Source organism: Dipodomys spectabilis, unplaced genomic scaffold (assembly GCF_019054845.1).
Source record: "Dipodomys spectabilis isolate Male_0828 unplaced genomic scaffold, ASM1905484v1 ptg000001l, whole genome shotgun sequence".
NCBI lineage: Eukaryota > Metazoa > Chordata > Mammalia > Rodentia > Heteromyidae > Dipodomys > Dipodomys spectabilis.
In genome coordinates this window covers 18,131,315-18,275,493 of record NW_024870678.1, presented here as the reverse complement: position 1 = coordinate 18,275,493, position 144,179 = coordinate 18,131,315, and the positions used below count along the sequence as shown (strand labels likewise).

Genomic DNA, 144,179 nt, shown 5'->3' with positions numbered 1-144,179 from the left:
TTTTAACAATAGGGTAAGAACTCCAAGAGAACAAATAAAACAAAGAAGATGAAATACAAGTAGGCAGTGAGTGTATGAAGAGATAGCCATCCCTATGAATAATCAAGAAACACATATTATAATAAGAGGAAAAGATGGTTTCCACCCCTTCAGACTGACAAAAATAGAAAAGGATTGCTGATCTTTAGGTCTGACCAACGTGGGTATGTCATACTGGGAACAGAACTATGGCAGTTCTGCTGGAACATCCTTTTGTATGTCTCTGACATAGAAGAAATATCTATGGGAGCATGAAGAAATATGTACATCTATGTTTCACAGTTATTTTTTTGAGGGATGCAAGGATTTGAATCCAGATCTCTGTGTATACTAGGCAAATGATGAGTCACCAAATTTCACTCCCTAGTCTTATTTCAGCATATTCCATAATAAACAAATTCCATAATAAACATCAACCAATGAAGGAAGAGTTAAATTATGGTATGTTTTAACATGGAATGCTATGTGGAACTTGCTAAGATGGATTTCTATGGGCTGTTAGAGAACCAACCATCTGCACTACATAGCTACAATTTTTTAAAACATGCTATTGTATCCTCCGTGGGGAAACAAAACAAAGTACTATTTATCTCTATACTTTGATCCCAATTATGTTGAAGTTTAAAAAAACTCAACTAGCATATATACATATATATACACATATATATATACACACATATATATGTTATGTGTGTGTGTGATTCTGGAAAAACAAATTGGATTATTATAGGTGACAGGAGTTGAAAGAGGATTTTGTTTTTTTTACTCTGTATATGTATTTTTAAATAATATTTTTAAAGCAATGCATTTTTAATAATAAAGGAACATTTATGCATTGATTCATGAGTATATATGAATCATGATCCCAGAAAAGTAAAAAGTCATAATTCTGAAGTCTTATAAAAAAGAATTTTGTCTTTTTCACCCACATTATCTGCATTAGTAAATTTTTCTTATAATACAAATGCTTTTGTGAATTGCCCATATACCTTTAAAAATGAATTCATTAAAAATATATAACTCTAATATAGAAGACATACTGTTACGTGACAAAATGAAAACAAATTACAGAACAATGCCTCCAGTGAGAGTCCCCCAAGGAAAAAGACCTGGAAATTTACACAATGGATACAAGGAAAATGTATTCATGTACTATTAATAAAATTCTCAACACAAAAGTAGTAAGATGAAAACACTTCATATGACTCCTGAACCTACTGTCAGTCTCTTGATTGCAGTAGTCCAGATTACATGCATTGGCTGATCTCTTGCCCTCAGTGGGAAATCAGGGAACCTGGGATTTTACAAGGTGATTCTACAATCTGGCTTCAGCTTGATGACGCAGACTGGGCATCCGACTCAAGCCAAGGCAATTAACTGGTAAGGGGGACTGAAAATTCATTTCAATATGGCCAGGAACCTTCCTGTGAATGTCAGGACGGTAAAGGGCTTTTTTCCCCTGGCCCTGTGGGTTGAAGAGCAGAGAAAGCTGTCTTGGCAGAGAAGGGAAGAGGAAGCCATTGATAGTGAGCTACTGAGAAGAGGCTGCTGGTAAAGAAAAGACTTGGTGTTTCCCCAGTTCCTTCTGGTTCTAATTCCTATCCCAATGGCTGTGGGTTCTCAAGTGCATTTCTCCTCGTGGGATGAGATCTTCTATAACCGATTGTGAATTTCTCCTTGTCACGACCATTTACAACCCCTGTGTGACAAGGAGGATATATTCTAGTAGATTGAGGTTGTCAGATCTTACAGCTCCTGTGCTGTTAAAGAAATCATTATAGCAGGGATACTGTATTTCTCTGTTATTTGACACTATGTCAAAGTTCATGTAATGAAATATAGTTAATAATCAAAAGATCCATGCATAGAACATTTTCTGGTTATCATTTTTTCCAGTGTGTCAAAACAATAATTTTAAATACAAAAATCTTTAAAACATGCTATAGTCTTCCATGAAAATGACGATATATTTGCTCCAAATAAGGTTATTCACACTCTTCCAAGTTTCTTTTCAAATCTGCATTGTTTAGGATTGTATTCTTAAACAATCGGTTACTGTTTTAGAGGCAAAGAAGCATGGTTTAGTGAGAACTAATTAGTCTGAAAAGACTTCAGTCAATTTTGGAAGCCTATAGTCTTAAACCTACCAAAATCATCATACAAAATGACCCAAAGAATCAAAATGCAATTTTAATGGCTATTTTTTGATGGGGTAAAATATGATTCCACAACTACAAGTATTAGATTTGTCTACAAGGCTGGTGAGAAATTACATAAGCATAAAGTCACATTCCTGAGACTATAACAACTCTCCCACAGAAAATTGAAATGATAATTAACAACATGGGAAGAAAAATGAAGGTTACAAAATGAAATTGATATTTTGATCCAAAAATCATTTTAAAGAATGATAAATCAACTATGTAAAAATAATTAAAACAAATATTAATGGTACTCATCTCAGAGTTTATATAACTCAATATATTTTCCACTTTTTTTCCACAGAGAGAATGAATTGCTTTTGTAATTGGAAATTAGTCATAAAATTTAACGTATCAGTTTAAAAACTATGATTCCTTAGGAGATTTCAGCACCCTGCTAGATAGTACTAATGTGTAACTTTCGTGAAACTACAAGTGTGTTTTTATTTATGAGTTATGATTTAAAAATTGAACATTATCTGCTTTATATTCTGTTAGATGTCTTGTTACTATAGTAACATTCAGGTTAATAGCAATGTTACAGAAAAATAATCTGTACTTAATCCACATCTAAGGTTTGTTTTTTTAAGAATATTGACATACTGTATTTCAAATGATTCAGCATGCTTTTCAATTCTTTACAGCACACAGTATTATTATTAAAATTGAACAATTACTGGTGTTTTTCTTTTCATAAAGTATTACTGCATACCAAGCAAATGCTTAATAGTTAATAGGTCAGCGTTTTTTCTGTGTTTGTATTTCTAAAGTAATTGTATGTTTTAAAATTAGTCAAGTAACTTACTTGTATTTAATTTAGATTAAAGTGATTTAAAAAATAAATAAAAGGGTTAGAGTTGTGGCTCAAGTGGTAGAACATCTTCCTAGCAAGTGCAGTGAATTGAATGTAAACCCAGTAGGGCCAAATTAGTAGCATTTTTAGAGGGTGGAATTGAGAAAAATGAAGAAGAAAGATGATGGATGACATCGCTCAAGATGCATTATACTTACAAAATGATTTTTTGAGTTGAAACTGTTATACAACTATTGCACTTTTTTACAACTGTTTAAAGATGATAACAAAGAAAAAACAAAATTAGAACCTTTTTTCTGATGTATCCAAGTGAGCTGAAGGTTAATTTGAAAAATGCTTGAAGAAAATAAAACACCATATAACCTAAAACCAACCTTGTTTGAAAATTGATGTAGGACAAAAATGTACTTTTTGTTGTTATCATTGAGAAGAAGGACAAAAAGTCTGAATCAGTACTAGATCAACCTAACAAGAACGTAAGTACGGAAGTACATAGTACACTGTCTCTCCTTAAGGATAGAGCAATTGTGGTTGATGCCTCCGGGAATCTCTCACCCTGTGCCTGTATTCATCTTGCCATTTGTTCTGGAACACCTGCTTTCTCCCACTCAGACCTTTTTCCCCCTCATTCCTCTCCTTCCCTCTTCCCTATTAGGAGAGTGTGGTCCTGTTACACCTGAAGTATCTTGAGATCATCTTTGTGGGTGGGTTCAGACACAGGACATTTAGATGGGATGGGCTTGGGAGTGATTTTGATAGCACCGTTTTGACACAGTCATGGGCATGTAGCTGTTTTGACTTCAGAGACTTAGAAGCAGTTACTTTTGACACTGTTTTCCAAGGCACGGTTACCAGTGAGAGGTTTGGATAAAGCCTTATCCTGTTTGGTCCTTTTTCTTGTTTAACAATTTGTATTGATAGGTAATGGAGGCCTGAACCACTTTGTCCTATCCCCTTTCCTTCTGTGGATACAGTAGTAAGCTAAGATGCAGGAGATCAGAGATGAGAGGGAAACTAGGCCGGAGTCTCTGGCAGAAACACAATGGCACAATTTTCTGTTTATTGCATTCATCCCAGTAAAGGCTGTCGCTGGCTCCAAGACATGAGCCTCTCAACTCTGAGAATCACACTTGCGTCTTGAATGAGGCACGTCAAAGTTCTTCAGCTCTCCCTGAAAGTGAAAGGTGCTGGGGAGGGAGAGCTTTAGTCCACATCTCTGATCCTCGTTCTGCAGTCTAGACTGCATAACAATGCTCAGTTAAATTACATTTCTTTCATTCCTTAATAACAATAACATTCCTTAAATGAACAATAATTACAGTTGTAAATTTGTATTGTTGATGATGGGTTGGGTGAACAGGACTGCGGTTCCATCAGAAGTTATCCCAATTCTGTCAAATTATGTGAGAAACTTCTTCCCCCAGTATATAAATAAATAGAGGCTCACCTTATAAAAGGCCCCAAGTTTCATCCTTACCACTGCAAAAACAAAACAAACCAGAACAATAACAACGACAACGAAAAACAAGCCTCAAAGAAAAACCATACACCACAAATATACAAAACATCTACGGGGATGTGGGATATATAATTTCATGAACTCTTGATGTCCCTAGGGAGCAAGGAAAAGTTCATCAATGTCAAATGCACTTCTTGGGGAAGGAACTCCATAACCAACAAGAAAATAATGTCATGGACATTTCATGCACAGGGCTATCAAAATGTGCTTCAGATATGCCAGGCCTGATAGCACACTCCTGTAATCCCAGCACTTGAAGATTGAGGCAGGAGGTTCATTAATTCAAGACTAGCAAGACTCTGTCTTCAAAAAACAAGAGTCCCCTGCATTAAAACAAGCTTAGCTGTACCCACAGGTCCAGTGTTTGTTATAACCTGTCCCCTTGAAGTAGGTAAGCTCCACTTCTTTTCTTGATCCATTCTACCCATAGTGGTTCCTCCCAGCCTCCTCCACCTCTTCTTCTTGTCTTCAGCTTCTGCAGCTACCAAAGGGACTGCTGAGGGCCATTCCAGCATCCACGTGGAGTTGACTCATTTCAGAACAATGCCCTCTTTGGAGGGAGCAGGGCCAGCTTCACTCTTGCAGACTCTTGGTTACCCTGCGCTCTTCACTATTTCTACTTGTCCCTTGGACACCTTTGGGAAAACAGCTTCTTTCCTTGGTGAGTCATTTGTGTGCATGTGGCCAGGTTGTGGAGGAAGGAGGAAGGGAAGGGTGGGGGAGGCTCTATCCATGGAGCCGTGGAGTCCTGGGAGGGAGGCTGTGGAAGGACTTCCCCGTTCTGTGCATCTATTTCATCCTCTGCTAAGGAGAAGGGAGAGCTACGGGGACCTCCTGAAGACAACCTAGCCGGATGCTCTGATGATTTGTGTTGGAGGATGAAGCACCAATTTAAGCACAGAAGGACCATAGAGCCGTGTCCACACTGGGCCAGGCATTTGCAATTGCTATTTTAGAAAGGGAAAAAGAAGAGAAGCAAGCTCGTGCCCAGAGACGGTGTGCCAGCCGTCTCAGTGCACACCCATCCTATTTGCTGTACACCTGGGCACAGCACTCTTACCTGCGGGCTGCCATATTTAAACTCTTGCAGAATCTTCCACGGAAGATCCAGGTATTAATGCTCTTGTCGGAGCTACTTGCTACATTATTCGGTTTCTGTTTCCTCTCCTTCAGCTAATTGCTGGGCATGCATCTCTCTTTACCAACCAGGTGTCCCTCGCACCAGCATAGCAATGGCTATATATCAGTTATGATAAGTGCATCATTGAACGGTCAGATGATGGTTTTTATATGGAAGCCTTCAGTGCTGTCTTAAAAATACTTTCATTCATCAGTGCTGGCTTCTTGGGTTATATTTAAATGAATTTCATTTGATAAAAATTGCACTGAATCTAGAGTAAAATTAAAATAGATCATACAAGAGCATCTTCCTTTCAAGTGGGGAACTGGAAGTAAGAATAGAAGGAAGATGAAGTACAAAAATGCAGACGTTTTCCACAGAAAGTCTGACATCAAACGGATATCTTTTTTCTTCTGTAGTGTTTCGTTTTCGTGTCATTTTCCCAGCATTTAACGGACCTGAGGACTTCTGATGTGAAAATGGAAGCAAGGTTCCTTTCAAGGCCTTATTTTCATGGAGTCATTTTTTGTGTGTGATTATGTTCAATATCACCTAGTGGAAGGGCAGCACATTCAACATAATACAGAGAAAAACTGTTCATTGACAGGTATTTTTCAGGCAAGCATTTTATCTAAAAAGAACATTTGGGCTTTATTTCACCAACGGAATAGTAGCCTACATCTAAGGTTTAGTTTATCATGGCTCATGATATAATAGTATCAGACAAAAAACATTTTCCATGAAATACTGTGATAGTAACAACTATTACTATTGACATTGAATTCTTCCCAAATAAAAACATGCAAATATAGAGCAGCCAAAATGTGAGAATAAAAAGTTAGCCAATTAACATTTTTGGTTGATTTGTTCTACTGTATAGGCTGGGCTGGCCTTGAACTCATGATCTTGCTGCTTCAGCCCATCTCCAGTTCATAGTTAAATTATCGATGGTAAACTTGACCATATTCCAGGAAGGCTGTACAATTTATTCAGCAAACCTTTAGGGAATCCTCATATCAAGCATCTAACTTAGTTCTGGAAATGCGAAGGCAAACACATGGGTGTTGCTTTCAAGAGAATCAGTCTGGTAATTTTGGCACATTTGTGCTCTGTAAAGAAGCTAAAGGGAAACACCTGTATGCATGCACACAGGCAAAGCTCTGTTAATTCACTTACAAAAAATTTGTTGGCTGCTGACTTAGTGAAAAGGAATGTAGTGAGAAAAAAATGCATAAATAATTTATAATTCTTTTTCTAGGAAGCTTTTTATCCTGAATTCATATTTGGGAAACTTTTCACACTGGTGTGATCCTAGTAGCAGTAACCAAACCAATAGGTAAGAAGAACGAAGCAAGTTTTGTGGACCAAATTATTATATAAAATTTCAAAGTTCTTGTGGAAAAAAAAATCTTAATTTTAAAATGACTAAAATGTGAAGGGAAAATAATTAGCATGCCCATACAGCGGAAGAACTCCAAGTACATCTGTCACAACTAGGGACCAGATCTGAACTTCTAATTCTTTCTTGCAGTTGATGGAACAGAACTCCAAGGAGAAATGGCTGACTCCAAGGCTGGGCAAGAAGACCATGGATGTTGTGTGATGCCAGAGATTAAGGAAGTGTCTAGAAGCCAAGTGACAGAGCAAAAAGACATGGAAGCCAACACAAAAAGCTCTTCGTAGCCATGGGTAGAACAATCTGAGCATGAAAATTACACTCCAAAATGTAGAAATCAATGTCACAAGTTATATCCATAAGTGTGTTTGATATAAGCAACTCGTTGCATATATAAATATCTCATACAGAAGAATCTCAAAGAATATATGTGCAAGTTTACTTAAGGATATAAGTATGCAATATGTAACTATATAATAGACAGTATGTTATATTAATTAAATATAATGTATAATAATATAATATATATTAATATACTAATATATTATATGTAAATTTGTAATATATTAATAACTATATTATATATGTTTATATACTACATATTATATAACAATATATTATATTATGTATAAGTTTATAAGTGTATAATATATATGACTATGTAATATATAACTATCCTTCAGTGTTTACTTTATGTATAACTTCCAAAGAATATGTGGAAAGGAGGAAAAGTAAGTTTCAAATGGAGCAATCTAAAAGATGAGATGATCAACTGTAATAGGCCTTGTTGACTGTGGGAACACTTGATATTGTGTGTAGAGAATGATACTTTATCTTGAGACCTCCTTCCCTGAATACACCTCCACAGTCTAATCTTGCAAGGCATAGCAGACATGACCAAATTAAGTCCCAATCAACAAAGTACCTTCAAAATTGCTAATCTTCAACAGTAAGTCCAAAAATAAAAGTCACATAGTTCAAAGAATAAGAATGCATGATGACTGAGTAAGGTTATTCTGGATTGAATCATGGAAAAGAAAAAGGATATTAGGTAAAAACTAAAAAAATTAAATGAACTGTAGACTTTGGTTAATAATAAAATCCCAGGTTTTGTTTGGGAAAAATGGACATGGTAATTTTGATGTTAAATAAGAATTTAGTAGCTCTGCAAATCTAAAACTAAAATTAAGAATATATACAAAAATAAATTTAATAAACAGTAGTGTCAAGTTGACTTGGTTATTTTGGGTATATGAGAATAGGTACATAAATGCTAGAATAAATGGCAAAAATGAAGTTATACTTTGGTTCTATTTACTGTGTCACTATTGAAGTGTACAATGTGCTACCCTTTAGTGTATGTCCTACTAAAGCATCAGAGTATGCATTAACTTTGGAAAAGTGCTAATTCTTCAAGTTAAAAATGTTAATAAGCAATAATTTAAAAGTTGATGGGACCATTGCATGTAGACTATTCACACTGCTGCCACATGGTGGCGCCATGTCAGCTGATGAATGGAAAACATTGGTAAACTTTGGATTAGTCTTTAATTCATTGATGAACTGATCTTCTCAGGAATGCATGCTTCATCTCACAGATAAAATAAGTAAAGTCCAGAGAGGTAAATTTTCCCTCTAAGTCCACATAGGGTCTGCTATTGAACCTGGAATATGACGTACTTCCTGTCACTCGGATCTGTACCCTACATAATGCATGCACATACATTCATACATATACATACCCACCTACACACATGAACATATTATTATAAATGCACACACGTGTGTACATATGGATAGATCTATAAATACCATACATTTTTCACTTGATGACTATGTATTAATATAGATTTATGCCCAATTTCTACTACAAAAGACTTTATGGGAAATGTATCTCATTATGTCCAAGTTGTGAATCTAATAAACATCCAAGACCCAGTTCTCAAAATCTTCACTAAGTACAACTATCTTTGACTCTGTCCCTTAAAATTTCTGTGCTGTGGCTGTGGCTTAACCGACTTTTTGTTGCCCTAGCAAAATTTAAAAGTTATTGGAAGTGTGAGTTAGAATCATAGGGTGTTTTCATAATTTACACCTAGGTGAAAGGGTCAAAGATCCAAGAATATGACACACATGTTCTCCCATGTTTGTGATCTGCATAATAATATAGTTAAAGCATCCCATGTTGTATGTATGAAAATGTACAAGTATATATAGGTCTACATGGAATTCTTTTAATGCAGTGAAGCTATGGGTGGGGGTTTAGAGTCAGTATCATGAGTTACCCTGCAGAATGAAGTGGGTCATGTGAGGAGAGAGGGAGGAGATGACCAGGAAAAGGTGAACAAAACCAGGGAAACAATTGCCCACACACTAGTGCTACTTGCCATCACATTTAAATTATGTTTATATTAGTATATGTATAAGTAAATGAATTTATTGTTTTCTACAAAACAAGCATTTATATAAATTTACCATTTTTACAAATTGTTCTATCTATCTATCTATCTATCTATCTATCTATCTATCTATCTATCTATCTCTGGAGTTTGATCTGATTCCAAGGCAGAATAAATAAGCACAAAAGGAACGGAAAAATCTGGAGAACTTGTGGCAAAAAAGTCACCTCAAAGTTGCCAAGTAGCTAATCTGAAGACTAAAACCTTTGTATGAAGCAATTATAAATAAGACAACAATAATCTAATAGAAAATGAATCAAGACCAAAACAAGCAATTTATATACAAGAAAAATGCAAATTGCTTTCATTCATCTGAAAAGATGTTTATTCATGGGTACTGTCTCACCACCAATTGGGGATGGAAGCTAGGGCCTCCTGCATGCTAGGCTAGTGCTCTGCCACTAAACTGCTTTAATGGCAATACTTTTATTATGTTATTTTTAAATTTTACTTATCGTAGTTTTGTTATTTTATTTCATTTTTCTTTCATTTTACTTTAGATGGTGATGATGATTACTAAGCATGGTCTCCTTATACAGTCAGGCTGGCGTCCGTCTTGTAATCCTTCCTTAATTTCCTAGAGTAATGGGATTGGTCAGGCCTGCACTACCACCCCTAGCTAAGATGTTTATTTTTAATTAGGGGAATGCAAATTAAAACAACAATGAAATGCCAGTCTAAACTTATCCGAACAGCAAAAATTAATATGTCATGCTGTCAAGTTTTGGACAGGATGTGAAACCAGAGGAATCTGTCTATACTGCTGGTGAGAGAATAAACGGGCACAGCTACTTCTGAGTGCAATTTGGCAAAGAACCCAAGTCAAAGAACCCAAATCAATGACCAGCAAGCTCACTCCTGGAAATGTGTCCACTCCTGGTGATGAGGAATTATTATTGATAAGAATTTTTCTACTAATTGTCTGGAAGAGAAAATTTGGGAAACAGCCTAAACAGACACTAAAAGTAGAACCAAGAAGTAGTAACACAGTCATTCAGTGAGTACTGGGTAAATGACAAATCTGAGTTCTATCCATAGCGTGAGTGAAATCCCACAGAATAATGTTGAGGATGAAGAGTGCACTGCAGAGGACTACATGCAGGATACACTGCAAGCTTTAACGGCGTGCATACTAAGTGTATGCTACACAGACACACACATAGAACTTGGGAGTGTATTTATGCATGGTAATATAAACAAATACTGGAAAGCAATAAATAAATTCAGGATTCCAAATACTTCTGTAAAGAAGAAATAGAGAAATGTAACTAGGTAAGAGTATACAGTAGTTTCCCTCAGATTAGAAACATATTTTTTTAGCCAAAGTGTATATACTTATCTAATTTATTGTTATCATATCTATAACATTTTTATGACCATTATATTATATATACATATACACATTCATATACATATAGCATATATGCATATAATGAGTATAGTATATATAACTGTAGACAAATAGTGTATATATTACATACCATACATATAGTATATATACTATGTACTATATATGCTATATATGCATATATACAATATATGTATATACCATATACTCATATACAGTATATATACTATATAACAATATATACTATATATACTGTATATAGATAAATCATATATAGTATACGTACTATATATGAACATATAATATATAACACAATTATTTTATATTATTATATAACATGTATGCATAGATATATTATGTAAATATATAGAATTACATTTATTATATTAATATAATATATACATATATTATCCATATATTGTGTATATAATATATACTATATATACTACATATGCACTATATACTATATAAACTATATCTATTATATATGCTATAATTATTGTAGTCATTATTTATCAATACTAATATGGTATTTTTTAAGATACTTAATCCTATTGTCATAGAACAGTATTTATTAAGCTGAGAATAATATCCAATTTTCACCTATTAGAATGCTAAAAATGAATATTTAAATTGTAATATATTCTGGCCCAGATACAGGGATACAAGCACTTTTAGTAATTGTTGTTGACTATTCATATGTAGAACTTCTCTCTCTGGATGGATGGAACAATTTGTAATGCCTACCAAAATTATCTAATACACATACACACCATTTTCTTTTCTTTTTTTTTTTTTTCATTTTCATGTTGGAGATTGAAGCAGAGCCTCACACAGGTTAGGTAGACAGCTACCACTGAGCTCTGCTTAGTCCTCATTCACTTTTAAGTGTTTTGTCTTCAGATGCATTCCAGTGTGCACACAGAGGTGTCTGATGTACAGAGCTGTTGCCTGCAGTGCTATTGGTGGCAGATGATAACTGTTGACAGCCTGTAGATGGGGCTGGTTAGAGGAAATGTTTTTCATTCATGCAATGGAACATTATACAGGAAATGAACAAGATTGTCACGCCTACCTTAACATCTACGATGGATTAGTGCCTAGAATTAGAATAAATAGTAAAGACTAAAAAAACAAGAAAAAAGAAAAGAAAAAGCATAGAACATCAGCTTGACAACCTATCATTTGGTAACTTGGAATGTTTCGTCTATTTGAAGCTGGAGTTTGGGGGCAGGAAGGATAGATTTTTCCATTCATGTAAATGTTGTGACGTCTTAATTTTATATGTGAGTTACTATTAAACTATTAAATCTTCAAAAGTTTCTGAGGAAATCAAGGAAAGAATCAATTAAAATGATTAAAAATAAAAATATGAACAAGAGATGCCACTGGTACATTTCATTTCAAAGTTAACCTTGACACTTCATCTGTAGTTATTTAATGAAGTTGTAGCCTCTGATTGACTTCTCAAGTCTAAGGTTGCACCAAATTTTACAGTAATTGTGTAACCAAAGGAGAAAAGTCTCATTAAAAAGTGACAACTGGGTGGGCATTGGTGGTTCATGCCTGTAATCCTAGCTACTCAGAAGGCTAAGATCTGAGAATCATGATCCAAAGCCAGCCCAGGCAGGTAAATGTGTGAAACGTTTCTCTCCAGTTAACAACCAGAAAACTGGAAGTGAAACTATAGCTTAAAGTGGTAGAGTGCATTTCATAACATATCATTTAGTTTAGTTTGCCATTGTTGCTGTTTCTGTTCTCTTTTCCTTTTGTATTGTTTGTTACTTTGTATTTGGGAAGGTAAGAGAGGGCACATAAAAGGTAGAACAATAATGAGCAAATACAACATTGATATTCACCAGACACTGTAGAAAATGAACTGGATATCTTATGCAGGGGATGGGAGGTAAAGGTTGGGAGAAAGAAATGGAGGTGGAAAATGGTTCAAAAAGAATTGTACTGATTGTACCTGATTCGTGTAACTGCAATCCCTCTGTATATCAACTACAAAAAAACCCCAAAAAACAAAAAAGTGGTAGAGTGGTAGGCCAGGCCCTGAGTTCAAGCACCATGACTGACAAAAAATAAAAATGTCGAAGTAGTGAAAGCCCTGTGCCCAAAAGAGGGTCACTTGACCAATCCTACATACTCCTAGTCTTTGCAGAAGACAATCTGGAACCATAACTGCAAACTTTAGTAACTGAGTAAGTTCCCACTACCATAGCTTTGAGATCAATTAATTAAGTGTTATCTCTGACGATTCTACAAGGATTTGAAAGCAATTATTGGATTAGGTTAAAAAGTAAGAAAATGATGCATTTATCCTATAGTTTTATTATCCTGTACCTCATTAATTTTTGTCTTCTACATTTGGTGTGGTCATATAAATAGCTGCAAGCAATTTTAGAATGGTCATACACTCCTGGTGGAGAGAAGTTTTCTTGTTATGAATGCTGCTGATATATTTTGCATTTGTATTTTCCAGCCTCCCTTGTTAAGGATGATATCCTTGAGACTGAGTTCTCAGTGATGGCATGTGGGCAGAATTGCCTGCACCTCCTTCTTCACAGTCTCTGCATACTCTCCTCCCTCCTGTAGCCAGAGGCTAGTGAGCTAGCTCAGCAGGAAGTTTCGAGACTTAGATGGGCCGCTGGATCTGTTTGAAGCCTAGATCTTGGATTCATGGCACAGATGGATTTTTAACCCTGCCCTCCGCTCCACCTCATACACTGTACTAAACTATGACACGAATGTGAAATACGCCTTTATTGTGAATTAAGCTGTGATGTGAATGTGAAATAAACCTTTCCCGCGGGATGCTGTTAAGATTTTCAAGTGGTTGGTTCTACAAGAACCCAACTGGCCTCTAGTAGGCTGATGAGGAGGAAGAGGGGGACAACCACAGGAATCTGTTCTGGGAATGACTAGATGGCAAACTCACAAGGAGGCTCTGATGAGATGAGGAATGCGTTTGAAATAAGAATCGGCAAGAGTAGAACACTTGCCTAGCGGGCGTGTTTAAACCTCAATACTTAACACACCAACAAGGGAAATAAATAGAAAGGATCATAAAGACTGTGACTGGTTGAATGAGATGTTAGTCAATTGAAAAAAAATCTAACAGGGTTATTATAAGAACTAAGACTTAAGAGAAAGGGTCTGAGTATAAGGCCCATGCCTATCATCCCAGCCATCATGGTCTGAGATTTAACCTGGGCAAAAGCATGAGATCCTATCTGAAAAACAACTACTGCCAAAAAAAAAAAGGTTGAGTGAGTAAGCAACTACCTATCCAGCTCAAGGTCCTAAGTTCAACCCTAGTGTTGCCCCTAAGAGAAAGAGAAGCTTAAGTGAATCAAATAATGTAAAAGAACAATAAAATATTAACATGTGTATATGCCCATACTGGGGCTTGAACTCAGGGCCTGCACATTGTCCTTTAGATTTTTCACTAAAGGCCAGCACTCTACTACTTGTACCACAGCTCTACTTGTAGACCTTTCTTGGTTAATTTGAGATAAAAGTCTCATGGACTTTCCTGCCTCAATCTGGCTTTGAATCATGATCCTCAGATCTCAGCCTCCTGAGGAGGTAGGATTATAGGCGTGAGCCACTAGGACCTGGCATGAGCTAATATTCAAACCTGTTAGGAGGTGTTGGGGTTAGCGGAGTGTGGAGAGGGCATGAGGGAGGGGGCAGCCATTCCCACTGCCCTTTCCTCTCACTGGGAACATCTTGTTGAATAAAATGGCCTCCTTGAAAAATTTTTCAGCTGGTTAAAAGCCTCCTTATGAAGTGATTTCCCTAATTTTGGTTTATTTCTATTATTGACAACCAAGAAGCACCATGACTCATGTTTCATAATGTATGTAGCTGGATTGCATGATTTTCATTTAAATACTTTTCTACAAATATTAATTTAGTTTGCTTCTATAGAGCATCAGATCATTGTGTGAGGTATACGCAGGGATTCATTGTAATGTACGAATGTGGGATGGGGAGCCTGTGACTTGAGCGGTACCCACCTTACCAGACCCCAGCGGACAACTAAACTTGTCACCACTCAGCATGTTTAGGTCTCAAGTAATTGCTTAATTCTCCTCTTCCTAAACCCAGCCTCAGAAAAGAATCTGGAATTCATTTACTCTAAGATACAAATGACTCTATGTGACATAGGCTTAAATATGCGTCTTCCCAAGATTATTCATACAGTATTTAGAATTACAACTCTAAAATAAAAATGACCAGGATTTTGAAAACAATAGATCATGAAACAGAAAGTGCAAATAAAGCCAATCTAAAAGGTGATTGTTGGGGAAAGAAAACAGGAAATAATAAAATAGAGCCAGTGCTGGCTTGTTTGACAAAGATAAAAAGATAAGCCAATTGGGGATGAAAGTGGGAAATAGTCTAAATACAGAGTAAATTTAAGTCATTGTAAGGGATTATGCCAATGAATTATGTGTAAAATCATTTGAAAATCTCTGTGAGATAGCTTAGCCTGTGGGGATTCTCAAGCTCTTCACAGAAGTATAAAATATAAACAAACAGAAGTAGTAAGAATTCACCAACAGCCCCCTCTAATCCCACTCTCTTTCCTGAAAATATACAAGACCCAGATATCTCCCAAGAATAGAGCTAGAGAACTCCAGTAAGAATTTAGCTGATCCAGAACAAAGACAAGTAAGGAAAATTTTAAAGAAATTAGGGAACAGATAAATAGTCAAGACAAAAACTTATCAAACCTAAAAATAAAAATTTTAGCCTATTTCACTTAGGATACTTGCTTTTAAAAAATCTAGAAGATGAATCTTCATTCACTCTATATCAGAATAAATTCTGGATGGATTAAACATTCCCCAAATATAATATTAGTAGAAGAAAATGAGAGGCTTTTATGTAAATGTACACAATACTAAAAACTTTAACTGTGTATATACATTATATAATATATATACTTATATATACATTATATATAGTACATGTATATATAAGTGTATATATATACACAGATATATATATATTTAAAATTTGCAGGTCAAAGTTTTTTTGGCTAGAATCCAAAGCTATTTACAAATTACTCAAAAAATCTTTGTCATGTTATAGACTGAATGTTAACATCTTAATCTATAAAACATTGCTATGAATAAACTATTGCATGAGACTACTCATACAATAGAAACAAAAAGATTACAAACAGACCATAAAGGGGAAAAGAAATATGACTATTAAACATTTGAAAGGAAGCTCAACTTCACTATAAGAAAATGGCAAGTTTAAATGGAAATGAGATACATTCCACTATACTTCATCTTTCTTCTGTCAAAGATCAACAGATTTGATACCACACTGCTCTGAAAAGGGTGTGGAAAAACTGGCACCCTCAAACACTAAGCACACACACTCTCTTGGAGGTTAATTGGCATCCATTAAAAAATTTTAAGATCTGTATGCTCTTTGGCACATCCTTTTCATTTTCATTTCCATTAATTAATTTTACAAGTCTACTTGCACATATGGGCAAAAAACATGTACAAAGATATCCCTTGCAGTATTGAATTTATTAGCAAAGAACAGAGACAATCAAAATGTCTAACAAAGGTGGGCTGTTAAATTGTGAGATGAACGCACAATGAATGTTTGAACAGAAAGAGGAAATTCTGTAATCTGTCAGAAAGTTGTCTCCAAAATATATTGCTGCCATTTGTGCACAAAGAATTTTTTTCTGTGAATGCAAAGACATTTACATATATGATTGCATATTTATAGAATGTCTACATAGAATTCTACAAAGAAAATTGGTTATCAATCAGTCTTTAGGGGACTCCTGAGAGGTAGAAATTTTAGATCAGAGTGAGAATTACTCTATAGTGTACAAAAAGTATCTTTTTGCTAATATTAGAGATTGAGTCTAGGGCCTTGTGCTGGGCAAGCCCTTCTTTATTTTTTTTAACCAATTGTGCTATACCACTAAGTGGATAAATTATGTATTCAAAAACTAATTAACTAGCTCTAGCAGGAGAGGTTTTAAAGATATTCAAGAGCAGATCAGATGAGTATTGATAAGTAGAAGTTTTTTCTCTCCTCTTTAAAGCAATCCATAGATAATAACTATCTACTTTACCTTAGACACTAGTGCCAGGAGAAAATTATCACTGCCATGACATAGGGATGGGAAGAAACAGTTGAATTCTTTGAGATCTATACTTGTGTTTGTTGTCAATGTTGTCACTGTCATTCTTGGATAAAAGGATGCTTAGAGTTAAAAAGCTAGGTTCTGTTCTTAGTTCCTGAGCTACCAAACCCTTGATCATTAGGTTTGTAAGCACTTGACTCAGGCCACACGAGGGCAAATCATCAGTATACTCAGAAAAGGAAGGAAATACGGAGGGATCTAAAACTCATGGCAGATAAGAAATGAACAACTAGCATGTATTTCCCCTATACAACTTCAGAGGGGAAAAATGTAATGGTGACAGAAAGCAAAATTTGCCTTACTCTCAGGAAGACATTTCCTGGGATGAGAACAATTTGAAAATTCTCTAAGCTCTTGTATTGGGATTTGGATGCTTGTCCTCTAGATTGCTCAATCAGATCACACTGCAGCAAGAAATAGACATGAATACGCAAGGTTATCTTCAGCCCACAGGATGATTTTTTCTTTGAGCAAGGTTTTAAAAATCAAGTTCATGCAGCTGTCATTTTCAGCTTTCTCCTTTGGGAGAGAATGAAGACACTAAATGGAGAGAGAAAGAAAAGGAAGGACGCAAGGAAGGAAAGAAGGAAGGAAAGGGGGAAGGAAGAAAATTAGCTAAATTAACCAAAATAAACAAAAATAAACAAAATTTGGGCAATTCTCTCTCTCTCTCTCTCTCTCTCTCTCTCAAGAGTTTTCTCCATCCTTTTACAAAAAATCATAGGCTAAAATCTATTTACATTATTCTCTAATGATCAACAACCTAACTCACCCATAAAGTTGGTTTCCTTAATTTTGCTAATATCAACACTTTTATTCCAGTTTGCTAGATTCAGATTCTAAAATCCCATATGACCAGTTGTCAAGTTGACCACGGACAACAATTGGTAAGATACATTTGGAAACATCAGAGTTCCTGCTCAATCTGTTACAACCTCTGCAGACAGAAGCAGGTCGAGGCTACCATGTTCTAAATCACCCACCTTGTGCCAGTCTCTGATCTCATACACCTAGTCCTCAAAATGGATGCTGTATTCTAGTGCTTAAAATCTACCACTTAACAAAATAAGCATTCTAACTCATGTCAGTCAGCACAGCTCACTCAAAGGATGCCAAGACTTCTAATTCTACTGAAAAAAAAAAACACAAAAAAACTCTCTTTGGCATATCAGTGCATTTTTTTTTATCATTTTTTAAACAATATGCAATCATCAGAAAATAAGGATAAATTTCAAAGAATATGCTTAGACCACGCAGAGCAAAGACAAATTCCAAAACAGCATAAAAGTTCTCTCAGCCACGGAATCTACAATATTTGCATTTGTATTCTACATAACAACAGATACCATTATTTTGTTCCTACCAATCAGTCTAGTGACTTCTTTGGCCATTGAGATAGCACTATCATTTAGGAGTGTTTTTATTACCTAGCAACTGTTTACAAAGCATCAGGTCAAATCCTGTACAGAATACAAAACACTTAGGACATCTGTTGTGTTCTGAAGAAATATGGAATCTAATTGGGCAAAGAAAATAGAGATACCTGAAAATATTGTGATAGAGCAAAGCTGTATGATTGTTCTAGTTATCTATCACTGCATAATAAACCACCTGTCATAATAATGAGCCAAAGATGGCCCCTGTGCATTGGCCCTTATGTTGTTTACTTATTCACAATAAGTTGAATACTAGCTCAAAACTTTCAGCACCAAATTCAAACTTTTTTTCCCCTCATCTTGGGACTTGAACTTAGGACCTGTATCTTGCCCCTAATCTTTTTTTTTTTTTTTTGCTCAAGGCTAGCATTCTACCACTGGGCCAGAGAACCACTTCCAGCTTTTACTAAATAGTTTATTGGAGGTAAGAGTGTTATAGACTGTCTGCCTGGGCTGGCTTTGAATTGCCATCCTCAGATCTCAGCCTCCTGAGTAGCTAGGATTACAGTGGCGCATGGCTAAATTCAAAATTTTTTATACATCTAATTAAAAAAATACAGGCTAAACAGACATTATTTTAGCATTTAGTGATTGCCTTCTTTGCATAGTTTATACCTAATGTGTGTTAAGCATGCATATGATAAATCCTGAGGTTATCAGTGACCCCACATTTCAGTTACCTCACAGAGATCACAGACATAGGTCATTGCTATGCAAAGTCACTTGCATACATCCTGCTGGCTACTTCTCCTGCCCCTTTCAACTCTCATGCCCTCTTCTCTTTTTGTGAGGACAGTTCCCTGCTGTCTGCAAGGTCTGCTGGGAGCGCTTTCCCCTCACATGCAACCTCCTCAGGCTTGTAGGACCACATCAAGCTTGTAGTACCGCCCTGCCACCTCAAGACCTTGTTTTCTCCATCTTGAACCCTAATTTCTTGCATAACTACAACACTCTAAAACTTAATGGTTTAAAATAGTCAAAATATTTGTTTGGGTCAGTTTGTGGATCAGGCAGTGTGGTGAAAATGGCTGATCTCTGCTCTCTTTGGACCCTTGCTGGAGTGGCTCCACTTGAAGCTACTTTCAATATGGCATTCTCGATTACTTATCTCCCATCTTGATGCTTCTCTCTCATTCTCTTCCTCCGTGGTATCTTGTCCTTGAGAGCCACGGCTTGGACTCTTTTGGTATAGGTCAATGTCTGAGTTGCCACTTCTCTATAACAAGCACCTCATCAGGCCCAGGAACAAGCTTGAAGGCTTCTAACAGCCTCTAAAATCTCAGAATGACATGGGCACAGCACTGTGATGGGCAAGGGAAAAACAAGAAACAACGTCTGCTACAGGTAAGGGGAATTATACTCTACCTTTCAATGGAAGAAGGATTTCTAGCCATTTTGTCATACCAATTGTTTATTAGTATTCACTGAGTAAATAAAAAAAGAATTGCTTAAACAAACACAGGAGTTGGTATGTCAATTCTATCCTGCTGGCATAAAGTTTTGTTGGAACATAGTAATACTCAGTTATGTATATGCTGTCTATGGCCATTTTTGTGTTACAACCACAGATTGAAGTAGTCAGGATTGAAATTGTGTGTAACTTCCATAATCATACATATTTACTGCTGTGTCTGATATTTTGTAGGATAAGTTTACTAGTGCCACATCTAAAATAAACTTGTATTCTGCTCATGCTTAATTAAAACTGCTTAACTACAGAGTATACTTCGTAACTACAGAAACTCCTTAGGAAAGTTCAGTTTGCAAACTTAGGACTTACACATTTCCATAAGGTACATTACTACTTTCTGAGCTAGTTGTGAGTTCATTCTGCTGGCCACATTCTTGGTCACTGGACTTGTGAGACTACCATCTGTATATTATTAGTTTATAAGTGTTAGTGATCTCTGTATCAAAAACAAGAGAGAAAAATGTCTTCAAGACATAGGCATAAACACCAGGCTTCTGAATAAGACTTCAGGAGTTCAAGACTTAGCAAATAGGATTTCATGAAATTAAAAATCATCTGCACATCACGGGAAACATTAAGGGCCAGAGTGAAGAGAGCCTATAGAATGAGAGATCTTTCTTAGAGACTCATCTGACAAAGCCGATTGCTGGTGGCTCATGCCTGTAATGCGGGCTACTCAGAAGCCTGAGATCTGAAGACTCTTATCTTCAATTAATTACCAAAAAAAGCCAGAAATAGAGCTGTGGCTCAAGTGGTAGAGTGCTTTCCTTGTGTAAAGAAGCTCAGGAGCACAGGTCTGGCACAAAAAAAGAAAGAAAGAAGGAAGAAAGGAAAGAAGGAAAGAAGGAAAGAAGGAAGGAAGGAAAGAAGGAAGGAAGAAAATAGAAATTCATCTGACAGAGGATTAAATCTACAATATATAAAATAATCATAGCAAATACCAAAAGAAAATTAATGCAATCAATAAACTGAACAGAAAGTTTTCAAAAGAAGTATAAGTGGACAATAAATTAAGAAAAATGCCAAATATACCCATAAAGAATGATCAATATCCTACACTATCAGGTAAATGCAAATATAAACTACTTTAAGATTCTATCTCACCTATCCAGAATAGCTATTATCAAGAAATAAGCAACAATAAATATTGGTGAGGATATGCGGAAAAATAACCATAATATACTGTTGAGTAGAATGCAAATTAGTGCAGTCTCAATGGAAATCAGTATGGGGGTTTCTGAAAAACTGAAATACAAAAATCATATGACCTAGATGAAGCATTCTTGAGTATATACCCAAAAGAATTTCAGTAAAAATACACCAGAGATATCTACACACCCATATTTATCGTGATACTATTCACAATAGCCAAGTTATGGAAATCAGTTGAAATGTCAATTAGTGGATGAATGGATAAAGAATATAAGGTATGTATACGTAATAGGGTTGTTTTGGTTCTGTTTATACAATGGAGTTTATTTGGTGCATGCAGAAGAATGAAATTGTATCATTTAAAGGAAAATGGATAGAAATGGGGAATATTTTGCTTAACATAAGAAAAATGAATCAGATGTAGAAAGATAAAGACAAATATCACTTTTTTCTATCATATTCAGGTTCTAATTGTTTTATAGAAGTAGGAGACTTGAGGAAAAAAGGGTATAGTAAGAAGGGAGAAAATTAAATCCCCCAACAACAAATCCTCAAAAAAACAACTGCCCAATAAATAAGTGGGCTAAAGACTTAAAGAGAAACTTCTCCGAAGAGGAAAGAAGGATGGCCAGTAGACACATAAAGAAATGCTCAACCTCCCTAGCCATAAAAGAAATGCAAATCAAAACAACATTGAGATACCACCTCACCCCAATTAGAATGGCTATAATCAAGAACTCTAATAACAACAATGCTGGAGGGGATGTGGACAGAAGGGAACTCTACTGCATTGTTGGTGGGAGTGTAAATTTGTTCAACCACTTTGGAAAGCAGTATGAAGGTTTCTCAAAAGATTCCACATAGAGTTCCCCTGTGACCCAGCAATCCCACTTTTGGGCATTTACCCAAATGATCACAAACAAAACCATACTAAAGCTACCAGCACAACTATGTTTATTGCAGCATTATTTACCATGGTTAAGATATGGAACCAACTCAGATGCCCCTCAGTAGATGAATGGATCAAGAAAATGTGATATATATATGTACACAATGGAATTCTATGCCTCCATCAGAAAGAATGACATTGCCCCATTTGTTAGGAAATTGAAAGACTTGGAAAAAATTATGATAAGTGAAGTAAGCCAGGCCCAAAGAAACATAGGTCCCATGGTTTCCCTTATTTGCAATAACTAGTATATGTCTGAGACAAACAGAAAAGTTCAGATAAGTTGATATTAGGTGAAATGAACCTCAAGATAAGTATTCAAATGTTTTTTCTTTCATGTGATTGTTTCTAACATATTTATAAGATGATTTTTTTGTTGCTTTGTATGTCCCTCTCCCACAGTATAACCCCTGTTTTCACTGTATTTGATATAATTTGTGGAGTGGAAGGGAAAAAACAAATAGTTTAAATAGGGATACAGGTGGACCCATTGCAACAATGAGATGTATAAGTCATTATGTCGAAAAATGAACTTTACAACTTTGGTGGGAAGTGGGGTATAGGGAGATATATGGGGGTTGAGGGGAGATAGGAAGGGATGGGAAGGGGAAACAAAGGAGGAGGCAACAATGCTTGATAAGAAATGTACTCATTACCTTGCCCAGTAATTGTAACTCCTCTGTATGGTATTTTCACAATAAAAAAAAAAGAGCCATTGATATAAGAGCTAAAAAAAAAAAGAAGGGAGAGGAAGAACAAAAGACACTAAGAAGGTGAATGTGATCAAAGTACAGAATATACACAAAATATACAGAATATGCAGAATAATGAAATCTGGAATTTTGTATAATTAAACATACACTATAGTATTTTTAGAGTTAAAATGTTATCATACAGACAAAGGCAGAATATGACAATGACCAAAATAAAAATAATCTTAAAAGACTGGACACCAGTGGCTCACGCCTGTAATCCTAGCTACTAAGGAAGCAAAAATTTAAGGATCATGGTTTGAAGCTAGCCTGGCAGGAAAGTCTGTGAGACTTTCATCTCCAATAAACTACTCAAAAAAATCCAGACGTGGCACTGTGGCTCAAGTGGTAGAGCACTAGCCTTGAGCAAAAGAAGCAGGCCCTGAGTTCAAGCCCCAGGACTGGCAACAAAAGGTCTTAAAAGACAAATATGATACGAAAAATACACTTTTTGTTTGTGTGAGTTAAGTCTTTAGGAGACAGATTCTGAGGAACTAAGAGTCTGTCAGGCAGCAAGTGAAACTTATATTTGTTATCAGGGAAAATGTAGAAATGTCATAGTGAAAAAACACATATGGGCTAAGGAGCAATCTCAGAGTGGCCTACTTTTTAGTCTAACATTTACTCAGGATGTGTTTATTAGGGCATGAGGAGCTGAAACTCACTATAGTGGCAAGATAGTCTTGAAATACTTGGTGAAAGATGTATTTCCTCCATAGGATCAAGGCCTGCACAATCTTAAAGCCAAGAAAATGGCAAAGCTACAAGAACAATGTTTGATAAGAAATGTACTCAGTACCTTGCCCATGTAATTGTAACCCCTCTGTACAGTATTTTCACAAAAAAAAAAAAACTACAAGAACAATCCTTGCATTTGTAGAGAGACTGTTTCTCACCTCAGCAGACTTTCAGGTTAGACAAGACAGGACTTTTCTGGAAATATATACTTGACAACATTTAAGAAAAGGAAAAAGAATACCTACTTTACAGCTGCAAAGAATCAATGGACTCTTATTTAGTGAAAAATCTTCCCATAGACTAAAAACCTTTAAAAACAAATTTGATCTCTAAATGTATTTCCTGAATTCTAAGTCTTGTAATTAAAAGAAGCAAGGAAACAAGCAATCAAATCCATCCCACACTGAAATGTGTGACACACCCCATATTAACATAGTAACTTCCAACCCTTTAAATTTCATCGTGAACCTTCGAGTCAACTTTTGATATAATTGGTGACTTGTGGTTCTTAGCTCTGTTTGAAAAAACCCAAAAACCTCTACTTTTTTTTGGGGGGGGGGGGTCCGGTCGTGGGGCCTGAACTCTGGGCCTAGGCACTGTCCCTCAGCTCTTCAGCTCAAGGCTAGCGCTCTACCACTTGAGCCACAGTGCCACTTCTGGCTTTTTTCTTTTTTGCTTATGTGGTGCTGAGGAATCAAACCCAGGGCCTCATGCATGCAAGGCAAGCGCTCTACCACTGAGCCACCTTCCCAGCCCCAAAACCCTCCACTTTTATTAGCAATATCTACTCATCTTTATAAATTAAATCTCTGCAATCAAAGTACAATACAGAAAGTAGAAGTCTTTCATCACCAGTGATAACCCTCAATTATTTTTCTTTTGTGTGCATCAAAATACCCTAATGGGTTTTACTGTTTGGCTTTATCATTGAGTCCCAATGAAATACTACCTTCGTGTATTTTATATATAGGGATTCTGCATAAGGTTTCCTTTGGGAGAAAAAAATTCTACTGCCTAAAAGCTTGAAAATCATGACCATAAATAAGAGACATGGTTGAAGATTTTTAAGCAAGAACTTTCACAGTGAAAGTGGTGTTTCAGGAACATATTAATCTGGTTGCATGTCAGATGGATTGCCTGGAGACCAGTTAAAAAGATACTGTGAACAGTGTCCTGTGAAAATAACCATTATAATACAATAGAAAATGGGATTAAGACCTATTACATCAGATGGAAATCATGAGAGGCGTAAAACAAAGTAGTTGACAAATTATGTTTACATACAAAATAGTCTACTGAGAGGCTTCACCACCTTCAAGCTTTATGGTTTCCGCTATTTTCTGTTCAAATGAAAAAACGTAAAATGAGGAAATAATTGTACTATGAAAATGCTCAGATAGATTCCTGGTATAGAAAAAGGTAGCTAGCAAATTGTTACTCTACTTCAGTTAAAATACTTCTGCTTAGCTGAACAGCATGTACGAAGATCGACAGTTCTGTCAACTCAACTCCCCCCACTACCACCACCACAGGAGTTTAACTCAACTTTTGACAACGAACAGCTCTCCTCTACCTCATCATTTACTGAAATAACTTTTCTCAATTTTACAAAATTATTTTCAAAGCTAGTAAACGTTCATTGTGGAAAAATTACAAAAATACATATTAGCAATCCAAATATTAAGATTTCTGAAATTCTACAGCCTAGGTAGACTAGGTTAGAAGTGTATATCTACTTTATTGCATAGACTTTCTGGTATTACTCTGCATGGATGTCTACCAAATAACAGATTTCAAATACAATAGGATTATACTATATATTCTGCTAAATGTTTTGGAAATGGGTCCCTTATGTACTTTCAGTTAAATATTTAGCAACTAGGGAATTATGATTTAATAAACATTAATGGCCAGAAATCTAACACATAATATTAAGCAGATCATCTTGGAATTTAAACTTAAATTATGATCTTAAGAGAGGCATCTTTCCTCCTAAGTATTTTTAATTTATTTCTAATGGTAGGGTTTTTGTTGCTGTTCTGTTTTGGTTTTTCGTTTTGTTTTGGTTTGGTTTTGGCAGTCCTGGGGCTTGCACTCAGAGCCTGGGCACTGTCCCTGAGCTTCTTTTGCTCCAGGCTAGCACTCTACCACTTGAGCCATAGCAGCACTTCAGCCTTTTTCTGTTTACATAGTACTGAGGAATTGAACCCAGGGCTTCATGCATGCTAAGCAAGCACTCTACCAGTGAGCCACATTCCCAGTCCCTCTAATGGTAGATTTTTAAACAAAATGTTTATATGAAACAATCCCTTTCCCAATTCAAAGTGGGTTTGAACCCTATTAATCAGAATTTAGTATCACACAGGTCTGCGATTATGTTGGAATTGATTATATTGGAATAAACACCAGGATATGGTTATTTCATTCACACACCCCCCACCCACCCCAGAGCACCACTATCCCATTACTTCCAGTTGAAGGCATGAGGAAGTTGCTCGTTCTGATGCCTTGACTAAGGGCCTTCTTCCTTTCTCCTTCTTCAGTAATAGTCATCATAGCCTTCTTTCCCCTTACTCTGTTTCCGGATACTCTTCCCACATGATTCTACTGAACTTATAGTGAGCCGATATCTGGCTCAAAACAATTTCAGGGGCGTCTAGGACTCAAGTACTCACTCTTGCATCCCCTCTCCCCTTCCCTAGCTTGTGTGCAAGCACTCTTGCTACCCCATCTATCAACATATCCACAAGGCCTAGTGTCAATCATAGAACTTCTCACTTATAGCTGTATAGTTCCACATACAGTTGTGATTTTCGTGGCAAGGACACACAATTGCATTAGAAAACAACCCCAAATCTCACATTATTCACAATAACCTGCTATCCTTGTGAATTAAAGTCAGACACTGTTAACTTATACCATTATTTTACTTCTCAGGTTGGCACCAATCATATTTCTACAAAATTGTGCTTCAGAGGCTGCAAAATAGCAGGCCTACACGCTGCTGGGAGCACACAGTGAGGCAACCTTCCTGAAGGACATTTGGGCAATGTTTTTAATCGTTACAAATGTATTTGCCCTTTGACCCGGCAATCTCACTTCTGGGAATGCATCACACTGACACATCTGCCCATGTCAAAATGATTTATGGTCAAGGTTATCCACTATGGTATTGTTTGTAAGAGCAACAACCTGGGTACAACCCAAATGTCTATCAGAAGAAGAATGGTTCATTCAATTATGGTACACACATGCAGTGGAATATTAGGCAGCTGTTAAAAAAAGAGATGAGTTGCACCGATAAGAAAATCTCTCCAGGAAACTTCGATAAACGTAAGAAAGACATTGTTAAATGTGCAGAGGAAAGCATGTGGTAAGTGATGAGAATAATACAAATAGTGAATACAATTGCTAGCCAGGAGTAAGTGAGGTCAGGAGTGAGGTAAACAGTGGCAAAATAAGGGTTCTCAACCTTACTGGACTTTTGTTTTTAAAGTTTCTGTAAATGTTACTTGGCTATATTACCTTTTATACAACAAAATAACATTTAGCTTTTTTATTTCTGCAGATTTGTAGATCGGTGAAAAGGTATCCTTCAATCCTTGCTGGTTTAATGCTCTTTTTTTTTCCTCTGGTATTTTGGTTTGAGTTTGAACTATCAGGGCTTTGGCCTTGCTAGGCAAGCACTCTACTACCTGAGCCATACTCTATCCCCTTTTGGTGTTAGTTGTTTTTGAGACAAGATGTCACCTCTTTGCCCTGGCCAATTTGCGAGTGTCATATCTACGATTCACTGGCGGCTTAGACTGAGGACAGAGAGATGAAGGAAGGTTGTTGGTCTTCTGCAATTCTATGGGCAGAAAATGGTGCTAGAATTGCTTGGCTACAAATATGTGATAATTCCTAAGAAAAGAGAAATGACTCTGAGAGCAGCTGTCAGTTTAGAAACAGAGGCCAGGGAAGTGGGCCCTGGGTCTCCACAGTCCCAAAGAATAGGCTGAGCCACAAAAGATTACTCTCAGACTTTCAAAGCTAATAGACTTTTCTCTGCAGGGAGCTGGCTTGGGACCAATGACCCTTTTAATCTTTTTATCTTCTCCTTTATGGAATGACAATGTCTATTCTATGCCTGTCTCATCATTGTATTTGGGATGCAGATACTTCATTTTCTGAGCTACAGGTCCACAGAGCGACAGAAATTTTATCTGAAGGTGATTATCCTCAACATCCCACCCATATTTGAGTTGGATTATGATATTTAGGACTTCTGAATGTTGATGAGTTTTAGGATGAAGAAGTGATGCTAGAATGGATGAAAACTTCGGATTTGGGGGGAAGTGTTGACACATTTGTGCATGGAAGGACGTGAATGTGAAGAGACAAAGTCTCTACTATGTCACATGGTGTTATATATAAATATATGTCCATTTGAAACTTTAGAACATGACCTTATTTTGTACTAGGTCCAAAGTAAAATTATTCTGTAAATTAGTCTAAATTAGTAAAATTAGTCTAGGTTTAAATCCAGTGATTTGTGTCTTTTTTTTTTTTTTGTGGGACCTGGAGCTTGAACTTAGGGCTTTGGCACTGTCCCTGAGCCTCTCTGTGCTCAAGGCTAGCACTCTACCACTTGAACCACAGGGCCCCTTCCTGCTTTTTCTGTTTATGTGGTGCTGAGGAATTGAACCCAGGGCCTCATGCATGTGAGGGAAGCACTTGACCACTGAGCCGCCTTCCCAGCTCCTGATTTGTCTTTTTAAGAAGAAAATACACAGGGACACAGAGGAGAACAAATGTGAATCAGAGGAAGCGACTGGAAGGATGTGCCTACAAGCCAAGGCCTACGAAGACTGCCGTGTTCAGCTGCCACTAGAACACAGGCAGCAGAAAGAGTCTTACTTGTGTATTATTATTATTTATTAATCACTATCATTTTTACTTCACATGTTTTGTCCCCAGAACTACAAAAGAATAAATTCCATTGTTTCAGGCCACTCTTCTTATAATTATTCGTGAATGGCAGCTCTACAACGTGAATGTACCAGCTTTTATTTATTTGTTTGATCGATTGCTCCAAGAATTTTTTTTGTTTCTTTGCTTTGTAGTATTTGTTTTCTGGGTATTCTGCAACTTTACTATGACATATCTAAATGTGTGAACTTATTGATCTTGTTTGGAATTCACTTGCAAGAATTCCTCCTATTTTCGATTTCATTTTGGTTTGGACCTCCCTCGTTTACTTTCTGGCTTTTAAACGCTTTACAGATACTTGAAAATTATTTTTCTAAACGTTCTGATAGTCTTTACTGAGAAGGGCAATGTCATTAGCCTAGCCTGGATTTCATAAGGAGAAATCTCTGCCAGATGATCTTTTAATGATAAATCAGGTCATTGGTCAGTGTTTATATTAATACTCTTTAAGGGCTATTTATTTTGTTTGGACTCAAATTCAAAATCCTACACACATGACCCTGGTGATCTGTGCCCACATCCAACTTTTCATCCTTGTCCTGGAATGTTCTTTTCCTTGGGACAACATTGTGGTGGTGTTGCACCCATTTTTCCTGCTGTAGGGAATAATTTCTCTTCTCTCTGTTATAATTTTCCCACTTAGTTATATTTTTATATTTTAATGGAAGGATTCTACGTGATGCCAAAATCTTTATCAAGTACTCAAGAAGGATTTATTTTTTCGAGCAGAAGAGTTTCTCTCTAATGTCATATCATACCTTACAAACACAACTATTTCTATCTGATTTAAGACGGCCCGTATCTATTGTGCACCTCCATATATCAAACACTGGGTAGGAATTAGGAGTTCAAAGATGAGTATGGGATCATCTTTCTATCTCAAGGATGTCAGAGTTTGGTGAAAGAGACAGATGTTAAGGAATAATTGATGATAATTTTGATGGTTGAATCATACAAAAACTCTTCATGAATCCAGTAGCTCATTTTGTCTTTATCCTATGAATCTGCTTCCAGGAAAATTGCAAAGAAGTAATAGAACCTACTTATTCAAGGAATTAGAACTCAAATCTTGTCTGCAGTACTTGTTACTTTAGTTACTTTCTCAGAGAAAAGGAAAGTTTAGGCACTATGTTCTTTGAAATAATTTGGCTACTCTAGGCTGAAAATACTTGACACTATAAATATTGTGGCAGATTATATATGTAATACTGCAACTATTAAGCTGATGAAATTAGGACCCCACCTAACTTAATGTTAAAGAAAACTTACATTTAAAAATGTAATAAACCTGGGCACTGGTGGCCTGTATCCTTAGCTATTCAGAAGATTGAGGTTAAAAGACAGTGCTGTCAGGAAAGCCTATTAGATTCTTATCTCCAACTAACTAGTTAAAACTGGATGTGGAGCTGTGGTTCAAGTGGTAGAGCACTAGCCTTGAGTGAAAAAGCTCAGAGAGAGAGCTCAGACCCTGAGTTCACACCACAGATGGCACACACACAAACTCACACATACACAAAAGGAATGAAATATTATTAGGTAGGTTTAGTTGTACAGTAAGGGTATTTATACTTATGTTTAGCTTTATAATAATTGTATGAGCTGTGAAGTAAAAGAAAAAAATACCAAGTACAGTAAATAAACAAACTCCCTTGACTTATGTGCCTGTTGATGAGGAATAACTCTTTTCACTTAAATTCAATTATTTGGATTAACAATGAAAATGCTTCGAATATCCACACAGAATCCAGATTAAATAAACCTGTGATTTTACAGTGAAATCCATTAAAAATTGTAAAAACTAAAATGGGGGGGAATGGATCAAAAAAGAAAAATAGAAAAAAACAATAGAGAAGGCGAATATGATCAAATTAAATTATATGAATGTATAGAAATACCACAATAAACTTTTCTGTACAAATAACATACAATATTAACAATATTAAATGAAATAAAAAAAAGAAGGGAAGCTATATCTTTATACTGGGAGAAAGACTCATTGTTCTCAATGCTTTCAAAGAATGGAAGTTTTTGCCACCTGCTCAGCCTTCTAAATAAAGCCATCTTTTGAACTAGAAAAACAAAAACAGAAAAGGAAACAATGGGAAAAAACAAAACAAAATAAAACAAGACAAAAACAAACAAAGCAAAACAACACCCGAAACCTAGCAGTGGATAATGAACTAGGTTTGACAAAAATTCTACCTGTGCTTGTAGATTGATTTCTAGAATTACATAGATGTCAAATTTTCCTTGAAAAGACTTCATTTTGTTCCTTATGTGGAAATTAAGCCATGATTTGAGCTTATTTAGAATGGGTTGCCAACAAATATTTGAACATTATAACCAACTAAGATTAGCTGGCCAGCCAAATGCCAGCCAGTCTGGTATGGGACTACACAGATTTCCAGAACTGCTATTAGCAAGTGCACAGTGGAGCAATTGTATTTATTGTCCCAAGAAATATCTAAAAATCAATATTTTGGTATGAAAAGCAGTATTTACTTATTTATCTCACATGCTAACCTATAAGCATTAGAAAAAATACATATGTGTGTATACTGTATTATATATATGTGTATGTATGTATTTACATGTGTGTATATTCATATGCAGGTGTAATAATAAAAATAAAATAATAAAATTATCATCTCTATGCTTGGTTTCTCTATTTATTTATTACAATGTGTATGAAAACTTATAGGTGTATGTGCATGATAAATTATCAATTCAATGCTTGACTCCAGGCTATTTTTAGGTACTTGGTCCTGCTGCTAAGGTAATATAGGAAGTAAGACCAGCATAATCTGTAAGTCAGATGATCTGCTTACAGAAGAGCAGTCTTTAGTATAGAGGGCACCTTCTGTAATACAGGAGACCAGTCAAATAAATGGACATCATACTAAAATCTGTTCCTGCCACCTCTTCACTAGCACAATGTAATTCAAGAGGTGTTTTACAGAACAGGGTGCCCTCATTGCTTGGGCTGTGTTTGGTCTATAAAGGTAATGTCAGAATCTGAGCATCAGGGTTTAGAAAGCAGCTAACATCCATGTCCAGGTGGTTGGCTTGTCACAGTATAGCAGTGAAAAATTGAAGTAACCAGGGGAACTGGACTCAATGATGCTGCATAGACTCAAAGATGCTCATAGTGGGATCTTGTCATAGCATTATATGTTAGAATTGCTTTCCAACCATCATCCAAAAGTGTTAAGTCTGGAATTTATTTTCTTAATTAAAAACAATTTGCATTTAATGGCAATTCTACAGAGTACACTATTGTGTTTGAGCGCCAATAAAAATAATACATTCTGAACATCTAACATTATTTCCTTCATTTCAGATAAAAGTTTAAAACGAATATCCTAAGATTGCTAGAATTGCCTTAAAATCTTTTCTAGTCCCTCTACTTCTGTGAGATTTTTCCCCCTCTACTACAACTTGCTACTAAAATAAAAGATTGGATACGTTAACAAGTAAGAAGTATGCTTATTTGTTTCATTTCAAATTCTGTGAAAAGTTCTTGGACATTTATCCAAAGGAATGTAAGTCAGAATATAATAGAAGCACCCACACACTGCTGTTCATTGCAACATGATTCAAAAAGCCACACTATGGAAAAAACCCAGATGTCCTACAACCAATAAATGGATCAAGAAAATGTGATTCGTATACACAATGAATGGTAATTCAGCCATAAAGACGGAAAAATGTCATTTTCAGGGAAGTGGATGGATTTAGTAACCATCATATTATGCAAAGTGGGCCAGACTTTGAAGGACGAAACTCACATTTTCTCAAATATTAGGCCTAAACATACATGTAAACACATACAGAATCATATATATATGATTATAAATACACATACACATAGGTATATACATGCTTTCACACACATATACATATATTTACAGGTACATAGACATATATGATCAATCTGGCTGAAACATGGAAAATCCATGTGTGATACACCATGGTGAAACTCCTTTGAACAATTAATATGTGCTTAAATAAAAATTAATATTAGGAGGTTGTAAGCTGTTTCATCTAGAGTATAGATAGTAGGAGTAGAAGGTAGAAGGTAGATAAATAGAGAGAATGAGGAGAATGAGTGTGATCAAAATACTGTATGTACATATGTAAAAATGGAAGGAGGGAGAGTGGAAAGAGAATAATGGAAGAGATGACCCTGATTAAGAAGCATTCTGTACATAAATGGCATGCTAAAATGAAACCCATTTGGTACAACCAATTGGTGTCTATTTTTAAAACTTGGAACACAAAACAAATTGGGTGTGAATACAGTGTTTTAAGTTGAGAAGCTGCTTGTCATTTTTTGTTATAATTACAAAGTAATGAGAATTTTAAGTAAAGTGGTAACTTTCTGTATTGTCCATAGGCATTTTTAAGAAATGATATAAATAGCTTTTGTAATTTTACTGTTATATTTTATTCCAATTATATTAATTCAAGTAGAACTTTATGTCCATTGAATCTGATAGTATTATTGTATAAAATGGAATTCTATTATTCTATTTTGTATCTTTTTAAATTTGCTCATTCAGCCGGGCATCGGTTGCTCATACCCATAAGCTTAGCTACTCAGCAGGCTGAGCTCTGAGGATCACGGTTCAAAGCCAGCCCGACTAGGAAAGTCTGGGATATCTGATCTCCAATTAACTACCAGAAAACCAGAAGAGGCACTGTGGCTCAAGTGGTAGAGCACTTGCCTTGAGCTAAAGAGCTGAGGGACAGCCCAGAGCTCAAGCTTCACGACTGACCAAAAAAAAAAAAAAAAAAAAAAAAAGAAAGGAAAAAATTGCTCATTTGACTTAAATTCTAATTATTCACTTTGTTTATATTTTCCAAAAGTATTAATTCATGGTTGTCCTGGAATAAAAAAAAATTAAACTGGTCTTTAGCCACATATGGTTTGATAACCATGGAACTAGGAGAGTTTCTGTCCTGTTCTATAAAACAAGGATGCCCACACTAAGAAAAGATACTGTATAAGTAGATATAAGTTAAACATTATGGAGCTTAGTAGTAACTCAGTAAATTAATTATCTTATAGCATATGCATTTAGACTAATTTTTTAGATAGGGGCTCACTTGTGCACCTTGAGCACGAGAGATTCCCTGCACTTTCATCTCCCAAGTAGCTAGGACTTACAGGTGCATGCCAATATGTCTAGATCATTTAGATCATTTAATAATGCTATCTAACTTCTATGATGTTGTGTATTTTTCTGCAGTTCTTTATATGTATCATTCAATCCTCCAGATCTAGCTTCATTTGAGGATTGGAGGAACTGAGGCCCATTGTAGTAAGACAGGTTTTATCAGGTTATGCAGTGGTAACAAAGCACAATTCCACTCTTTTCCTCTCTTTTCTAGCTCTTTTCAATCTCTTTCCCAGCTCTCCCAGCTCTCTTTCCCAGGCCTTTCCCCACCGTGTGGAGGACCAAGATGGCCTGGTGCCAACTGGAATGATGAATAAACCTACCCCCTTACCTGAATACCACATGCATGGTGCTGTTCTTTCTTGGCTACCTCTTTTTAAAAACCTAACATAAATGGTGCCATGACTCGGATAAAGGGCTTAAGTCAGGATAGGTGGGATTCCTGGTTTTTTTCCCTCTTTTTTCTTTTTTTGTTTGTTCTTCCCTTTTTGCTCTGAGGAATACCCACAGTTCTGACAGCCTTTTGCGAACCGGTCTGTCTGCTGTGGACACAGCGCATCGATACCATTGCTGCCTTCACATCCACGTCCACACCACTTCTCTACTCTGATGAGTGAAACTACTCTCTATGGTTCTCTGTTGCTCAGTCTCTGTCCAGACGTGGCACCATGCCAGAGAGCTTCTACAGCCTTTAGCTGAAAGGCCGGTCACCTCTGAAGCCAAGGACGCTTCGTTTTGGGGGCTTGGCCATTTCTCTCTAGAGGGCTCTGGGGGAAGTCGAGACGCCCCTTCTGCCTGGTCAGCTCTCCTTCACTCACCAGACTGACTGCGAGTCAATTTTTATGCCATTCTCAGTTTTAGACAGTTTTTGCCTCTGCAATGGTACATGGGTAGAAGTCTGTTTACTTTTAGGCTCTCTTTGCTCTCTCTGCTAATCATGTCCAACTTTCTCTCCTTTTTTTCTACAACTTTTTGGCTTGTGCCCTGAAGAGTGTGACGCAGGCTGGGTCTGGGGACCCCTCCTCTAGGTTCCCTCTCAAAGGCTAGCCAATGCAGGCTTGATCTATTTGTTCAAGGTTTCTTTGCATTATTTCAGAAATTCACCATCTTGCGTTCGCCATCTTGGCCACATGGTGGGTTAAGGGTTTGGTCCCATCTGACCCTTAACCTTCCGCCAAGCTTACTACTCCATCTATTCTAAGGTGCCTTGCTAACAAGTTGCTCTTTTCAAAAGGCCCTGGTAACTGAGGCCCAACCATCTGATATGCTTTGTTAGCAAAGATGTCTAAAGTTGTCAACATTTTAGGTTTTGAGTTTTGCCTTTTTTCTTTTGTGTTGTGTATTCTGGTACTGACTACATGACTCTAAAATATTGGGCATATCTCTTGCAACATTCTCACATCCAATGAGTTTTGTCATTTCAGAATATTTGTTATCTTGATAAGAACCGGGTAAACTCTACTTATTCTACTTGATCTCCTTGTTGCTATAATTGGAAATAATAAAGGGCTTTTGTGGCAAAGATTGCAGTTCAAAGCCAGCCCGGGCTGAAAAATCCTTAAGACTCCATCTCCCAACTAACCTGCAAAGAACCAGGCTGGAAGCATGGCTCAAGACTCTTATTTCTAACCAGCCAAACTCTGCCAGTGGTACTATAACTCAAAGTGGTTCAGTGCTGGCCTTGAACAGAAGTGCTCAGGAACAGTGCCCAGGCCTTAAGTTCAAACCTCCTTGAATACCAACTGGGACAAGCCATCCCAGCAATGAGCACCTAGATTCAGCCAGTCTGGGGAAGAACAGAACATGGAGAGGAGTAAGAGGAGATGATGTTACATCAGCCACTTTGTGCCTGCCCTTTCAAAATTAACCAGAGCCTGGAGGTCAATAGAAGTAAGAAGCCTTCATCCACTGTCTATACCTGTCTACCTATTAACTGAACAGGAATTTATATTCTTGCCTTTGTCACCTGACTTCTCTACCTAGTAGCCAGATGTCAGAAGTAGCTAGGGACATTTCTACCAACATTTTCAGCCCCAAGTCCTCCCTCTTGCCATTTATTTGCTCTCTAGTATTTTTTTTCCAGCCCCTCAATGTTATGAGACTTCTCCAGACTTCATCTAAGGACACGCCACCAAGGGATAGCTGCTGCTCGCTGCCTTCTCCGGGAGGGGACCAAATTCCAGCCTTTTACCCTTAATGTCAACGCCCCTTGTCAGCAGGAAGTAGCCAGAGAGAATCCACGCCCTATTTCATGATTATTAATTAAAAGGCTGGGAAGGTAGCTCAGTGGTAGAGCGCTTGCCTTGCATGCCTGAGGCCCTGGGTTCCATTCCTCAGTACCACATAAGCAAAAAAGAAAAAAGCCGGAAGTGGTGTTGTGGCTCAAGTGGTAGAGCGATAGCCTTGAGCTGAAGAGCTGAGGGACAGCACCCAGGCCCAGAGTTCAGGCCCCACGACCGGACCCACCCTCCTTGCAGCAAAGTCTCTGCCCAGTTACCTGTGTTACCTAGGCAACTGGCACACCTGGAAGAGGTCACATCTGCATCCGTTGAGGTCACATCTGAATTTGATGTGGCCACACCTTTCTCCACCCATACCCTCGATAAGGCCTAGCCCAGGCCCAGATGCTCTCTCTCTGCTCTTTTCTCAGCTCCTTCTCAGCTCTTTCCTTCTCTTCTCTTTCCCAGCATTCTCTTCTCTTTCCCAGCTCTCATTCCCAGGCCTTTCCCAGCCATGAGGAGGGCCAACATGGCCTGGTGCCAGCCAAAACCATGAATAAACCTACCCCTTACCTGCAAAAAAAAAAAACACACAAATTCCTATAGCTTACAACAACAAATACTTTCTTCTTCCTTGCACTGTATTTTGTATTTCCTTCCCTCTCCCCACTGAGTCTTCTTATTTAGGCACGGGCTAACGGAGTCATCAGCTCTTATTGGGAACCTACCACTTTCTACTTGAGGCTTGGAGCAAAGGAGATGATGTAAACATTGCCCCCTTTTGAAACTGCGGGACAGGGAATCTGCCATCTTTTCTTACACCACACTGGACAGTACAAATACGCGGTCAAATCTGATGTCACTTGGGTGAAGATGTATCATCCTCTCTCAAGAAGATAAAAAAAACCTGTTGTTTGGGGACAAGTATAATTCACAACTAGTTGTGCCTGGAAGTCTGTACTTGGGTCTGTCTGGTTCACTGTACAACCTGGTGTTCCCAAGAGGGTTGGATCAAATAGAGAAGGAACAATCACTACAATGTTTTTTCTCTCCTTCTACCACAATGAGACATTAACAATGCATGACCATACACAAGCCATGAAACCAGACCAGAATCTCAAGAGCAAGAAGTTGACAGTCTCAGGGCTTTTTCTCTTCATCATCAGTGTATCCTCCACCACAGATGGAGGTGCTTTTCTAGAACAGCACAGGTCAGATAAAGAATTGTCTACTTCCCAGTACCACATAACAACAAATGGTAGGGTTTAAGGGCACACATCTGCTGTCATTACTCTTTTAAAAAAAAAGACAAAGGAAGAAAGGACAGAAACAAAGACAGCTTGATTCTCAGAAAGCATATTGATCACTATGTCCATTTTCAGACCTTTCCCAAGTGGTACAGGTATTAAACATGTGTAGAAGATTCAGTGCTAACCAGGTATTAGTGTTGTTAAATATGATAATTATGCATATAATATACTATATTTATAATGTTCTCATTTGTATAAGTCTGAATGTACATTGTTTGCCACCTAGTGGCAGCTGTTTTCAACTCAAACATTAATATTCATAACTGATTTTAATTAGGTTTTTTGAGGAAAGATTCCAGAGTCATAAAATATTTGAAAAAGTGTTGACAATGACATTATTCTGCTCTACCAAACTTTCAAAAAATACCTTGCAAATTTGGTTTGTATTTAATCCATGACAATGATAAATGAGCCAATGGATTCAGAAGTCATTTTCTGTTGCAAGAAGAATGTAGAGAGTGATAAAATGAACATTTCAATTTTTAAGCAAATAATACTAGGAGGCTCTCTGGATGGGGTTGTTTTCTTTTGCATTCCATTTTACTAGGAAGAATGTAGACACACCATTGCTGAAATTCATTGCTTTATCCTATCACATTTTGACCTATGTGTTACTAAAGAGTTAATTTTTTCCTAATAGTCCTGTCTTGAATTTTAATTTTCCATTGAAATTTCTATAGTCAAAAATCTTATAAGGTGCTGCATAGTTAAGTTGAAATAAATAAGTACAGCTGAAATAGGTACAAATATAGTATAAAACAAAATACCACATCTTATGAAATAGAAAATACAATCCTTAACATCTATAATTAATATATCTAAATATATGGGAATGCCTGGGAGAGGGAGAGATGGAATTTGGAAATGTAAAAAGACTCAAGGGAGGGAATGAATAAAATGACTGAGCGAATGTGTCTCCCACTGGGATCAATGATGATACTGTACCTCACACAGAATTTGATAATGAAGAAAATACCTCAATCCCTGATCAAGAAATTTAAGTAATAATGATGGTTGTTTCAAATTTTTTAAAAAAGAATCTAAGGTACCTTTTTTTTTTCTGGTTGGTCGTGGGACTTGAAACTTGGGTTCTTCAGCTCAAGGCGAGTGCTCTACCACTTGAGCCACAGCACCACTTCCAGTTTTCTAGTGGTTAATTGGAGATAAGAGTCTCATGACTTTTTGCCCAGGCTGGCTTTGAACAGTGATCCTCAGATCTCAGCCTTCTGAATAGCTAGGATTACAGGCATTAGCCACTGGTGCCTGGCTCAAAGTAACATTTTTTTGTAGTGCTGGTACTGAGGCTTGAATTCAGTAACTTGCTTGGCAGTTTTACTCAAGGCTGACATTCTACCATTTGAACCACACCTCCACTTCTATCAAAAAGAATTTTAAACACAATATTCTCTTCTAAGCAAAGGAGACATTTCTGGAGAGAAGAAATACCTATTTTAACTGGATGACTTCGGATTTGTAAATAGTCTGAAGTCATTCATACTTTAAATTCACCAGGCTTTGATAGTCTGAATATTAGAGCTATTGACTTATATTTTGAGCTTAAGATGAACAGTTTGAAACAATAATTGTTATGAAGAGAATAGAGATATGAAGAGAATAGAGATATGAACTGGTGCCCTTGGTTAGTATCTTTCACATCTGTAATGTTCCCGCTTCATGCAAACCCAATGCTGTGTGCTGGTTCCCGGAACGGATGGTGTGCTAACATTGTCTGCTCAATGTGCTCTTCTCACGCAGCCACCAGCACCAGCCAACCTCAGCAACAGCCCACATTGAACAAGCGAAACAGCTGTGCTCACCGAATTGTTTCTCAGACCTAGTGGTCTTTGTTCCTAGTAAAGAAACTTATTAATATCCTGCAAAATCAGAGTTGCATGGCTATTTAGGGACACAGTGGTTTTGACAAACTCCTCACCACTTAACAGTCTAGTCAACATGTGCTTTTCATTCAGCAGTCATTGTGATGCCTAGAAGTGATCCCCAGTATCTTTAAAATAAATAAATAAGTAAACAAACATGAACAGAAGGTAAAAGAAGTGTGATTAGCATTTCTTGCAAGAAAATAAAACTGATAGGATATATGTATATGCATGTGTATAGATATGCATTTATATTCTATATACATATGTACATATATATATATATATATATATAGAGAGAGAGAGAGAGAGAGAGAGAGAGAGAGAGAGAGATTGATGAATGATTTGTTGTGAAGGACCAACTCATGTAATTTTGGAGGCTAAGAAGGTGCACTGAACACTGGACCTTCCATCTGTAGGTTAGAGACCCAGGAAAACCATTGAAATAGTACTAGACAAAACTTGAATCTGCAACTCAAACCAATAGAAGCAATGGGGTACTCTTAATCTGAGTGAATATGACTTGGATAGGGTGATTGTATAAACTGTGATTGATCTAGTTCACACACCACAGTGACAATGGATGTCCTCATTCTACCAGGGCATGCAACTCACACTTATTTTTTTGGTTAGTCATGGGGCCTGAACTCTGGGCCTGCGCGCTGTCCCTCAACTCTTAAGCTCAAGGCTAGCGCTCTACCACTTGAGCCACAGAGCCACTTCTAGCTTTTCCACTTATGTGGTACTGAGGAATTGAACCCAGGGCCTCATGCATGCAAGGCAAACACTCTACCACTGAGCCACCTTCCTAGCCCCAAACTCACACTTCTTTTGCCTTCTGTGGATTGATTGATGTCCATCCACAATGGTGAGGGGAACTTTTACTGTTTGCCCACCCAAATCATAATCTCTTTTAGAGACACCCACACAGTTATACTTGAAACAGAGTTTTACTGGCTATTTGGGAATGGCTTTGCTCCAGTCAGCTGACAATTTAACTACCATAAGTAGCATATGCTTGTTGATAAAAGGTACCCTATAAAGGTTTTTAAATAATAGATTTTTGTTTTAAAAAATGAGATCATAGCACACATCCTAGATATCCTCCCCCTTTACATAAACACATCATAGAAGTCTTTTTTTTGACAGTTCATTCCCACCATGCATTTGGTGCTTTTCTCTCAGCCACAGCGTTTTCTAGACTGAGGTGCACTTGAGGCCTGGGACCAAGTTTAAGACCAGAATGAGGAAAGCATGACAGAGTGAGCCTTGTACCGTTACTCCTTAAGACTCAGGACCCAAGAGGGTGGCACCAGAATAAGTGCCATGTAAAGGAATCAAGGATCAGTTGTAAGCACTAGGGAAATAGGAGTAAAGTATTCAAAACAAGACACAGTGAGAAGCCATGCAGACTGAGACTCTGGCAGAAAGGGAAGAGCATGGGTGTAGATGCAAAGACAACTGTGAAAAGTCCTTTCTGAATGCTCTTATATATTGTTTTCTTTAATCATTGCATACCCAGAGAAGTCCTGTGAATAGATCCTAGCATCTCCATTATACTTATGAGCAAACCAAGGATGGACGCATTCAAACTAACTAGTGAGGTCTGAAGGCCAGCAAATGGCCGAGAACCTATCTGACCTCAACATCAGGCCTTATCCATCACTTCCCGGTTCAGGCCCAGTGTTCATCCTAGGTCAGAGCTCTGGTGAGTCTTACTCAGGTCTGGCTTAACCACATGACTCAGAACAAACCTTACAGGACACTAATAATTTGAAGGGCATAGCAAGTAAAGAAGGTAGGACAAGTTCATGACAAGGTAGGACAAAAAAATACATCACTATCTGATTTTTTTTCCTGGTTAATAAAGTTGTTTTTTACTCTCTTTTCCTCCTAAAGTCAGTTGAAAAATGTTCCAAAGCCAGATGGCAGCTTTAATCTTGCATTATCTTAGTGTCTTCTCTATACTTTCTCATCAGCTTTTTGACTGTCTTAGAAAGCCACCTTGGTCCTCCCCTTCCTCCCTCAACTCCACCTTTAAAAAAAGACTTCCTTTATTCATCCCCTAACCATGTGAAGCTCTTTCATCCTCTTTGTCACTACCTCATTAGATATATTGCATTCAGATGTGGGTTTCCCACGTTTGTGATAGTGACTTCCTGTCTTCATTCTGGTGGTGTCCCCCATGGCTTTGCCTAACACAGCAACTGGCAGAGCAGGAGCTCAGAGACATTTGTTGATGGAGTGGGTAGACATTTGGTTAAATTTAAGAGGAAAGGAGGGCAAGTGTATAATATTCTGTGTAAACAGCGTTAATGAAGGAAGGCCAAATAATTTGAATGCACATATGGTAAGGTAATTTGCCAGGCATGTAGATGGGCAATGCACTTGACCATATGAGAGAAAGGAATTGAACTTGTCTATTTTCCAAATGTTTTACCCAATCTTTTTCTTTCTAACTTACTTTATTATTGTTTTAGAGGTGATATACAGCAGGGTTACCTTTACATACGTCAGGTAGTAAGTGCATTTCCTTTCTCATAGTGTCATCTGTTCCCTCATTCTCTCCCATTCCCTCCCTCCCGTCTCTACCCACGAGCTGCACAGTTCACTTTCATCAAGGTCCAGTGCAGCCAGTGGGCTCCAGCGCTGCACTTTTCACCATTTTTTCCTCTGATTCTGTGCCCTGCCCCACCTTCCCACAGATGTGCATGCGAATACACTGTACAGAAGGTAAAGAATACAGAGTCATCAGAAAAAGAAAATACAAATTAAGATAAAGGGACTTTTTTCATAATTTGTTTTAACCAGTCCTTGCTACATTTTAGATACAAAGAATCCAACTGGGGTGACAATATCCAAAAAGAAGTTCATTTATTACCTGACTTATAATCAGACTTCCGTACATCACTTTTACAATAACAATTAAAAAACTAAAATTCTTTTTAAAAAGTCCAACTGTAAACTCTTTATATAAACATACATATATGTACATATACGACCATGATATTTGTTCTTTATATTGAATATTTGTATAAACCTACAAATATGGATATACTTTATATGTCTCTAAAAAGCTTAATCACCTATGCCTAAAAATACGCTATTGCTAGTACATGCACTTATAGATATTGACATAGTATGGTTTTATTTTATGAAACACTTCATTATAAATGAGTTCTTTCTTTGTTGAGGGAAGATTTGCAGAACAAAACGTCCTTACAATAGAGATGATGGTGATTCATTTTTAGTGACTCATGCCACTTTGGTTTCATAACTTTTTTAGTAATCTGATAATAGTAATGCTTAATTTGCCTGTGCTGCTCCAGAGCTCTGAAAATCACATAGGCAGTATACAGCAGCGCACAGGCATTTCAGAATCTTAATTTGAGCCATACTAGTTTGGAGTATTTGAAGGCGATCTTAATTTTAATCCCTATTTATAGAAAACATTTGCATAGAAGGAGCTATTCTGAGGACTAAAGGTACCTACCAAAGAATCTAACTCATATTTTGTTCCCAAAAGTGGTACATGTATTTTTATCCTTCTGATCTTGAAATGATAATAAACCTCCAAGCAATAAGCACAAAAGGAATTAACATTCCATTAAACCAGAATGTGAATTTACATATTTTGGCCTACCTGTCCTATCAATCAGCAAAGTAAGACTTAGCTGCTTACCTAGCATGTGTGTGTGTCTGTGTGTGTGTGTGTGTAGAAGGCAAGACCTATGTTCGTGTTATTGAGTGTGTTATATGCCATTTACTGTGCCTCTTGGTGAGGAGGGATAGGGGAATGATGAAAAGAAGAAAAGCAGAATTGGATATTTTTGGCAATGATTTACCACAGTATCTTTATAGATTAGATTTTATTTGTGTCATTGATGATCAATGCCCAGAGAAGTTAGGAAATCTTGCCAATGGTAGTAACAAAGACAGACACCATGAGAGGTAAAAATTGATAAAACAACAACAAAACAACAAACCAAAACAAAACACAAGTGTTTTATATTCCAGAACTTTCTGTGGTTTCCTGATGTTGTGATGACTCATTTGGGTTACTCTGCTTTGTAGCTGTGATTTGCAACAATTCAGGGAAGATATATTGAGAGCCTATGTGCCAACCTCCAAGGATTTTGAGTCAATTGAGATGTATCAAGATCAGGCTCTAAGTGCTAGGTTTTTATGCTTCTCACATTCCACTCAACAATTCCCCTTATTCTTCTTCTTTAGTGAAAATCCACAACTAGATGTCTAATCTTTGGATGAATTATTTGTGTCTTGTTAAAACACAGGGGTTTTTACCAATCAGTATCAATAGTTAGATCAGAAATCTTTATGTTGTGTGAACAAGCCTGTATGGTGCTTGAATACATTTTTTTGTAATGATGATAAAGCAAGATATCACATAATAATACAAAATGCAAAACAAAGCTATGGGCACCTTGCAAAGTCAACCTCACCAGATTCTCAGCTTTCTCTTGGTCCATGGTCCCATACAGGCAAGGATGGGAAATATGGAATAGCATAGAAGAACATCATGCTGTTACTAAAATCATGATTTTGAAAGTAAAATAGGAAAATCCTCTTAATATCTCCTTAACTAAAAAGGACAGGGACAAAAAGTTATGCTTACTACTTGATTCTAATTTTGTAAACACATGGCAGAAACGTGAGTGTGCATGTAAATGTGTCTGAGAGATAGATAAAGAGAAAGAGAAACAAAGGAGGAGAGAGAGAGAGAAGGAATGGCATGAGTAGTTCAGTAGAGTCAGAGCCATGGTGATTTGCTCCTGGCTTGTACCCCTACCCTGCAGGTACCCCAGCAAGTTTAGGGCAAACCAGCCTCTCACTTTCACAGAACCCTTCTGCTGATATTGTGTCTTCTGCTTCTTGATAAACTGAAAACAACTGAAATTCTAATTCACAGAGGGTGAACATAAGGTGATCTGTGATCAAAGATTTCCTTTCCATATTACAGAGGCCAACCAGCATTTCTTGTCATGGCTTTCTGAAAGGTTTTATTCTTATTTTAATGTATTTTGATGCTATCATATATAAATATATACATATAAACATATATATCATATCATATTTATATGTTGTTACTTTCTTCACATATCAAATATGACCTCATTGGCTCTTCCTAACACCTATGAGTAGGTCCTATAATTGTGTCCATTTTATAGGCAGGCAAAATGGGGCATGCTGAGACTGATATTGAGCATATAACACACAATTATTGTGGTAGGGTGAGGTGTGGAACCTTCCCAGAGCTTCTCCTGTGCCATCTATTCTTTATCCTTACGCTGAGGGTGGGTTGGCGCAGAAATGTATAGATCAAGTCTTCTTATTCTTTGTATGACCGACCACACTCTATTAATAGGGGGACTGTTTATTAACATTTAGCTTGTTACCACTTTTTAATTATTAAAATAATGATTACTAAAAGGCACTTATTATCACTGTAAATGTGCAAAATTTGCAGAATCAAAGAGAAACACCCTAAATGATTAATGATGTAAAATTATTTTATAGAAGTTTATGTCCTTAACACTCTAATGATAGGGTTTTTCATTCATCCAAATCCTTTGACTTGTGTTATTGACAGAGAAGGGAAAAAGCTGAAGGTGGTTTCTGGCTATTTCTATCTGCATTTTTAAAGTTGAGAGTAAGTGTGAATATCCTTTTTTTAAAAAAAAATCATAGAATACTGCATTTATTGAAAGTTTCTCAAGACTGAGGAGGGCTTACACTATATATTACCATTAAAAAGCAAATAGTAAACTCCATCTGAATCTTCTCCTTTGGCTGTCCCTGAAAGTCTCACCACAAACAGTAGCTCCTCCTCGGGGTTTTTTTCTCATCCAAACATTATAGACCTCTGCTTTTCTCCGTACTATCCCCTCTCCTCTCCAACTTCAATTCTTCCCCTCTGGTGCAGTTGAGGTGGGGAGGAAGCACAGGAAGATGAAGGTGTGTTAGGAAGGGAAGTGCATGTCTTTTGCATTGTTTTGTTTTGTTTTCTGCTCAAGGCTGGCGTTCTACCACTTGAGCCGAAGCTCCACTGGACAACACTTCGTTGGGTGCCTCTGGTGCTTGATTATAAATACAAGGAAATATTTTAAGATTACTGTTTGGTACAAATTCTTTTGCCGGCATGCTGTACTCTTTAGTTTTACAATCTGATCATGTCACAGTAGTTTAGAACATAGCAAAGCTATTTTCGACGGTACCTTTCTGAGGCCAAGTAAGACCCCACTTTAAATTGTCCAGCAGCAATTTGAGAGCCTTTGTGCACTCTTCCACCATGTTGAGGTGGATGTGGATAGCATACCACTCTCCACTGCCCTTGGCATCCTCTAGCATGCCCAGCTCCGAGTGCACGGTTCTTTCTTTAACTGTTGCATGCAATCCAGGAAAACCAGCATGGCACGGTCAAATTTGTTTTCCAAGAAAACATTCTGACAATGCAGCCGGACACAGTGATCTGTCAATGACTTCAGATAGGAATGGTTTCCACCGGCGATGAGTTGGTAACTCGCAAATTTGAGTCCAATGGTATTGGCGAGAGCGAGGAGCAACAGGCGTTCAATCCCCAGGCAGTGTTGATCTCCGCCCAGCTTCCCAGAACACGGGTCAGGTAGCCCTATCTTAAGTTATTGATGACACCCAAGGGGCCTTCCTTCCAGATCTGGAAGGTGACATCGCAGATGTTGGTTGTGCTCAGCTTGTACAGCTGGCTCTGGGCATACCTCAGCTGGTTCTCCACTCTGCTCAGCTGATCCGTCAGTTCGAGCTGTTGCGGCTCCAGGGTGCAGTACTGCACGGCCTGCTGGTGCAGCTCTGCGGTCTCTTCCTGGGGCGCGTTAAGGTCGTGGGCTGCTTGCACCCAGGTTTGCTTCAGGTCCTCCAGCTCCTCCGTCAACCTTGCCTCCGCCTTCTTCCAGTAATGCTGGCAGCCAGGTGTTCAGAGCCCTCCTCTCCTCCTGATCCATCAGCAACCCAGTCTCCAGGACACGTCTGTAGGCCTGACAATCCAGCTCCGCCTGAGAGTCGAGTGTCCAGTTGCTCCAAAAGATGGTCACTTCACTCCGCGCAGAGAGGGTGCTCCACCACTTTTTTGCCCAAGAGGATGGCAAAAATGTCCACAATGGTCTCTTGGCTTCCTTAATTTTGGAGCATATGCATTTAAATTTTGTGACTGCATTCTCCCTCTCTTCCTCTTTACCCTTCCCTTTTTTCCTCCCCACACCTCCTTTCAAGTAACTGTTTCCTAAACAGTAACAGGTCTGAGTGAAAGGGAGCCCTATTACACTGTTGGTGGGAATGTAAACTGTTCAACCACTCTGGAAAGCAGTATGGAGGGTCCTCAGAAAACTAAACACAGAATTACCCAATGTTCCATCAATCTCATTCTCGAGCATTTATCCAAAAGACATATTATCCAAAGGATATGGTAAGTCTACCTGCACAACCGTGTTCATTGCAGCACTATTTACCATAGCCAAGGTATGGAATCAGCCTGATGCCCTTCAATGGATGTATGGATCAAGAATTTGCGGTGTATGCCAGATGCTGGTGTTAATGGCTATATTCTTAGCTACTCAGGAGGCTGAAATATAAGTATCAGAGTTTCAAGCCAGCCTGCTGCAAGAAAGTCTGTGAGATTCTTTTTTTTTATTGTGAAAATACAGTACAGAGGAGTTACAATTACATGGGCAAGGTAATGAGTACATTTCTTATCAAGCATTGTTGCTTCCTCTTCCCATCCCTTCCCATCTCGCACCCAAAATTGTAAAGTTCGTTTTTCGACATAACGACTTGTACATCTCATTGTTGCAATGGGTCCACCTGTATTCCTATTTAAACAATTTGTTTTTTCCCTTCTTCTCTACAAATTATACCGACATCAAATACAATGAAAGTAGGGGTTATTCAATGGGGGAGGGACATACAAAACAACAAAGAAATCATCTTATAAATATGTTAGAAACAATCACAAGAAAGAAAAACACATTTGAATCCTTATCTTGGGGTTCATTTCACCTAACATCAACTTATCTGACCTTTTCTGCTGTCCCAGACAAATACTAGTTATTGAAGATAAGGGAAACCATGGGGCCTATGTTTCTTTGGGCCTGGCTTACTTCGCTTAATATAATTTTTTCCAAGTCTTTCCATTTCCTAACAAATGGGGCAATGTCATTCCTTCTGATGGAGGCATAGAATTCCATTTTCTCCACTCATCTACTGAGGGGCAACTGGGTTGGTTCCATATCTGAGCCATGGTAAATAATGCTGCAATAAACATAGTTGTGCTGGTAGCTTTAGTATGGCCTTGTTTGTGATCATTTGGGTAGATGCACAAAATTGGGATTGCTGGGTCATAGGGGAGCTCTATGTGGAGTCTTTTGAGGAACCTCCATACTACTTTCCAAAGTGGTTAAACAAGTTTACACTCACACCAACAATGCAGTAGGGTTCCCTTCTGTCCACATCCCCTCCAGCATCTGTTGTTATTAGAGTTCTTGATTATAGCCATTCTAACTGGAGTGAAGTGGTATCTCAATGTTGTTTGGATTTGCATTTCTTTTATGGCTAGAGAGATTGAGCATTTCTTCATGTGTCTATTGGCTATTCTTCTTTCCTCTTCAGAGAAGTTTCTCTTTAAGTCTTTAGCCCACTTATTTATTGGGCAGTTGTTTCTTTGAGGATTTGTTGTTGGGGGATTTAATTTTTTGAGTTCCAGGTATATTTTAGATATGAGACTCTTGTCTGTTGTATGACTAGTGAAGATCTCCCAATCCGTGGGCTTTCTATTGATTTTGTTAGTTATGTCCTTTGCCATGCAGAAGCTCTGCAATTTTATGCAATCCCATTTGTCCAACCTTTCTTTGATTTGTTGTGTTTCTGGGTTTCTATTAAGAAAATTTCAGCCTGTGCCAAGGAGACCTAGGGTTTCTCCTATTCCATCCTGTAATGTTTTCAGAGTGTCTGCTTTGACTCTGAGGTCTTTGATCCATTTGGAGTTGATTTTGGTGCAGGGTGACATATAAGGATCTAGCTTTAGTTTTCTACAAGTGATTAACCAATTTTGCCAGCACCATCTACTGAAGAGGCTGTCTTTCTTCCATTTTATTTTTTTAGGTCCCTTATCGAAGATTAGATGGCTATAGGTCTGTAGGTTCATTTCTGGGTTTTCAGTTCTATTCCATTGGTCCTGAGGTCTGTTCTTGTGCCAGTACCAAGCTGTTTTGATTACTATGGCTTTGTTGTAGAGTTTGAAATTTGGTATGGATATTCCTCCAGCACTGTTCTTTCTGTTAAGACTTTTTTGCTATTTGGGGTCTTTTATTGCTCCATATGAATTTTTGGATGGCCTCTTCTATTTCCTTGAAGAATGAGGTTGGAATATTGCTAGGTATTGCATTGAATTTGTAGATAGCCTTGGGAAGTATTGCCATTTTCATGATGTTAATCCTTCCAATCCAGGAACATGGGAGGTTTTGCCACTTTCTAAGTTCTGTTTTGATATCCTTTTTCAGGTTTTTAAAGTTTTCATCATAGAGGTCCTTCATTTCTTTGGTTAAGTTAATTCCTAAGTATTTTATTTTTTGTGGGGCATCTGTGAGATTCTTATCTTCAATTAACCACTCAAAAACCGGAAGTAGTGAGGTGGCTCAAAGTGGTGGAGTGCTAGCCTTGAGTGAAATTGCTCAGGGAAAATGAGCAGGCCCTGAGTTCAAGCCCCACGACTGAAAAAAAAACAAAAGACTTTGTGGTGTACATATAAACAATAGAATTTTACTCATCCATTACAAGAATGATACTGCATCATTTGCAAAGAAACAGAGAGAATCAGAGAAAATCATGTTAAGTCAAGCCCAGAGAGACAAAGGATGCACGCTTTTTTTTCTCATATGTGAAACCTAGAGTTAATTTATAAATAGATAAGTAAATACTTTGGGGGTAGTATCCAAGTGTATATAAATGTATTAACTGAAATATGGTAGATTCAGTAGAGAACGCAAACAATGTAATTCTTGAGAAAGACTAACTTATAATTCAACAAAATAAACACCAGGAAACAGGTAGCCCCTTACCAGTGGGTGGATCTGAGGATAAATGCAGTAATGAATTTGAACTGCCTCCATCAGGGCCTGAACACATCAAATGATCAGTAAAGGGGCGGGGGGAGGGGCTGAAGATGTTGTGTCTGTGTGGTAACAAAATACTGGAGAATTTTGCACTGAAATATTGCCAGCAGGTGTCTCTGGATGGTGGGGGGTTTTCTTTTCTATTTATAACTTGTCTGCATTTTTATTAATGAATGTATATATTTTTATCACCCACATAAAATATTAATTTTAATAACCTGTTCCCTCCCAATAGGCTTGGTTTCTTAACCTCGAACTACAGATTCCTTCTGTGTCCCCCAGATCTGTCAATCACCTGAAGCTAACTAGTTATTCAACCATGACCCTTTTCCACAAAGAATTTCAAATCACATACAGAAAATAAATAGAGAAGATTGAGATTTAGGAATACTAAAGTGAACACAGAAATATACACGTATATTATGTATATTCGTGTAACTGTATCCTAAGAGTCAATGAGCTGTGACATTTGGAGAACAACTTAGAATCAATTTCCAAGTAGATAAAGCAAAAGAAAAATCATTGATCTTATTTCCTTTAGAGAAAAATACAACCATGAAAATTCTTTGTAGAAGAGGGCATTTCTCAGTTCAAGGGGCATTGAGAGATAATAAGTGGCACTTTCAGAAACAGTCTCCATGTGAGCATTTCAGTAACAATAAAACCCAGTTAAAATTTGTGTGAGCCTTTTGGGCATTTACCCAAATGATCACAAACAAGACCACACTAAAGCTACCAGCACAACTATGTTTCTTGCAGCATTATTTACCATAGATAAGATATGGAACCAACCCAGTTGCCCCTCAGTAGATGAATGGATCAAGAAAATGTGGTATATATACACAATGGAGTTCTATGCCTCCATCAGAAAGAATGGCATTGCCCCATTTGTTAGGAAATGGAAAAACTTGGAAAAAATTATATTAAGCGAAGTAAGCCAAGCCCAAAGAAACATAGGTCCCATGGCTTCCCTTATTTGCAACAACTAGTATATGTCTGAGACAAGCAGAAACGGTCAGATAAGTTGATGTTAGGCAAAATGAACCCCAAGATAAGGACTCAAATGTTTTTTTCTTTTTTGCGATTGTTTCTAACATATTTATAAGATGATTTCTTTGTTTCTTATATGTCCCTCCCCCTGGTATAACCCCTGTTTTCACTGTATTTGATATTGGTATAATTTGTGGAGGGGAAGGGAAAAAACAAATTGTTTAAATAAGGATACAGGTGGACCCATTCCAATAATGAGATGTACAAGATGTTATGTCAAAAAATGAGCTTTACAACTTTGGCTGAGGGGGGAGTGGGGGTGGGAGTGGGGTGAGGGGAGGGTGGGGGGGGGCATACGAAGGGATGGGAAGGGGAAACAAAGGAGGAGGCAACAATGCTTGATACGAAATATGCTCATTACTTTACCCATGTAATAGTAACACCTCTGTACGGTATTTTCACAATAAAAAAAAATTATGTGTGAGAAAACTAAACAAGATGGTTGGGGGACGTGGCTTTTTCTTGGTTTGGCGTGGTTAGAATGAGATAATACAATGAACTGTAGACAGTGTGTGTCCTTGAAAAACAAACTCTCCAATGACCACTTTGCAATGTCTTCACAATAAGGCCTGCCTCTTTCCCTTTCTTACTCAGTTGTTGGCTTAAACTGTAAATTTTATGTATGGATGGATTATCTCGAGAACAAAGAACATATTTTCTATTTTTGTTTTGCTATATCCACGCATAATGGATTTGGCAATTTATGTCTCACTAACTGGTTTGTTTCAGTGCTGCGTATATATTCCTTTTCATCTTTGACTGTCAATATATGAATTTCAAATGCAATTCTTACATTTAGTTTGGACAAAGTTTGATGGTTCAAATTATACAAGGTATTAGGAAGAAAATATTTAAGTTTAGATCTTATTACTGCACCAAATTCAGAAATGTTTCACTGTCAAAAATTGTGGGTAGAAATGCTCCTCTAACTTAAATCTTCCCACCACTTTGCATATTTAGAAAACACTTCAAATTGATGAGCTGCTATCCTCATCAGAGTATTTGATGTTAAAATTTCATATTGCTTGGATTTCTCTACATTATTTGGAGTTTTTGTTTTTGTTTGGTTTGGTTTCATTTTTGTTTTTTTCTGAGATAAATTCTCACTAGCATTCAGGCTGGTTTTGAACTCTCAATCTTCCTGTTTTAGCCTGGTATCTCCGATTTAATTATTTAGAGGCTTTCACATGCACTTTATTACTGAACACTTTTTCATTAACTCAAATGATGGAGTCTTTTCAAGTCTTGTATTGTTCTACCTTATTTCCTGTTTATGTGCAGGGTTATTCTCCAATAAATTACTCTAACTTGTCCAGGGCCACATCTGCGTTTATGTTTATAGCTTGCTTTCATTTCATTCTTGCCACTTGGGAACTGAAGTTATTTAAGATGTAGTATTACATTTTGGGTACTAATAAAAATTCGTTTATATTAATAAAAATTCTTTTTGTACCAATGTTTTGCTGGTTAGCCCAATGGCCCTGTGAGAAGAGATGAAAGACGTCTTTAGGTTAAATGGTGTTGTGTGAGGATTTTTTTTGCCTCTCTGATCACTAACTAATCACTCTTGGATGTGGACCAACCTAAACCCATAAGTGCCAAATTTCAACACTAGATTAGATTTCAACATTAGATAGATCTTTAGTTAACAAAGTGACTGATGTGATTCAAAATAATCATGAAAAGCTAAGGCACAAATTTCAAGCTTTCCTGAAACTTGAAGTATATTTATAATGCTAATTGAATTTAACAGTATTATTAATGCAAGTAACTCTTTCCTTGTGTGTTAAAAGCAAGTCTGAAATAAGAATCAAAGATGGAATGATGGGCTTCTAAAGTAGAAAAAAGGTATTCGTAAATGTGGCTGATTCAACCATGAGATATAAAAACAACTCATTTCTCATCACTGTCAGCTAAGTGATTAATTTACTCAAAGAAAAAATTGGAATAACTGACAATGGGAGGAATTCTTCTCAGTTTAATTTAATTTTTGCTGAATTTGAACAGGTTCTAGGGCCGACTAGGCTGGTGAATGTTTATTTACATAAACCCCCACAAGGAGGGGTGTATATCATCAGACATTTTGGCAAGTCTTACATAATACATGTTCTCTTCAAAGAAAGAGAGCAAAAAGTAGGGGAAAATGTGAGACTTTGCAATTGATAGAGGGAAAAGCTTCTGATAAAACAAATACTCATTTTACAACTTTGTGATTGTGAAGTTTTCATCTCATCTACAGTACTAAATATTTCATGTTTTAGAAAAGGACTGGAGAAACCTTTATTGGAAAGAACTTTGCTCATCTGAGTAGCTTCAATTTGGCATGGGCTCAGTTTCGTGCCATTAGGTTTCACTTCCTAATAAAAGATCAGTCAGCATTTAACCCAGGAAGGAAAAACTAAGTTCATTCATATCACAGAAAGCTGTCCAAACCAGTCTGTTTTCATCAATATATCAAACCTTCCCACTCATGGAGTTTTTATATGAAAGCTCAAATTATCTAAAAATGTTGTTACATGAAAACATAACAATCCTGTGTTGGCACAAAACTGTCTATATAAATTTGTACATATTCACCTGTTAGGCTGTGCTGCTGCTAGACTCCAGACATTATGACTGGATTTCACAAGAATTCCAGGCTGGAAAAAAGAAAGAACTATTAATCTCTTAGGCTTATTTATGCAACACCTGTCTGCATTATGGCTATTGGAAATGATATTGAATGGTTCTTTTCATAAATCATGAATACATTCACTTCCATAACATGGTATCTCATAATTCTAGGAGTAGTTTGGGCTCATTTGCTTCCAGATAGTTTTCAAATATTTTGGGTTTGGTAAACTTGAAAGAACTTTGCCAAACGTCTCCTACTCATACCCCTGTAGAACGGCTCATACCTTAAAGAGTAATTGAATCTTTCTACTGATTCATGGGAAACACAAGCAACCACCATGTGGTCCTACCTTCCCTGTTTATTTTCGAGGCACTTGCCCAAGTTCTTTCTGTGAACTGCTGCTTTCTTTCTCTTCCTCTGGGTGCTTCATTTAAATTACTGGAATAGTGCACTCCCTAGCGCTAGGCAAAGCAAAACCCAGAATGACTTGGAAAATTTTGTTTCTTCTAAACTTAGATTCCGGAGGCTTTGAGTGGGTCTAATTTTGGTAAAACACACACACATACACACACACACAGACACACACAGACACACACACACACACACACACACACACACACACACACAAAACCCTCCAATAACCAAAAAACACCTGTTTTCTCCTTCGTACCACCAACTTGTTTTAGAGTCATCTGGACTTTATTTTTCAGATAACTTGGAGACCCAAATTCAGTTGCACAATCGACTGCCCACCCTGCTTTATTGGAATGTGTACATGCATGGGAGCTGTGCACGTGTGTGCAACATATATGTGTTTTAACATATAATTTAAACCTATTCAAATCATGTTTAAGTCTCCCTTCACTCCCCGGGCTGTCTGTGGGTTCATACTGGAAAACTGTCAGGAAATGGGTCCCAATGCTCCAAAATTATTTGGGAATCATTTTAAAGGCATAAATCTATGCCCATAATCATTCCATCATCCCATAATTTCTTGGTCAATGTACCAATACCTTTATTAGACCATGTTGCTTTTGGAAAAAGAAGGACAGAAATCATATCTTTTCACAGATGATCCCATGTCTATAGCATTTATTTAATGAATTTGTCTGAAATAACTGGACGATCCTGTCTACAAAGCTATTTGAAATCTTCTGTGACTAAAACAATTTTGCATTCTCTTTTGTATATGCTACAATCATGCATTTGTAGATTATTAGCTGCTAAATTATTAGCTGCTTCCATTAATTTATTTTTCTTAATCATGCAAAACAAAATCCTTTTTTGATCCATAGGCATTTTGTATATTCATTATATACCCAAAGGTTAGTGCTAATCTTTAGGATATATTAGCTAGCTTCCATTCCCAATGATCCATACCCATGGGAATTCAGTCTCAGTCCATAAATTAGGCAAGGGTTGGCCCCAAGTCACCAAGTAACTGTGATTCTCAATAGTATGAAGCTTTTGCATTTCTTCTGTCCTACTAGGAGATGCTACCATCCATAAGCACTATCAGCAGCCTGTTGCATAGATCAATATGGAGGGAAACTGAGGCACCTGATCAACTTCCCACATCTGTGAACTAGTCGTGGTGGTAGTGACAGGACATCCACTGACACTGGCAGTGTTCAGCCTTCAGAACAGTCATATTAGGGCTGGGAAGGTGGCTCGGTGGTAGAGCGCTTGCCTTGCATGCATGAGGCCCTGGGTTCGATTCCTCAGCATCACATAAGCAAAAAGAAAAAAGCCGGAAGTGGCGCTGTGGCTCAAGTGGTAGAGTGCTAGCCTTGAGCTGAGGAGCTGAGGGACAGCGCTCAGGCCCAGAGTTCAGGTCCCATGACCGGACCCCCCAAAAAAACCCAAAACAGTCATATTAGTCAAAAATCTGACTGCAGCTGTAGAAGGACCCTATGTAAGAGCTAATCAGTGCAACTCCTTTATTTCCAGACCTAGAATTTATGAGCATACTTCACTGCTATTTTATGCCATCAATCTTGGAGATACTTTGTTATACAACCATAGTAGCTAGATTAATATTTAAGTGTATGCATTTAACAAATGTATAGAATTAATACTCACTTTTAAGAATTTTGAAAGTTGAGATTCTAAGATCAAGCACACACTTAATCCTTCAGTGAGCTTCTTTCTGATTTTTCTTCTTAGCCAAATTCCTATGTTGTATGTATTCAGTGCTGGGCCATTTAAGTTCCTTGTTGTCTTTGTTACTGTTTAATGTTGCAAGGACTGCAAAGAAGCTCATTCCAGGCTTAGATTTTCTAGCCTTTAACTGCTTTGTGGATTTTTTTTAATCCGTCTCTGAAGACATGCTGTGTGTGTGTGTGTGTGTGTGTGTGTGTGTGTGTGTGTGTGTTATAGAATCAATGTCTATAGATATTCCTTGGATTGGGAAACCTAGAGAACGTGTGAGTAAAAGGATTAGTGGCTAATGAGTGATAAATGTGTAATCTAATGAACAAAGTTTGGCAACTAATGTGTCATGTACTGGGCTAAATGTTTTCCCATAATAGACCCCATGTTTCCACTCCTGTTAGCCCCTTGTATATAAAAAGAGCTTTTTAAATTACTTCACATGCATTAGATCTGCCCAATTAGCTTGTGTATTCAGGGGATTAAAAAATTATTTTTACAAAGGGAGTTTATTAGCATTTGCCATCTTCCTGACATGATTTTCCTGTTAAGGAGGTAATCAACTTTTTGGTTTATGTAAAGAAAATCCAAGAAAAATACTCATTAAATGAGAGTTTCAGCTTACCCCAAGAGACACAAGGCCCTGCTTTCAAAGAGCTTCATTCTTGGGAGAAATATGACCACAGGACAGAAAGAAGAAAATTACTTAGGAGCAATAATGTCTATGTAAGGAAAAAAAATAGGGTGATATACTGAACTCTTGGGTGGCTGTTTTAGAGGACAGACGGACTGAGATCCGAAATATAAAGGGATCAGGAAGAGGAAATGGTCACGGGCAGTGAAGAGGCGGAGTGTAAAAGCAACAAGTGGATAAGAGTGAAGGACAACAGCAGGAAAACAGAGAAGAATAGCGGAAGAAAATGAGGCGCAGAGGCAGACCAGCCCTGTTAAGAGTTTTGCATGAAAAAAATAAAAACTCTGTTAAGAGATAGGCATTTTGTGGGAGCAAAGGTACCAGTTGATAGGAGGCTAGCCCAGTGGCATAAAAGAGGTGGTGCTGGCCAAGGGATGGTGGGCTTGGGTGTGTAATCGTGAGAAGAGTTGGTACAGGTACCAACTGCTGGAGAAATTGTAGGGATTTGATGGATTGCAGGTTCTGGAGTTTCCAGCCAAACCTCAGCCCTTTGAGTACTGTTACCTCCATGGCTTGTAACAGCATTGTTTAAACAATCATTGACATCTTTGTTGTCTTTTCCTTGTTGTATTTTTTTTCCTTTGCCAGTCCTTGGGCTTGAACTTAGGACCTGAGCACTGTCTCTGAGCTTCTTTATTCAAGGCTAGCACTCTACCACTGGAGCCACAATACCACTTGAGCCACAGTACCCCTTCTGGCCTTTTCTGTTTATGTGGTACTGAGGAATTAAACATAGGGCTTCATGAATGCTAGGCAAGCACACTACCACTAAGCCAACTTCCCAGCCCTTTGCCTTGTTCTACAAAGCAGTAAACATTGGAAAAATGAAAACATTGTTTAATGTTGAAAATTACTGAAGGATATTATGATCTATTGAGATCAACACTGTTTAGCTGCAACTATTTAAATCTAAAGCAATGAACAGTTTATCCAGCATTAAAGATTAGAAGAAAACTGGCTTATTGGCTTAGTGGTAGAGTGCTTGCCTAGCATGCATGAAGCCCTGGGTTTGATTCCTTAGTACCACACAAACAGAAAAAGCTGGAAGTGGCACTGCAGCTCCAGTGGTAGAGTGTTAGCCTTGAGCACAGAGAGGTTCAGGGACAGAGCCCAGGGCTGAGTTCAAGTCCCAGGACGTAATAAAAAAGGAATAGAAGAAAATTAAAATGCTTTGTAAGTTGGGCTTATCATTGAAAGTTGGTCTTAAAAGTAAAGGTTAGAAAAAGAGTACATTTAAAAATAACTTTTTGGTCTAGAAATCACCCTGTTACATGTAAACTTCTGCATTCCTGATACCAGTTGTATTTCCATAGAGTCAGATGCTGATAAAGGTTGTAGATATTACATTCTGCTAAAGGACTGTGTACATTTTCAGGTAACCTGTGATGTATTTATTCAAGTTTTTAAAAATATTTACTAAGTGACTACTATGTCCTTGGTAGTTTGCTATGTTCTTGGGTTGTAAAAATGAATGTAGCTGGGTGCTGGTGGCTTACTCCTACAATCTTAGCTATGCGTGAGGCTGTGATCTAAAGATGGAAGTTTGAAGCCAGCTCAGGCAGGAAAGTTCATGATCACTAGTAAGGAAGCTCATAGACAGTGCCCAGGCCCCAGGGCCAGAACACACACACACACACACACACACACATACACACACACACACACACACACACACACACACACACACCCCGTGAGATGTGTGCTTGCCTTCAGAGCACCTATAATCTAGCAGGTTGCAAGGAAAGTAAACAGACAGCACAGATGATGATGAGAGCTGTGATGGTAATATTCAGGAGGTGATAAGACACTGCTAGAAAGATTAAGGAAAGGAGACAAGATGAGGGGCAAATCGAATCAGCAAGTCCTCCTGGAGGAGGGAACAGGGAGTCTGAGTGAGGCCCAAGTGTGACTTGTTCATCCTGTGAACTCATCAATAAGAAGTGATCATCTTGCTGAGGGAGGCCTGACAGTCATTCACGTGGCCGCCACACCTCCATACTACTGCTGTCCAGTCTCCATCAGGACAATGCGGTAGATGGGATAAAGAGATGAAAAATTGTACTTATTTTAACAAGCAGGCCCTGGAAAGAAAAATAATTATTGAGATCAAACTTAGAAGTTAAATTGAGGAAACAAATTAGGATAAGATATTAACACTCCTTAAAAGGTATAAAACAGAAATCTTGGACATGTTGAAAAATAGCCTACTGGGCTTTACAGTGACTATGCTTTATGAAGTGACTCAGGTCCTCTCCACGTTCTATGTAGAAAAAGGGCAAAGCAGATTGCCAAAGGGTCTTAGCAAGTAGTAGAGCAATACAGACAGAGATGAATCTTCTTTTTTTTTTTGTCTAAAGAGGGACATAGATGGTCACTTGTGTTTTTCCTTGCAAACATGTTCATGCTTGATATTGGTATTTTCCCTTAATAAAAGACCAGTCAAAGTTGTTTAAATAGGGATACAGATTGACCCATTGCAACAATGAGATGTACAAGACGCTATGTCGAAAAACAAACTTTACAATTTAGGCAGGGGTGAAGGGTGGGGAGTAGGGGGTAGGGGTATAGCTGAGGAGGTGGGAGGGAAGGGATGGTAAGGTAAAAACAAAGGAAGAGGAAATAATGCTGGATAAGAAATGTACTCATTGGGCTGGGAAGGTGGTTCAGTGGTAGAGTGCTTGCTTTGCACGCATGAGGCCCTGGTTTTGAAAAAGCTCTAAGTGGCGCTGTGGCTCAAGTGGTAGAGTGCTAGCCTTGAGCTGAAGAGCTGAGGGACAGCGCCCAGGCCCAGAGTTCAGGCCCCACGACCGGACCCCCCACCCAAAAAAAGAAATGTACTCATTACCTTACTCATGTAACTGTAACCCCTTTGTACAGTATTTTCACAATAGAAAACTTCATTAATAAAAAATTCCAAGTTTATATCTTGGGTCTCTTAGCACTTTCTGAGTAAATCCACTCACTGTTTCATTGCGGTTCCCGCCTTCCATGCTCCCCTTTCTGCATACTACGTTATGATACTTGAGTCGTCAAGAAGTCAGAGGAACTGAGAATCAGGTATTTCAGTTATACATGAAGTTAATTTAACTTGTCCAAGTAACAATGCATAATTTAATAATGTACCACTTTAAAACTTTCCTGTTGCTAGCTTGCTATAAAAGAGTAAAGAATTTTTATAATAGGTCTTATGCTTACATGAATCTTTCTTTTGCATAGGTACAACCCATCTGCCAGGCAAAAGATGTGAGTGAATTCACTTCCCCTGGGTCAACTGAGATAAATTTCAGTCCGGGTAAATTCATTTCCCTAAGGTCAAGAGCAAATGTTGGGTAAATTGAGGCCTTCTTCTTATGCCCATGGTACAAATTTAAATTTGAGACTCATGAATTAAATATGACAAAGATCCCTGTGAACATGTGACTATATATTTCTGGGTTTTTTTAAATATGTATTTAACTAAACACTAAACAGTGGCTGCTTAGAAAAAGTCTGTCTTGGGGCTGGGAAAGTAGCTCAGCGGTAGAGTGCATGCCTTGCAAGCAGAGGCCCTGAGTTCGATTCCTCAGCACCACATAAACAGAAAAAGCCGGAAGTGGTGCTGTGGCTCCAGTGGTAGAGTGCTAGCCTTGAGCTGAAGAGCTGAGGGATAGCGCCCAGGCCCAGAGTTCAGGCCTCATGGCCGGCAAAAAAAAAGAAAGAAAAAGTCTGTCTTTAGCAATGTCATTAGCTACTACATAATATAGTTACTGAATAAGATTCTATATAAAAAACAAGTCTGATTTTCTTTTGTGCTAAGGATGTGACTCAGTGGTACAGTGCTTGCTTAGTGTGATCAAGGCCATGGGTTTGATTCTAGCCATCACAAAAACAAAACAAGCAAAAAATACAGTGAAATGAACAGAAGTTTTGCTTTAAAAAAAAAAAGAAAGCATACATTTTTGTCAGTTACCATTTTTTGAATGACTTGTGGATACTTACAGAGCATCCTGCCTAGAGCTCATTTCTACCTTTCAAGCACAAGTTGGTATGCAAGTCTGGCCCTGTGTCACTTGTGCCTAGAAGTACCAAAAGTTTCTGGCTCTGGTCCAGTCTTTCCCCAAGGGCATTAACCTTAGTGACATGGTGTGTTCTGAAACAGAACAGAACAAAATCTAATAATGCATACAGATAAGCATCACTGTGTGTTTTTCTTTTTTTTTTTTTTTTACTGTGTGTTTTTCTTAAAACAAATACTTTAGTTATTGTTATATATTTTACTTTCATTTAAGTTAAAGGCAAAAATGGCCATGAAAATAATTCCACACCCTTTCCTTGCATGGACTGGATTTCTGCTGTGTGAAGGCACTGGGGTTCCTAGTCTGTTCTTTTGGTTGTTGCTGTTGTTGTTGTCGGTCATGGGGCTTGAACTCGGGCCTGACCACTGTCCCTCAGCTCAACAGCTCAAGGCTAGTGCTCTACCACTTGAGCCACATCACCACTTGCAGTTTTGTGAGTGGTTTATTGGACATAAGAGTCTTATGGCAGTCCCTGCCTGGGCTGGCTTTGAACCGGGATACTCAGATCTCAGCCTGCTGAGTAGCTATGATTATGGGCGTGAGCCACCGGCATCTGGTCCTAGTCTGTTCTGTCTCTCCTGTGTGTGTGTGTGTGTGTGTGTGTTGTGTGTGTGTGTGGTGTGTGTGTGTGTGTGTGTGTGTGTGTGTGTGTGTGTAGGGCAGGCTGTACTCTTGTTCGGGTGCTTGAACTCATGTCTTCATGGCTTGGCTTTTTCATCTAAGACTAGAGCTCTATCACTTCAACCACTCTACTACTGGCTTTTTGATGGTTAATGGAAGATGAATCTTTTGATTTGTCTCCCTGACTTTGAAACCTTGAAACTCAGATCTCAGCCCCCTTAGTAGCTAGGATTACAGGCTCAAGCCACCAGTGCCCAGCCTCAATCTACTCTTAAATGTCCTTAGCTGATCCCTTTGCAATACAAGATTAGTGCTTATCTTTGAAGTTCTTGAGCTGCTGTACAAGCAAGATTGTCTTTATTACATTTAAATTAGGTGACTCTTAATCCTTGTTTGTTAATTGCAGTGCTGTTTATAAACATGAAAGAATTTGGTACTGTTTTGTGTCTATCAAGGTACCTCAGACAATTTCTCAAATATTTTTGGTTCAGCAAAATCCCCATTGCATCTTGCCAAGTGCACTTTTCTGCATGGCGTCCAAATCCATGCACATTTCAGGGAAAATTTAATCCGTATGTTTCTGATTCATTCACTCTTAACTCATCATATTGTTGTTTGCAAAAAACAATTTTATGTCCAAGAAATTCTAGGAGCATTTTTTTTTAGCACACACAGACACATACACACATACAAATCTATATGGGGGTCATTTTTTCCCCTTCTTCTGGCACTGAATGGAAGTTGTGCATTTTCAAAATATTAAAGATCATTTTTCTTCTCTCTCATTTTAACTTTAAATGCTGATTGTAAGAAGTAAGTCCCAATCAGAATATAGAGAATGTGAAACGACTGCATGTCTCTGCCAGAAACTGCTTTGCCAAAGCCCAAGCTGAGCCAATCAGCACGAGCCTCTGGAACAAAGCCAAGTTCATCCCCTAATCGTCTCTAGCATTCTGGAGTCCCAGGCGAACTTCCCACTGAGTCACCTTTACAAGAAGTTGCCTCCGTGGGGTTGAATTTGGTGAAAAGTGCAAGCTGAGGCACATCTGAACTCTTCTGTAACAATAGAATATTGCGCTTTGTAGCCATTGTTTCTGAAAGGAGAAAAAGACTTTGGGTAAATCATGTATTCTATATTGGGCACAGTGTTGTTTGTTTAGGTTTTTGAAACAGGAATTTGGGGGTCAGCAAATCATATTACAGAGGATTTCAGGTTATATCTTTAAAAATATTCATCAAGATACTGAGCGTATTAACACGTAAATAACAAATACATGTTTATGCATTGGCTTTTAGACGAAGCAATCTGCTTGGCATTTTCTCAAGGGAATTATTTAAATTTTAAATGGAACAACATCTCATTTAGATTTCTACAAATATACTAGGGCACCGAAGTAATTTATATGTACATGAAACTCTTCACTTAAGCACCTGGGTACTTGACAATAATTAAAATACAAAGTAGACTTATTAACTTCTCTTTTTAACTTTCCACCTTTATTCCCCCTGCTTCTTCACAGAGAGTGAGAGGAAATTTCTAGAATCAGTTGACAATTACCTAGCGGTCTTTTTTCCCCACACCCACAAAATGCTTAATTGCAATTCCCTCCAGAATCTCTTTCCTTGTGGCTTCCTTCAAAAGCTAGGCTCTGCTCTTCCCTTATAAACTCCCTCTTTGTTTTCAGAATGTTTTCATTTCATAAACTTTCAGTCCCACTATTCCACCTGCCAGAGACTGAACATTTATCACATTTTAATGCTAGCATTATAATTAAGGAACTAGGTGGATGTGAGGAAGTATGAAAATGATTGTATTGTCACTTGGCAATTTTCACAAGAGAGCTTCAGTAATGACCTGAGGATGGGTAAGTCCTATATTTATGTCATTTGTCATCTTCACCAATGTTAGTTACCCATGGGATCTAACTTGGGCCCTAGCCACCTTGGATCTTTTGAAGCAAAAGCTTTGGGGCTGAAGGCCTTTGGTCTGTGTTTTAACATGGCTTCCAGGTGAGTCTGATGCCCACTGAAGTATGAACCTGCCCTGAAATTTCATATTTGAATCCAATAGGTTACTTCACATTTCCTATTCTCATTCCTTTGCCATTCGTGCCAGTAGTATTACGATCACTTTAATTTGTTGACATCAAGAATCTTGAAGTTTCCTGGTACTGGTGAGTTATACCTATACTTCTAGCTACTGGGAAGGCTGAACCTGGGAGATTGTGGTTCAAGGCCAAACCAGATCAAAAAGTCTGTGAGACCCCTTCTCAATAGAAAACTGGATTGGTTAACATATGCCTATTGTCCTAACCATGCTAGGAAGCTTAACATAGGCAAATAGTGCCAGTTATATACCTAGGGAAGGAAGCTAGGCTTTATTTAAAAAATAACCAGAAAAAACATTGGCCTAAGGATGTGGCTCTGTGGTAAGAGAACCTGACTAGCAACTGCAAGGTCTACAGTTCAAGCCCTAGTGTTCCTTATCCTCCTAATACATATTACTTTGCCTTCTTTTCCAGACCTCATGATGATGTCTGCTGGTTTTGTAACAAAAGTGTTGTTAAAAAATATAATCCTTTTTCTTGCTTCTCAGTTGCAAAATCATACCCCAACCCTCCAATAAGCCAACAGATAATCCTTCCTGTAGTTTTTTTAAGTTATTGCTGTTAAAATAGTTTTTTTCTCATCTATTGATTTTTATCTTTCACCAAACTCCTCAAGAATAGTGCTGTGCTATTTTAAACCAAGATACAATGCTCCCACTGGTCCCTGGGGACCTCTGCCAATCAACATTCTATCTCTTCTTTCCTTTCCTTCCTCAGTTTCAACCGCGGAAGCTCATTGGCTTGTTGTCACTGGCTTTTAACTTGTGTTTTTCTTATCTCTAATGCTTCTTCTCACTTCACAGCATCCTGTATTACTTTCTCATTGTAAATCTGACTCACATTCTTTGATTCAGGGCTCTACCTTATCATCAATATTCATTTTTGATCTGTGATCACTGTATTAAATTTTCTCTAATTTATAATTTCTTTCCAATATTATTGCAAGTGGCTACAATGTGACACTTGTCACCTCTTTTCTCTGTCTTTTTAATGTTTCTCCATGGTTTGCAGTGATTCAGACAATGGTCAACTGACTTTAAAGTCTGTTAAATGAGATACTAAGTGTCCAAACTGGCAATTAATAGTTATGGCTTAAAGTGATAGGGGGAGGGCGTGGAATGAAAACTACTGTCTAATAAACTTTATTAGATAGTAGTTATCCGTGCCAATAATTTCGTGATGCTTTGCCATTACTATTTAAGACATGGTCCCTTATTGTGTCTGTTTCAGGACACAATTTATTTCTCAAGAAATCTCATCCCTGTAATCCTAACTACTCAGTAAGCTGAGATCTGAGGATCATGATTTGAAGCCAGTTAGGGTAGGAAGATCAATTAGACTGACATCTCCAATTAATTAGCAAAATGCCAGATACAGAGCTGTAGCCTAAGTGATAGAGCACTCAAGTGGTAGAGTATTCAAGTGGTGGAGCCTTTAGTGAAAAAAGCTCAGGCAGAATACCCAGCCCCTGAGTTCAAGCCCTAGTAGTAGCACAAAAGAAAACAAGAAAGAAAGAAATCGGGAAGAGTGAGACCAAAAGTACTTATGTGGGAGCTGGGAAGGTAGCTCAGTGGTAGAGTGCTTGCCTTACATGCATGAGGCCCTGGGTTCAATTCCTCAGCACCACATAAGCAGAAAAAGCTGGAAGTGGTGCTGTGGCTCAAGTGGTAAAGTGCTAGCCTTGAGCTGAAATGCTGAGGGACAGTGTCCAGGCCCAGAGTTCAGGCCCCATGACCGACCAAAAAAAAAAAAAGTACTTATGTGTGTATGTGTAACTTCTCTTTAACATAGGCTTAACTAAAGGAGATTACATTAGAATGGGAACAGGAAAAGAGTTACCCCAACTTTGTTAGTTCTGCCCACCTAAAATATTTTTTAATGATTTGGTGTTATCCAAAGTTGTTTTGTTTTGTTTTTTGTTTTTGTCAATCCTGGGGTTAGAGCTCAGAGTGTAGGCACTGTCCCTGAGCTTCTTTTTTGCTCAAGGCTAGCACTCTACCACTTGAGCCACAGAATCACTTCCTGCATTTTCTCTTTATGTGGTACTGAGAAATTGAACCCAGGGCTTTATGCATGCTAGGCAAGCACTCTACCACTGAGCCACATTCCCAGCCCTGAGTATTTTTAATTTCAGAAAAGCAGTGAGCAACAGATGTGAGGCCCCAAAGAGATAAAGCGGTTAGAGAGAATCAGTAAAATCAGCACTTCTTAAAATGTTGTCCAGTAAATAAGTAGAATAAATTAGTGTTGGTTTCCAAGGTGCAGTATGAAGTATATGCTTTTTAGTGGTGTCTATTTTACTCAGTAATTCAGATGGAGTCTGAATGTTCACACCATGTTTTGAATATGTTGGAAGCAGAGCAGGTTAAGGCAAGTCTCCGCTATGCCCTGGGCTCTGGCTTCTGTAGTTTCATCTGCCTCTTTAGGGAATATGATGGCCTGTTGATGTATCTACAAGGCAAGGCATGAGAACAGGATAGTCAATCAAAACATACTGAGGTCCCACAATGTTATAGTGTTATTGGTAGACAGACAGTGTTTATTTGTAACAGCCCAATAGAATCAGGGAACTGTCAAACACTTCCTGGAGGAAGTGTCTGAAGCATATTAAGAGCATCAATAGTGTTATTAATAGTTATTAATATGCATTAATTAATATGGTAACACAGATGAAAAATATTCTGTCCTGGGCTGGCCAAGACCACACTCTACCTTTATCAGACTTGTGCTTTTACATTGCTCAATGCAAGGAAGGTCTGCTCTTCATGGGGTAAAGGGAAAAGGATTGCAGAACATGATTCAATCCCAGCTAAAGTTGGTGCCAATCAAATGATGAGGGGATGATGGGTGATGAATGGAAGATTTGGCTCTGGAGCTCAGAGAGTTCCTTTCTTGCCTCCTGGCACATTATGCAAGGTTTCCAGTGACCATATTGGCCATTATTTTAGAGCACAGGAGCTTCCCAAAAGAAAGTCAGATTATTCTATTTTTGCTATAGCCTGAAAGATACTAGTGATTTCTTTTTCTAGCAGTATGTGACCTTGGCAAATGAAACAGAGGGGACCAGCAAGGGTCCAGCATGACCAACAATCACATCCATTGGGGACATCTTAAAGCCTCCTAACTGAAAAATCATGTTTGTAGGTGAAGTAAGAGGCTGTAGTCGCTCATACGGTGCCTATTTGTGGCACTATCTTAAACCACTCAGCTCATCTTTCAAAATCTGACCAAACTACAAACAAGATGGAACTCAGTCGCCTAATAGGGATGTTCATTTTGGCAGTCAGAGGCTTACGCGTGGCGCACAGATGGCTCCTGTCTCGTTTCGTGTAATCCAATCATCCTGCTCGACTGCGTCTCACACTTCGTCTCCAGGAGTAATTGAAAAGCTCCTGGTGACAACTGTCTCTTATTCTAGATGTCATCCAGAGAACCAGGGCGGCTTTCAACACTTCCTCGACGTAGGGCGTGTACATGGCCCTCCGAGTCACAGTGGCTCCAAGCAAGGTAAAGAGAATTTCTTTCTTGACATGGCCTGTCTCTCCACCTAGCCTAGTGCAAATGAGTGTGTTTGAAAGGAAACATTTTGCTTTCGCTTTGGGCTGGATTCCTTTCAGAAGACGTGTGATTGTAGTTTCTGCACCTCGTGGTAAGAGTGGCACTGTAGAGGTGTTGGGCTCAGGAAAGAATCCTGAAACTCATGGACAGGGTTTCTTAGCAGGGTCTCTTAGCACCTGCTCTCTGTTTCTGAAATGTTGACAGTTTGTCCTCTGTCTTTTGTTTTGTTTTCAGGGGGTGGCTTTTTTTTTTTTTTTAACTTCTGCAACTTCTAAAGGATGGGCAAGATTTTAAAAAGAAAGCATTGAAGCATACTCAGCTGTAGGGTGTTCAGTTTCTTTCTTTTCCCCCCAGGCTAAAGTTAATACTTGTGTTTTACTTCAGTGTAAAAATACTCTTTAAAAAAAAAGTCAGAGAGCCTAACACAAGGAAATACTCAGAGCCTGAAAGCAGCTGTGTAAATTCACACAGAGTTTGGGCCTGTAAACAACCGGGCTTAAGTGGATGACACTGAAAAAATCAGATTTTTTTTTCCTTAAAAATTAAGTCATGAGTACAAGTTAGTGCTACACTAATTTGGTAAACTATCAACACGATGTGGATTTCCTCAAGTCTGTCCTGTTCTCTGCCATCACTCAGCACCAGGAAGAAATGTGGAGGATGTCCGGCAGCTAAGAAATCTTTTCTAGGTCAAGAAAAGCATCCTTTCAGGAAAAATAATTATGTAAGAAGCTCATTTTTACATTTATTTATTTTTATTATATTTAAGTGATTGTAAAAGGGAGTTTCAGTTCAACATGCCAGTGTGTAGTTATATATATATACATTGAATATATGCATCTTCATATATATACATATACACATTCATATATATACATATACACATATATACATTGAATATGGTGACTACATTCACCCATATTTCCTCTCTCCATCTATTTTTTAATATTTTTTTAACTAGTCATAATTTATACATAACTTTGGAATGGGATGAGAAATAACAACTTTGGCTGATAGGATAAAAAATTAAAAGATAATATCCTCTCCTTTAAGTAGCTTACACAAAGAATATAGGGTCTATATTTAGTCTGGGCTTATACAACACACAAAACACACACATATGCACACTCCTTGCAGCAGAACTATCTAATGGTTTCCATGGTTCTATTTTAAAACTCCAGAGCTTTCTGTGTAGAATCATCATCATCTTAAGAACATTAAACCAATAATCCAATAGTTCAAACTGGTGAACTGGTAAAAATCTGAATTTTCCTGGTACACCCTGCAGTTTACAGGTTAAGTCTTTGCATAGTGCCAATACATCAGCACAAAAATTGCAAACACACTCACAAATTAATAGTAAAAGCAAAAGTGACCTTCATCTGAAGATAACGCAAAGACTCCACAAATTTTATGGAAGGTACACAATGTGCTCAGCAAATGTGCTCATCTGAGCCCCCCCATCTCTGCCATTTAAGTGAGAGAAAAGCTGACTCAAAGGAGAGTCATGGCCAAAGGCCATTTAATTAATTAGCTATCTGGGGAAATGGCACAAGAACTGGGAAGAAAGCCCAGGTATGAGGACAATTCAGTTGTTTGCTCAAAATCCAGCATGCTGTTGTGTAAGATGCAGTGAATAGTTTGCACTCTTTACACCTACATCATGCTGATGTACATTTCCCTCAACTAGGGTGAGCGTGTGTGTGTGTGTGTGTGTGTGTGTAAAGAGCTCAAAGATACAACACAGTCCTGGATTTGGAGCTCTTCACTTAAACTGGGGAAATTCACCCCTACAGACACTTTTGGGAGGAAATGCTTTCAATAGACTGGGTCCTGTGCTGTGACCCACTGGTGACAGGGCTATGTCTCATTCTAGGAATTTCTGTAAGAACTCAAAAGCAGTTTTTTTCCCCTGGAGAGAAGTGTAAGGGACAGGGTTTTCTATGTAACACATGCAACTGAAGCACAAACAAACAGACACAAGAGAGAAGGACTCTTCTCTTGGGGTGGGGGAGGGATGGGAAGATTATCGGTGAACTACACCTAGAGGTTAGACAGCTTTGCTCTAAGAAAGGTGGAACTGTCATAGATCAGCAACATTCTACTTTGTAAAATCACACAAAAGTTTCTTGTTTTCTAGATTAAGAATAATGTTATTTTTAAAGGACTGAATCCCAAGTTCCAAGGAACTTCTCCTAAACTTTGAGAGATCATGTGCTCCCAATGCTACTTAAGTTGTTTCTGACTATCGAGAAGAAAAACCATGACATAGATTTTTAAATGAAACAAGAATCAAAGAGCAATAAACCAGGTCACTCTCATTGATGAATATAAAAGCAAACTCTAAATTAGCAAAAAGAATCTAAAGTTCATGATAAAAATAAAACATCATGGTCACATAGTATTTATTCTATAAATATAAGAATTGTTCGGGGCTGGGCAGGTGGCTCAGTGGTAGAGGGCTTGTTTTGCATGCATGAGGCCCTGGGTTCGATTCCTCAGTATCACATAAGCAGAAAAAGCCAGAAGTGGTGCTGTGGATCAAGTGGTAGAGTGTTAGCCTTGAGCTGAAGAGCTGAGGGACAGTGCCCAGGCCCAGAGTTCAGGCCCCACGACAGACAAAAAATAAAATAAAAAAATAAGTAAAAAGAATTGTTCCATGTTAGGTAATCTAATACTATGTTTGCAAATTGTAAAAATGTCACCTTCATTGATGCTAAAATGTTCTTCAACTTAATTTGACAACCATTCTTGAATAGGACCCTAAACAAATGGTCTTCTGTGATGTTAGTATAAAGCACGACAGAGATAGAGAGAAAGAGAGCACTCATTTATCTAGAACTGTTTTATCTGTGAAGAGTACTAACGACATTCTCAGAAAGACAAAGGACAAAGAACCAGGCAATAACTAATAGCCATTAAACAATATACTGGAGTCAGTTCAATCATACCAGAATAATAACAAAAAAGTTGTAAGAATTAGAATAGAAATAAAATCCTTTCTGTTTATAGATTGTATTATATTATCTGGAAAAATTCAAGAGACAATCAATGTAGCACTAACATCTACTACATAAACTATCAGTAAAATAATAGGCTATCAAATTAAAATATGAAAATCAAGAGACTTTCATACACAAATAAGAGCTAATTAGAATGTTGTTAAGGACAATAAAACTTCAGTATATTAATAGCAAAGGGGGAATTTATTTAATAATGAACAACTTATAAAAAGAATAATAAAAATAAGAAGAAGAAGAGTAAAAATCTATCTGAGAAAAAAGTATATTTTGTATATAACAAATGTATATTTTGGTAAATATTAAGTAGAATTTAGGATATACAAAATACATAACAGAGAGGCTATTCATGATGCCAGCATCTAAAGACAAATAAGTAATTTATATGTCTTTGTAGAGAGGTATGTAAGTTCTTACTTCTCCCCTCTGCAAGGTACAGATTTTGATCAAAAGAACTGGAGGGTTGTTTAACAGCAATCTAACTTGGAGGTTTATTCAGGCCTCATGTTACTCTCTGAATAGTAAGTTACTCTGAGTAGTAAGATTGTGTGTGATACTGGTTGTTTATGCTCATATTTTTGGTTCCCCAAGTCTCTACGATGGCTTTTAGTTTGACAATAATATCTATTTATACTTTCATCTTTTATGTTGAATACTTTGGAGAATTAATTAATTCTCTATTGAGAGTTTAGAAAATCAAAGAAGAAACAGCCTCTGAAGGATTCAGGGGTTTGTTGTTGAGACCAAACAAGGTCATATCTATTATCTATATCTATATCTATCTGTCTATGATATATGATATATATATATTCTAGTCTTGAACTTGAGATCCCTCTGCCTCAGCCTCACTGGAGCTGGGGATACCACCATGCTTCTCTCCCTAAAGTGTTTAAGACCTTTTAGAACCTAAAAGTTCTGGGAAGAAATTTGAAAATATTACATGGACTGAAAATGGATTACCAGTAGTTGAAAACAAGAAAATTTATTTTACTTTCTCCCAATACTGTACCTCTGATCCCAAACTACTCCAATCCTCCTAACAGTAACAAGAATATTTAACATATTCTATCCTTCCTAATATATGTTTTCCTGATGTTTGTCTTACTAATTGTTTAACAGCAGCAAATACACTGAGACAGGCCTGTTACTCTGTTTTTGGGAGCTTTTCTGGACATTGCTTCTTTTTTTTTCTTTTTCTTCTTTTTTTTTTTTTTTTGGGTCCGGTCGTGGGGCCTGAACTTGGCCTGGGTGCTGTCCCTCAGCTCTTCAGCTCAAGGCTAGCGCTCTACCACTTGAGCTACAGCGCCATTTCCAGCTTTTTTCTTTTTGCTTATGTGGTGCTGAGGAATCGAACTAAGGCCTCTGGCTTGCAAGGCAAGCACTCTACCACTGAGCCACCTTCCCAGCCCTGGACATTGCTTTTTATGTCAGCCCTTCTTGTAAAGGGCTAATAGGTGACTGGTGCCAGCAACTGCTTAACTATTAAGTTATTGTGGATCTTCAATGTGGTAAAATGGGGCTGAGTGGATGCAGAGACATTTTCCTTAACCAATCTTGAAATAGTTTTTATTATTCCCATTGAGTAAGTAAACTTTTAGTCCCCAAGAACTAGAAGAAACTAATGATGAAATTGAATTTTTGGCTGTTTTTGTTAGTCATAGAGCTTAAACTCAGGGCCTGGACATTGCCCCTGAGCAATTTTGCTCAATGCTAGTGCTCTACCACTTTGAGGCCCAGCTCCACTTCTGGTTTTCTGGTGGTTAATTGGAGATAAGAGTCTCACAGACCTTCCTGTCCTGGTTGGCTTAAAACTGTGATTCCCCAGATCTCAGACTTCTGAATAGCTAGGATTACTGGCGTGAGACAGCAGTACCAGACTTAAGAAACTGAAACTCAAATACAATTTGAAATACTAATCCTACAAATATTTATTCAACTTGTAGCACATGCTATCATTGTACATATAAGGAATAGGTTGATGATTTCCTAATGAGAATGTGCATAATTTCTCCCTACAGGAATTTACAAGTACTATATTTAAATGTACCTATATAGTAAGACTTGGAATTATCTTTGACAACTAACTATTTTAATCTGGAGTCCATGAATAGACCCTAGTGGTGAAAACGTTGAAATGACACATTTTTGTATATTTGTTTTATATTATATTCTTTTGTACATTCTATATTTTAGATTAGATAAATGCAGTGCTTACTCCTGTTGGCTTGACTGGGTAAGAATCACCTGTGGGACCAATGAAGTACACTTTTTGGGTGTGTCTATGATGGTGTTTCCAGAGATGATTAGATTATTTTTAAAAAATATGCTTTATTATTATAGCAGAGGTGATTTATAGAGCATTTACAGCTTCATAAGACAGGTAATGAGTGCATTTCTTTTTTTAACTGTGTTACCTCTTCCCTAGGTAGGTGATTAGATTTTGAGGTCTGTGATCTAATGAGTGGATGGAGTCAAAAAGTGATGTTATTATTGGGAGGTGATGAAGGATAGGAGGCAGGGCTTCGTTGGAATAAGTAGGGCAGTAGGTTTTGTCGTTGGGGACTCTACCTTGCCCTGGACTCTTCCTGAATCCTTTTTCTCTTTGCTTCTTGGCTGCCATCATGTGAAGTGCTAGGTGTACCATGCCCTTCCCACTACCATAAACAGACACCTCTGAATCATGAACAAATGAATTCTTCCTCCAGAAAAGCTAATGCAATATTTATAAAGAAAATGAGATGGACAAAAATGGTTAAAACACCACAGCGTTATTTTATATATCCAAATATTACTGAGAACTTTGCCTAAAGCCATGCAGGCTTTAACTGCTGGAGACTAGGTTTTTCTCTTGCTTTTACTAAAAATTATAAAATACAAGAAATCATAATTTTATACCATAAGGACAAACACCATTTGAAAAAAAATTGTTTGCTTTCTCCTAGAAAGATATATTTTAGATTTGGATCTATGCTTTAAAAACATTTCAGATTCAAGTGAGACCAAGAAAAACAATACAGTTGAACGTCGTTTTCTAACACATTTGTCCTAAATTCTAATAAGGCAAGCAGTCTAGAATCACGTCCATTTCATTAACAAGTTATTCAGATTTTGAAAGGAAAAATAGCTTGACTAATTGGGTAGGAAAAAATGGTGTCCCATTTTTGTGTTAGTGCACATTCTTTATTATTAGTCAAATAGTATTGCATATGTTCATTTTAGTAGGAAATTTGTTTCATTCCCTTTTTGTTTAAGAACCCAAATCTCCATCCGATTCCCATTTTCAATTCCTGCCTGGAAGCGTTTGTTACCTGGACAGGTTCCAGAGTGCTCAGGCGATGCTTGCACTGCAGTAACCTGAGAGGTTTATTAAAATGCAGATAGCAGGATTGAGAGTGAGGAAGTCTGAGAACCACATAGAGGGCATGTAGACTAAGTATGAAGTGAGCACATCTTTGTGATTTTTACCAAGAGCCTGAATCATGAGGAAGTCTAGCTGACCTCCCTCTTTTCTATGAAGCAGTCACAAACATCATGTTTGCATTCTGATTGGAAGTTCATAAACTTCATAAAAAATTACAATTGGCTCTGTGAAAATAATTTTTCTGAGCTTCTGCTTCTTCACTTATAAGATAGGGTTATAATACTACCCTTTATGTTTGTTTTGTTTGTGAGCTAATTTGTACAAGTATGCTCTACAGAAGATGAGTGTTGATATACTTGCCTTTTCTAATTGTTTACTGTGTGATTATTTTTGTCTCATCTTACTCCTCCCTCTGTGTCCCAATGACGTTTGAAACAGCTTTGGGCAGATTGTCAACACTGACTAATTTTCTGCTAATTGATTACTACTGCATTATACAGCAAAGATTGCTTTTATCTGGGGGTAGTGTACAGTGAAAGCCAGGCTCAGATCAGTCATAACAGATACTAATTAAGTAATGCAATATCTATTTTTTCATCTCTTGAATTCATATTAAGCCATCCAGTTTATGTTTATTGAGGACATACTATGTGCTCAGAGTCATATGAGACACCGCATGTACATTAATGTGCTAAATGGACATATCTCTCCATCACCTATCCCTTCTTAGATCAAATGGGGTTAGTATGACAGGAGAATTAAATCCTGAGGTTGATTAGAACATATTGTAAACATATGTGGAAATGCAATAATATATAACTAATGTAAGCTAATATAAAATAAAACTTTTTTAAAAGAAGAATTGGACTCTGTGTCTTTTAGCAGTTTTATTTAAAGTATAAAACAATATGGGGAAGGCACCCCACTGGGGTATTATTGAATGCTACAAGAGGATTTCAAGAGATAAATAAACAGAAGGAACTGTCATTTCTAGAATGGAGTAAATAAGAGCTTTCTCCTTCTTGAATCATGCCCAGTGAAGCCAGTGTAGACACTGGAAAGCTGGTTGAAGGATTTCTGCAGCTGGAGTATTCCAGCCCACATTGGTGGCTGGCTAGGATATACTTAGACCATCTAGTCTTACAAAGAAATGTTCTTGGTTTAGGAGGATCTGAAAACTCCAATGAATGTTCCTCTACTCTGTTATGTATTTGTAGTCTTTAATTTCAACTCATTTCGATCCATTAGTTTCAACTCATTAGAAAAAAAAGCTCTATTGCTTTGAGAGTAAAAGGAAGGCCAGCATGAAAATATTTTGATCAAAAAAGATGAAAATTGGGCTGGGGATGCAGTTTGTGGTAGAACACTTCTAGCACACATAATGACCTCCTTGCGTTGAACCACTGACACTGCCCTTATCCCCAAAACACATGATGTGAAGATCAGTTGTAATAGTTTTTGAAAAGGAGCTTATAAAGCTCGTCTATCTTAAATCTTCACCAACTGCAGACTTCTGCCTGTTTATTCCACTTTCAGAATCATGCAATTGTGCACAAAGAAAAAAAAAACAGAAGGTTTTTAAGACAGAAATTACATTTATAGTGATTTTGTATTAGAATGTGATAAATCTTCAGTTACAGGTAAGTACTCCCCATAGGCCGACAAGTGAGGGCCGTGTTAAGGAGAGAATAGAGAAAGCACCCAACAGAGAATAATAATCCAAGCAGGGAAACTTCTTGGAGGAAGTGAGGTGTCAGCTCAGGCCTGAATGATGAGTGGGAGTCAAGTTTTTGAAGAAAAGTACAGCTAGTTCTAGTCGGGGAGTGGCATTGACCTTTCCCGGGAACAGAAAAGTACTTCAGTATGCCTCGCACACGAATTGGGAGAGTGAACACAAAGGAACCAACAGAACCCAGAACTGACCTTCATCTAAGTGCAAGATAACCGTGGGAAATGTGTTCATGTTTTTCTTTTCTTCCAGCTCTTACATTAGAGGTGATATTGTCTCATTAGGTTTTCTATAGAAAGAATTCAATGAAAAGAAATGCTCAATGTTGAGGGTGTTGGGTTTTTTGTTGTTGTTGTTTCTCTTTTATTTGTGGTGTTGGGGCTTGAACCCTAGGGTTTCCCCACTGGGTTCTAGAACTTGAGCCACAGCTCCAGACATTTGGGGAGTTTGTTTTATTTTTGAGAGTCTTGCGAATTTCGGTCCAGGTTGGCCTTGAACTTGAGCTCTTTCTACTTTTATATCCTGTCAAGGCTGAAATGTTTTATTCTTCTAAAAATGTGCTCACACAAGAGACTGAAAAACAGATAGTAGAGAGAATGTGGCTGTTTTCTGGAAGGATGTGGTTGAGGGACTCTTGAATTGGGAGAATTAAAGAGGGGGAGAGAGAAAGAAGAGCAGCAAGGAGAGTCTGAAGCTAAAATCACAAGTGTGGGCACAAGAAGAACAGAGATGATAGGGACCACAGTGTCAAAAAGAAGAGGAGCCATTGGATAAGATGAACTTCCCACAGGTCCCCATTAGTGCATGGGCAGCATGAGTAGAGAGTGGAAGGTGTGCTTCTTCTGCTAGCAGATACAGCTCATGGCTTTCTCAGTGCTCTTAGATCATGCAGCAGAAAGCATAGCTGCTAGTCCCTGAGAATTTTCTAATCTCATAGAACTGCCAGTGAACATCTGTTCCACTTCGCACTTCATCTTGAGGACCCAGAGTAGTGGACACCCCTGAAACAAGGTGTTCCTGACTACGAAGGAGCACAGAAAACAAAGCATTAGCAGGTGTTCTTATCATCGATATGGATCATAATTCTTATTAAGCAGCATTGTGGTCAGGATTAAATGGTACAAGGCGTGTGTGGTAGTAACTTGGTACTTCACATACTCAGGTATCAACAAACCTTGTCTTTTGTCCATCTCTAGGGAATTGAGACATGCCTCAAAATTCCATGATGCAAAAATTAGACTTCACAAGTTTATAAAGACACTCTCCCTGGTTAAGTAAATTTATTGAGAATTATTTATTAGTTTATTCTTGGGATATCATAAAGAATAATAACGAATTCGGTAAAGAAGAGGTGAACAGGCTGAGGTCTTAAAAAAAAAATCTCGAACACTGGAGCTTCTATCCCTGCTGAGTTGGGGGCCTCATACATCTATGTAGTCACCAACCCCCAAACTCTCTAAATCCCACAGGGGTCCCATTGATTGGCTCCTCCCTTACTCCCCCCTGCCCCTCTCCAGAGATCAAGGGAGTGACATGGAGAGTACCTCCAACCACCAATAACAGCCAATCAGCTACCAGGCTAAGCTACCTAGAGCCCCAGCCTACCAAAGACACACTTGGCCCTTCAGAGAAGCCCTGGAGCCAGGAAGCAAGTAAGTATCAAAACAACATGTTCCCGTGACTCTGGAAGTTACCAAGACTTTGGCAGCTTTGGCAAGATCAGAGATCAGATACTTGTTTCGTAGGTCCTAGAAAACGAGGACATCACATATTTTTACTGTGAGCCTCACACATCCTTATGCTGGTCGTAGCTATGTTAGTTGAAAGGATCTTGGGAGCTGAAGACCCACTAACCTTAATTCCCAACCCTTAGTTTTCCACCACCTCGCTCTGCTGAGCCAGGGCTGCATCGGATAACTGCTTTTCCTTCTCTTTCTACTTCAATGTCTTCTGGTGTTTTTAGGCATGGAAGAGCATTTTGACAACAAAAATGTTCAGCTTGCCTCATCTACCCAAAGCTTTTCCTTCTGGTAAATCCTTGGTTTTTTTTTTGTTTGTTTGTTTTGTTTTTTTTTTTTACTGGGAGGTAATGCCTCTAGTGTTTCTTAAATGTGGGACACTCCATTATCATCTTTGATCTCTGCCTTGGAGACTTTTTCCAAATTTCTTCTAGGCCTTGAGTTTTCATGAAATGCCACATTGGGACTCTGTTCTGATTTTGCCATCAGGCAAGATTCTCACCTTGCTTGAAGAGGACTTGATGCTGAAGTGAATATAGGAGCCCTTGAACTCCTGTGGATGCTCCAGTTTACCTAGGCTGGTAGCTGATTGGCAGAGGAACCAATCATGTTACTGAGTGCTCCTGTGGGTACTCCAGTGAATACTTCTATGTTTGTGTGTAGACAAATCATCATATGGAATATACAGACTAGATTTAGTCATTTGATCAGGAACAAACCTCAAAGAATTCCAGGAAACTCACCTTCAAAATTGCTGTAAATTCTATCATGTATGAAAGGATTACCCTTGTGATTACCACCATCAATTTGGTTATGGTTAATCATTTGTTATCCTAAAGTCTTCCCACATCCAAAGGAAGTGTCTGACCTTCATTGTGAACTCATTGGGCAGAGCTGCAATTGGGTCTACATAAATTCCCTTCTACCTGGCAGACATTGGAACACATTTTCTGTCATCAGCTTTGTATAACACAAAAAGAGGGATGTACTTCTCTTTTTGGCATTCATTGTGATGTGTATGTGTGTGGTATGCCCATTGCAGAAGACTCAAAAAATATTTTCACAAGAATTGTTCTGAAGGGAAAATGAATGTCTTCAGCTGTTCTGTCATTATTGGAATGTAATGCCCTGTCTGTCTTAGCACAGGTGATATTGTGGTGGTGAAATTTGCAGTGCATGGTCACATCCCACACTACTTTAGAAGCAACAGATTCTTCTTAACATCATGTTATATTCTACCATTACATTTCAAAAGCCTCAATGGAAAAATGGAAGTTGACACAACCTGAACGATTTGAAGGGGTCAGACAACGAACTGTGGATTCATACCATGGTATGAATCTTGCTTTCTTCTTAGGCTTCTCCTTAGGCTTCCTTAAAGTACATGTTCAGCAACAAATTGACATCCAGATCAACACAGTCCTAACAGATACTGCCATTGAGCTTTCCGATAATCTCAACCCCAAGAGAAAAGCCCCTTGACCTGCTTCTGAGGACAGGTTCAGAGTTAATAAGAAAAGACACCTAAATAGGATCACAATTATAGATTTAGCCCAATAATAAACTCACTTTACTAACCATTCCTTCAGTTACATGAGTTTCTTTTTCTTTTTTACTTCAGGCATTTCCCCCTTTACTTTCTTCTTGACTCCTCCCATCTCAAATAACCTATTACAGCACCTTAACATCAATCCATCACAGTTCTTTTTTTTCTCTAAAGACAGTATTTTTTTTTTTTACTTGATGGAAATTTTTTTATTTTTTATTATCTGTAAGTAATTGTACAAAAAAGTTCCCATTCTACAAAACAGTATATGAATACAAAGTGTCTGACAACATTGTCACCCATCTCTCCTAATACACCCCTTCTTTCACTTTTCTTTTCCTTTTTTTTAAAATTGAGATGAGATGATTATATAAATATCACATATTTCACAGTATTGTGGGATAGTGATACTTGAAGTCACAAATATATGTTAACCTTCACAAGGCAAATTGTCATTATCATGGTCTATAAAGTTTGTGAATTCTAGGAGCTTTCATCCCAGTTCTTGAGGACCACAGGAGTGAAGGAAAATCCAGGACAAAAAGGGATACAACCTGGGGACCTAGTACCAGCACCATGAGAAATAAGCAAACCCAAAGCCACTCTGTGGAACAGTTCAGGCCTCAGCATATATATCCTGAAGCTCATACTCCTGGGCTTTCCTTTAAACATCTAACCCCCATATTAGGTGCTGGTGGCTTATACTTGTAATCCTAGCTACTCAGGAGGCTGAAATCTGAGGATCAGGGTTGCAAGCCAGCCCAGGTCAGCCAGAAGTCCATGATATTCTTTCTTATCACCAATTAACTACACACACACACACACACACACACACACACACACACCACACATACACGTGTGTGCACACGCACATGGCTCAAATGGCAGAATGCCATGCCAGCTTTGATCACAAAAGCTCAGGGACAGAGCATAGGCCCCGAGTTCAAGCCCAGGACCAGCATAAACAAATAAACAAACATCCAATGTTCCCTACTAGGAAAAGGAGTCATTTGAGATAGCAACTTATGACAGTTCTCCTTTTGCCTGACAAAATTGATAAACTTCCATTGCCTTCTCTCCAAAAACTCTGCTCTCCTTATTTGTGAATTAGCATTGAGATCAGAGAACTGAATTTCTGTGATCACAGATAATGTAGAAATTCAACTCGAAGATCTATCGATTATGCTGCATGGCCATCGGAAAACAGGCCTTCACATATATTCCGGATCTTAAAATGACACTTTTACTTTATTTTGGCTGATTTACACATACTTTAAGAGATGGTCTCCCTAAGCCTAAATTTACCAGACCAAGCGTTGTATTAGAAACACATTTTTCTTCATGACTTCATGGTAACAGTAAAACTTTCCATGCCCATGGTGATATTCATCATGAACTTGCCTACATGGGCATTTCTTGACCAACCAGGAGTTAGAAACCATGTATGTTCTATATTGCCTCTCCCAGCGGCTAGAGTCCTACTCACTGGCAGTCAGCTATCTCAGCGTGGCTTCTCTATGGTTCATGTTGCCTTCCCATTGGCTTTCATCTATGTTTATACAATCTTGTTCCTAGCCTTTACTGATATTGTTTACCCAATCTCCCACATACAAAGACATACTCTTTTGATTGTAATAAGTGGCAACTGACATACTGTGTCACCAGTATCAAACTTAGGACATGGGCTGTGTGTTTCATTTGGTCATGCTAAAATCTACTGTTCATGCAAGTGAGCACTTGTGTTTCATGCATGTTTCTATAAGGCCATGTGTATACACCATGTTTCATGGGATGTTCAAGAAGTTTGAGAGCATTCTCTCGTATTTCAGTCAGTCGGCCAAATATAAGTCCCTTGTTTATCCATGATTCCTTCCCCAGACATACATTATTAGATATTAGTGCCTTGAAAGACTGCAAAGGTTTTTCCCTTATAGCCCTGGGACTCTCTCCCCTTTGTAGAGACTTGAAACCAGTCAGGTAAACATCTGCCTGACTCAGAGCTGACTCATAGCTCAAAGATATAAAGATTGGCTCATCTATATATTGGGAACCAAATGTCCAAATTTCACTAGGGAAACCAATTTAGCTCTTTTGGTGACTGGAATGTCTTACCAATGATACAACCAAAGCATTCTTTCTGAATATTTATAGATTTTCTATCAGTGCAGCAGTAAATTTAAGAGTCTGAGGTGTGATGAGCCACTATGCCTGGAGAAGCTGTTCCCCCAAGTTAGACTGACAAAGGATCTCCATTTCTACAAGCATTACTTATCTTAGCTCATAGTTCACTGCTTGATTTTCTCCAGGGCACATTTATGCTCTAAATTTTCTATTATTCAGTTTGCTTTCACATTGCTGTCTTTGATGATGTAACTACTTTATTAGGTTATCTAAAAAGTGCATAGATAAGTCAAGGGACATTATTTTTCTTACTAATTTTCACAGTGTTAATCAGAGCTGCTCATGTACTTTGAGTATTAATGCATTTTGCAGAAACCAGCATTCAATTAAAAATGTCTTCTTAAAAAAAGAAAGAAAGAAGAAAGATCCATAGACAGAGGCAAAACTCTTTGTTTTTATGAACTACTCCCTGGTTTAAATGGCACTCTCCATCTGAAACAGTATAGTTTGTCTCAGGTGGTTTCTCACCAGAACTCACATTTCCCTGTGGAAATCGGATTTGGAGAATGCTTACTGGACGGGCACTGCTGTAGTAAAATTGACACTAAGCTTACATCAATATGAAATATTCCTTTCAAAGAGGTCAACCAAATCTCCACGTGCAGTATGGTTTGCCTTTTATTTGGAGCCACACTGTTATTAACACATTTCAAAGCAACAGAAATGTTAAGACCAACAAAGGGATAGTGATGCCGGTTACACACGTGGGTGGACCTCGTTCACACCCTGGTGACCATTGCTTGGTTACAAGGCAGCCAATTAATGAAGAAAAACTGCCTGTGCATTGAGTTCCTTCCCATGACAGTAGGTGCAGCAGGAGATGAAGTCTGTGTTTTGCAACATTAGGCAGAACATGGGAACAGCTCAGAACCTCTTTCCTCGCAGACTGTCATGAAAGGAATGAGGTTTTCCAACTGTTTCTGCCCAAACACATAGCTCACATTTCCTTTTATACTGGAGTTTCTGCTTGTTCATAACACCGGCTGCCACTTTCCTTGTCCATGCTGATTACCTGCTGAAATGATACAAAATACGTATAGTGGCCAGAACCATTCTGGCTCACTGTTTTTGATATTTTGAAATTTTTTATATGGAGCACAGGTAGAGTATAAAGTAACTACTGTACACTGACTATTGTCTCTTTGGGTCATAGGTAGGAGGTTATTTGGACAATTTTCCTATTGTGATCCAGCACAACTTTCGCAGATCCGTGGCAAGTACAGGTCACGATGTCGCCGAGCCTTCAATGCTTTCTTTTCTCCACATCCCTTGTCTGAAACGTCAATTCGAGCACTTCTGTAGTCTTGATGCCTTAGATAAGTAATCATCTATTTTGGATGATGTGTGTTCGCCTCAGGCACATGGCTCAAGTGCTCTAGCAAATAGAGATGCAGTAGTTCGTTTGCAGCTATGGAAGCAAAGCTGAAATATGATGCATCATACTTGAGTCTAAGGTTTCTGCCAGCAAGTTGATGGCTGGATACCAGCCATAGACCCACTCTCCGCATGGGGTCACAGGGCTGCGCCTTAATCCCAACCCAGCCCTCTGCCAACCCCCTAGTATAGCAGGCTGTGATAGACAACATTGCCTAGATGTGCCACTCGGTAATACCATGCTTAGAACCTGAAGCAATCACCTTCCGAGCTTGAGAAATTTTTTAAATGGATAAATATCTATAGATATTTAAATAAAACAATATAATGAACCCCACTTATTCATCTTTACCAATTTATATTATACTTATTGCATCTACATTTTTATCCATTCTCCCACTTTTTTAAAATATGTTTTTTATTGTAAAAGTAGTGTACAGAGGGGCGACAATTACATGAGTAAGGTAATGAGCATATTTCCTATCGAGCATTATTATCTCCTCGTTTGTTTTTCTCCTACCATCCTTTCCCTCCCCACCTCCCCAATTCCTCCCTCCATTCCTCCCCCCCACAAGTTGTAAAGTTTGTTTTCAACATAGTGACTTGTACATCTCATTGTTACAATGCATCAACCTGTATCCCTATTTAAGCATTTAGTTTTTTCCCTTCCTCTCCCCAAAACAAAAAAAAAATCACATAGTACATTATAAGTACGTTAAAAACAATAGCAAGAAAGAAAAAAAATCCCCTATGTCCCTGTCTTGGGGTTCATTTAACTTAACATCATCTTTTTTTTTTTTTCTTTTCTTTTTTGGTACTGAGGATCGAACCCAGGACGTCGTACTTGCTAGGCAAGCGCTTTGCCACTGAGCTACATCCCAGCCCCTTAACATCATCTTATATGGTCATATATACATAGCTTTTGACCTTTTTTGCTTGTCCTAGACATGTAATAGTTATTGCAAATAAGGGAAACCATGGGACCTATGTTTCTTGGGCCTAGCTTACTTCACTTAGTATAATTTTTTCCAAGTCTTTCCATTTCCTAACAAATGGGGCAATGTCATTCTTTCTGATGGAGGCATAGAATTCCACTGTACATATATATATGTATATATATATATATATATATATATATATAAAAACACACACACATGTGGTAATATATGTATATTACCACATTTTCTTGATCCACTCATCTACTGAGTCTCCCACTTTTTAATTACCTTTAATTAGATGTACAAAAGAGTTGGCATTTAATAATAGTTTATTAATATAATACATCTTGATCAATGTCACCCCTCTCAACATTCTCACCCACCTCTTCCAAACTAACACTTTTCTTAAAATTTGTAGGATATACATTGAATTCTTGGCTACATCCCCCCCCACACTTCTCCTTTTCATTTGTGTACCCTTTCATCTTGATCCCACCCCACCTATTTCAAGTATACATTTCCTTTAGTTTATTTTGTTGAACTTTGGCTTTGTCTTTCTAAGGAATCACACTATTTCAGTTCTCCCTTGAATCTACTGTATTTCAGTTAATTCATTTGTATGCACTTGCTTACTACCCAATGTATTTACTTACATGTTTATAAACAATTCTAGCTTTGCACATATGAGAGAAAACATGCAATCTTTGTCTCTGAGCCTGACTTACTTCACTTACCATAATTTTTCCAGGGCCTTCCATTTCTTTGCAAATGATGCAATGTCATTCTTTCTAATATATGAGTAAAATTCCATTGTGTATATATACCACATTTTCTTTATCCATTCATCCATTGAGGGGCATCTGGGATGATTCCATACCTTGGCTGTGATGAATAGTGCTGCAGTGAACATGGTTGTGTTGGTGGTTTTACTATATCCTAGTTTGCAATCTTTTGGATAAATGCCCAGGAATAGAATTGCTAGATGATAGTATTCTATGTTGAATGTTTCTGAAGAACCTCCATACTGCTTTCTAGAATGTCTCAACAAGTTTATATTCCCACCAGCAGTATATTAGGGTTCCTTTTGGGCCACCTCCATGCCAGCATCTGCTATTGTTTGCTTTTTTAATTTTGTCGGTTGTGGGGCTTGAATTCTGGGCCTGGACACTGTCCCTCAGCTCTTCAGCTCAAGGTGAGTGCTCTACCACTTGAGCCACAGTGCCACTTACGGTTTTCTGGTGGTTAATTGGAAATAAAGTCTCACAGACTTTCTTACCCAAGCTAGCTTTAAACCATGATCCTCAGATCTCAGCCTCCTGAGTAGCTAGGATTAAAGGAATAAGCCACCACTGCCCAGCTTGTTTGTATTCTTGATAATGGCCATTCTAACTGGAATCTCAGTATTGTTTTAATTTTCATTTCTTTTATAGCCAGAGATATTGGAGCATTTCTTCATGTGTGTTTGTCTTTTGAAGCTTAACTGTGCTTCATATTATTTACAAATATTTCACTCTATGTCTTTTCCCCCACATTTTGATTAGCATCAATTAGTTGTACAAGGAGGGGGCTCCATTTTGACCTGTCAATATACACATAAAATATATCTTGACCAGGATCATCCCTCCATCACTCTCCCTCCTCCTTCTCAACAAACCAATTTCAATAAGCTTATTGCTCCATTATCTCATACACATATAAGGTATTTTGACCATAATCACTCTTTTCATTCTTTTTGTTCACTCTCTCCTCCCTCATTGGTAGCTACACACAGATAGGACCTGTTTCACATTTCTGTCATGGTTTTCAATGTAGACTAATTGTTCAAAGGGGTTTCCCTGAAGTATACATACATGCATATACAGTATTTATCAGGTCAAGACAGCTTATTTATTTACTCTTACTTTCCCCAGCTTCAAGAGCACAAATGACAACAAATATTGTTGAAGATGGGGGAAATATGACTTATACACTGTTAGTGAGAATATAAACTTGGAAATCAGTGTTAAAGTTCCTCAAAATATAAAAATATATGTGATCCAATGATACTCGAGTATATATATATATATATATATACACACACACATATATATGAAGGAATATGTCTAGGCACAATATTACCACTTGTACACAAGTATTTATTATAGCACTCTTCATAAGAGCCAAGCTATAGAAACATTCTAGATACTTTACACCTGAAGAATGGATAAAATGTGGTACATACACTTATGGAGTATTATTCCGTCATAAAGGAGAATAAAATTGTCATTTTTAGAGAAGTGGTTGGAATTGGAGATCATCATGTTAAGTAAAGTAAGACAGGCTCAGAAGGACAAAGGTCACATATTTTATATCTGGATGTTAGACCTAAAAGATAAATACACACAAATTGTGTGTGGTGTGTGTGTGTGTGTATGCATAGATAGATAGATAGATAGATAGATAGATAGATAGATAGATAGATAGATAGATAGATAGATAACCTGTTTGTAATTGTGATACTGAGAGGATAGGTGGTAGAGCATGTTAAAGGGTGAGCAGTAGCAAAATACATTGTATCTATGAATAATGATAGAAAAACAAAACTCACTGAAATCTATGTATCTCTAAAAGGAAGAACTTTAAACATATAATATCATTATAAAAACTCTAAAAATTCTTTTTTTTTTTTTTTGGTCAGTCATGGGGCTTGAACTCTGGGCCTAGGTGCTGACCCTCAGCACTTCAGCTCAAGGCTAGCACTCTACCACTTGAGCTACAGTGCCACTTCCAGCTTTTTTTGTTTATGTGGTGCTGAGGAATCAAACCCAGGGCTTTATACATGCAAAGCAAGAACTCTACTACTGAGCCACCTTCCCAGCCCTAAAAATTAATAATTTTTAACATCCTTAAAAGACCAGTAAGTTTGGGCTGGGAAGGTGGCTCAGTGGTAGAGTGCTTGCCTCTCATACATGAGGTCCTGGGTTCGATTCCTTAGCACCATATAAACAGAAAAAGCCAGAAGTAGTGCTGTGGCTCAAGTGGTATAGTACTAGCCTTGAGCTGAAGGGCTGAGGAGCAGTACCCAGGCCCAGAGTTCAAGCCCCTTGACCCACAGAAAAAAGAAAAAAAAGAGTCCAGTAAAGTCAAAATAACTAAATTTCTCATTAATTCCTCTTCTTTTTTTATTTTGCCAGTCCTAGGTCTTAAACTCAGGGCCTGGGCACTGTCTCTGAGGTTCTTTTGCTCAAGGTTAGAACTCTACCACTTGAGCCACAGTGCTACTTCTGGCTTTTTGTTGTTGTTGATGATGATATGGTACTGAGGAATCAAACTCAGGGCTTCATGCATGCTAAGCAAGCACTCTACCACTAAGCTACATTCCCAGCCTCTCATTAATTTCTTAATGATTTTTTATAGTTTGATCCAGAACCTAAATATCTTTTTGAAAGAATAATAAAAATTTTGGCAGTAGCTAAATATCTAATTGCTACATGTATTGGATTTTCTTAGAATGCAATAATAATATTTGTTTTTTTTTTTTTTTTTGGGTCTGGGCGTGGGGCCTGAACTCTGGGCCTGTCCCTCAGCTCTTCAGCTCAAGGCTCTACCACTTGAGTCACAGCGCCACTTCCAGCTTTTTTCTTTTTGCTTATGTGGTGCTGAGGAATCGAACTCAGGGCCTCAGGCATGCAAGGCAAGCACTCTACCACTGAGCCAACTTCCCAGCCCGTCCAAGTGTTTTTTTTTTTTTTTTTTTTTGAGTCCGGTCGTGGGCCTGAACTCTGGCCTGGGCGCTGTCCCTCAGCTCTTCAGCTCAAGGCGAGCGCTCTAGCGCTTGAGCCACAGCGCCACTTCCGGCTTTTTGCTTATGTGGTGCTGAGGAATCGAACCCAGGGCCTCAGGCATGCGAGGCAAGCGCTCTACCACGGAGCCGCCCTCCCAGCCCAATAATAATATTTGTTTCACAATGAAGTTGTATATTTAGTCCTTTGGAAGGCAGTATTAAGGCCTTTCCTTTAGTAATTCAATATGATTTTATTTCTAGTCTCAACTCTACCATTAGATAATTGTATACCCTTGGACCATTCACTCCCCCTATTAAAGTCTGTTTCAGAATCTTAAAAATAATGTGGTGAAGAAGAATTGATTTTTCAATATGTTTTTATTTTAAACCTACTAAATGCTAGGTAGGACAGCACAGGGTCAAGAAAAGGGCTGAAGTCCTATAATCTTAACTAGAGTCTGGTCAAATGCAGGCCACGTGACTTGAGATGTTTCTGAAGTAATTTTTGCTTCAGCTTTGGAATATGTGATATGCAGACAACAATCAACCATAGTTTTATATGTGCTTAGAGGTGGGGTGCAGGATAAATTAAATAAGAAATTTGGATACAGTGATTTTTACATAGAAGTCCTTCAGTATTTAGTATTTAGTATAATTAGACTATCAAGTGGAACAAGAGGCAGAAGTGAAGACCATATTATCTAAATATGGTAGCCAATGGTCACATATGGCTTTTAAGCATTTGAAATATGCTTAATCCAAATGGGGATGTGGTACAAGGAAAATGCGCTCTGCGTTCTAAGATATAGTATGAACAAAATGACAAAATATCTCATTAATTATTTTAATACTTTGTACATGTTGAAATTATAATATGTTGGAATGCTAAATATATTGGCTTAAATCAGTGTCATTAAAAATTAACTTCACCCTTTAAATTTTTTTATGACTGTAGCTGCTGGAAAATTGTTAAATTAACTATGTAGTTTGCATTTTATTTCAGAAAGCACTCTACTAGATCAATGATTACATTCCTAATCAAAAAATTTGAAACTCATCTAGCTACTTCTACTGTGCTTTCAGTCAAACAAATCTGAACATCAGGAGGTATAATCCATGCCCCCTTAACACATGTAACTTTTCAATTCCTTTCTCTTAGTAGCTTGCACATCTGTCCTCATTTCCAGCTCCCCAGCTGCTATAGGTTATTATAGACCCATTTAACTTCTTTTTCTACCTAATGGTTCCTCCAATCGACACTGCTCCTTCAAGCTTTCAGTCTCCCCAAGGCCTTCAGAGACATTCAGAAGTCTTCGTCAGGACATTAGATTCCTTTCACAATTGACCTCAAGTTTTTGAACACTCTAACCAACACTCTAGCTTATCATGTCTTCACAAGTGCCTTTCTCCTGTGTGGCAGTTCTCCACGCCCAGCCTAGCTCATCACAAACAGCAAAATGGTTAAGAGTTAGAGAGCAGAGTTGGAGTCTTAGCTCTGGAAAGTATTGTCAAACTTGTAAAAAGTTAATAAACCTCACTGATCCTCACTTTCTTTTAAGGAATAAAATGGACCCAAAAGAGAATTTTTGTAAGGATTAACTAAGACAATACCTGATACAGCAACTGATCCAGTGTACACCTATGATAAATGTTATTGTGCATTTCCTGGAGACATGTTCCCTGTCTGTGTCCCAACACACACACACACACACACACACACACACACACACACACACACACACACACACACACACACACACACACACACACCCCTCTACCCAGACTACCCAGTTTCTCCCTTGAGCATCCTTACTATTCTGAATACTTCTCAACCATAGTGCCAATCAGTATTTAGTTGTCTGTTAACTTACTGATTCTTGCCTCTAGGTAAATGATTCTCAAAGTGTGATCAGAGGAACAACAGACTAACATCAAGTAAGAAATCATTAGAAATACAGATTCCTATTTTTACAAAAAGAAAGAAAGAAATGCAGATTCTTGGGACTTATCCCAGATCTCTTGAATTAGAGACTCTAGGACTAGGGTCCAGCAATCTGCATTTTAACAGACCCTCAAGGTCTGTCTGATATTATACATTTGAGAACAACTGCTAGATTAGGTTTCACTGGTCCGTATCATATCTGCTTCATGTTGTACTGCTGCTCAATTCAGTGACTATGTTAAATGGGAAAAAAAAATGGTTGACTGAACCCTGGTGACAATCTGGGATTCAAAGATATCAAGTGGGGGATGCCATGGTCTGATTCAGGTAGAAAAAGGGAACTACTCACAACAAGTATGTGTGGCTTTTCAAAGTATTCCTACAAACTCATTGTAAAAATGTATTACTTTAATGTTATACTTGTATGTTGTGTTTTATAATGTGCTGGGGAAAAATAGATGTTTCTGCATATAAATGTACAATTTGTCAACAAATATTATTCACAAAATACAATTTAAATGTTCAAAATTAGTTCTAAAATCTTTTATATATTTAGTGTTTGTGGGCTTTCTATGTAGCATAATCTTCTATTTTGATTGTAACATCAAATATTTATAATAAATATATTACAAAATTAAAATAAAGTTTGATGTTAATATAGAAATAGCAACAATCTCATTTTGTTTGAAACTATATCTTAATTTAGAGACTATATTATTCATCCTATTTTAGGTTGAAGTAAAATAAAGTAATCACCTAGCATTTTTTCAAGTAGAAGATAGTACTGTTCAATTTTTTTAAGTATTGATATAAATATGTAGTATAAAAAAATTAAAGCCGTTGCAGGCATCTGATTCTTGACAAATGAACCAAAAACATGCATTAAAGACAATTTCTTCAACAAATGGTGCTTGCCAAATTTGATATCCACATGTACAAAACAGAAACAAGATCCTTATTACTCTGACAAAAATTAATTCAAAATGGGTCCAAATTTTTATTGTAAAACATGAAAGTTTGAGACTACTAAAGGAAAGCCTTCAGAAAACATTTTAACCTATAGGCATAAACATCAGAATTCTAGTAGCTCAAGGCAATAACAGCAAAAATAGACAAATGGGATTATTTCAAATTAAAAGCCTTTGCACAACAAAAGAAGTAATTACCAGATTGAAGAGACAACCTACAAGATGGTAGAATATCTTTGCCAATTATCCACCAGCTAGAATTATCCAGAATATATAAAATAAATTCAAGAAAATTAAACATCCAAAAAGCAAATAATGCATTAAAATAGACACATGAACTGACAAAAGTTAGAAGCCCAGATGGCCAAGAAATATATGAAAAATTGTTCAATATCTTTAGCCATTAGGGAAATGCAAATCAGAACTACACTGAGATTTCATCTCTGAATGGTTATCACCAAGAAACCAAACGAACAGAAACAAATTCTGAATGAAGATTTGAGGCAAGAGTAATCTTCATACATTGTTGTTAGTAATGTAAATTAGTCTAGTCACTATGGAGATTATCATGTGGAGTCTTCAAAAAACTAAAATTAGAAGTACCATATGATCTAGCTATAACACTCCTGGGTGTTATAAAGGAGTGTCTTCCTTTATATGTGTTTAAGGGTGCTTAAAGGAATCAAAGGCAGCTTAGAACGGACATACCTCTATATCCAAACTTATTCAGGCATGAGTTATAGACTAAGCCTCAGTACCTATGAACAGTTGGATAGATTAAAGTATATGGGCATATATACATATGTGTATACATATTTTAAAAGATGAACTAGGAAGTTGAGCAAGCTTTGATTATTTCTTACTTTATTGTTTTCCTTTTTCCACATGGAACATCTACTAATATACTTTGCTCATTTTTCAATTGGTTTGCTTGCCCCTTTTATTTGTATGAGCTTATATACTGTACATGTCAAGCTTTGCTGAGATAACTGTGCTTCAAATATTTTCTACCAATTTCTCACTTGGCATTTAAGCCTTTAATCCATTTGAAATTTATTGTGATATCTTCTACAAGACTGGAATCCAATGGGATGTTTTTCCACTTGGAGGCTAGACAATGGTTGAATAATCCATCTGGTCCCTGTTAATCTGTGATGCCTACTTGGTAAGGCTCAGGTGCAAAGAATCCATTCCAGGACCTTTGATTGTGATTTAGCCAATTACTCTACAGATTCTTGAAAACGGATTTAATTATTGTATTATCATGTAGGGGGCTTTGTTTCAAAAATCTTTTTACCTGTTCTTATTGCTTTTATTATCACTACAGCTGAGATATAGAATAATTCTGACAAGGTAAAATATAAATCCTGACATGTAGCAAACTCGATTTAGGGGATGGAGGGTGAGTGATTTCTGTACTGCGTTGACCTTGGGTCACATGTAAACTGTGGTAGCCTCTTCTATCAGTCATGCTTTCCCTGTTCATGTTGAAGTCCCTCCCATCACATGGGTCTTTAAGCATATGAGGCTGGTCAATGCTATCTAAGCGCAATTCATCATACCAAGGTGGTCCCCAACCTCCTTGTCCAGGCTCTTGGACTTTATGTCTGCCTTCTCCACAGGTTGTTCTGCAGAACCTTCTGGTATGTGTCATCCTGTTCTACACAGTATACTATGCATCTCTATACATGTTCTGCCTGATACTCAAGTAAGTGGCACATTGTCTTCTAACAGAATAATAAAGGAGTTTGTGTTTAATATTTGACAGGTCTTTAGAGATTAGAAAATTCAGAGTTTTATGGCATTTGAATTAATTAAAATAAATATAATTCGATGTCCTATCTTTGAAAATAATCAAAGTAACTATCATGAAATGATAGTGAATAGAACCAGGAAGAACTCTTCTTACCTCAGTGGATGACTGTCAGGGAAAGAGAATGGGAGTCTATTACTTCCTGAGCTGGTAGTCAATCAGAGGAAGTTTGAACTAAATGAGTGATTACAGATCATGTGGGTTTGACTTACATATCTTCTGATAAATATTGGAAGCAGCTTTGGACAGATAAGAATACCTAATTCTAGCCAGGTTCTGGCCTAGATTCTTAGTAACTTCCCAATTTATATTGACCAAGCCATAAGAGCTTCTTTTATTTTAGTGTCTTCATTTGTCCAATGTAAATAATAATCCAAAAGATAGTCTATGTGTTTTTAATGGTATCATTTCTATGGAAGTGTGAGGCCATGGTTTTGTAGGTAATTTTTTTGTCTTGCTATGGTTGAAAATTTTCTCTACAAATTTAGGTTGTCAATAAAACTGCTTTGAAATAAACTATGTAGATAGATAGATAGATAGATAGATAGATAGATAGATAGATAGATAGATAGATAGATAGATGTAGATGTAGATATACATATATATATATATATATATATATATATATATACAAGTAACTTCCAACAAATTAAATGTTTCCATAATGTAATTCCATTACAAGCCAGAAATTCCATTTTAATTTGAAAATTAATAACAAAAGTAGTTGGAGTGGCTTTTGCAATGGAAAAAGAATGTCATTCAACATGCTTACCAAACTACAGAGGAATCATGTAATTCTCATACATAGTCTAGCATCTGCCCGGGCTGGAGATGCTTAGACCATACCTGGAGCAGGAAATTTTCAAGACTTGGGGTCCTTGGAACATGGTAGTTCAAGAGTTTATAATGAACCTGGGCCAGCGGTTCAGATTTTTATAAAATTGGACTTTAAAGCTCCAGCTGGCAGCTAACTTATTGACTAGATACACAGTTGCAAACCTGGGCACAGCAGAAAGTTTAGGTATATGCTTTATAAATTCTGTTTTTAGAATCAGAAGGAATCTCACAGTTTAATCTCTTCAATTTACAGCTAAGAAACTTCAGCCCAGAGAGGCTAAGTATTGTCCAAGTTCACCATTATAATGCCACCAGGATTAGAACCTGGGTCTTGGTGCCTCTAATCCCTTTCTTTCCCTGTATTTAAAGTTCTCCCACATTTAGCAGGAACTATAAAGATTACATCAGACATCTCAAAATAAATTTAAGTCCAAATGGTTGACAGCGTGGATTTAATTGGCAAAGAAGAAAATGTAGACTCTTGACAAGAGTATGTAGACAAGAGTATATGGTGGTGTAGTATGTGCTGGCCATCCAAGTTGGTTAGTTTTCAAATGTGCTCAACATGAGGAAACTCAGTGGCCTATATGAGAATCTTTGATGTGCACAGTTATAAACTATCTCTTTCAATGTAAATCATTTTCATTTGTTACACCTCAGGGTATATGACTTGGACATCCTGGCCCCATTTGATTTCAAAATGAGTCCTTCATGGCTGAACACAAATTATAAAGGTAATTATTATTAATTTTCAATCCTGTCCTCCAAAATGCCTCCAAAAATCAAAACTTCTTTTTTTTTTAGGGGGGGGGTCCTGTCGTGGGGCCTGAAGTCTGGGCCTGGGTGCTGTCCCTCAGCTCTTCAGCTCAAGGCTACTGCTCTACCACTTGAGCCACAGCGCCACTTCTGGCTTTTTTCTTTTTGCTTATGTGGTGCTGAGGAATCGAACCCAGGGCCTCATGCATGCAAGGCAAGCGATCTACCACTGAGCCACCTTCCCAGCCCCTCAAAACTTCTTTAAAATAAAAACTGTTAAAATATTAGGCTTTCTAGACAATCTCAGGTATATTATATCTGGCTTCAAGAATTAATTAGGAAAAGAGTTATAAAATTTTGAAGTGGCTTTTCTGGACCATGTAACAGGGTAATATAAGAAGGAGAAGGGAAATAGAACTTTTACATGAACTTTTAAGGTATTGTGGATAAATTTTTGTTTATGCGTGTTCTAAAGAAAAGCGGGATAAGAACAATGAACTGATGTAGAACTGATGTAGAAAAGTGGGAGATACAAAATAGAAAATATGGCAGTGAAGGAGTCTGTACAACATAATTTCATTTTTGAAGAATTAAATGTATGGAGTCAGTGATAAGAAGTCTAAAAAATTATGCCACTAATTGTTATCTCCCAACTGGGATCACAGAAAACTTTCATTTTCAACTTCATACATTTCTGCTTTCCATTATTTTTCTTCTTTGTTGCAGAGGAAATATTCTATAGAACGGTAGTCTATCAAAGATGGACCATAATTAATTGAATACTTCAGAACAGGTTATAGAGAGGATCTGGAATGTGCTCAACACACATGAAATTAATGTGTGTGAAGTGATAGATAAGCCAGTTACCCTGAGCCGATCACTACAGATTATATATTAGAACTGAAATGCCACATGATACTAGAAATGTTTAGCTACGATGTGTCAATTGAAAAACAAAGTTTTACAAAACATACAATTAATTGCAGAGAAACAACAATAAGAAAGAATATACTTAAGAAAATTTCTTTCCTTTAAATTTAATGAATACATTGTTTATTCATAAGCTGTATTTATGGTAATAAAAGCATCTACTTCTGTTTGACTATATGTCAAACAGTTATTTTCAGAGTGTTTGTGAGTTTGCCTCATCTTCGGAAAAGTAAAATTTTAATGTCATCTTCCATTATTGACACCTTGGAAATATCTGTAAATAGAATAAAAGTAAATAGTCATAGATTTATTTTCTACATGTAATAATTCTTAATATTCTGTAAAACTTCTCCCTAATTAATTCACTAGAAGTCCATGGAGCAATCTTTTTTTTGTGGGAGGGGGAGGGATATGTAAATATTCAAAATTGCCCATGGCCAAAGAAATTAAATTTCAAATGTGATTTGTATAGGAAACATGGTCACCTAGAATTACTGAATTCAAATAAAAACCTTTAAAACATCCTTCTCAAATACATGAACTCTCTAGTGCCATTATTTATTCAGTTTTGGATGCCCAAAATATATGTGATTATGATTATTGTAAGGAGTTGCAATAGAGCTAATGTTTTGTCTTAACTTACTTCTCTTCATGAATCTCCCTATTGGAAAATAAATTTGCTTTTTTTTTTTAAACCAAGACACTCCAGAACTGATAAAGAAATAGTAGCAATGAGAAGAGTCAAGTATAGACCATATATGTGTGTTAAGTAAGAAAAGAGATTTAAAACTCAACTGCTATTATTTAAGTCTGTCTTTAGGCCAGTCATTAAAGATAGGACAACAAAGACTTATTGGAGGAGATTGTTTATACAGGGTAAAGCTTAGAGATGATCTCACGATGTCCAGCTCAGTTTATATCATGTTACAGAATAAGAACATTTTCACAAAGATATCAATAAACCCACAGTTTATTGAATCTCAAATTTGGGGTTTTAGGAGATAAATGCTATCACTCTTCAAAGTTGTTGCTTTGAGCATCTAGAGTTGTTTAATTTTGGACATAAAATGTAAGAGTAATCTCAGGGGCCTGGATATAAGGTCTGCTTCAATAATTCTGTTACTCAAGAGATAAGTTTTAATTAGGACACTGGAAAATGTATATCAGGTGAAACCACTTTAATTACTAATACCTTTCTTGTGTCTGGCACAAGTAATAATTTACAAATTCCTTTCATTTTAAACTAAAATCCTTGCAGCAAATTTTGAGGTAGATAAAACTGTGTTCCATTTCCAGTTTAACTAAAAGGGAACAGATTGATCCAGATGTCAAAATCCTATTCAAGTTCTTAAAACTCTTAAGCTGTGAAGGTGAGAATAGAATGCTGGTGTTCTGACCTCAGATTCTGTATGATTTCCTTTAAATTGTACTTTCTTCTTTCATATCAAAAATGGAGCTTAAATACCCCTCAATAACATATGCAAATACAGCTCATTAAGCACTAAAGTCATATTTCCAAGCAGCTAAACTTTAACCTACAAAAATCTCTAAATGCTGATAAAAGAAGCATCTCCATGTTCTTGGAAGAAGGAGACCGTCTGGTAGAAGAGAGCTCAGCATGAACAACACAGCCACTTCCTTGAGTTTAGGATGTGGAATATACTTACCCAATCTATACTGGCCAAAGGAACGTCCATGCAATTGAAATGCAGTCAGTTATGAATTATTCATTCAACTTTTGAAACCTTGAAGAAGAATAAGCTTGATGCCTTTCAAAAGATGGGTGTTTGGGACTTGTTTGTGTTATGCCTTGTTCACTGAGCAATCACCAGCTTGCTGGTTAATAAATTACTTCTGCACAATAGAAAATAAGGTGATTATTTTATTTTCTGCTTTGAAATATGTAGTGCTTACCTGCCCACATTTATTGATTCCTGAATTATATGGATATACCAATCAGTGGCTAGGTTATAAAAAGAAAGAAACAATTTTTTTAAATAAAAAGTGGCATTATTAACAAAGGGACTTTGGTGCTATATCTAATATATTTGTCACCTTAAAGTTTGATAAAAACTCTCCTTTGAAACTACTACAGTCTGAAAGAACCTTCTAGAAGGTAAGAGGCAAACCATTGACCCTTCACATGTTTAGGGCTCTTAGAGATTTGTGATCTTGACCTGTAAATAACTATATTTATATGTGTTCAGGGAAACTATTCTGTGACAACCATTGAATTTAGAAGTGTTTCCATCAACACCTGCCATTTATGAGGCTCTATTTTATCTATGGTGATAAATTATGCTTCCCAGATGACTATCTGAACATACTAAATTATTACAAAAACACAGAGGAACTTATTTCCAAGTTAGTTGCTCCTGGGTACCAAAGAAATGCTACAGTTCAATAAAACTCTTACTCTGAGTTTTCAGAAATAAAAACTCATAACTGAATTCTTTCATTAATTTTATTACTTTTTTAATGTCTTTTAAAATGAGATTTGTAATCCAACAGCATATTTGCATGCATAGGTTGTATTATAATATTTACTTGTGGTATTTTTATCTTCACAAATACCAAGTGCAAAGAATATGAAACAGAAATTGTATTTTGTTATTTTTATCTGTAGATCTAACAATGATCAAAAAATAAAATATATTAGAAATTTTTACCTGTTTTTGAGGACTGGGTAGAAGATTGAGTGCTGCCCCTGTCTAGCAGATTCTGGGGCGATGAGTAAAGAAATACCCATGCCAAGAATAATTCTTTATTTCACCTACAGGGTAAGGAATGAGTCTAATAGAGATTAGTAAACCAAAGATAACTCCTCAACTCCATGCTTGTATAGGCTCAAATTGTCCCCTGTCTTTCTTAAGTGAGTTACTGAAAACATAAACAAAAGGATATTTTCTAAGAAGGAGAGAAGAAATCAGGAAGTACTAAGGTTAGCCATTTTGGTAACACATCCAAGATACCTGGAATCATTGAGATAAGTATAAATAGAGACTCCTGTCTTTTGATAGGATTTCTGCAGGTCACGACTCTTAATCCTGTATGTTTGCTTACAGGGATAAATGGCTATGAGACTAATTTTTCCACTGGCATCATTCAAAATCCAAGCACATTAGTCAAGCCTCCTGCAGCTAGCCAATCACAGTCCTACTGGGATTTAATGTTCCCACCATGGGACATTAAAAGAAAAAAAGTCTTACCAAAACTTCTTTAGTGAAAGTGTTCATAGTCTTGCTGTCAATTATATTACAGAATTATTAGTTGCTCTAATCTCAGATGATAATCTTTCTTTTATTTGTAGTTCTTTTGGTCTCGACAGAGCTTACCTACCTTGTTTGTGGATTGCTTTTTGTTCTGGTTGTTGAAGAATGGCTTTGGGATTATGCCATTTCGGTGGCTTTTATCCATGTTGCTATCACATCGACTGGTAAGTCTAAGAAAACAGAAGCAAATAAAATGTATTATATCTGATGCTATAGCTAGAACACTCCCTAAGAGTTATAATCTGCTTACTTCATGGAGAGATTTTGACAGCACCACCTTCCAATTTGGGACCATCCTGGAATGTATAAATGTATGAATGGTTTCCATTCTCTTTTCTCATTCACCTTGCCTTCTACAAAAGTATTCCCTGAAAATGGCAAAAGATGAGGAACCACGGCTCAAGGAAAGCTAGAGTATTTTAGGACTGTCAATGTCCCAACAATGATTCTCTTATGAAGAATATAAGTTTAAAGATGTTTTCATTTCTACTGGAGATCTTTGGATGCAAGAAAAAGCATTCACCTTTCAGTTGTAACTTTTACTATGAGTGCATCTTACACTTCTCTGACATCAGTATCCTTCTCTTAAAAAAAAAAAAAAAAAAAAAAGGAGGGAGATATAGTGACATTTAAATGACATTGTAAAAAAATTGCCTGACACAGCATTTAGGAGATGGCAATTACTCAGATGACTTTTTTTTTTTTTTTTGGTCCCTTGTGGGGTTTGAACTCAGCGCCTGGGTGCTATCCCTGAGCCTCTTTGTGCTCAAGGATTGCACTCTTGCCATTTTAGCCACAGCACTACTTGTGGTTTTTGAATGGTTAGTTGGAAATTAGAGTCTCATGGGGACTTTTCTGTCCAGACTGGCTTTGAATTGCAATCCCCAGATCTCAGCCTCCCTTGTAACTAGGTTTATAGGCATGAGCCACTGGTGCCTGGCTTAGGAGATGACATTTTTATCCATCCATTGAAAATTTACTTTTCCACTCCTACATTTTTTCCCCTTCAGTATCCTCAACTATGGTTTCGAAAGCATACTCAAAGTATTTTAATGGTAATTATTATTTATTACAAGTTAAGTCATTGTCATACTGTAGTGCCCTGAACTATTGAGAGTGTAAGCTGGCTCCAGCTTTACAAGCACAGTTTCCGGAAAAACTGCTACTTCCCAGCCTTATAGCTGTTTGAGAATGCTAGTATATTGACCCTCTACCATGAATTTTATTGAACAGAAACCTTCCATCACCAACTCAGGGAATCTTAAGGCTCCATTCTCCCCATAGCAAATTCTCTATTTTACTTTAGGACTCCAAGATTTCCTGCAAGATAGACAAGATATTTGTACAAACATTTAGTGGCATACAGTAGCCAAACCTCCAGGTTGAAATAAGCTATAAGTCTGGACACAGAGAAGTTAGTAGCTCACTGTTTAACACATTAACACATGACAAGTAGAAATTGCTTACCAAAGGATTGCTTGCTAGAACAGAGTTCTAGGAGAAGTAATTGAGAATTCTAGAGGGAACAATGTTTGGAGGATTCATTATGGTCATAAAGCCATCACTGTTGTACTTTCCATCCAATCAACCTAGTGAGTGGACGTCATTCTTTAGAGAGGAGTTCCAAATATTTGACATTATACAAGGACTCTTTAGGCAGGCTTAAATACAAACATGAGGCTACCTGGGTTCATGAATGTGAATGACATTTTTTTACTTTGTGGATATGATTTGGCCAAAAAGAAACAAGTATTTCCTCATAAGTAATAAAAAAAATAAGAGTTCTGAAAATGAACAGTATTTTTTTTCTGTTGCAGTTATGCTGGAATTCCCATTGACATCACATTGGTGGGCTGCTTTAGGTATAGTTCTAGTCTCTGTTCTCTACTGCAAATGATGATGATGATGATGATGATGATGATGATGATGATGATGATGATGATAAAGATCAATAACCAAGCAGGCTAGATTTTGAAAACAGTACAATATGGGGAAAACCACACCTGTCAGGTTCAAAGAGCATAGTGTAATAAAGTCCATTTAAGTGTCTCAGCCCTTTTCTCCCTATCAATACAGTCTAGAACACAGTAGAAATTCTCATGCATGCAGAGCAGGAGCACCTTAATAAAATGTAGTCAGACTTGGCAAGGATTATTTCATGCTGGCATTGTCCATTCATGTATTTAACGTTGAGCAGCAAATGCACAGGGACCCATCTGAGCCTTTTCCCCTTCAAGACAAGATCGTATGAAGGCCCAGGATGGCTGTGAACCTGTAATGATCCTGCTACAGTGCTGGGAAGATGGCCATATACAAACATGCCCTAACTGTTCTGAATCTTCTTAATTCTTATACAATACGTAACTTGAAACCAAGGAAATGAACTCTAATTTACAATATTTTCAAATTCTTACAATTGAGGAGTTCTACAAGGCACCTAATTGTATGAGGAAAGATTTCCTTTGTTGTATTCTAATACTATCATTTCCTAGAGGTGCTCAAACACATTTAGCTCACTTTTAATTTTGAACAATGTAGTCTAAATACTACATTTTCCTTAGAATTCTGTCTTATAAAAGATGAAAATCACCTGAGTGCCAATGGATCAAGCCTGTAATCCTAGCTACTCAGGGGGCCGAAATCTGTTCAAAGCCAGCCTGGGCAGACAAATACCCAAGGCTTTTATCTCCAATTAACCACCCCAAAGTCAGATGTAGAGTTGTGGCTCAAGTGGTATAGCACCAACTTTGAGAAGAAAAAAAACAACAACACAAAAACAACGATGTAAGAGCTCAAGGCCCTGAGTTCACATCCCAGTGTTGGCAATAAAGAAAAAAGTCAAGATAAGAAACAGCAAACATACAGGAAGTGATATTGTTATAATTTGAACTTACTTATTTATAGTTTTCCTTAATCACATTATGTAACATTTAGAAATTTAGGAAGGAAAATTAGCACTACAAGATGAATGTTTCTTTGTACTAATAAGCTGTACCATCGAATAAGCCGGATGCTTCCAAACAGATTTCAATATTTGTCAAGTATGGAAACTATTTACTTCCAAATCTGTTGCATTTGGCTCCCAAATAGAAAGATTATATAATTTTTTTAAAAATATTTTTCGTCTTGATCTGGCACTAATCTTGCCTAATATCTTCAATCTGTTTTGAAAACAGCAAGCAAACCCAAACATTTTCTTGTATTACAATTTTAATAGTCCAAATAATATTAATTATACTTACACTTATTGATCACGTACTATAAGCCAGGAACATTGCATTTATCTCACTAATGTTTATTATAATTCTGTGAGATAAACATTATGTTCTATCTTGTGAATGTGGACACTAAGCTTATAGAATTGAAAAATTTGATAGAATTTCCACAGCTTCTAAGACGAGCACTGTAATGAGATTTTCTTTCTGACAGAGATTACTACCAGAGAGGCTCCCTTGTAGAAATGCTGAAATCTGGGGCTATCATTGTAAGAGATGTCACAGTGAGACAATAAATGAACAAGATGAGATGTACAAGTCGTTATGTAGAAAAACGAACTTAACAACCTTAGTGGGGGGTGGGGAGGATCGGGTGGGGGGAGGGGAGGAGTATGGGAAGGGATGGGAAAGGGAAACAAAGAGGAGGCAACAATGCTTGATAAGAAATGTACTCGTTATCTTGCCCATGTAATTGTAACTCCTCTGTAAGGTATTCTCACAATAAAAAAACAACAACAACAACAAAAGTGCTGTCACTACGTACTAGAAATGAACTGAAGAGAAAAGAATATGGACTGATCAGTTAAGGTCATGAGCTTTCGTGGGACCTTATGTTGATTTCTCATTCTTTTCTTTTCTTTCTTTTTTTTTTTTTTTGGTTAGTTGTGGGGCCTGAACTCTGGGCCTGGGTGCTGTCCCCTCAGCTCTTCAGCTCAAGATTAGCACTCAACCACTTGAGCCACAGCGCCACTTCTGGCTTTTTCTGCTTATGTGGTACTAAGGAATTGAACCCAGGGCCTCATGCATGCAAGGCAAGCACTCTACCACTGAGCCACCTTCCCAGCCCTCTTTTCTTTTTTTTTTTCAAATCAAACCAAGCAAACATTAAGACAATTTAGGAAGAACCCTACAAAATTCAAGGTATTAGTTATCAAACAGTTGGAAAATAGAAAAGTAGAGACTGACTTAATTTTCATTTTCAAGGTGTACATGCTCATGTGTGTGCACATGTACTGGTATGAGGGTTTGAACTCAGGGAACTTGCACTGTGTCAGCTTGCTTGCTCAGCTGTTGTAGTACATGAGGCACATTGTCAATCTAGCTTTCTTCCTGGGGATGAAGACGGAATCACTTGAATTTTTTTTTCTGCCCTGGTTGGCTTTGAAGCATGTATCTTTTTTAAAAAATGTTTATTGTAAAGATACTGTACAGAGGGGTTACAGTTACATGAGTAAGATAATGAGTACATTTCCTATGGAGCATTGTTACCCACTCCTTCGTTTTGCCCCTACCGTCCCTTCTTTCCCCATCTCCCCAACTTCTCCCCACTCCTGTCCCTGCCCCCAAGTTGTAAAGCTCGTTTTCAGCATAGTGTCTTGTATATCTCATTGTTACAATGGGTCAACCTGTGTCCCTATTTAAGCATTTTGTTTTTTTCCTTCCCCTCCCCAAATTAGAAAAATGTATATACAAGATGCAGAAACCAGAATCAAACGCAGTGACAAAAGGTTATACCATAGGGGGAAGAACATACAAAAAAAAATCATAGAACATTAAAAACAACAGCAACAAAGAAAAAATCTCTTGTGTCCATATCTTGGGGTTCATTTCGCTTAGCATCATCTTTTATGGTCAAATGTACAAAGCTTTTGACCTTTTCTGCTTGTCTGGTAGAATTATCCTAGACATATACTAGTTATTGCAAATAAGGGAAACCATGGGACCTATGTTTCTTTGGGTCTGGCTTACTTCTCAGTGTCCAGAGTTGTTAGGATTACAGGCTTGAGTGGCCAGAACTCATTTACATTTTAAGTATTTAAAGCAAATGTTGAGTAATGTTTACATAAAATATTCAGCCCCTTACACAGTGCCTGGCTCACAGCAGTGTCAACAGTATTTGTTGTGCATGTATAGGTAGAATTAAATAAGAGGACATAAAGTATAGAGATGTTTCTAGCATGTCCGATGTATATTTGGGCTTCTGAGAGAAAACATATTCCAGTAGACTACCAAGGGGCCTGGGAAGATTAAAAAGAAAACAGAGGTCAGATAGATAGATAGGTAGATATAATATATGATATACAATTTATGTTACATATGTATCTATTTGTATATAGAGAGCTAAAAATATAGTTATGTGACCAGGTAACTGGACTATCTGGCTACCCAACGACACCCTCTTTACTTCATAAATTATATTATTGGCTGGTTCTAGTGACTTATGCCTGTAATCCTAGCACTCAGGAGTATGAGACAGAAAAATTGAAAGTTTGAATATAGCCTCTAACTTTCATAACAACTTTAAGTTTACATAACTCAGGGTTGCCTAACAAGACTTTATTTCAACTAAACAAACAAAAACGTTTAGGAACTAGAGGCATGGCTCAAGTGGTACAGTACCAGCCATGAGTAAAAACAAAGACAAAAAAATAATAAAAAAAGAAAAACAAGAAGAAACTGGGCACCAATGGTTCATGCCTGTAATGTAATCCTAGCTGCTCAGATGGCTAAAATTTGAGGATCATAGTTCAAAGCCAGCCCAGGCAGGAAAGTCCATGAGACTCTTATCTCCAATCAACTACTCAAGAAAGCCGGAAGTGGTGCTGTGGCTCAAGTGGTAGAGCACTAACTCTGAGGAAAAAGAAGCTCAGGAACAGTGACCAGGCCCAAGACTGGCAAAAAAAACCCAAGCCAAACCAAACCAAACTAAAACCAAGCAAGAGTATGACTCTTAGTTGAAGCCCTAGAATTCTCTCTCTCTCTCTCTGTCTCTCTCTCTCTCTCACACACACACATTATCTTCATAGAACTTTAAAAAGCAGTGAAACCACATTCAATTATTTTTTCTGCTTGCCGATTGAACTGGATATATTATATTATTCATACATCCAATAGGACATTGAACAAAATCCTGTTATCTGTTTTTGGTATCAGTATTACTTATATTACTAATTAAGTCTACTCATTAGGGCTTAACTCTCCTCTTGCCTTGCATATCTGTAAATCTAAATGTGTAATTTTTTTTCCATTGTTATTTTGGACATCCAAAGAACATATAGAGAAAGTATTGGTGTTTTTATTTGTCAATAGCTTTTTAAAGATGTAAATTTTTAATTCACTGATTTAAAAAAGTACCAAAAGAAATTCTGTAATCAGGACTGGAGATAGCACAGGCCTGCGTTCAGGCCTAGTACTAGAGCCTGGGTTCAATCCCTACCACTGAAAACAATGGTGTAGAAATAATGCTTTTTCTCTCTGAAAAATAACCTGTCTCCTCAGATTTTATTTACGATAGCACAGAATGTGCTCTAACATAGCCAGCTGAGTCATGCAACAGATAGCCACAGGGGTGTCATGAAAGTCAACTTGGAGGAATGGCTAAAGGAGTTTGATAAAAATCGTTATTTTTGTTTCAGCAGTTGGGTTGAGTTAGAGTACAGCCACACCATGACATCTGACACGGCCTTCTGTGTTTTTATTTAAGGGAAAAATTTACACACAAGACAAAAGTGGCTGCACGCTTTGGAAATGCCATCGCATGGTTCCATGCTGAACCTGAGTCTTTGTGTGATGAAATTTTCAATCTCACTAAGTTGTGGGACCTCCCAAAGCTTTGCCTTTCACCAGCATTCCCTTGCTAGTTCCACACAAGGAACAATAGGTTCATAAGAGCTCCTTAATTAGATCAATATGGCTGGATCAATATTTTAAAACAAACAAGAGTCATTGGACCAATGAAACCAGAACTAAAAGTATTTCATTGAACTAAATAATTCAGGTGGGATTTGGTTTTAAACGTTTCCTACCCTTCAATTTAATAAGTATGTTTTCCTTTTGTAATTACAAGAAAAAGATCATATATTTGGGTATATATGCATACCTGTGTGTATACATAGGTAATAACACCATAGCAATACAAACTGTAGTAATAATAACATTAAATTGTAACAACTCAGTGTGGTGGCACATACCTATAATCATAGCACCTGAGGAGGTTGTGAGTTCAAAGCTATGTAGCCCACGCTGAGACTCTGTCTTGAAAGACAGAAGAAAAAAAAAAGAAAGCAAGAATAGAAGGAAAAAACAACAGAGTAAAAAGAACATTGACAGCACAAACAAATAGCAGGTTGAAGAATTCAGAACTGTGAATTACTTGGCATGTGCTTTGACTCCGTTGTCCTTCAGTTTCTGGGTTTTAAGAGCTCTTCACTATTGATTTGCACCCATTCTCTGAAGGAAGTTCTAATTTTCAATGATTTACTTGCCTCAGAGTATAGAACTTCTCTTTCTTAGCTGAATTTGTTTCAAATGCTAGGTCAACTTTACGAATAATAGTTTAGTGATTACCGTTGCTCTTATTCATAATCATACTAATGAACTATTCATTGCAAGTATTTAACCAAAGCTTCTCTTTCATTTACTTGCAGGGTCTGGCTTAATTTCAATGATATGTGGCGGCCAGACTTTGGCGTATTGTTTGTTCAAAGACAACTTTGTCTATCCAGATCTGGATAATTTCTAACAGTATGGCTGGATTAATTTGCCTTGGAAATTGTATGCTATAACATATATTGTGTCAGACCTAACTTTTACGTTTTGCTCATATTCAAGTTTGAAGTTGTTCAGCATGCTTTATAACTATTTCTAAGAAGAAGAAGAAAAAAGAAGAGGAAGAAGAGGAAGAAGAAGAGGAGGAGGAGGAGGAGGAGGAGAGGAAGCTGCCACTGCTGCCAGGTGCCAGGGGCTCATGCCTATAATCTCAGGAGGGTTGAGATTTGAGGATTATGGTTCAAAGTTAGCTAGGACAGGAAAATTCATGAGACTCTTCAACTAACCACTAAAAACTGCTGAAAGTGGAGTTGTGGCACAAGCAGAAGTGCTAGCCTTGAATGAAAAAGCTGAAGGACAGGACCCAGGCCCTAAATTCAGGCCCAGTACTAGCAACACACACACACACACACACACACACACACACACACACACACACACAACACAGATGTTAGAGGAAAGCAGAACAACAACCCCAACAAAGAATTCAAGAGCAAAATGTTACATATATATAAAATTCAAGGTTTCCCACAGTGTGTTCCACCGAACACTAGTTCAAGGAAAATCTTTCATATTTAAGTATTATTTGTGGAACTTTGGATTAAGTAAAGCAGCACCCATTTATTGCAAGGTGTCTCAGAATCTTTAGTACACTATTGGGCTTAGACATTCATTCAACCTCTAAGATAATTCAGAGTAACTTTATGTATTCCAGAAACTTCCCCAAACTGCATTTTACCAATCAGCTATTTGCTTAGAAATTTGAAAGTGCAGTTGACACTATTGGTACTATTTCTCCAATATTTTTGCCCAAGGACACAATTTAGAAAATACTTATGGAGTGGAAAGTAAGATGTAGGAGGAGGCAGATTCAAACACTTCTGCAACCGGAAGTAAATTATATTATTGCCCCAAAGTATTCTGGTCTGGAACATTTCTTATAAAATCAGTCTGTTTTTAACATCAGTATCGATTTCTTTCATTAGACTGTGGTCTCCTAACATAGTCTTTCTCCAAATTTAATGTGCACTTGATTTACCTGGGGATCATGTTACAAAGCAGTTTTTGGCTCCGAAGGGCTGGAGTGGAGCCCATGATTGTGTATTACTGAAACCTCTCAGAAAATGCCAGTGCTGCAGGCACATGCAACATACTTTGGGTAGTAAGGATTTACATAGTTTGGATCATATGATTTTGTTAAGTGTACATAGCTATGTGTTATCTGTATATGCAATATGTGATTATTGAATTTAATATAATGTAAGGAAGTTAATTTCTGGAACGGTCTTACATATTTACCATTTTATAATATAGTTAAAATATCTCCTAGTATGAACAAAGTGTATAGCAGTTTGCAGGTGGCACACACCTGTACTCCTAACTACCCAGAAGGATGAGATCTAAGGACTATGGTTTAAAGTCAGCCAGAGCAAAGAAATCCATGAGACTCTTCTCTCCAATTAACCACCAGAAAAACAAAACAAAACAAAACATGGAAGTGGAGTTGTGACTCCAAGTGGTAGAGCATGAGCCTTAAGCAAAAGAGCTCAGGGACAGTGTCCAGACCCTGAGTTCAAGCTCCACAGCAGACAAAATAAAATAATAAATAAAGTGCATGCCACTGTTATAATTAAGATGTGAGTGTGAAAAATAGGACAGGAAAGCAACACCTCCCCACATATACACCCAGATATTTTGGAGAACAATGAGAAACTGAACCAAATCATCTCCCGGAATTTTCTCCCTAACACTCTGTTTCTTTCTTAAAGATGCCATTCACTTAAGAAAGAAATACTATACTAATTTCAGATGACCTTCATGCTAACTTTATGTTTTATTGGTCTGCTATCGGTTTAGAAAATTTCAACTTCTCTTGTACCTGTGAACATGATTAAAAATAAGTCTTCTTTGCTTTTTTCAAATATTTTTTATAAGTGCAAACATCTGTCTTCTATTCATCATTCTCATTCTTCCTGTTGATTTCTTCCAAAGTCTTTGGTCATGAAATCATCAAATCCTGAAACTGGTCTAGATCCTTCAAGGCACTGTGAATTCCAATTACTAAAGAAAATTTCTGTCTTTCATCCTTAAAAGTAGACAACACTCTGTGAATAATGAAGCCTCACTACTATGATATTTGATTCTACAAGTAAAATACCTTTGACAGTATACACCGTATACCCTGAGAAATGCAGAGACAAAAAGGAAAAATAAAATGAGCAAAAGACAATGGGGTCTGGGAATGTGGCTTAGTGGTAGAGTGCTTGCCTAGCATTCATGAAGCTGTGGGTTCCATTCTTCATTACCACATAAACAGAAAAAGCCAGAAATGGTATTGTGGCTCAAGTGGTAGAATACTAGCCTTGAGCAAAAGAAGCTCAGGGACAGCCCAGATCCTGAGTTCAAGCCCCAGGACTGGCAAGATAAATAAATAAATAAAAATAAAAATAAAACTCCTCAGTGAGTAAAATTGCAGAGGAATTACACTTGCTAATATAAACTCACACTCATGAAAGAAATTCCCAGAAACAGTAAAACTATCTAAATAAGTTCCTTAATTTCAGAAGGTTGGGTTTTTAATATAAAGAAGATTAGATTTAGCTAATAAACCAGAATGACAAAGTCTCTAGGCTCAGAAGATGTTACTACCTTGTCATTCAGTGGTACAGTTTAATTAGCATGTTTATGTCTAGGATTAGAGATCCATCTGCTCAGGTAATTAGGATCATGTTCACCCTGCTCTTTAGCTTTTTTTTTTTTCCCTGATCATAAAAATAATCTGTGATTTTCTTCTTTCCTTTATTAAAATGATTACCATTATCTATTTGATGACACCTCTTAGCACATAAAAATGTTTAAATAAAGAATACACATTTTAGCACAAATATATATATTATACATATCAACTAAAATCCAGTTGTATTAAACTATATACAACTTTCTCAAAGGCCAAAAAATCATTCTTGTTTAATATACTTTTTCAGTGTCCTATATTCCTAATTCAGTAGAATCCACTTTTCACATAATATTTTCATATTTTAAAGAGATACTATTTTGTTATGCCTAAAGTTTTCATAAATGTGTATTAATGTTATATCATTTAATATTATTTTGTCATTAAGTTTGCATACATATATCCCTTTAATAATGTTTTGTGTAAAAGAATAACGCACAAAAGTGATTCCAAGATATATGTGAGGAATATTTGCTCATTTTCAACCAGAGATTGGAATATAATCTAAAATTTTATGGATTTTGTTCATCTAATTTACCTTAGTAGCCGAGCTGGTAAATTCTAAAGTTATTTGGAATTTGTGAAGCTGTACGGATTGGCCTATAAAAGTGAGAATGTATACAGTATGAAATACAGAGTTTTCTTTATGACAAACATCCCAAGGAAAAAATAACAGCACTTTCTGAAATTATTGGTCTGTATACTTTCAGAACCTGAATTGATAGGAAAATAAAAGCAAAATAAAAGCATCTATAGATATGGTTATGCTGAAAAACTGCCAGAAAAGGAAGGAAAGACAATAGTGTTACATATAAAGGTAATGTAGGTCTTTCAGAAATTTTTCATTGGAGAGAAAATGGCCTCATAAAAGATGGTTTAAAGAAGTCTGGGGGCTGGGAATGTGGCTTAGTGGTAGAGTGCTTGCTTAGCATGCATGAAGCCCTGGGTTCAATTCCTCAGTACCACATAAACAGAAAAGGCCAGAAGTGGTGCTATGGCTCAAGTGGTAGAGTGCTAGCTTTGAGCAAAAGAATCTCAAGGATAGGGTCCAGGCCCTGAATTCAAGCCCCATGACTGACAAAATCAAGCAAGCAAATAACAACAACAACAAAAACTAGAATTAGTTACCATCTGACGTTCTTCATTCTTCAAGGGAACAGTAAGTAGAAACCCAAAGATTGTCATCTAGATTAGAAAGCACTGTGTACACTGTCAACAAATGCACAATGTCTTCCTTTCTTATTTTGTGCTGTATTTAAATATAATTCCTACTTTGGAGTTAATAACTAAAACTTGTTTTTTATTTCTTTCATGAGTTTCCAAACTAAGGGGTCTTAAACATGAAAATGTGCTAGCTCCAATGAAAACAGCAAACAGATAAACACAATTTTAAAACTCATCCAACTTTGTAATCAAACCTCGTAATCTTGAAATCTAGCATCTCAATGGTCATCTCCGAGACAATTAACATCCTGTTTAGAGTCTTGAGGACCACAGATTCCAAACCATTAGCATCCTGTTGGGTTCATGAACAATTCATGGAAGCTGAATGAGTTGCTTGCAACCCTCTATGACTGTTTATATGATCACACAGGCTTTCACCAGAGACCATCCTTTTGTGTCTTCAAAGAACTCAAACCCAAAGGAAAATTAATTCTCCGCACCTCTGATAATGAAATTTGCAAACTTATTTTGTAGTGCTGGGAGTCAAACCTAGGGCTTTATATAGGCTAAGCAAGCACTTTACCTCTGAGTTATAATGCCAGCACTGAATTAGGTTTTAAACTGGTCATTCCAGAAAATAATGTCAAATAGATTCAATCCTATTCTTTTCCCACCTCTAAAATACTTCAATAGTGTTTCTTAGCTTGATGTTTTCTTTATTCTTAGAAATTTTCAGGCTTCTAGTCTTTTATTGATAATATAATTTCACTAAAAGAAGATTTGTAAAATTAATACAGGAGTTATCAAGTTGGATTTAGGATTTGTTTTCTAGCAAATTCCAAGTTGTCAGCAAATCTTCTAGAAGCATATTAGTGGCACTAGACTGTGCACATAAGCATCTCCATCTAGGAAAGTGTTGTCACAAGATAAGACAATGCTAATCAAATGAAAACTTGCATTAACACAAAACAGTTGGTTTTTGTTGCTCTCTGAAAAACTCTGAGGTTTTTTTTTCCTGGTGTGGTACAACATTTGAAGCTCTGTACAACCAATTGGATATATGGAAGTAGGAAAGGAAATATGTCATGTAGGCCCATGACTTTTCAAGGAAGAGAGTCATGTCTAAATTATCTTCTTATTCACAGAATGATGATAATGCTTGGTAGACATTTGACTCCCTAAATTCTGTCAGAAAACAAAAGAAGAAGGAAAGCTGTCTAATCAGAAGTAGAATTCTTTTTGTCAAGCAGTATCGTTAAGATCTTGTTACATACTGCCCTATTGCTCTTCAGAAAAATGGCACCAATTTATATTACCCTCAGCCATAAATGTATGTGGTCACTTCCTTACAGGCCTACCAACCTTGTACGAAATTATTTTCATGGCTCTTAGACTTGATGAACAGCAAACACCCAGTACCATTCATTTGCATAGTAGATCTTTAGCGTTCTATGCCAATTTTCTTGCTAGAATTACAATTCCCTAAAAAAAGATTTTTGCCTGGGTGTGCTAAGGTGGTAGAGCACCTGTGAGACCCTGAGTTCAATTCCCAACAAGAGACAATGACAAAAGGTTTTATAGTCCTGATCTAGAGATATTGAATGACTTCAAAGTTAATATCAAAACATTTTAATGCTCTTAAAGATAATGTAGTTCAATTATGTATTTCAACAGTGTAAAAACAGTCACAGGTTTTCTGGGAATAGAAAAGTCTGCATAACATCACATAAATGTTTTTGTATAGGGCTGGGAAGGTGGCTCAGTGGTAAAGCGCTTGCCTTGCATGCCCGAGGCCCTGAGTTCGATTCCTCAGCAGCACATAAGCAAAAAGAAAAAAGCCGGAAGTGGCGCTGTGACTCTATTGGTAGAGCGCTAGCCTTGAGCTGAAGAGCTGAGGGACAGCGCCCAGGCCCAGAGTTCAGGCCCCACGACCGGACCCCCCCCCCAAAAAAAATAAATAAATGAATGTTTTTGTATAGAGATAATGGATTAAAAAATGACAAACAAACCTGGGTGCTGGTGGTTCACGCCTACTCGGGAGGCTGAGATCTGAGGATCACAGTTCAAAGCCAGCCGAGGCAGGAAAGTCCATGAGACTCTTTATCTCCAATTAACCACCAAAAAACTGGAAGTGGCGCTGTGGCTCAAGTGGTGTGAAGAGCTCAAGGTCAACGCCCAGGCCCAGAGTTCTAGCCAATGAGCTGGCAGGAGGGGGAGGATGACAAACACTATTCTAAAGTTTGTACCTATGCTCACAAGACAGTAAAGGAAATCACCAGAAAACAAAAAAATGTAAAGGAAATGGGACACAAGAATCAGAACAATGTGATACTTCCGCTTTCTGAGAGGTCTTAGATAAACTACAGACATCATGATAAAATAAAGGCTTATAAATTAACTGAGTATAAGTTCATGTTGAAATAACTCGCACAGAACTGGGACTGCAGAAAGATACGTAACTGAACTTGTATAGCATAAGAAGAAGGGTAGATTATCTGTCTTTTGAGCAAGTAGGTGACAAGGAAAGCTTTTAGTCTCAAGTAAGGTGTAAGTTACTATGAAGAGTACTAGGGAAAATTTTTTAATTTTTTTATTGTTATAATGGTGGTGTACACAGGGGTTGCAGTTACATAAGTCAGATAAAGAGTACACTTCTTTTTGTACCTTTCCCATTCTCTCTCCCAATTACTAGGGAGATTTTTAAAAGAAAAATTAAGTTTATAGAAAATATATTGTCAATAGAATTTTTAACGAGACTAAACATAAGATTATATAGGGATAGAAAGATTATTGATAAACCGGCACGCTATACTGAGGACACGTATCTGAAAACAGCACAATAAAAATAGACAATGTGAGGATAAATAAACAGAAAAAGAAAATAGGACCTGTGTCAGATCATGCAACTAAACAGGCAATGTCCTTTTCTAGTACATTAACTCAGATCGCTTAGTATTCCCCAGCCCCTAGAGTCTCAGTTTCTCATTTCCATTGATTAATGAATGAGAGAGTGAATGAATAAAATAAAGTGGTTTTGTTATGACATATTTTTCTTTTAAAATCTTGACCTTGTATTGTGTTTAAATTTATTGACCTACCTCAATAATCCAAAAACTCCACTTTGTCATACATAATATTTTATACCATTAAGTTCTATTAAATTTTATATGTCAATGTTTATAATTTCTGCTCTAGCCAGGTGCTGGTGGCTAAAAGCCTATAATCCTAGCTACGCAAGAGGCTGAAATCTGAAGATCATGGTTCAAAGCCAGCCTGGGCAGGAAAGTAAGCGAGACTCTTATCTCCATTTAACCACCAATAAACTCGAAGAGGTGCTGTGGCTCACAAAAGAGCTCAGGGACAGTGTCCAGACCCCAAGTTCAAGCCCCATGACATAATATATATATGCATATGTATATACATGTAATAATTTCTGCTCTAATTTTATTTCTCTCTTTCCTGTCTCACTCTCTACCTTCCTCTCCCACCTGTTTCTACATTATCTTCATCATCTGATGCTGATTTCATAAAGTTACATGGCTTTAATTGGTACTTTCATGTATTGACTTGGATGGCCTATAATGTCCATACATTGGTCAAGTATCCATCAGCCTAGATGATATATTAAATCATTACTTGACTTTGGGTAAGTCAGATTACCTTCCAGAAAGTGGGTCGGCCTCGGCCAATCAGTTGAGGATTCTAAGTGAATTGATTGGAATATATTGTAAACATGCATGGAAATGTAACAATGAAATCTCCCCCTGTATAACTAATGTAAAAGCTAATAAAAGGGGAGGAGGAAAAAGATTATTTTCCCCCTAGTAAGTTATAGAATATTTCTAGTAAGTCAACTCCAACTGAAGTTCTATGTAGCATAAAAAAAATCCCATTTATAATATAATGATCTACAGATGGGTAATGTGTCTGCACCACTATTACTATTTTCCTTCTACATGAAAACAACGAAAATGATGTCTTTCCTTTATGACAACTGCATTTAGGTTCCCTACTGCTTGTCAGGCCAAGCGCACCTTTAGTGCAGAATGTAATACCTATTCACACAGTATGATATTTTGACAAACGTTTGTGAAACACATAATAAGTTCCAGGAACTATGCTACACACAAAAATATAAACATTATCCTTACCTTTGAAACACTTAACAAACCATCTACAAGCGAAAGAGACAAATGAGTGAAGAGATCAGTATAATGGAATGGACTGTTGGTTAATTTCTCTTGCCTCAGTTTCAAATCTATCTTCATCATCTGCTTGCCAGAGGGCATGATGTGAGGCATCAGCAGCAGAGGGCGCTGGAGGACACGGGAGGAGGAAGGGATGTTCCTCCCATAGCCGGTGTTCTCTGCAGGGTTGCTTGCTCTTGCAATGCTGGACTACAGTATTATACAGGACGTCCAGGTGAGCTCACCTCTAGTAAATTTCAGCAGCACTATGACAAGAGCCCTTGAGGTGAGTTCCAAAAGAGGCCAAGAACCTTTCCAGTACTGAGTGCAATAATATCAGCCAAGGCCAATTCCAGGTGAATCCTGCTGACCTCTACGCTGCCTGGCCAGGGAAAAGTGCAATAGCATCTCTCCATGGCCTCAACACCAGCTGCTAAATGATTCTGCATTCACACCATCTAGCTTCCCATTTGCAACTTAAGTGACACTTTCCCATGATGGATTCTGGTAAGTTCAGCAGCAGTCCAGAGAGTTTACCAAAATGGTTCACACAAGTGATTGCCATCACTGGGTACTAGTCCAGCCAGTACCCAGTTTTTCAGCAAATCTCATTTGCACCCCAGAGGGCAGCGCTTTGCCCAAGACTCTCAGCTCACTGGTGGCTCTGCAGGAGGCTCCAGTTTTGCCAGTGGCAGCTCAGTGCTCAAGCTGTGTTTCCATCCATTAATTGTAGACCAGCTCTGGCCTGGGCAACCTAGTGAACTTCTCCATCAACCAGTGGGCAGTGACGGTTCTACTGTGAGTCCCAGTTTTGGAGACAGCCTCTTTCATTGAGGACTCTGCTTCAGCCTTGGGTCATTTCTTAGAGTTCTCTTTTAGGCTCTATCTTTTTTTTTTTTTTTTTTTGCTGTAAATAGTGGAAATAGTCATTGTTCATTCTATGCTCTCTCCATTCAAATTATGGTGGAATTTCTGTCTCCTTATTGGGCCTTGACCAATTATTATAATAGATGCCTGTTAGTAATAATGGTCATAGTTAATACTTAATATAGTCATAATTAATATTTAATATAACAGGCACTACATCTATTAACATAGGTATCATAGATACCTATTATAGTAATCAGCCAGCATTATTATATCTTAACATCAGATATTGATTGAACTAAAATAATGATACATAGAGTACTATATAAAGAATAATGACATGCCAAAATATCTATAATTACATGGCTGTCCCTCTTGGGAAAACTCTTCATGCATTTATTTTTAAAGTTTTAACAACATTGATTTTATTACAACCTGCTTAAGATAGAAAATAGGGAGAAACAGAAAAGAAGAGAAATACTTCCTGTTCTGTTTAGGAAATGGGAGTTTAAGTCTCAAGATGGTGGTTCCTAACTACAGCTGTTACACTAGCAAAGACGAATTTAATCCTTAGACAATGGGGTGGGGCAGGTGAGATGGGTGAGGCCTACTAAAGCCCAGGTAGCCTCTAGGACCTCCTTTTGTCAGAGTAATCTTTCATAATTTCTGTCTCTACTCTCACATGAAGAGTTTCCAGATCTTTACCACTTCAAAGGATAAAATGGATTTAGATAGCCTCTCCTAGACTTTAAAAGAGAAGGCAGATTTTGATAACCCCTCCTCTATCTTCTAATCCTGTAACTTAAAGTTAAAAAGGAGGTCTGGTGCCTAGAGAAGCTTATCTGTTTTTTCAGTTTACTTCATGGTTTTAACTTCTGAGCCTGGCTCTTTTGATATTTGTTAAACACACACACACACACACACACACACACACACATAATTTCTCTGTCTTCTCATCTACTCCTAAATGACTTTGGTCCCTTTTAACTTTTTGTTTTCTTTTTCTTTTTTGTGCTGGTCCTACAGCTTGAAATTAGGCCCCCCCCGGGCCCTGTCCCTGAGCTTTTTATTGAAAGCTAGTGCACTACCACTTGAGCCACAGCTCCACCTGCATTTGGGTGGTTAATTGGAGATAAGAGATGCAAGACAATTTTGCCTGAGCTGACTTCAAATTTTGACAGCCTTCAGAGTGGCTGTAGGGGTTAACTACTGGCCCTGGCCTGGTCCTTTTTAATATTAAACGAGATGCAGAGAAGGACTGTTTTCTGTAAGTGCTTGCTGTTGGAAGTGGACTGTTTTCCCTGCCTGGAAAAGGGGAAACAAAAAGTTGTTTTCCTATATAAAAGAGGAGGTGACATGGAAATTTTAATTGTCAGGATATTTGGTTAATAGGCTACCACTATCTCAGGATCAGAAGACATTAAGTTAGCCCTTTAATGAAAAGGAAGTCAAAGAGACATTAGCAAAAAAAATCCCTTAAAAGAATATTTCCTATACAGATCAGCACTGAGGAATTGTAATGTCTATAGATTTCACATATTGAGGTTGATAGCCATAGTAAAGACAGCATCCAATTTCCATCTGTCTTCTATTTTAGATGTAATGTTTAGATCTGTTACTCTTATGGATAAGATTTTACTGTAATGCCCAGTGTCTCCTGGAGGGAGACACTTTAATGACTCGTAGGAATAAGATTCTTCACTTGATGAATCTGGTTCTGTGGTTAAGAACTTAACAGAAGTAAGATTTGTTTTTGAAATGTAAATCTAAATGCAACAGCAAGATTTGTTTTTGAAATGTAAATCTAAATGCAACAGCATCTTATTGAAAAATAAGACATAGGCTATAGATTTTTGTTCCTTCCCATAGAATAAAAACTTTCAATACCCTGTCTTGACATTTAGTTTCTTAAAGATTTACCTAAATCTGAGTTCCCAGGAGAAGGGATGATACCACCCAACATTTAAATTTGAGGGGCTTTTGATATTGACCATTTTTTTTTTTTTTTGGGTCCGGTCGTGGGGCCTGTACTCTGGGCCTGGGCGCTGTCCCTCAGCTCTTCAGCTCAAGGCTAGTGCTCTACCACTTGAGCCACAGCTCCACTTCCGTTTTTTTTCTTTTTGCTTATGTGGTACTGAGGAATCGAACCCAGGGCCTCAGGCATGCAAGGCAAGCGCTCTACCACTGAGCCACCTTCCCAGCTCTGATGTTGACCATTTTGCTCCAGGTATTGACTGCCAAGTTCTGGGCTGTCTCACAAAGGGGCTTTGTTATTACTGCAAAACCAGGGTTCAAATCTTAAAGGACCCTGGCATTTCCAGATCAGTTTTGCGCTGTTTCTCTGAGACAGCGTTAGTATTAAGAAGACCTTTTGTTTTTTATGATCAAAACTTAGATGCACTGACATTATAATGTGGCTCTAATTGATTTTCGTTTTGAGTATGGTGACATCTCAAATGGGCTTTACGTTCATCTTTGACATGGACATCATCAGCAAAGGCTCCAGCTGCTGTCCAAATGCTTTGCTTCCCTTAGGCATGCAACAGACTGAGAACAGAACATCTAAATCCTTCCAGGTTGGGCCAAAAGTAATGGTTATAACCTTAAATCCATCTAAGAATTTTCTAGGTTCCTCGGAAAAGATCCAAGTTTTTCTTTACAATGAGACATTGCAGCCATCAGGAAAAAAAAATGCTGTGCATAGAGAATTTTGGATAATTTTACCTATCATTTACAAAATTAAGAACAGCTGGAGAACAGTACTAAAATCGAAGCTTTCATTTACAGGCCAGCATTTTCCATTTTCTAATTTATATTGATGCCATATTGCACTACAATGATAGACTAATGTCTTTTTCTTAGAGTTCTGAGGCTTTGGAAACCAGTGTAGGCATATCGAGAGGAATACTGGCAACGGTTCTTATTTCATTTTCCTCATGACCAGAGAGAAAGACAGAAGAAAATGAAAGAGAAGGGCGCATGGCTTCCATAGTTACTTGAGGGACTGAGGAATTCATCCCCTCTGATTTCCTTTATTATGAACCCTTTACGCAGTACCCTTAAGAGACATTTCCTTATACCTTGAATAAGGATTAATAAATACACACTGGTATTGTAGGGAGATATTCCTTCCTTATCAGTACATTTATCCAGTCTTTTATTCCTGAACTTTCTGAACTTCCACGTGTAGGCATTCTTTATGAGAATGGGTGAGGGCTTCTCTCTGCTTTCCAAATTTTGCCCCAAACCCTGGGTCCTTGAGAACTACTTATGAAAAGCAGTTCAAGTGTCTTATAAAAAGGAGAGTCTCACAAGGTGAAAGTTGTAGCTAGGATTTGTTGTAGGATAACAGGGTTAAAATAAGGAGAAATAGAACAAGAAAAATTTCCTGCCCCCCACTCAGAAAATGGGAGCTCAAGACTGTTACACTCAAGTCTTCATGATGGGAGGGCAGAAAGATCTGGGGTAGAGGGGGTGCTTTTCTGGCCCAAGAGCTAGTGAGTATAAAGATTTGAGAACTGCTTCATCTCCAGTCCACTTGGCATTTTTCCTGCAAATTTAACAGGTGTTCCAGCTTCCTTCCAGCTGTCAGAAAGCCTGTTAGGGTTGTCAGCCATAGATTTGGCAGAGATGACCATCTGTAAATTTTACACAATAAAATAATTTGGTAATAGGCAAATCATGTTGCTGGTTTCAAAAGTAGCAGAGAGCAGGTTCAGGATTTGACTTAACTTGGTGAGTAACACTCTACAGAGCTGAAAGAAAAAGAAAATGGACCCCCATAAAAACATTAAAACACAAACAGTAAATTTGCTTATGATGAAAACTTACAGTGTATTCCTAATTTTAACTACTTGATCTGCGAAAGCCAAGCATTAGAACATGGATCTGTATCAAGTTCAAGAACCTTGTCTTAGCTGAGTACCTATAGCTTAAGCCTGTGATCCTAAATATTCAGAAGGCTGAGTTCTGAGGACCATGGTTCAAAGCCAGCCCAGGTAGAAAAGTCTGTGAGACTTTTATTTCATTTTTTTTTTTTTTTTTTTTGTCGGCTGTGGGGCTTGAACTCTGGGCCTGGGCGCTGTCCCTCAGCTCTTCAGCTCAAGGCAAGCGCTCTACCACTTGAGCTACAGCGCCACTTCCAAAGAGACTTTTATTTCAGATTAACCACCAAAAAAAAAAAAGTCAGAAGTGGAAATGTGGCTCAGCAGAAAAGTTAAGCAGGCCCTGAGTTCAAGCCCCTGTAGTGGCACACACACAGACACATACATAGACAGACACACAAGAACAGACACACAGACAGACACACGGACCTAGTCTTTCCAAGTAAAGTGACAGCCACAGCTCCCCCACCAAACCCACAATTCCTCCTCACACAAACCGTGGAATTCATTACTCAGCCTTGAGAAAGGGCTGATGTTCACCTTCAAGAACCAGTGCGCCATTCTCTGTGGAAATCCACCATCATGCGGAAGACTACAGTTTCAAAATATATATTATAATACGATAGATTCATGTTTCCATTCCAAAAAATTTTATCCAGTTACTTTATAAACTACTTGTCATCAGAAAGTTTTCTAGGCAGCAGATTCCACTGTGTAGAGATCAATTCCCTGGTGGCAAATTGCCTCAACTTGCAGATAGAGGTAATTCCATACCGTAATCCTTGAGTGAGGTGATGGAGCATTTAATCCTTTCCCAGGCTAGACTGCAAACCTGATGGGTCCCGAGGCAACTTAACTGTGCAGAAAGAATCAAAGGCCAAATGCTGTTCGTGGCTTCTTAAAGCATCTCTGTGAACGTGTCAGAAATATTCTTTTGTGTGTTGTGTGTGTGCGCGTGTGCCAAGTGCACCAGCCATGGATACACTTCTCCACTATTCCTCTCTTGCATCTGGAAAAGCCAACAGTTGAAAGGCCAGGAGATGAGCATGCTCAGTGGCTGGGGCCGCTTTCTGAGCACCAGGCCAGCTTTGCACTGCTCTAGCTGTAGATTCAGCGAGCAGCGGGGAGACCTCCGGCTGCAGCTGAAGCTGGTTCCTGGAAAGCTCATCTCTGCGCAGTTACGTGCGGGCTTGCGGGTCTCCAGCTGCAGCGATCGCGAGGGTGCAGGGCATCCGCAGCTGAGACTGATCTGCGGGCTCAGAACCCGGGTTGGGTCCACCTCTTGCCCACGCCTCGGTCCCGCGCTTAAAGAGGCTTCTGCATGAGTGAGCAGAAATGACAGGATCTGGGTGGCGGTGAGCACGCACGCACCCGGAGGGCGAGCCCGGGGGAGGGGGAGGTAGAAGAGGAGAAGGAGGAGAAGGAGGAGGAGGTGTGATGCCTGGGGAGGAAAGTGTCTGAGGAAGATTCCTGCCCCAGCTCGATTACTGCCGTCTTCACTTTGGTGACCCTGGCGTTCTCGGCTGTTCACCTGGGAGACATGGTTGTGGTGCTCACCAAGCTGGTGCACTGTCTCCACCGCAGGTAAGGGGAGCATCGGGCACGCTGCTTCCGCTGTTGGCCTGGCGAGGGTCAGCCTTGTAACTATTGCTTTTATTCTTGCATTCTTAGTTTGTTAACAGACGGTGGAGGTGGGGGAGGCGGGGACTGGGCGAAGGTAATTTGGGGTGAGTAAGCATGGTTAAAGCATGAGTGTTCTGTCCAATTTCTGTTTTTCTGATCAGCTTGGTAGAAGTTTGCCTCGAATCTCTTGCATTTGTAAGATGAGGTTAAGGGTACTTAATTAGTTTTTGTTTTTTTTATAGAGCACTATTATTCTAGAGAACAGAACTTCATTCGAGGTAGCTAAACTTGATGGAATAATTTTCTGGATAATTTACCATTTCACTTACAGCCCCAAAGGACAACAGTTAAGGTTCAGCCTTAACCTTGATTAGCATTGAACTTAAGCTGGCTAGTGGAAAGGTTTGGACTACAATTATCTAATGATGTTTTTTCTTAAGTGTCCAAGGTTTATTTTTGAGATAAATAATAGGACCTTAGTGAAAACTTAGACTAATTAGAAATTAGCACCGATTCTTTGTTGAGTATGAGAGGCCCTGCAGGGGCTGTTGATCAAATGTAAAGCAACACTTTGAAAATGTAGCTTTGGGTTTGTGTGTTTGCTGGAAATCATGGAATCAATTCTTTAGATGGCTCTTCATAGAAAAGAAGTGAAATGTGTCCGGAAACTTTAAAAGTTAAAGCAATGTCATTTGAGTAGCAATACATTTAACTAAGCTCTGCCCAAACTACCAAATGCTATTTAGTAATACCCACACTTTCAATTGCTCTCCATTTGGCTGGAGGTTTAGAAGAAGGAAACAGATTTTATTTCTATGTTTTCAGTTTTATTTATGATCTTTCAGTAGTTGCAGAAAGGGGTTACATTTCAACATATCAGTTTATGAGTTCAGTGTCTCTTGATCAATGTCACTCATTTTATCATTCTCCCTCATCCTTCTCAATCCCACAGGAAGCAAATGTTTAAAGTAAATAGGTAATTGTAGACCTACAAATATGGCTTAACCTTAATAATTGTAATCAATGTGGCAGAACATGCCTAGATTACTCTTGGCTTTCTTTAGTTATTGCTTTAAAATGAACTTACCAATGACTTAGTTCAAATAGTAACATTTCTCTGATATCAAAACTATAATACAAATCATACAGTGAAACAGGGAGAAAAAGATAGGGGTGTATGTGATGCTGAGGGGTAAATATTTGGGGAAAAGCTGTAAGTTCTGGCTAGTTGATTGCTTTTTAAGAACCCTCATTTTATGTTTATAATTCATTCTCCTGTGTGTCATTTTCATTAAAGACAAAATGCACTATAGGCTCAAAATCTGCCTCATTATTGAATCTATGTTTCCCAGATGCACTTGCTCTTTTCCAGAGCAGAGCTAATCATGGTGTGAACTCTGGCCATACTCATAAAATTAAGACAGAGAGACAAGGCTAGGGAGGTGTGTCTCAGCTCTGAAATGAATCAATACAGGTAATCATTTCAGCCAGTGCACACATTCTTACAAAGCTGCAGAAAAGGGACAAAGGCCACAAACTTGAAGATACTGCCTTTAGGGAGAGGGAGTAGGGGTCCACCTGCTTCAGAGCTAACAATCCCCATTGGGAGTTTATTTCGTGGGGTTAGAACCTAACTGCCTTCAGTCAACAAGCTTTGCCCTACAAAAGGGAGAAAGTTCTTTAAAGTTTAATTATTTGTCTGGAAGTTTGGAGAAATCTATTCCTTCCTCCCCTTTTTGGTGTAAATGCTGAGGTGCTATCACCAGCTACATCCCACTTGTGAGTTCTGAGAGTAACCTGTGGGCAGACAAAAGCTATCAGGGGCTGATGTTAGCCTGGCTTCTGACCGTTACCTGTTCCCACTGAGAAACTCTGCCTTCCTCTTGCCAGTACTCTGTCATGGAATTAACATAAGAAACGCCCTTTTCAGAAGCTCCCTAAGACCCAAGATCTTACTGGTAACAACAGCTCCCCGCAGTCCCTTGCCCTCTGCAACTTGTTCTTTCTGCACCGTGGTTTCTAAAACCCTTTGTAAGTGACCATTCCTATGCTACTTAGATGTAAACTGTAGTCTCCTGTTACATGCTACAATCAGCCATCACTTACAATATCTTCATCATATGGAAGGAAATAAATGGGAAAAGTTATTTCCATATTTCAATTCTGAGGAGATACAGGCAGTTCAGTCTTTTCCTTTCCTTCCCAACCTATGTTTAATTGGAACACAAACAAGAGTTCCATTCCAGAACAAGTCGTTCTGCTTCCCAGGGGATGAGAATAGTCAGGGGCTATCTCTTCATCTGCAGTAATATGTCTTGGTCCCACTGCCCACCACTAGTGTCTCACCCACGTCACAGAAAATGACTGAGATCTTCTAAACTCTCTTAGAATCAGTTAGCCTGTCAGGTGAATGCCTGAAGTATAATGAATTCCATTTTTTTCTTTTTAACAATCCTTACATGTTTAAAAACACGTTTTTATCTTTAAATAAGAACGTGATGTTTTATTTCTACTATTTTTGCTGTTGTTCAGATAGGCTCAATTAATTTTTAAGATTAGAAAAAAGAAGGCTTAGCTATAAAACTGTGGCTAAAACATTCACAAAACTTGGATCAGGACCTAGTCCAAGAACTTTCATTGGAAGACCTATAATCAAAAGTATTTTTTATGTTTAGGAAGAGCATATAGAACTTTCTCTCCTATTCAATTTTTTTCATTAGTCTAAAAAGAGCTAATCAGTTACACTTGGGTAGTGTGCAAACTTTTAGTCCTAGTCACTGATTGGTTTTGACTTAATAAAGGAATTTTCCATTACTTAGATGATTCCTAGCTTTGGTTTTAGCAATTTAATGAAAGGATAATTGTATCTACACAGAATTAGAAATACTTAAACAGTCACTGGCATCTAGACAAGAAGCCAGAAATAGCCTGTTAGTTCTAGGATTGCTATATTCACATTCTGAGATTGTCAGGGGTCCCCTGTTATCTTCAAGGGAGGATTTAGCATCCAGCCTAGATTGTTATTGCGAGGAATGCAATTTGAAAACAGATACATACCAAGGTTTGAGAAAATGCCTGGCATTGTTTTGTGACACTATTGGTATTGCTTGCAGCATTGTTTTGGCCAAATAGTTTAGCAACAGAGTATAAGTGGATGCCATTGTTGGAAATGTCTCCAGATACTGAAATGTCACATAGGAATAAGAGGTCACTAACTCAGAAAGAACTCAGTAAGGTGAAATTTACTTTTGCAAAAGTGCCTGCTACTAACAAGAAAACAAGTATGCAAGTGTGCTGGGCCAGCAGTCTGCCCAGGTTTAATCCCTGATAAAATTTAATTTTTCAATCTTTCCAATTGGTTAAGTTGAAAAGGATTAAAATTTTATTAGAGCAATCAACCAAAACCTGGATACCTGGCCAAAGTAGAACTTAAAAGCAATTCTTACTCAGCTGGTTCCCTACCACTTGAGCCATGTCTCCAGCCTGTAGGAAGACAATTTTTATAACAGGATGTGATTTAACTAAAACAAGATACCAGCTACTCTTTAAATGACAGTACTTATATCCTCTACCATGGCTGGCATCTTTCCAAATGTGCAGGTCTGGCTGAACTCTAGATATTGATAATTTTTTGATGGTGTGAATTGCTGACAGAGACCTGGCATGGAGTATGACTTCAGACAGACCACTCAGGAAGTCCTCGCTGAAGAGGTGATGTGTGATCTGATCTGGAACCAAGCTGAAGTGTGGAGGCATGTCATGGTTACTGGATTTGTTCTAGAGATGGAGATAAAGGAGTGTGGCCAGAATGTGTGTGTGTGTGTGTGTGTGTGTGTGTGTGTGTGTGTGTGTGTGTGTGGCAGTGTAATGTGTATGGAGGCAGAGAGCCAAGGTTCTATTGTTGCTCTTAGTCCCTGAAAAGGGGAACTAAAAGACTAATAGTCCTCAAGTGTCTCCAGTGTTCTTGCTTGCTTTCTTCTGGACACTAGTCACCCACCTAATGTGAGTTTGTCTTGTTTTCATAAGGGAGAAATACTGTATGTTGTACAGTATAGAAAACTCACATTTAGCATAGGTTGTCCTGGATTAGAGACATGCAAGATGGGCCAACAGCAGTTCTAATCCTCTCAGCTCCATCCACAATCCAGTGACAGTAGCCAAGAGCAGTGGCTCTCTTGGATCTGTTCTTGGCAATCCAAGTCTAGGCATATTAGAAGGTCTGTCAATAAACCCATGATTGTCATCAGAATGGGCTTATCATTTGGAATCGACTTTCCTCCCTCCCCCCTTCCCCGGGCTCAGGCTGAGGACCAAGCTCAGGTGCTTTCTTTGTAGTATGGTAGACATGAAGACTTGCAGAGCTCCACCTAATATTTCTCCAACATCATACCAGACAGAGAGAACTGGTCAGCTACAGCCTCAGTCCACTCAGTGTTGTCAGATCAAAGAAAAGCCAAGGAAGAGAACTAATTCATCAACTTCAGGCAGGCATCAGCCTGTCTGAGGATTGTGATTTTTTTTTCTTCCCAGTCCTGGGCACTGTACCTGATCTTCTTTTGCTCAAGTCTAGCACTCTACCACTTGAACCACAGAGTCACTTCTGGCTTTTTTTTTTTTTTTTTTTTTTTGAGTAGTTTATTGGAGATTAGGGCCTCTTCCACTTCTGCCTGGGGCAAGGTTTGTACCCATCCTCAGATCTCATCCTCTTGAGTAGTTAGGATTATAGGCATAAGCCACTAATGCCTGGATTAAGGATTGTGATTTTGAAGCCAGCCCAAGCAAGAAAGTTCATGAGACACATCTGCAACTAACCACCAAAAAGCTAGAAGATGAGCTGTGGCTCAAGTAGTAAAATGCCCAGCCCTGAGTTCAAGCCCCAGTACTGGCACATATACACACAAAGAAAGCATTTAGGGGTACACTTATTGGAGATATTGACTTTAAAGTTGCTAAATGTATTCTTTTCTTTGGGGGGGGGGCAGTCGTGGGGCCTGAACTCTGGGCCTGGGCACTGTCCCTCAGCTCTTCAGCTCAAGGCTAGTGCTCTATCATTTGAGCCACAGCGCCACTTCTGGCTTTTTTTCTTTTTTCTTATGTGGTGCTGGGGAATGGAACCCAGGGCCTCAGGCATGCAAGGCAAGCGCTCTACCACTGAGCCACCTTCCCAGCCTGCTAAATGTATTCTTGAAGCATGGAATAATGACTAACTGAAGGACAGCAATGATGTGTCAGGGTGGCTGAACTGGGTTAGCAGAGTTTCTCTCTGGAAAGCACTTTGTCAGGCCACTTAAGTTTTGACGGTGAATGATTTCCTTTTCTTTCTTCCAAGCTACACTGCTGCCAGAAGGTCTGTGTAGTTAGGTAGTCCATATCTCCCAGGGCCTTCTGGGAGTTGTAGTCTTCTGAGGTTTCACCTGCTGGGCTACAGAGGCTCCACCCTGTTCCATTCTTGATAAATTTCATAAGTATGAGTTCATAAATTGATCTATTTTGCGGGGGGGGGGAGGGGGAGGACGGGTGGGGGTGTTAGACCTGGGCTTGAACTCAGGGCTTGGGTGCTGTCCCTGATCTTCTTTTGCTCGAGTCTAAACACTCTACCATTTAAGCCACAGCTCCACTTCTGGCTTAAAAAAAAAATGTGATTAGAGGTAAGAGTCTCAAGGACTTTTCTGACTGGGCTGGCTTTAAACCACCATCCTCAGATCTCAGCCTCCTGAGTAGTTGGGATTATAGGCATGAGCCACCTGGGCTTGGCTAATTGGTTTTTTGTTTTGTGTAAAATTAATTGTGATAGAGTATTAGATTCTTCTCTCCCCTTTCCTAGACAATGATACATATTTTAATTAAAAAAAAAAACTTTGCCAGTTATAGGGCTTGAATTCAGGGCCTGGGCGCTATTTTGAAAAAGGCTAGCGTTTTACCACTTTGAACCACAGTGCCACTTCTGGTTTTCTAGTGGTTAATTGAAGAGAAGAGTTTTATAGACTTTCTTGCCTGGCCTGGGTTTGAACCACCATTCTTAGATTTCAGCCTCCAGAGTAGCTAGGATTACAGGTGTGAGCCACCAGCTCCTGGCATGAGCTTTCTTTTGCATGGCTCACATTTCACCATTCTTCCAAGGTATGGGTGGAGCAGGCGGCTCTGGAATTGGATCAGGCACTACAGAGATCACAGGGCCTGGCTGCTCCAGTCATACAGGAAGGAGTCACCTGCACAACACCTACAGTGTTTTTTAAACAACGTAAAACCCCATTGCTCTTTGTAAACTCTTGTTTTGAGAACTAGAGGCTGCTCTATCAAAAAAAAAAAAAAAAAGGTCTTGTTTTGTTTTTGAAGGGTAGGAATTTTTATCCTAGTCTGCTCACTCACACTTTGGTTATCTTAGGTTTTAGGTTACAGTCTCATACCTATAATCCTAGCTACTCAGAAGGCTGAGATATGAGCATCACAATTCAAAGCCAGCCCAGTCAAGAAAGTCTGTGACACTTATCTCTAACCACAAAAAAGCCAGAAGTGATGGTGTGGCTCAAGTGGTAGAGTGATAGCCGTGGGCAACAAAGCTCATGGGCAGTGCCTGGGCCCTGAGTTAAAGCTCCAGGACATCCCTTCTCCCCACTGCTGCCCCTTGCAGCAGCGATACACACTAAGGTTTGGATTGTACAGCCATTTTCCTCCTAGTACCAGGATTTGAACTCAAGTACTTGTACTTCCTAGGCAAATGTCCTGCTTAGCCATGCCTGTGGCCCCTTCTTGCTTTGGTTACAGAAGTTCTCACTTCTTGCCTGGATAGCGGTCCTCTTCTTTTAGCAGGCACTCATTCCTAGCTTCTCTCATTGAGATGGTGGAGGAGACTCACTTTTCTTTCCATGGTTCATCTGGAAACATTGTCCTTGTTTTATTTAGTTAGTTAGCCTGAACTCTGGGCCTGGGCACTGTCCAGCTCTTTAGCTCAAGGCTAGTGCTCTATCACTTGAGCCACAGCACCACTTCTGGCTTGTTTTGCTTATGTGGTGCTGAGGAATTGAACCCAGGGCCTCATGCATGCAAGGCAAGCGCTCTACCACTGAGCCACCTTCCCAGTCTCACATTGTCCTTTATCTGAGTCTCCCAACTAGCCAGGAGTACAGACATTAGTCACTGCACCCATAACTCCTTAACTATATAATTCTATATTATACACTCATGAATGCTAGTGTAAAATTTTAGAAGATAAATTTGACAAATGGCTGAGCAAGAATAACATTCGGTAGTAAGAGAGAACCATTTATTAAGTGCATTTGGATTAATTCAAGGTTCCTCCTTGCTATTCTTGGTGATGATTTTCACACTTTTTCCTTTTGTGAGTTTCAAGGCTAGAAAGGTATTTAGAGTAAAGCAGAAATGCAGGCCTGTTATTCTTACTTTTCCGTAGATAGCACTTAATTATGATACCTCCTCCTCCATAGAAAAGAGTTGTTTTATTTATTTGTTTATTTATTTATTTAATTCCCAATTCTTCTGAGATCAGACCTAGGGTCTTTGTGGATTGTCTAGGCTGACCCTGAACTCTATTGTCTTGTGTTCAAGGGACCCTGCTGCCAACATACCACAAGAAGAGGAAGAGGCATGGGTCACTGCACCTTGCGTCTTGAGGATTTAGGAAGTGGTTTCTAGAAAGCCACTGTACCCAGGAGATTCCAAAGTAATGGAAAATGTAAATTCATCATTACTGTTACTATTATTGTTCAAGACATATCCATTAAAAACACAGTTATTTATTTGCCTAAAACATATTGTTGCTTTTTTAAATCTTTGGTACTTTTGTTTTAGTTTTTGGTGCCATTACTAAGGCTTGAGCTCAGGGCCTAGGAGCTATCCCTGAGCATTTTTAGTAGCATTCTACCAGTTGAGCCATAGCTCCACATTCTGCTTTTTGTAAGCTAATTGGAGAGCTGAATCTCATGAATTGCCCTGCGCTGGCTGGCTTCAAACTCTCAGTCTCCCTAGTAGCTAGGATTATAGGTGTAAGTATGAGGTTTTTAATTGTACCAAAGCCTATAAATAATGAAGTTTTCATCTTGCTTTTGTGAACCTTTAAAGTTTATCTTTAAACTTTAGAATTTGTAGAACTTTGTAGAATTGTGTGTGTGTGTGTGTGTGTGTGTGTGTGTGTGTGTGTGTGTGTGTGTGTGTATGTGTGCTTGTGTGTTGTTACCGGGGCTTGAACTCAGGGCCTGGGCACTGTCCCTTAGCTTTTCCACTCAAGACTACTTAACAATGGAGCTACAACTCCCTTTACAACTTTTCGGTGGTTAATTGCAGACAAGGATCTTACAGACTTTACTACTCAAGTTGGCTTCAAACTGTGATTCTCAGATCTCTGCCTCCTGAGTAGCTAGGAATATAGGCTTGGGTACCCAGCTTCTTGTAGAATTTTTGAATGACACTTGATATACAACTGTATGAATGAGTTCTTCTCCTACTCTGAGATCTGAGAGCAAATGAAGGCTATATTATTTATTGGAGATGTGAGATTTAGGTCACTGGATTCCCCAAACATGTTCTGATAAAATGGAATGGGTAGCTAAGTGGTAGCTGAGCAGAAGGGGCAATACTGAACAAACTTTTAAAAGATTCCTGGCCCTATCTCAGTCTTCTCTTTTTAATTTTTTATTGTTATTATAAAGGTGATATACATAGGATTACAGTTATATATGTCAGGTAAAGAGTACATTTCTTTTTGGACAATGTCATCCCTTCCCTTATACTCTCCCAGTTTTTCCCCCATCATCACAGTCTCAGTCTTCTTGAATCACAATTTCTGAGCCTGTGCATGAGCTTCCCTCTTGTCATATAAGGGCCTCATATCCATCTGTGGACATGAGTTTTGCTTGGACAATATGAGGTTTTTCAAGTCTTATTTTATTTATTTATTTATTTTTGTCATGGGGCTTGAACTCGGGTCTTGGGCACTGTTCTTGTGTCCTTCAGCTCAAGGTGAGCACTCTACCGCTTGAGCCACAGCACCACTTCCGGTTTTCTAACGGTTTATTGGAGATAAGTGTCTCGTGAACTTTCCTGCCCGGGCTGGCTTTGAACCACGATCCTCAGATCTCAGCCTCCTGAGTAGCTAGGATTACAGGCGTGAGCCACCGTGCCCGGCTTTTAAAGAATACCATGTGGCAACCAGGCTATGAATAAGCAGCTCATCACCCGGGTCTAGGATGGTTCTGTGTGACCCTAGCAAAGCTGGTTGGTACCTTGTCTTCTCAGGCATTGTTGGAAGGACGTGATTCTGTATTGTGAATCTTGAGCTCACAAACTCCAAAGACATGAAGTGAAGGTTCTGGTCTTAGAGACTGTGCTGTGTTAGAGAGCACCAACCTCCTGCCACTCACTGTCTTCCTACTATCCACCGTCCTCTGCACACATCTGCTCGATGGTTAGCCTAGTACTTCTGTGTATCGTTTTCATGTGGCTCTTGCCAGAAGAATAAGTTTGGGAAAGCCCAGAATGAGTTGTGGAAAGAGGCACCCTCCCCCCCCCCCCCCCCCGCCCCCCGCCCCCGCCCCCCACCCCCACCCCACTCTCACCCAACCCTCACCCCACCCCACCCCCTCATCCCCACCCCCCCCACCCTCTTTCTCCTTCTCTTTCTCTCTTTATTGCTGTACTTAGGGATATCCAGGTTTTCCTCTGGAAAGGCAAAGATTTATTGCAGAAGTGAAGATTATATGAATCTCTTGGTTGAAACATGATGATGTTTAAGAGACATAAATCTCAATAAAGAAATAACTGTAGGCATGGCAGAAATGTGCAACGGCACAGGGAGACTGGTCAAGGTGGATGGTGTGTGTTGTGTGTGTGTGTGTATGTGTGTGTGTGTGTGTATGAAAAGAACGATAAATAGAAAGGGTGAGAAGTAAAAAGGGTGAGAGAAAGCCATTCATATGACCTTCTTCATTATTTGATAAGTATATTCTGAATAACTGTTATCTGTGAAGGACTACTATTCTAGACACTAGAGACACAGTTATAGTGGTGAGAATACCAATCTAACTAGAGATAGATTCATTTTTTGATTTCATGAAGTCTCTATTTTGATGAGAGAAAGAGAGAGGGAACATGTAAACTGTCTCAGGGTGGGGATGTAAATTAGCACAGCCATTATGGAAGAGAGCATGGAAGTTCCTTAGAATATTAAAAATAGAACTGCCATATGGCCCAAAATTGCACCACTGGGAATAGATCCAAGGAAAATGAAAGGTATCTAAATTCCTATGTGTGTTGTGGTACTGTTCACAATAGCTAAGATATGGAATCAACCTAGGTACCTAGGGATGGGTAAATTCATACAGACAATGTGGAAGAGTGAGGATACAGCATATGTGGGTGTGGAACACCATGTAAAACATCTTTGAGCAATTAACATATACTTTAAAATAATGGCAGGAAGACAGGTCCTGTCTGTGGTATAGGTAGCAGCAGGACTGGAAAGGTAAAAGGAGAAGGTGAATGTGGTGAAAATCTTTTATGTACAAGTGTGCAAATGAACAATGAAGCCTATTGAGATTAGTTTGGGAAAGGGTTGGGTCATGAGAGAGCCTGACAAAGGAGGTGAATCTTATCAAGGTGTATTCAATGTATATGGCCAGTCAAAGTGAAATTCTCATCTACCACTTATTGACACTAACAAAAATGTGCACGTGGGGGGGGGGGGCTTGATACATACACATATCCACATGCATGCATAGGCAATGTAATTTTCATTCAGTTTTAAGGACAATTATGTCATTTGCAACAGTATGGATAAATCTAAAGAACATTATGTTAAGTAAACTAAGCCAGCCACAGTAAGACCAGCTGTGTGAGATGGTATACACATGGAATTTTAAATTTTAAAAGGTTAAACTCATTAAAATGGAGAGCAGGAAGGGTGGGTACCTGAGGTCTAAGGTTGAAAGCATATAGAATTTCTATTAGGAAAAATAAGTTAGAAGATAGCTTTTGTTCAACCTTGATACTTAATTGTATTTTTAAATTGTTAGCACTAGATTGAAGTATCTCACCACCAAAAAGATACATATACAAGGTGATGTGTGTTAATTAGCTCAATTTAGCTGTCCTACAGTTGATACATATTTTGAAATGTCGTAAATAAGTGCATAATTTTTTTGTCAAAAAATAGATTAATGAGCACCTCAGAGTATGAAATCTGTAAAGGAAGTATAGACAGTGTCAGGTAGAAGATTATGAGCTAGAGAAGAATGATCAGAGATAACGATGGTCTTTCCTTTTACACTAATGTAGCTAATACACTAACATGCTAATTTGTCAGGAGTTCATTCTCTAGAAATCACTCCTGGCTGGTTCATTGAAGACTTTGCTGTACAGGGCCATTTGTGGGGTTTAGATTGAGTCTTATGCTGTCTGTCATGTCAGTGTTGTAAGAGTAAAAATCCCCCTTCAAATCTTGATTTGTGTTAATCAGATGCTGAAGAATGTATGATTACACCATTTTCACAGCTCTTATAAACGTTTGGCTAACTTGAGAAAAACAAAGACAAAATGTCTGTAGATGCTTATTATGGTTTTTTTTTAAGTTTTCATGGTCGGTCATGAGGCTTGAACTCTGAGCCTGGGTGCTGACCCTGAGCTCTTGAGCTTAAGGTGAGCACTCTATCAATTGAGTCACAGTGCCACTTCTAGTTTTCTGGTGGTTAATTGGAGGCAAATTTCTTGCAGATTTTCCTCCCCAGCTGGCTTCAAGCCTTGATCTTTAGATCTCAGCCTCCTGAGTTGCTGGGATTAGTCATGAGCCACTCGCGCTCAGCAAGATGCTGTAATTTTTTTTGAAACATCAAATTAGAGTATCCAGCAAGAGATTCCTGCTTTGGCCTGAGCGTGCCCTCCCCTGATTTGTAGGTTGGCATCATAATTTCCATATCATGATAGTAAGAGGTATTTGGGGAGGTCAGGAGGTCATGAGGACAGAGCTCTCACAATTGTGATCTATGCCCTTTATAAAGATCTCAGGGAACTAGGGAGACCTTCAAGCAGAGAGAGCAAGAGGCCGTGAGTGTGAACTAGAATGTACCCTCCACAGGCATCCAATCTCTCTTGATGTTGACTGGACTTCTCAGCTCCCAGTGTGAAAAGTCTTTAGTTATTACTCACCTAGTTTATAATATCTTCATTATAAACAGCCCAAACATTAAAGCAAATCCTTAATAGACACTTTTCAAATTTTAAGTAAGTTTTTAGATGGATAAAGTAAAAACATTTGCTTTACAATATGGAGCTGTCAGCATATTGGTCAATCTGATTCACTTATTCTCATTTTATTCTTAAGAAAAACAGACAGAGAATTTGAACAATTTGCCTTTGGAGATGGAGATTGTATCACTTTGAAGTGAATCTGTTTCAATCATTTGTAAAAAAATAATCAGTTAACATAGGGATTAGAAACATCCTTTTTTCTTTCTTTCTTTTCCTTCCTTCTGCCTTGCTTCTTTCCTTCCTACTTTCCTTCCTCCTTTTTTCCTCCTTTCCTTCCTTCCTTCCTTCCTTCCTTCCTTCCTTCTTTCTTTCTTTCTTTCTTTCTTCCTTCCTTCCTTCCTTCCTTCCTTCCTTTCTTTCTTTCTTTCTTTCTTTCTTTCTTCTTTCTTTCTTTCTTTCTTTCTCTTTCTTTCTTTCTTTCTTTCTTTCTTTCTTTCTTTCTTTCTTTCTTCTTCCCTCCCTCCCTCCTTCCCTCCCTTCTTTTCTTCCTTCCTTCCTTCCTTCCTTCTCTTTCCCAATCGTGGGGCTTGAAGTCAGGGCCTAGGCACAGTCCCTGGGCTTTTGTGCTCAAGGCTAACACTCTACCATTTTGTTTTCATAGTCAATTTGTTTTTTCTGTGTATATTTTTTCATTATAAAAATATGTACATTTTTTAATTGTAAAAATGCTGAGGGGTAACAGTTATATGAGCAAGGTAATGAGTACATTTCCTCTTAGTGTTGTTACCTCCTCCTTTGTTTTTCGCCCTACACTCTACCATTTTGAGCCACAGCTCCACTTCAGTTTTTTTTTTGCTGGTTAAATGAAGATAAGTCTCATGGCCTTTCCTGCCTGGGGTGGCTTTGAACCATGATCCTCAGAGCTCAGCCTCCTGAATAGCTAGAATTATAGGTAGGAGCCACTAGCACCCAGTTAGAAGCATCCTTCCTAAAACTTTTATTTATATTTATATTTTATTTACTTCTGTATTTATGTTCGGATAGGCTGGGGATTCAATCCAGAGCCTGTGAATGGAAGACATTCAGGGCGAGCACTCTACCAGTGAACTGCATGCTTAGTCCTTATTTCTGGCTTTGGCTTTGAATACCTCCCCCCCATACCCACCCCCAATTTATACCATTTCTCTGACCATATTCCTCTGGTTTCAGTTTCTCATCTGCTCAGTCTGTATGGTTACTCTCCTGGAATCCCAGTAAGGAATAAGTAGCATCATAAACACAAGCATATGTGCAGGCCTATAGAGGACTGGAGGCATAGCTCAAAAGTGGTGGAGTGTCAGCCTATTGAGCACGATGCCCTAACTTCAAACCCTATTACCTCAACAGCAACAAAAAATGAAACAGTATTATTTAAAGCACATTTATTATTATTTAAATGAAACCAGACATACTCCTATCCAAAATATCTTTCAAGATTGTATTTTATATAAACATAATAGAAGCTCCCCAAATTATTTCCAAATTAAGGTAATCAGCCTCTATACTGTAGTAATCTTTTTTCAAAGCTCAGGTTTTGTTAAATATTAATAGTGTTGTTAGTACATGTACCATTTTTTATTTGTTTTGTCTTTGCCTCTAGATTACACTAATATTTCAGATGTACAATAGGTGATGTGGCACACTTAATCCTCACAAAACCACCCATTACAGGTACTATCATCTCTACTTGACAGATGTTGAAAGGCAAGTAGAAAATGTGAAGTCACATGTCCAGGAAGTGGAGGATGGGAGCTGGGACTACTCCGCTGGCATTATAGCCATATATGCTCTCACTTATCACTCCGCACCTCTCCCATTCCTCACGCATTGCAGGGGAAGAACAGCTAGTAGAAAGACACTAGTTACTACAGTCTATGTCTGATTGTATGGGGTGCTGATCGAGTGGAGGACTGGCCTCTGAGATCTCCATTATTTTAAGGGATACTACTCATTCAGTATTAAAAGGCATAGCATTAATTAGCTGTGTTCCCAGCCTGGAGTCCCTTTTCTAGACACATTGTACATCATCGTTAAACATTTCCTTTGGATAGACCCTGAGCTAGATACATCCAGCTACCCGTGATAGATTCCCTATTTTACAGACATGAAACTATATTGAGTGAAGTGTATGTCTTGTCTCACATCACTTAATTGTTTCACTCCAAAGCCACTGTATTCCAAAATTTTAAAAATAGTTTTCTTGTGTAAAGGTGATGTAAAGATGGGTTATAGTTGCATAAGTCATGCAATATGCCCAATTTTCTTTAATGTACATTGTATACATTTGATTTGTGCTGCTGAATCTAGTAATGATGAATATTAGATTAAAATCATTTTCATTGCTTAGTATCCCAGACTAGAATCAAATCCTAGATCTATCAGTAATTGTACTTCACTTCTGTTTAGCAGTGAACTTCATGTGAAAAATGAGGATATTGGATTAGATGCCATTTCTAGTCTGGCTTTCAGCTTTTTTCTTTTCTTTTGGTTTGAGAATTTAGCTGAAGATTCTCTTGAGTGCCACCACTAGATGGCGTATGAGAACAAAAGAGTGGGAGACATTTAAAGGATAGATGTAACCTTTATTTCAAATTGTGATAGAATTTATTTTCTAAAGTGGATCATTGATAATTTCAGGCTACCAACAACTAATGTAAGGAACACATGAGCTTATATTTTGCCAATATGAAACTCTGCATCATTCCCAATTTGGAGTCTAAATTGGATAAATCTAAGCAGACAGTCAATTCTTTGTTTGGCAGAACATGAATGATACATATTTATTAGCATTATTTCCATCAAACAACTTTGGGCCTAACTACAGCAAAATTAAGGTAAATAAAATATGTGATACAGATGTCTGAGTCAAGGAATATTCTTATAAACTCTAAAATGAATCCCCATGCTTTCTGGATGGAAAAAAAATATATGTTATCAGGAACAGGGCTTTTTCATTGTTTGTTTTTTTTTGGGGGTCCGGTCGTGGGGCCTGAACTCTGGGCCTGAGCGCTGTCCCTTATCTCTTCAGCTCAAGACTAGTGCTCTTCCACTTGAACCACAGTGCCATTTCCGGCTTTTTTCTTTTTGCTTATGTGGTGCTGAGGAATCGAACCCAGGGCCTCAGGCATGCAAGGCAAGTGCTCTACCACTGAGCCAACTTCCCAGCCCTAACAGGGCTTTTTCATTACACAATGCATAAAGAATGTAACTAGAAGGTAACAATCCCCAGTACTTAAAAAAATATGGGAAAAAGCAATATTCATTGATTCTCTGGTGGTCTGGTTTTGGTCATGAAACGTGTAGACACACAGCTGTGTTAATTCAATGTATACTTCAACTATTATTTCAATTCGTTTTTTTTTTACTTTCTTTAGTCACCTGGCTTCCATTGGGCCATAGAGTATAGGGGTGGAGCAAAAGAGAGTAAAAGATAGCAAAACAAGTTGGAAAATCAAGAGAAAATATTACACTAGTGGAGACAAAGAATGAAATATTCAGATTAGATGATTTAGTGAAACCTGAGTGGCTATAATTTTATTTCATTTTATGAATGTTTCCAAAGGCATACTTAGAGTGGTGGTCATGTTTAGAAGGATTAGTTTAGGCCCTGTTCCTTCAACCAAGCAAAAACTACAATTAGAAACAGCTTTCTAGGAGAGAAGAAAACTAACATTGTGGAGGAAAAGTCTGAAGGCTTTCCATTATTCTGGACAACTATATAAACCATTAAAGGCCAAGCACTGGGAGTAATAATGAGTCAATTGTTCCTAAATTTTTTCAGCTAATTTCTTGACTATTTACTTGTGGTTCACATTTGCTACTGTTCATGTTTGACATTCCATTTAATTCTCCAACTTATTCTGTGAGGGAGGAGCTTTGACTATTAGCCTATTTTAAATGTAAGAATACTGAGGCTTATTAGAGGTCAATTAATAAGCCCAGGATCTTGTGGTAGCTAAGAAGAGGAAAGAATTATGATTTTTAAAAAATTTTTATGTACTTATTTATTGTTGGTCCTGGGTCTTGAACTCAGGGTTTGTCCTTGAGCCTCTCTACCACTTGAGCCACAGCACCACTCATTTGGTGATAAGAGTCTGCCTGGGCTGGCTTGGAACCAAAATCCTCAGATCTCAGCCTCCTTAGTAGTTAAGATCACAGGCATGAGCCACCAGCGCCTGCCTTGTATCCATTCTCCCTGTACCAGTGGCCCTAGTGGCTCCAGTAATCTCTGGACATTATTGGTCACTTAGAGAAAAAGAGAGAGCTAGCTATCTCATCCAAATTTCACTATTCCTCACAGTCTAGGTAGATAAAATAGGTTGTTTAATATGTAGGGACTACTTTCTTTGGCTTGAACAATTCATCTCAAATCCTATCCAAAATTGTATGCAATTTATCTTGTGGAGATGATGAACCTATCTTGATGATTTCTAGTTTTCAGTGTTAACACAAATACTAAAAAAAAAAAGAAAAAAACATAGGGTGAGAAATACATCTTGTTTCAGCCCCCAGATCATTGATGACAGCAGACAGCCCTACTTACCTGCTCACCTTGTATGGAAGAAAGTTGCTCATAAATTACTTCTTTAAAATAATGACTTCTTTAGCTTAACTCAGGAGGTGAGTGGGTGAAAGATTATTATGAAATATGTTATTTTGGCCCCAAGCTCTAGGGAGGCCCTGAAATACAGGAGGCAGCACATTTTTATGCTAAATCTGCTTCTTAACTAGCAGGTGAAACCAGGCAAGTCCCTTAACCACAGAGTCTCAGAAATCTCATCTGGTCTCTTCCCAGGGAGCCTGGTGTGCTTTAACACCTTTCCACGCTTGAACCTCCCAGGATTCCTGGGGTTCTTTCTATACTTGAAGACAGTGCCTGAATATAGAGTACACAAGTTTTAATCAAAGCCAAAAATTATTTCAAGCCAGTGCTTTAATTAATACTCAAAATTCTTAGAGATACTTAAAGCTCCAAAGGAAAGCTGATCATGATGGAAAACTGGGTGAGTAATTAATTGCAGATGATTGAAACTCTTCTGCTTGCTCTCCCACTCCCCCCTCCCCTTCAGGAGCACAGGAGTAGATAAGCAATAAAATAGAATTGAGTTCTTCCCCTGCATGTTGAAAAGTGGCTGAAAGAAACTTCTACTAATCAGGCCCATTATATTTATGTATGAAATATAAAGATGAGTAAATTCTTGAACTTGTTATCCAGTAACATCAATAAAACTTGTATAGACATTTTCTTGGGCTGAGGGTATAGCTCAATGGTAGAGAACTTGCCTAGCATGATCAAACCTAGGACCGCACACATGGTAGACATGTTCTCCAGCACTGAGATACATCTGTGTGTGTATACATAGCATATAGCATATATGATTTTTTTTTCTGTTGGTTGTGACTTGAACTCAGGACCAGGGCTCTGTCCTTGAGTTCTTTTGCTCAAGATTAGCCCATTTTGAGCTACCACTTCACTACTGGTTTTGGAGATAAGAGTCTCATGAAGACTTTTCTGTATGGGTTGGCTTTGAACTGGGATCCTCAGATCTTAGCCTTCTGAGTAGCTAGGATTACAAGCATGAGCCGCAGGTGTCTGGCCATATACATTATTCACATAATATACATTATGTTATATAAAATATATTACTTATATTCTTTATGTGATTCCAAAAGCTTGGCTATTGGAACAGTGCTGCAATTAACTCCTTCAGGTAAATGCCCAAGAGTATATATAACAGGGTCGTAAGGTAGGTCTACATTTTATTTTTTTAATGAATATTGATAGTGCTTGCAGTACTTTAAATTTCTACCAACAATATATGAGTTTCCCACCATCCCCTGAAATCTTTCCCAGTATTTTTTTTAAATAGTTCTGGTTTTAATTTTTTTATTTTAATTTTTTAAAATTAATTAATTTTATTTTGCCAATCCTGGGGCATGAACTCAGGGGCTGAGCACTGTCCCTGAGATTCCTTTACTCAAGGCTACCACTTTACCACTTGAGCCACACCACCACTTCTGGCTTTTTCTTATGTGGTACTGAGGAATCAAATCCAGGGCTTCATGCATGGTAGGCAAGCACTCTACCACTGAGCCACCTTTCCAGCTTTACCTGTATTTGTTGTTTATTTTCTGGATAATTTCCATTCTCACTGGAGTATCATAGAATGTGAATATTGATTGATTGATATTTCTTTTCTGGCTAAGGATGTTGAACAGTTGCTCATGTATTTGAGAGCCTGTATTTCTGAGAGCCAAGTTGTGATATATATATTTTTTAAGAAAATGATATCATTAACTAAAATGGTAAAATTGCTGGAAAGAGATACTTGGGGGCTATAAAGAATATAACAAGTATAAATTTGTCTTTATTGTAAAGAATAAAAAATAGAGTGAGAAAAAAAAACATAAGAATGGGACTTGAATGAGCAAACTGGAGGCAGAGCATTATCAGAGGACTTTCAAGAAAGCTGGCCCCATGTGACATACCATGGCGGACAGCTCCTGGGATGTGCCCATGTGCATGAACCACATAATGGATTTGGGGAGTCTATAAATATATAAAGAGAACATTACAAGCTTATTTTTTCACAAGTGTGCCCTGAAATTGGACATTTCCTTTAAGAATGTAGACAGTAAACTACAGTAGCATTAGCAAAACTTAATAAGGGCACATTTATATATTATACATCTGTCGGTCATGGGGCCTGAACTCTGGGCCTGGACACTGTCCCTCAGCTCTTCAGTTCAAGCCTAGCACTCTACTACTTGAGCCAAAGCACCACTTCCGGCTTTTTCTGCTTATGCAGTGCCAAGGAATCAAATCCTGGCCCTCATGTATGTAAGGCAAGCGCTCTACCCCTGATCCACCTTCCCAGTCCTGGTCACAGATAGTTTTGCATCACATAATAATTAGAAATACTGTGAAAAGCTGTTAGTGCTGGAAGTGAGAGAGGTTTATCAGAACTTCCATTAGATCTTATTTCTGAATGTTTTAGGGCAGAAGCCCATGTGTTACAATGTTATACTTTTTAGGAACATTTCTAAAGGAGTCACTCTTAGGTGCTATCATGTTTATCTCTCATTTAAAAAGTGAAGGTTCTGATTTTACCAGAGTAGGAAGGATGCACAGGGCACAGAGTTTGAAAATTCCTGACGCAGAGATAGTTGTGGGGTCAACAGGCAATGTACCCATGGCCTGTGAATTGCCATATCTAAATAATGCTCACAGTAGGGTGGAGGGAAGGGCAGAAGGCCAACTTATTAATTTGTAATCAGAAATAATTGTCATGCTGGGTGCTGATGGTTCATGCCTGAATTCTAACTACTTAGGAGGCTGAGCTCCTGAATTTGTGATTCAAAAATAGAGGTATGGCTGAAGTAGAGCACCGGCCTTGAGCTAAACACCAAACAAGTTTACAAGGCCCAAGTTCAAGACCTAGTACCAGCACACACAAAAAAGGAAGAAATGACTCCCACATAAATCTATAGAACTATAGAGAGATATGAATAAATCTATAACCAAAGTAGTGATTATATTTTAGCTTAGTGAGAGATGTTGTCATACTACTCTGAGTATCTGCTAGAATAAATGAGGAGGGAACAAATCCAGCAGAGAGATTTGAATGGTCTAATTAGCAAACATGACTCTATGAATATACCTTGGACCCCAACAATGGGGACAGGTACCTTATTTTTTAACATGTATAAATAAACATTCATTAAAAGTGATTACAAGCCCGGTGTCCATGGCTCACACCTGTAATCCTAGCCTCTCAGGAGGCTCATATCTGAGAACTGAGGTTCAAAGCAAGACAGGGCAGGAAAGGCCGTGAGACTCTTATCTCCAATAAACCACTCAGAAAACCAGAAGTGGTGCTATGTGCTGTGGCTCAAGTGGTAGAGCGCTAGCCTTGAGCTGAAGAGCTGAGGGACAGTGCCCAGGCCCAGAGTTCAAGCCCCAGGACCGACCAAAAAAAAAAAAGTAATTATATATCGGGCCAAAGACAAATTTGAAGAAATGATCAGACAAATGATTGTAAGTTAAATAAGCTAGAAATTAACAAGAGAAGAACTGTAAACTTTTCCTTTGATTTAAAATACATAAATAAGTGTTGGTATGAATCAATTCTGATAATTAACCTAGATTTGTTTGTTTGTTTGGGTCTGGTCATGGGGCCTGAACTCTGGGCCTGAGCACTGTCCCTCAGCTCTTCAGCTCAAGGCTAGTGCTCTACCACTTGAGCCACAGCGCCACTTCCAGCTTTTTTCTTTTTGCTTATGTGATGCTGAGGAATCGAACTCAGGACTTCATGCATGCAAGGCAAGCGCTCTACCACTGAGCCACCTTCCCAGCCCTAACCTAGAATTTTTTTTTAAAAAGTTCTTTTTCTATGTGTAATACTTTTTTTTTGTCTGTGACAATAAAACTAGAAGTAATAAAGCTAAATGCAAAAGTAATTGTCAGAACCTAATTTCTGGGAAGGAGAGATATATTAATATATTCTTTTTTTTTAACTGTCAAGGTGATGTACAGTTATGTAGGTAAGGTAAGTAAGTAAGGTACGTATGTCAGTAAGATAATAAGTACATTTAAAAAAAATTTTTTTTGGGGTCCGGTTGCGGGGCCTGACCTCTGGGCCTGAGCGCTGTCCCTCAGCTCTTCAGCTCAAGGCTAATGCTCTACCACTTGAGCCACAGCACCACTTCTGGCTTTTTTTCTTTTTGCTTATGTGGTGCTGAGGAATCGAACCCAAGGCCTTGAGCATGCAAGGCAAGTGCTCTACCACTAAGCCACCTTCCCAGCCCCATGAGTACATTTCTTTAAAAAAAAAATTATTTTATTGTAAGCTGTACGGAGGGGTTACATTTACGCCAGTAAGGTGCAGTTCTTGTTGAACACTGTTACCCATTCCATTGTTGTTCTCCCACTATCCCGTCCTCTCCCCACCCCCACCACGAAGTTATAAGATTCATTTCTGACATAGTGTGCTGTTAGTGTCATTGTTGCAATGGGTCATTTTTGTACTTCTTTCAGCATCTTATTTCCTTTCCCTTCCCCCAATCAGATAATTGCATATACAAGATGGAGGGTACCAGAATCAAAGACAGAGATTGCCAGGGATAAACCAATAGAAAAAGAAAAATGAAATAAAATAAGAAGAAAGAACTAGATACAGCACATTGGCGTTACAAAAAAAAAAAAAAAAAGTCCTGTTGTTTCCATTTCTTTTTTTTTTTTTTTTTTTTGCCGGTCGTGGGGCCTGAACTCTGGGCCTGGGCGCTGTCCCTCAGCTCTTCAGCTCAAGGCTAGTGCTCTACCACTTGAGCCACAGCGCCACTTCCAGCTTTTTCTTCTTATGTGGTGCTGAGGAATCGAACCCAGGGCCTCATGCATGCAAGGCAAGCACTCTACCACTGAGCCACTTTCCCAGCCCCTGTTTCCATTTCTTGACAACCATGTTGACCCTTCTCTCAATATTTTCCTACTCTCCTTCCTCCCCAACCAGGAGAGTTATATTCTATTGGTGAGCTAAGTAGCCAGTGGGAGAAATTTTCAAACAGACAAGAAATGTTGTTAAAAATGTAGATGAGAAAATAAAGGTAGCAGAAATGAATGACATTAAAAATTAAAAGCACAATAAAGAACATGTACACTAAATGTAAAGAACTCTACAGTCATTTCTTTGAAAGGAAAATGAAATGGATAACCTTGTAGAAAAACTAAGATTTAAATAGAAGGCACAAATATCACCATAAAAGAAAACTAGAGGTCACTAGAGCTCTTTAAATACAGGCATAAGATAGTAAAGGTATATCAATGCCTTTATGCCAGTATATTTGAAAATTACAAATTCTTAGTAAGTATACCTTTAAATAAAAAATGGACCTAAAACAGTGGAGTCATCTCATAGCTATAGGCTGAATTTGTAATTAAAATGTTTATATGCAAGGAACATCCTTGGCCCAGCTGGCTTCACAGAACACTTAAAAAGGTGAGTGTTTTTCAACTCTTTGAGGTGGTAGGAAAACAGAGAGGACATCCACAGTTTTTTTTCCTCCTAAGACCAGAATAACCTTCCTATCATGCACTGAAAAGTATTACAAAAAAATTGACTTGGTAATTCCTTTTCTTTTCCTTTTCCTGTCTTTCTTTCTTTCTTTCTTTCTTTCTTTCTTTCTTTCTTTCTTTCTTTCTTTCTTTCTTTCTTTCTTTCTTTCTTTCTTTCTTTCTTTCTTTCTTTCTTAATTTCTTTCTTTCTCTCTCTCTTTCTTTTTTTTTTTTTTGTAGGATGACTACCTCAGTGCATGTCATATTTTTTTTCCCTTGTAGCTGAAAACAAGTTACAACAAATGTAGTGGCTAAGAAGTGATGCATTATCTTCTCTTTTTCTCCATTAGCCACGCACCACAGGTCTCATGGGGCTGAAATCTATGAGTCAGGAGGGCTGCATTCCTTCCCCGGATCTCTGGAATTCTTGCCTGTTCCAGCTTCGGGAGGCCGCCCACATTCCTTATCTCCTGGATTTCCATCTTTATCTAGTGCAGATCACGTTGGTTGCGTCCTTCTGACTTCTTCTTCCACCTCCCCCTTCCACGGCTAAGCGCTCTTGTGATTAGGACGATACTCAAGTACAGCTTGTTCCTACTTCATGAGCAGCATTTTTCTTTTGCTGTACAATATCACATTTACAGGTTCCAGAAATCAGAATATGGGTTTTCTTTTTTTCCCTGGGTAAGAATATTATTCTGTCTACTATGGAATATATTTCTATTTTGTTTATGGAGCTAGATACAACAGTAATTACCAGAATAGTGGCTTACCAACTCTGGCAATCAATAAAAGTAACAACCAAACCACTCTACTTCAGAAATATAACATTAGTTTAGCACAAGTCTCCAGTGCCTCACACCTGTAATCCTAGCTATTCATGAGGCTGAGATCTCAGTTCAAAGCCAGCCTAGGCAGGAAAGTCCATGAGACTCTTATCGCCAACAAACTGCTCAAAAAAAGTCAGCTGTGATGCTGTGGCTCAAGTGGTAGAGCTCTAGCCTTGAGCAAAAAAATTCAGGGTCAGCGCTCAGGCCCCAAGTCAGGCCCATTATTTACATAATGAAATTATAGTTCATCACATTAACAAAAAGATAAAAATTATTTGATGATCTAATTTGATATACACAGTGTTTTGATAAAATTAAACTCTTGTTTGTGAATTTTAAAATTTTCTCACCCAGGCTGGTAGTGGTACATACTTGTATTCTCAACACTAGGGAGGTTGGGATAGGAAAATCAAGAGTTCAAGGCCAATTTACATTATGTAGTGAGAACTTATTCCTACCCATTTTTTTTTTGGTACCCATTAAACTAGCTAAAATTTAATTGCCAAGAGTTGATATTAGTTCAGAGTAAAATGAGCACTCTCTTATTGAATTTATGAGGTTGGCTTTTTGGGAGAACTTTTAGGCATTATCCCCTAACGTTGAAGATATATACATATTCTGAGCCCTAGCAGACCTATTTCTACATATTCAGTTAAAATGTGCTCATGAGTGAGCTAATACACACGGGATAATATTCATGATACACTATTTGTGTGGATAAGAATTACAAACAGCTCTAACTTCCATTTACAGCCGAGTGCATGAAGTGGGCTTCATAATGGAGTGCTAGGCAGCAATGAAATGAATCAAACATGCTTATTTGAACAATGTATATGGTGTGCATAATTATAAGGGAAATAAACCAGGCTGTATGTGATGAATCTTCTATTTTTACATTTATGAGATGTTCAAAGAAACAGGTGAAACTGAAAGGAACTAGTTTTATAGATTTGTGCTGAAGTGACACTTTTGCCTAAATAAAAAGAAGGGCAATTCTCATTGAAGTTCTGATAGTAGTAAGTAAGTTCTGATATTAATATGAAGGGAGAAGCAAGGGGTATGTGATTTCTGGACGCTAGCAATGTCCTAATATTGACCAAGGTGTTGGCTACTTGAGTGTTTACATTGATACATGTTGGAGAGCTCTAGCATTCTATTTTGCACATTTGGAATGATTATGTTTGATTTGTCACAAGGTGTGTCTAGGTAGGTATGGTCAGTTCATAGCCTTGTAACGTTAAGTTAGAAGCCTTTTTATTTCTATATTCTCAGGAGCCAGGGTACCATGGGAAGGCACACCATTAAAAATAAGTGAAACAGAGGTGAAGATACTTGGGACATTTCTTGTGATGCTGAGGCCCAGTTACCTCCATGTGTAGTTGGTATGGTTCTTGTGCATTTTTTTTTTTTTTGTTGTTGTTGTTGTTTTGTGTTTTTTTGGTCTAGTTGTGGGGCCTGAACTCTGGGCCTGAGCACTGTCCCTCAGCTCTTCAGCTCAAGGCTAGTGCCCTACCACTTGAGTCACAGCGCCACTTCCGACTTTTATCTTTTTGCTTATGTGGTGCTGAGGAATCCAACCCAGGGCCTCAGGCATGTAAGGCAAACGCTCTACCACTGAGCCACCTTCCCAGCCCCCTTGTGCATTGTTTGTATAGATGCTGTCCTTTTCTAAATGTCTGTCTGCATTTACCTCCCTGAGCATTGGATTTGCATAATTGTTTCTTAGATGTGTTGCCTCAGTGGATTAGAGGCTGGTGTGGCCTTGCTGTCCCTATGGTCTATCTGCCCTTCGCTTACTCCCCAGCAGAGAACAGTGGCTGCCACTTGGCATCTTCTATAAAAGTTCTTTGGTAACGTTTAGAAGTTCCAAACTTTTTTATTCTTTTACTTTTGCCAAGATAGTAAGTACTAATAACTCAATATGCACAGAGTATAACTTCAGAATTTGATACTGTAAGTTGAATTTGAAGTGGGCTTTTGGTTCTAGTATACCACTATTTTGGTTCTAGTATGCCACTAAATTGAGAGTTACATTTTCGTTCATTTTTCTCTTATTCTGCATATCTGTTCTATCTTACACTTGAGTGCTGCCAGGAAAATCCAACTATTGTAGATAATCTGTGTGAAATTTCATGCCTTCTAGTTGTACCATCTGTAGCACCAAAAATCTACTCATTGCTATTTCATACATTTTCTTTTTTTGTAAAATTTATTTTCTCTCAATAGTTGGGACTAGGAGTTTGCAATTCAACGAATCAGTTTATAAGTACAATATTTCTTGATCGTATACTATCCATAGTTAGATTTACAAAATTTGAATTATAAACACATTTCATAGTCACAAATTCTTGTTTTATACATAAAAAGGATAATTTACTGAGATGGCAATTTACGGAGAGTGATATTCTTAGGATCTGCTTATTAGCACTGTATCTCTATCACCTAGTCTGGACAATTGTCTCTTACATTGCAGCTCCTAGAGTAGCTTAGAAGAGATGTGGGCTGGGGCTAG

General features: G+C 38.0%; 1 protein-coding gene and 1 pseudogene across 1 annotated transcript; one reads left to right on the top strand and one right to left on the bottom strand.

Moving 5' to 3' along the window:
* Positions 1–45,351: 45,351 nt before the first annotated feature.
* LOC122122442 lies at positions 45,352–58,806 on the bottom strand (annotated as a pseudogene).
* Positions 58,807–66,034: 7,228 nt separating this feature from the next.
* On the top strand, positions 66,035–98,224 carry Tmem244 (transmembrane protein 244). Its single transcript, XM_042696559.1, has 5 exons — positions 66,035–66,107; positions 90,342–90,427; positions 92,030–92,103; positions 96,366–96,491; positions 98,145–98,224. The coding sequence occupies exons 1-5, from the start codon at positions 66,075–66,077 to the stop codon at positions 98,222–98,224; spliced, it is 399 nt and encodes a 132-aa protein (XP_042552493.1). The 5' UTR covers positions 66,035–66,074.
* Positions 98,225–144,179: the final 45,955 nt, after the last annotated feature.

Coding starts and splice junctions, on each gene's coding strand:
- Tmem244 (XM_042696559.1), top strand. CDS start 66,075: ATGGCCCTCCGAGTCACAGTGGCTCCAAGCAAG. Junction 66,108..90,341: donor TCACAGTGGCTCCAAGCAAG/GTAAAGAGAATT, acceptor CCTTCTCCACAG/GTTGTTCTGCAGAACCTTCT. Junction 92,104..96,365: donor GCTGAACACAAATTATAAAG/GTAATTATTATT, acceptor TTTTATTTGTAG/TTCTTTTGGTCTCGACAGAG.